Source organism: Apteryx mantelli, chromosome 8, assembly GCF_036417845.1.
Source record: "Apteryx mantelli isolate bAptMan1 chromosome 8, bAptMan1.hap1, whole genome shotgun sequence".
NCBI lineage: Eukaryota > Metazoa > Chordata > Aves > Apterygiformes > Apterygidae > Apteryx > Apteryx mantelli.
This window is the reverse complement of record NC_089985.1, coordinates 16,971,230-17,115,408: the sequence shown is the minus strand read 5'-3', so window position 1 is coordinate 17,115,408 and position 144,179 is coordinate 16,971,230. Positions and strand designations below refer to the sequence as shown.

The window sequence follows — 144,179 nt, the reverse complement described above, 5'->3', positions numbered from 1 at the left end:
CCAACAGGTCAGTGTTGGTCTAGCCTCAAAAAACACTCTGCATATTTGAAATGCTCGCCGCAATGCTGCAGCTGCGGAGGGTGACGGGCTGGGGCAGACACAGCAGTGCCTCAGTGCCACCCGCCTGCCTCCGAGACCTCATCCTGGCCGCTGCCAGCCCAGCTCTGCTCCCGTGAACCGCCACACCAGGCAGCCCCAAGGGCTGCCACAGAAAAGCAAAAATCAGGTCAGCAGTGAGGGGGAAAAACCTTCCCAGTGGCTGCCAGTTGCTTCTCCACTGCACTGTGGAGGCTCCAACCAGCGGCCTTTCAGATTTAGGGGATCACTAGTGTCATACCCTGGGGGCGGGACAACGCCCGGGCTGTCGAATTGACCCCAGACTTTCTTTTGGTGGTGGGGGGGGCACCCTACTTTGAGGTCAATTTTGTTTGCTTGCTGAACTGACAGGTGGGAGGTGGGGACAACCTTTTGTCCTGTCTCTCGGTGCCTGCTCCCCATGCACATGAAGCGTTCTAGGGATAAAGAGCCCGCAAGTGACACGAAGGCTGGATGGACGAGAGCGCAACGTGAACAGGAGAAAGGCAGCACCCCTTCACACCCAGCCTGCAAATAGGTGGAAACAGCCAGGGCTCCCGTGGCAACAGCCTGAGATGCTTCAGATAAAAAGGTACTGATATGCCATCGTATCACTCAACACCCCTGAGCACACCTTAAGATGTGCATTTTTTTCCTAACATGTTGGATAACAGGAGGCATAAGTCATATAGAAAGGAAACGTGGGTCCTTCTCCACCCAACTGGCACATGCCCCCGTCCAGAGGCTAGACAGAGAAGCCGCCTTCTGCAAAATGCTTGTGAAAACCACACACTTAAACATGGTCAATGTGCAAACATGCCTGTTTAGAAAGAATAAAGCAATGTGGGAATGTGATAGCACACAGTCCTTTAGATGTGCTTTACCATTCTTCAGATACGGTATGATCTTGTGTTAACTTTCAAATGCCATCACAATCTTTCAGGAACATGAAACAACTGATCATATTTTTCTAATAACATGGAAAATTTCTATCCACATTGTTCTTCTCAAAGTAGAGGAATAAAAAAAAGCAGGGAACATCTCAAACAGGAACAGTTTTAATTAAACAAACACTAAGATGGACTTATGTAAAGATAGCCCTTGCGTGCTACCCATCTAACACTTAGTCTTGCACACTGACATTTCTGCAGGAAATCTTAGACTCATTGAAAGTAATGGGAGTTCCCAATTGACGATCCACTGATAACAGGTGGGAACATCACACAAGGAAAAAGAGATTTTGACTTTCATTCAGCAGTCAAGGTGACAGTTGGAGTGTTTTCTGTATTACTGTATCTTAGTGTTTTAACACAAAGTCATCAGTATCCTGAAATGCTAAAGGTAACATCTCTCCTAAATATTCACAGCTTAATAAAATATAGCTGACAAATACTGCAAATACTCAGTTTAGCTAATTAAATGATCAATCCATGATCTTTCTGATACTAAAATGTGTACACATTAATAAACAGAGAAATTCACGTTTAATCTATTAGCTGATCAATATATTTTAAAAACAGTATTCATTATTCTTACAGCAATTAAATGTGCAACTCCAGTCCACATCACAATCTCAGGACTGAGGTAACTGTGGTCAGCTTCAAACCTGTGAAAGTGAAAGAGATAATACATATGTGTTAAGTTAACAATGCAATTTTTTGAAGGCACAGAGAATAATCTGAGACATGATACTGCACAATGGGAAAAGAATCGCACAAACAATTAAACCAATGACAAAGACTTATTAGATCAGCATGACATGGATATCTCACTTCTAGGGTGCCCTGCTTGTGGCACTTTTCTCAAAAGGTACTAGATCTTCAGGAGGTGCTGAGTATCTACCTCCAGAGGAAAAAAAGGAGGGGAAAGAAAAAAAAAAGAAAAGAAAAAGAAAAGAAAAAAAAAGCAAGCCCTTCTGAAACTCCAGACCAGAAGGATGGCCCAAGGGTCGGGCTGTCTGCCCTCGCTATAGGCCTGGGTTTAATTTCTGCTCTGCCTGGAGACGTTCTGTCTCACCGTGGCAAACTGCTTTATTTTGTTTGTCCCTATTTCCCACCTGTAAAATAATATGATGGAAAATGCCTTAAAGATTCCAAGGCACTTCCATATTACAGCACTAGGAGTCAGATAAATATCTGGAAAAGCATCATTATCTGAAGTGAGAACACGGGGTGGGGGGTTGGATTTGTCCCCAACTGGTTTGAAATTTGGTGCTTTCTTATTTTTTAGTCTCTTGCTCAGAATTTCAGAATTCCAGCAGTGAAGGGGGACTAGTGGGGGGCACACAGGGCTACATTTTAAGCTCCATTGCTACAAGTGGCTGTTCCAGGCAACAAGAAAAGCAAGAAATGAAGGGCGTTGTGCACTTTTTAGGTTTAGGTTGTCAGTGAAGTTGCTACGCATGACACTTTTTTGGTCAGGCACTCGTTTCCAGGATACACTTTGGTAAACAACTCTGAAGTCAAAATGAAAAATTACAGCCCGAGTGCTTTCTTCTCTTTTATGCAACGTACCTTCATGACCGTACTAGTCCATTTAAATGGCAAAGCAGCGCTGAATGCAAACAGCCTCCTTCTGCAGTCTGTCTCCACAGTTCAATTACCAGTGCTTTAACAGTGCTAATTAGCATTCCTCAGAGCTAGATCTCTTTGAGTGACAGGTAACCATGGAGAGTCACAATCCTGTAGGTGATCAGCAAGAGTCTGACTTTTCTTTTTAATTAAAAATTAGAAATGCCTTAAACAAAAATAATAATTCACTGATTTATGCTATTATCCCAGGGTTGCCAAGCTGGTGAGAATAACATTAGTGTTGTAAAAATGAAACAATTTTTAAATGAATAGACTAGGGCGATAGAAAGGAGAGCAGGTTTATTATCTGTAACAAGAGAATATACTCATAATGATGGTACAAAATAGTAGACATCTCCAGAGAGTTGGCATGGAGACCAAAAATAGGACACTTTCCTGAATGTGGGATGGGATTGCCCCAATTTATTTCAGTTTTTAATAAGATAGATAGATAATTACTAAGTCTGTTGCACAAATGGAAATTTCAGAGAGAAATCATTTGGTAAAATTAACCATGAATTATACTGAGAGATAAAATTGCACCTGGTCTGAGTGAGAGTCAGGATTAGACTGAATAAGCCAGATAATCAATTAGTGAAAATTGTTTTCAGTGCAACTACACCATTTCACGCCAGCTAATGATCTAGGTCTGTTTCCAGAAATGGACTCAGGCAGCAAAAAACTCCTAGTCATATTTTTGAAAACTGCAGTGGGTCCAAATCAGCAGTATTTACCCATGTTAATCTTAGTATTATCCACCAACAGATAATGATGAAATATTTTAGGCTGAGTTTGCCAAAGAAGGGGGGGGAGGGGGAGGGAGGAAGAGAGAAGAGATACATGTATATTTGTAATTATGAAATATTTTCCAAGACCAAATCATCTCAACATTGCAACCCTGCAAACTCATTACTTAATTACTGATTCTAATGACAATGATTGCACACGAGACATTAAAAGAAAACAAATGACTGAGCAAAAATTATTCTAACAACAATGATCACAATTCAGAAATCTAATCATTGTTTGCAGGTAAAATCATAGCTGTTAATTGTGAAGCATCAAATATTCATTCCACAAGGTTATTCAAACCTTCCCTTAAAATTCGCTTTTCTATATGCAAAATAACCAGCATAGTTATATCATTATGGTTCTACTACAGATGTATTTACATTTACAGATGCATTTAATATTCATGCTATTAAAGTTAACTCTACATAGGAAGGGGAACTAAAGGTAATTGCATCCATATCAGAGGTTCTATCAGATTAACTAATGCTTTTCCTTCTAAAACCAAAAAGGTTAATTTCTACAAATGTGGGAAGGAACACTTTCCTAAAAATACAAGCAAAAAACCCCGGTTCTGGATAGCTGCCCACCTTACCAATTATAAATGTATAGCAGGCACTGGCAATGTAACTATCTAACTTTCAGTTCACTTATTAAATATTTTAAGCTTAAACATTGATAACAGAATATCTATCTATGGTTGTCAGGATGGGCAAACAGCCAGCATCCATCACATTTTTAGTAAAATTTACAAAAAAGACAAAAGAAATTTTAAGAGGAAAAGTATTGCTGTATGGATCTAATATTATGTTTGATTTTTTCTTCCATATTTATAAAAACATCGAGCACCAACAGATTTTAACCCCGCTGCATGTCCTGAACTTTTTATTTTGGAAGAAGAAATTTTACAAAGCATAAGAATTAAGCAGCTGGCGTTTTGTAGCTAAGAGACTCAGTAACTACCCATTCCTGCAAGGTCTTGCCCAAAGAAGTCGTCTCACCAGAGCCAGTAGGACCAAGCTGATGCAGGCTCAGTCTCACCAGCCTCCCACATGACTCTTGGTAAGTCGGGTTTGACTCTTTGGTAGTTACCCACACATGCAAATCTCCAGAGTTTCAGGTAAGCTCCTCCTTACCCTCATCTTCCAAGGAAATACAAAGTTAGCAGAGCCTCCCTCCCCTGCCCTGACCAGCTCTCATGCAGTTGCATGTTGTCGGGGCACAAGCTGAGCCTGCAGCCGCTCTCGACGCTCTGCAGAGGCCACATCACGGATGTGCCTCATTCAGCCACGCGCAGGGACCGCTCTCAGGGGAGAGGCGCGGCTGGGACAGGAGCGGGCAGGCAAATCCACCATCCTGCGGATTCTCAACTCGTCTCCATTCCCACTCTGATGGTGGTTTAATAGTCGCCAGAGATAACTCTGCTCTTGTCTGGAATAACTGCACTTGTTCTCGTGCTTGGAAGGATATGCTTTCTCCTATGATCTGCTAAACTATCACCTGCTTAAACAGAAAATGGATTTAAGTGACTACCAAACAAACAAACAAACAAACAAACCCACAAAGGCTCCATTAGCAACTTCCAAATTTAAAGACAAATCAAAAAGTGTGCACAGTCCTGTTCAGAAGTAGTCATCCTCTCAGAGTCAAATGAATTTTCCCCAAAATATTAAATGTTTTAATTAATAAAATGGAAATTACAGCAGCTATATTATTAATGAGCTGTTTCACAGTTTATGTCCTGCTTGCATCTCTCAAGTAAATAACTACGTTCTGGCAAGTTTTGGATTTGGACCATTAGGTATCCTACCCAAAAATCATTCACTGGAATTTCCTCAAGAACGCTCCCCCTTCATGTCTGTAAACTGCTAAAAAAAATAAATATGCTTATATCCTACTAATAGGATATAACCCCACCTCTGCAACACCAAACCCCATCTGAAAAATGAAACGAGCTTTCTGCTGATTCTTAGCTGAGGGATGAAGTTCAGCGAATGTGAAGTGGATAAGTTCCCCCCAAAATGGCCATCACAATTTCTCATTAAGGTCTCCTTATATAAGAGCCTCAGTCACTTGCCCTGTTACCGTGGAGCTGGGAGGTTTGCTAGCTGTAATCACTTGGTTTCTTTTTTAAAAAAATTTGACAATATCTTGATTGCTCTAATCCTTCCTGAAATCAATACAAGGAATCAGATTGCCTTCAGCAGAACTTGTATGACAGCTTAAATGTGCTCCTGCTACTGATTGTGATTGATTTTGGTGGATATTTCAGTATTACTAAATATTTATAAAATTCTGAAATTTTATATAAGCTATTATTTCTCCTTTTCCCTGACAGGGACCCCCAGCTATGAAAATTGAGCATGGCATTTTTCTGAAACCACACTCTACTTCCCTTCTTTCAACTTTTGCCTCAGTCAGGATAAAAACATAAATCACCTTGATGCAGTCCAGTCTTTCCATTAGTTTACTTGTAGGTAGGCATTATAAGGTAGTGTAAACACTATTTCCATTTTCTTTCTTTAAAGGGATCCATAACTCTTCCCAACCTTTGAGTGGAGAGATGGTTCCCAAACCCAGAGTCTTCACAGGTGGTGGTTTAACACACTGCCCTTGTTCCTGCTGTGCTAATCTCATTTTCCTTTCATCATTTCTTAACATTTTGAAGTGTTTACAATTTGATACAGCCTGTTTTCTGAATCACATTATTGAGAGTACTATAAATCTGATGTTTAGAAGTCCCTCTGGATGACCGAATAATTATACAGCTTCAAGATATGAAGCAAAATATTCTGAAAACAATCAATTACTAAAATGAAAAAATTGCTTTAGTGAAAAACAGTGCATGATAAGATAACTTATCTAATGGAAAGTCACACAGCAACTTTATAACTATAATTTACCACTGCATTACACAATGACTATAATTCTACCTTTCTATAAAAACCATGTTGGACCAAATTTTTCTCCATCTCTGACAGTTAAGGATTGCCCCAGGATGCGTGCAGCCAGGACCATGGGTGGAAGCAGGATGTAACTGCCGTGCGCAGGTGATCTCCACCTGGTGGGGCTGGCCTTTACGGCTTCCTACAAGGCACTAGGAGATAAAGCAGCAGAGGCTACTCTAGAACATGCTGGAGATCAGTTTGGCCCCCATAATCCAAAGTTCAAAGTACTGTAAACTGATACCTAAGTCCAGTCCCTACAGGCTCTGCACTGAGCCATATACCAGAACTGTAATATTGTTTTAATCCTAATGATACTGGCATATTTCCATCAACTCCAGAACAGTTTATCTAATGCATCCTACAATTTGAGGTCAGACTCAGGTATATTATAGAAGGTGAACAAAGAATTGGCCTTGTTCCTGACACAAACACAGCTTGGGAGGCCACAAGTGATGAAGACTATGATGGCTCACTGTTGTTCTTTTTCCTGTTACATTTGGGGGTAGGCCAATTTCTGAACAGTTGTTTTATAAAGATGAAAAACTGAGCATGGATTAATGATCCGCTCTCAGACTCGTTTGTGAATGCATGCATGGGAGTGGTGCTACGTTTACTCTGCTGAATCCCGTTTAAACATACATAGCACGAGGAAAGAGAAGGACGCAAGTTAGACATTCAGGAAAACAACATTTGCATCAGTTTTTAACATAAGATGCTGAAAAAGCTGCTGGCATTTGAAGAACCCCTACCTCATCTGGCTACTTCTTTAAGACTGAACATCATAATGGGAAATTTCAGTGCTATCCAACATAGGTGCTACTTCTTGACATTCACAGGAACAGAACAGGTATTGGTAACTACTGAAAATGTGTTATATATCTGTCTTTTCACAGCACAGAGGATGAAACACATCTGAAAGCCTAGAAAGAGAAAAATGAAGATGCATTTTTTTTATTGCAAACAAGAACTACCTGCAAACAAAGAAGAGAGTACCACATGTTCACATATTGAGTTTAAAAAGTATGCATGCATGTAGCTGTATACATACTTTAAGGATTTCAAAAGCATATGGGCTTAATCTAACTTTCAATGATATTAAAAAGCTGTTTACTACTTATTTCTATATTTACTACTTATTGGTCATAACTGATTTTATATTCAGGAGAACGGAGCAGAACATATTTCTCTTTTATAAACAGCAAACTGCTTATCTTTTAATGAAAGGATGCATTGTTTTGGTCTAATCAAAGAGAAATAGTTGATGAGTGAATAAGAGCATGATCTAAAGCCTATTGAAATCAATGGAAAGATCCTCATTGACTTCTCCAGGCTTTGGATCAAGCCTCAAAAGAGCAGCTATTTCTCTCTGATACGGCAAGGAATCAATTCCCTCTCCCAGCAGTACTCTAAATAATTCAATATTTTGTCTCAGATCATTTCCTAAGAAAAATGATGAGGATGTTGTTTAAGTGGGCGATACCCTGAAGTGACAGAGTTTACAATCCATTCAGCCATGTAAAATCTCATGTGTTGTGCGCGCTGCACAAAGACAGAGCACATTCAAAGGGCCCCTCAGAAATGGATCAGTGCCTGTCCGTTAACGATCAGCAGAACAAAACAGAATCGCATTTCTCCTCTCTTTGGCCAGAAGGAGCTGTATGAGTTCTGCTAAATCTTGAGGAATGCCTGCACCGTGACATTTCTTTAAAGAAAAATTATTTCTCTTTGCAGTAAAATTACAAGCTCTTTTTTCCCCTCTACTTGCATAATCTGTTTTTGATGCACACAGAAGGGCAAAAATTGCATTGCTGATTGTGTCATCATTTACCAGCAAAAAAAAAATACTTTCATTATTCTCCAATGTATACACTTTAAAAAAAAAAAAACACACACACACACAATAAGGAAAAGATATCTTCTTTTAGAGCTTATTTCACATTAAAAAAAATGAATCAGTAACAAGCAGACAAGCCCTACACTGAGGAACTCTGCACCCCAAACCACAGCAAAACCTTGCTAACATTTTCTCTCCTGCCATAATCAGGTGGTCTTCTGCAAACTAATCCCTTTCTCACTTAAACCAGAGAATCTGCCCTGAGCTGTTCCTGGTTGGGTGCAACGTGAGCTGCAGCGCTGTGCTGTCTCCCAGCCGCGGAGGCTGACGGGAATGCAGTCCTGCTCGCGGGCACGCGCTCTCCGGGCCTGCGGCGGACAAGCACTGGGAGGTATTCTCCCCATTTGCACAGAAGGGCAGCAATTTGTGATAAGCCCTTTTAAGGGGGGGAAAAAAAAAATCCACTTCTCCACTCCCACCAGGCAGCTACCTAGCAACAGTTGACAAATGTGCAGGATGAAATTGGTGCTGAGCTATGGCTCACGCGATTATCCCTCTTCCCTATCACTTCTGATTGAGTTACACCTGTGGGGAGCATCTCACCAGTGGCACCTCTGATGAGTGCAGATGTGGCAGTTCTGGCACACTCTCTCTCTACCATTCCCAACATAAAGCACAGCCGCAGTCCGGCCTTTCATGATTATCCTTGGAGAAATATTAATCAGCATCTGTCCCAGCACGCTCCTATTCTTCCCAAGATCCTTGTCATATGCATATATATGTACTCACACTCTCTTTCACTATGCATTTCAATTGAGTTGGATTATAGACAGTATCGCTCGCTTCCAAACCAGTCACTGTATCTCAGGTGCACTTTGATGCCAGCTCCAAAAGCTTGCCCAGACTTCTCAGGGAAGCCTTGAAATCATCACGCACACAGAAACCTGCAACAAAGTCTGGCTCCCGCTGTCAGTTCTTTCTTAAGAGCAGGAAAAGACATGGGATTTCTGCCACTCTCAGGCCTTAGCAGTGATGTTTTACTGAGATCCGCTGGGTAATTTTGCCAAAGCCCTCCTGGCTGCTCTGCTGGGGCAGCCGTGGCGCACTGGAGTCACTGCCCAAAAGCAACTTTGAAAATGTCCTCCTGAGTGGTGCAAAACACCCTGTCCTCTCAGATTTCAGGATTTGGGGAATCCTGTGGTCTTGGCAAGGTCAGAGACAGGTATCCTCAACATCCAGATCTGGACCTTACTCTGCCATTTGCGTAACCCTGATACATACAGCCTGATATTTCTGTTCATTTAAGTACTTTTGCTTTAGCATTTAGGAAGGTTATATTTGCTAAACTAAGCTGATACTCAAACAAAAAGACTATTAATACTTATGACGTTTCCTTCAATTTTACCAGGAAGTGCTCTTTTGGTTTCTTATGGTATCTGGACATTTAGGAATGAAAGAGTTCAGAGATATATGATAATAAACAGTGAAAAAAACAAGCACTGTCCAAACTTCTAATCTATGAAAAAATTAGCTCTAAAAGAATGTATTCCAGGACTTTCCATTGTTACTTTTATATTGTGGTCAACTAAGTTGCCTATTCTGGAAAAGGCTTTCAAAAATGTAAAATTACACCATTCGTTTTCTGTCTTTTCATGTAAGCATCTTTCACAAACCTTCCAACTCAGATTCCTCCTTTCAGACTAATTTTTGATTAAACAACTTGTTACTATCGAGTGGGATTTGTCAAAAACAGTATTTAACACTCCTTGGACAAAAAACACAAATCAGCTTTGATTTGGTGTGTATACCTACAAGGATGACTTAATATCAACATCATTCAGTCATTTGAATTGCCATAACAGTGCTTTGCAAGCAGATTCTAAGCCCTATGAGCAACAATTTGAATGCCTTCTTTTAATTAGCATTCTAAGTTGGGGGGGGGGGGGGAGCAAAGACTCCTTTCTGCAGCTTTTTAATAAGCAAAATAGTGAAGACTAAATATCATAATTGGAGCTTTCTTCTAGCATGAACTTTATTCTATTTTATATGCAAAGCATTTTGCCTTTTTGCATGGAAATTTAGGTATTATACACACACACAAAAAACAAGCTTCTTTTCCCCCCTACATATGTGAGCCAAATCCACTGTTCACCGCCTTTCATTCTGCATTTGCTTCCACAGCTCGACTGTCACACTGAAAAGACTACACTAAGCGTCTGCATGCGTCACAACAGCCCTGTAGATAAGATACAGATATCAGCTATATATCCCTTCACCCAGAACCTCCAGCCATTTTAATCTCTTCAAAGACTGGAATAAGACTCTGCCACTATCCTACAAGTAGAGGGGGAAGAGAGCATGAGAATTTGATAGTTACATATATTTAGCCACAAAAGAGATAAGCTGATACAACAGTGATTCCTTTTTTGACAAGCAATTTTACACAGCAATGAACAGAGTAAATTTGTGAGCTGCTACTTATTGCAAGGAAATTAAAAATGCTCAGATAACACAGAAAACTAATTTATTGGAAAAGACATCACGCTCTCAAATATATGATCTCTTGACTGAAGGGAAAAAATTATACAAAAAAAAAAAATTCACCTTTTTCATCTTTTTCTTTAACCAACCCCATATTTTTCCATGCTTGTGTTATTAAACACTTTCCCCACTGTTGGTAAAAACTGAACATGCAGGATACCCCAAGACAGCTCTGTCGCTTCTTTTCCCACTTCAAGCATCACTAGCTGCCTTTCAGAGGCTCCCGTACGGACCCCACGTTGTTGGGAGCATGTGTACACCAGTTCTGCTGTGCAATGCACAAAACCGCATTGCAGACCCTTTGATTATGTACTTTTGGTCCCTGCCTAGATAACTTTTCAGAAGCTGACAGAGCCTTTACAATTTAATTGGTGTTGACACCTTTTGAAGCAATGCCTTGAGGCACTGAGGGTCATTGTCTACTTTTTCCTGCTTTTCTGCGGCTGCCTCCATTTGGCTACCTTGCAGCCTGTGGTGCTATGGTGGCCCCTGCACTTTTCATTCATGTTTGTACTTGTACTGGGTCCCGTTACAAGGACCCTTGTTAAACGCCCAGCAGGCAGCACTGAATAGAGATTTTGACTATCTGGGATTTGAAGGCCTCTAGCAATAACAAAAAAAGCCCTATAAACACAAAAGTATCCCAGTAGCAGTGGGGCGTTAACATAATCAAGCATTTATGCCACAGAACCTTAGGACCATGCTCCTGACTGTTAATTTGCCAGCTATTAAGCCTTGGTAATTAAGCAGTTTCCCGTGACTTTTCTTTCCTGGGATTCACCAACTATCATTTTCCATATGTCCCTTTTTCCCAGAGTGGCTATACTCCCCTCACACATTCAATAAGCTAGGCAGATGGTACCGTGTACCAGGCTCTGAGCAGCCAAAGCCAATTCTAAACAAAGAAAAAGGTTCGGCACGACATTCCCAAAGCTGCCCGGGGAACCTGGATCCAAAATTCACAGGCACCCTGGAAATCCCACGGCCTCATAATGGCAATAGCATTTCTCCAAGTTGAGCTCTGCAGCATCCGTGAGCCACATCCAGAAACCACACTGGTACCTGGTCCACGAAATACCTGCTGGTGGTCACGGCCCTAAAGCAGCATTTCTGCAGGAAATGAACTGTGTTCCCACAGTACCTGGGGAGCTTGGCACTGTCTCACTCCAGCCTCAAGCAGGATAACCAGTTTTGGGCTCTGAGAACCACTTTTCACTTTAAAAACAACTTTTAATAGCCATTTCGGCTTTTTTTTTTTTTTTTTTTTTTTTTTAGGTTTAAAGAATTAAGTCCCTGAGAATTCCTATGGGAACTGTGAAGAAGGATTCACTCACTTCATTCAGTTCTGAGAGTCAAGTCAGCTTGTGGTGACGTCTTAATACAACTCAACCTGAAACACTATGTTAAGACAGTGAGTAAATAAAGGGTACACAACTAAAATACAAAACAGAATTTCAGTTAGATAAGTTAATTCCAAATATTAAAATTTGGCCAGAATGTCAACAGCAGGAATTCTCTCTCTCAAAAATTCCCTCACACCCAAAAAGTAGTATAAAACACCACTCATAGTGTCTTTTCCAGCAGAGCTAACATTATGCACTGACACCAAGATGCAGTAAAACGTACCGATGCCATTACATTCAGTGCAGCTCTTTTATTCCGATGGTTGGGCTTTGCATTTTCCTTTCTTCTCTTTGCCACATTTTAGAGTTTATTTCTTCATATTCATTCTGAATTCCCGTAACTCACCTACACAGACATCCTATAAATGAAGCTTTAACCTCAATACAGTGCTATCAAATGCTCTCACTTAAAATATCACCTAGTCTTTTCCACGTAGGGGATATTTGTCTCAATGTCCTTGATCACACAGACCGCTTCGCTTTCATTGCAGAAACGAGCAACCGAAGCCTGGCACGTGCCCGCTCCTGCGCCTCACAGAAACCGGGAGCTGACGGCAGATCTCTCCCGTCCGCGGCCTCCGTCCAGGCGAGGGGAGCGTGCCGCAGCCATTCAGGCAGACTTCTCCTTCACAGCAAGCTGTGACCATCCTCTTTCCCTCTGTCCCCAGCCTAGCCAAGACGGATGCATCTCTAATCTCTTTATCTGAACCAATGCCATAGCCTATACATTTCCATTACCTCAGATGATTATAAGATTATAAGAGCTGCCAAGACTCGGAATAAAAACAACTTTCCACACACTGATGAAGCTACATTCAACTGCTATAAAGGCTTTACCTTGCTTATGCTTTAAGAAATCCCTTTCCATTTTTCCACATACTTTTCCTCTGGCACAGCAAACAGAGCTTTCTGGAAGTACTTCAAAGTCAAACAATTAGAAAAACAGGTAGGCACAGTGGAAGAAAGAGTGGCTCTGGGAAGGCCAGGCTGGCCTCGTTATGAGCAGACATGATAGAGAGTTTCACAGAAACCGTCCCCCGCGATGACAGGCGTGCTGCTTCAGTGAGCTAAAGGTAAGCAATGCCAACGACAGCTTCCAGCCGAGACACGCTTCACGCAGCTCCTGCTGCCTTAGCCAGGAGAGGTTTCCCCACGGCCAACGCAGGGAAACCGCCACCTGCAGAGCACAAGTGTCCCACTAACAGCATCAGCCGCAGCAATTTGCTGCCCAGACACACAGAGTACAGCCGCTGGGTGAGGGCTGATTACACCTGGCTAGGTGTCCACTCCCTTGAAGACTACAGTCAATCTAAAGGTCACTGCAGCTGAGTGAGAAGCACATTTTGGAGCAGAACATTGCTTTGCTTCTATTTTCATCATCTCATTTTGCACAGTCTGCAAGAGGGGATGAGAGTTAGTAAATAAGAAGACAGGATGTTCCTCTAGACTGGCTACTCTCTATCTTGCAATTCAGTTCAAATTGTTCTTTTCAATGACTCAGTTATAATTTTAACTCTTTCCTCATGAAGGCCTTTGCAAAGTACATAAAGAACATATGTACATAAAGAACAACCATATCTGGTCAGATAAGAGGCTGACCTTTCTTTTTCAGTAAGTGACCTTTGTGCTCTTTTGTTTAATAGCCTCCAGTGAAGTTTTCTTCCATCATTGCACCCGGTCACTTCCTGAACCCATGCTAACTCTTAGTATCCACCACTAGAAAAAGCCTCATTCCATAATCATGATGCTTATTTAGAACAACCGCTGTTTTGCTAATGAATCAGACAAAATAGCACAAAATTCAGGAACTGTTCCCACAACCAGAATGGTTTTCTCACCTTATTTGCTTGTCTCATTATAAAGGGCTATGAAAAAAGTTAGTTCCATTTATGAAATGCACAACATCCTCCTTTTGTAATTTTTTTCCCCCTCAATTGCATTATATTCTTTCTTAGATGGGAGGAGCATATCATATTCAAGACCTTCTACACCCCAAACCTGCTAAGCAGTAAGAAGCTCCATGTCTCCGCTCTTCCCAGCAGCATGCATTAGGCAGGACTTCTAGGGTGCTGGAGTAGGAAGCTGCCTCTCATGACCCGAACACAGGCAGGCAAGGAAGGATATTCCTATTCTGTTTAACAGTTTTCAAGGACATATTAAATCTAGGCACAGTCTAGATCCAACAGGACACACAGGCTTCCCCAACATCTGCTACTCAGGCTTGTATCCGAGGGGGCCAAATAGTCATGCTGGTTACCATGCACTCAGAAATCTGCTCATTTCAGGGAGACTGGGACTAAAAAAAGCTGAACCAAATATTTCTCTAAATTTACAAAGGGACTTGACTCTTCTCTGGGTTGTACTTTAAATCTGTTTTAGCTGTCTTCCAAGAATTTATTTCTGATTTACAGCACACTTAAGATGAAACTGTCCATCTGACTCTAGTTATCAAGAGAATAATATTGATCCTGTGGGGAGTCAGAAGGGGAATTAAAAATGAGTAAAAGGAGCCACCCCAGCTGACTGGACACACTTCAAAATTTTCCTCTCTGTATCCTATATTTGCTCTGTATTAAAACAAAAAATAATAATGCAGTGTTTACTTAGTGCACAGGGTAGCTGTAAAATTTAATTAATCACTGTAGCTTTGCTTGCTGAGATTTTTAAATGAAAGGCCCTATAAAAATGCAAAGTTTCCTATAAAGAAAACCCCCTCAAAATTGCCTAACTTCCTGCTGTTGTAGTGTACCTTATGGGACCATTGGCTGGGCACTGATAACAGTCCTGATTCAGCAGATTACTTGGAAGCAAGCACATGCTTAAGCCAATGATACTAAAGCATGCACTGATATGGTTGACTTGGGATGGACTTAAATAGCTGCCCTAAAGGCTGTCTACTTCCTTGTTCCCTCGCCCACAAGGGAGTCCAAATTACTAAAGAATCCTTCCTTCTTACTCTGATTTCCAAACGCAGCTCTAGTCAGTCAGACAGATTTTGAGCCCTTATTTAATAATACCTTACTTCATGAATATCCTTATGGATCCGAATAGGTTGGCTTACTGCATAGTACATTATTGATTACGAATAATAATTACATCCAGGATTACTGATCTAGAAAAAGACGACTCCCACACACAAAACAGCACTTGCCAGGGATTTGCCCCAAGGTGTGACGCATGAAGGTACACAGTGGTGCAAAACATGAATGCTCTATTTCAATTAAGTGTTCCTTTTGTCTCCTGGGTCATTCGGTTTCATCATATGAATATATACTGTTACAAGCTGATATTCCCCACAGATCTCCTTATTTCTAACTCAGATATGCTGGAAAAGAGCAAATACTCTTTTTGCCCTAACTTACAGCCTTAAATGAACATTAGGACATAGGGATGGGATGAGTACAGATTTCCCCACCACCACACACATGCTCTTAACTCTTCCAATCTCAACCAAAAAGAAAAAAAAAAAAGATGGGTTAATTTTTCAGTTTTTCATGAGGAAAAGAGGAAAGGGGAGAGGGCCCTTAGTGATGTGCAATAACATGTGCAGGTTTTCTTGGATCAATTGCCAGCATTGACACTGTATTCATCAACTAGCACTTTTGATGAATGGCCCCGAAGAGAGCAATAGTAACCAGGCAGCATGGGTGACTGCAAGCCCTCCTAACTGGCTGATCAATCAGGAGACTCGAGAGAGACACAGAGTGTGGGACTTGGAGGGGTAAATGTTTTCATCTTTCTCTTTTATGATCACCCTTTCTCCATTTATACAGGACATTTTAGAGATTGAGCTTTGTTACAAACTATTAGCCCAAGGCAGTGGGATGGGGAAGTGAGATTTCATGGAAAGACAGAGCACACAAAAGCATGAACAACTCGAACTACAAGTGATATTAGTGGTTTGTTGTTGAAGGAATTTCTCTTTGGACTGTAGTTCAGACAGTTGCCTTGATGCAGTGGAATGAAAATCAGCACCCAGTGTGCCTAGAGACAAACCACAGAACTGTCAAAAAACACTTTTCTTTTTATGTCCCAGAATCTTGAATTTGAAAAGTCCCCATTCACCCACTACACAAAAAAATACAACCTTGCAATCACAATACCGTGCTGTACTGCAGTACTGTACTACATAAAATAAGACACCTGCCCCAAAAAAGCACAAAAGCTGGACATTTCTGTAACAATCCAAATTGCTTGGGTATATGCAGTCACACAGCATGATACTGTAGAGCCTAACTTAAGCAATTCCATCTTTGATAGTGACCAAGAGCCACAAAAGTATCCATTCAGATTGACTAGGTGTAAATCTAGTGGAATTCTACTGAAATGAATTTTTATTCCACATTTTCTTCTATACAACAGAGAAGGTTACAGTATTTAATGAGTATATTGTGATCCATATGTGAGCTATGCTTTAATTTATGAGTGATCAGTTTGTTTACCTGTGTTACAGCTTCAGCTCAAGTCTGGCATAAACTTACTATCCATTGGTTTCAATGAACATGTGCAACTACAGTCACTGAGGATACAGCCTAGTGCTTGCAAACTACACTTGAGCTATGGAAGTAACATGATGTTTATCATATGCTTAAAATGTTCATCTGCAGTGGAGCTTGTGCACGAAGGCTGTGCAACAGCTTCCCACCAAGCAACTCCCACAGCAAACACCCAAGCATTCCTTTAGACGACAACAGGTGATTTACCAGAGCCAAATTTCTCTGGTCTCTTAACTAGTTACAACTCTTAACTGCCAAAGTGAGCAAAAGAGCACTGAAACAAACGTCTTTCCCAGTATGTGCTTGGGATGGAAACATGAGAGATGCCCTAAAAACACACAGAGAGAAAATCCACTCAGAGAGCCCGTACATATTGCTACGCCTTAGCAAAATCAGGGCCTGCATTCAGTCAATTTGATTTCTTTGAGGGTACAATGATCTCACTCAAATGCTTTGATTTAAGTGAAGTCTGAGTAGTGACGCAATGCTACAAAGTGCTGCACGGTCTTTGCTCGGTATTACTGCCAACAGGTCAAGCAAGGGAACATTGAGCAACTGAATTAATTCTGTAGACACATTGTGGAACTACATTAGATGACTGGGCAGTCTTGCAGGAGCTCTGCGACTGACCAGAATTACAAGTATTATCCAAAACTAAAAGCTCTTTTTGTATCGCTTTTTGTCCTTTTAATTGTGAGAGGACCACTTGTGAGACATGCTTTCTGTCAAGTAAATTGTTTGTTTTCCAAGCAGAGGCAAACGAAACTGCCTACCAGGAGAGCCCTGGAATCGAAACGGCTGAAGAAAAGAATTCCCAACTGTAAGGAATTGAGGACTTTAACCAAAGGGAAACATTTTCCTTATTAAATAAATAAGTTTACAGAATATGAGATCATAGAGGAAAGGGGAATTCCCTTGTTAAATATTTACCATTAAATCCCTGCAGGGACTCCCACCATAAGTAATATCCTGGATGGAATTAAAGAACAAGAGAGTTACAAAAGCAATTGCTTCCGGCACCAGGGTGCCCAGAACGCCTGCAGTACATGACAAAATCCTTGCCCTGCAGAGAGGCCGTTAAAGATGGAAGTATTCTCTCTCTGAACACACCTTTTGTGTGTAAGTTCCTCTCTTCTTTTTCTCTCCTTCATTAATATTTATTAAGTGACTTCCTTACATATGAAAACTTAAGATCTTAGGACAAGTTTTTAAAGACAGGAAACTAAACGTTGACATTTAAATACACAGCTTGATTTTCAAAAGTATAGGTTACTATTAACGGACTTAAAAACAGAGCATTAGCCTCCATTAAAAAAAAAAAATTTGCAAAGCTTTAGTTCCTTTCTAGAGTATTTTATAGAACAACTCCATATTCTGGTGCTTTTTCTTTTTCTGCCTTTGTTTTCATGGGAGAGGGAAGTTTTGTGTGAACCAGATCAGAAAGACATCCAGGTCTTTCAAGCAGATGGAAGGGAACCTAGATATTCTATCAAAAAAGGAAGAAAAAAAAAAAAACCCACCACACCAAAACAAAAAAACACCAAGAATAAACAAGCCAAAAAAAATCCAAAAAAACCAAATCCATTTTCACACTTAGGTAGGAAAGCATTTGAAAAACTATAATTGTAAATCCACAACAAAAAGGGGGTGAGGTAAAGTAAGGGGCCTCTTACTAAATGACGGATGTCCGAGTAAGGGTTTGCTAAACCAGAGGCCATCTGACCTGCATAGTCAACAAGAGCTAGACAGGGGATTCAGCATGTTCACGAGTATCAAAGGCATACCTTTCTGTGCTACCTCAACAAGAATAATAATAAAAATAATAATAAAAAATTATAATAATAAAAATCTTTCCTGGTTTACCACACCCACTAGACTGTTTTCCCATCACCTTTCCTAATGTTCAAACAAATAACTCATTGGCCTCCTCTGTGTTCATCCAGAGGAGGAGCAATGAGAAGAAGAAACCAAGAAAAGATACTGGTGAAGATAACAGCAGAGGACCACTAAATTCAACAGCTTGGCCTGACAAATTGCATGCCAGGCCATGAGCAACAGGACGATATTCCAACTGTTATGGGTCACCCAAAGTGAATGTTTTGTTTATTTCTACAGAAAAATAACAGAAAGGAAGAAGTGTCTGATGAAGCTGACAGAAGAACCCAGCAAGAATGACTAATGTTTTAGTTATAGTCACAGGTCGCTCTGGCAACCATGGGAGATTCCAGGAATACTTTCACCCACAGCTCTTGCAAATAACAAAGCCTAAACTTGTCTGGAATATGTTTAGGTTTCATATAGTTCAGGCACACCTCATTTGTAAATAGTCTGTGTCACTTTTAATAGAAATACTTGTTCTTAAAACAAGTCCGAATAAGGCTGTTAGAAAGGAGTCGAGAAAATAAAGTCTTTGCCTAATTCTAGTGGATTGTGAACTTCTGTGGCCTTCAGCCCCCAAAACTGGGTCACAAGCAGCAGCCTCCACAGGCCAGTGCCAGTGTTACAGCACTAGAATGACAGAAGTAGCTGGGAAAGGGGTCTAGGCCTCCATAATGTTTTACATGCTTCAAGAGCTTCTTAGCAGCCGGTTTTAGTTGGTCCTGTTTCCATTTTGTCAAGATGTCCATCCAACACATAGAATGAATTAATGCATCCTGAAATCAGGCCCCCCCCCCCAAGCAAAACAAGTATTAAACTTTATCCCTAGGGTAGAAGGACTAGCCAAAACCAGAAGTTTTTAAGAGTTAAAAAGCTAGTAGTCCCTAATTTTAGCTTTTTCCAGGGATACTTTATCCACACTACACTCCCCTTTCCTCCACAGTCAATGGGTGAGTCCTGAATTATTCTGACAGCCCAAAGTATTGTATGTAATGAGAAGGCAAGAATCAGCGTAGGACTTATCCCATCTCCATTAACCTGACTTTTTTCTGGTAGTATCTTATCTACTGAACGGTTAGTAACCATGATTCGATTGGGCAGCCAGGTATAACTTGTTTCTCCATTAACTAACTAGAAAGTACCAGTGGGAGAAAAGAGGGGGAAAGAGATTCCCATTGATCTTGTGGTTCTCTTTGTTACTGTGGCGCAGAAAGAACAGGGTCAAAACACCGTATCACAGAAATCATTTCCCACCTTCAACTTCAGTCATCCAAGGACTACCTTTTCCCCTCCAGCTCTTCACATTTTTAGGCCAGGGCAGTCTGTTGTTGCCACTTGAGTGGTGCTATGTCGAGTGGACAGAAATTCATATTGAACAGTACCCATACACAGAATCACTGTTTGGCCTCCTGGCCCAGAGACCCAACATGCTGTGGATGCGGAAAACACAATAACTGCACTCTTTAAAGTTCATTCTTCCAATCAAGGATGAAGCACGCTGAAAAATAAACACTCACTATACTTATTTTATTAGCAAAAGATACTCAGCACTGTCAGTCCTGAATCTCTTACAAGCACTCAAAGCTTCATTTTCGTGAGATATGTCGGAGTCAACTGCCAGAATTAAGCCCTAGATTTGCAAGGCAAATGAAATGCACAAAGGGACATACATTTATCAGTTTAACTCAGGAAAGATTATACAACTGACTATCAATCATTGTTGAAAGTAAAACGGAAGGGCAAAATAAAAGGACTTCACCCGCTTTTAATTTGAACTCACAGCACAAGGGAAAAGTTAAAACCCAAATAGGTATATACGTTCCTTTGAAAAGCAAGGTCCGTGCCTGAACAAAAGAAAGAGGCTTTTCACTTACCTCCTGTGGTATCAAAGAGCCCATTAAAAACCAATAAAATATTATGAAGCTTTTTCCCTTTATGAAAAAGTGCAATTAATATCCTTCAGCAGATGATTATTGATTTTTATAAAGCAATTTACAGGCTTCTAAAGTCATGATTATTCAACCCTCTGGGTGCCAGAAAGGAAGAGCTTTCAGAAGTAAGAATTGCATGCTCATTTCCACATCAGCAGGACCAGAATTTACAGACTTCTGATTCCTCCCCCCCCGATACTTTTTGCTGTTGTTGATGTTGCCAGTGCTCCAGCACAGGATTAACCCTTTTATTCCCTCCCACCTGAGACAGATTTTGTGTGACCTGCTCTTGAAGTATATCGCCTGTCAGATATTCATCCACTACTCACTGCTGGTGGGTTGGATGCTCAGCAGAGTAGACTTCATGTCAGAAAATCAGCAGCTGCTCATATATCACATTGGTCATTAGTAGAGGATCATTCTGGACCTTTGCCCACAGCACCTTGCTATGGCAAGAGAAGGGCTATAAAACCCTAGGCCCTGTCAGCTGTTGTCATTTAGGTGAGAATTTATCAGGTCTCAGAGTGCCCTCTGACTGGATTATTATGAATAATGAATGAAGCTTTATACCACACTGAGGCATTAATAAGACTGGGATGACTGGGAGAAATTCAGTACAACACCATAGCAGTAACTTTCTGTGAGCAAGTACACAGCTGGTGGGCTCACTGGATTTCACTCATGTTAGATACTGTGACTAAAATGAGGATCTCATTTAATTATTAAGCAGTAGTACAATGCTTCTGGTTTAGCCTATGGGTGGGTATTACTGACCTGCCCATGGAAAGCTCTCAGCAAAAGGCTTTTTATCCTCTAACCAAACTAATTCAGCTTTTAAGAAGCTGAAGTAGTGAAAAACACCCAAATAAAATGCCAGTAAATGTTAATCTTCGTATTTATTTTTAATAAATACCTTGGACTCTTACTGTCTTATATTACTGTATCATCAGCAAAAATAAGAACTGCATGGTCTCTTTCATATAAAGACATTCTCTCCAAACTTTTCTCTTTACTTTTTCCACTTTAATTTGGCACATAGTCTCCAGCAAATCCTTGCTAATATTAGGCCAGATCTTAGATCTTTCAAATGACCTTAAATAAGGACATAGTGAACCAGGTCCCTGCCTTCGCAGCACCAAGGCACCGAGTCTCAGAAACACAACTCCCTCTCTTAGATAGAAAGATATAATTCATGAAGAATACTTCAACTTATTACTCATGCATGAGCAGCCAGCTCGAGGACTTGGCCTAAGTCTCACACCAAATCCTCAATTAGTTGTTTTTACACCAGAGCCACTAAGGCACAGCCAAATTATGAACAGAGAGAAACTTTATCCTCTCAAAGGGAACATGACATTTTGGCAGGGGCTAGATGTAGGAAATGCTCATTTGAAAAGATTCAGTTTTCACCTTACTCATGCACACATAGAAATGGAGAAGAGCAAAGCGATATGAACCACAGCTAACAGCAGACTGAAGGCAAAACATCCATCCGATGGGCAGCCTTCTAGATCTAGCAAATGGAAACAGGAAAAATAAACTTAAGCACTTTATGGTGTGATCAGAATCTGACAAGCAACCATGTTAAAGACGTTTAAGAAGTTACTGCTATAAAATGTTAATTAATTATCATCATCTTGGATACAACATTAATGTTACAAACTTTTAAATATGGTCATAACACAGCAGCTGCAAAATAAGTATTAGGTAAATTAGAAGGCCTTGACTTGTCCCAAATTAATGCATTCAAAAATTCTGCAGTTTCTGCTTTTTGGCTCTAATTGTTTGGACCTGATCCTCGGAGAGGACTCATTCTCCAGTACAATATTGAAGCTGTTATTTTCTCTGATTAAAAAGAATGTTTAACATTACTTAACATTTTAACATTAAGTAATATTAAGATGTTAACTAACATCTGACCAGGAACAAATTGGAAGTGGGGAATGCAGGACAAATAAGTAGGTTGAACTCCCTGCTCTTCAAAAGGGCAGAAGGATTCCAAACTTTATCATCTTAAAAGTTAAAACATAAAATTAACCCCTTTCATCCCCAATCTTTCCAGGTATATATTTTCTCCCTCTTCTATTGAAATACTATCAATTTTATGTAATACTGCAAGCTCTCTCTCAAGATCTTTTGCTATGCTCAGACATCACGACTGCTATGTACAAAATATTTTAAAACTAACCTGACAGCCAAGAGGGAATTCCAGTTGCAGGAAGATCACCTCCCTCACACCTCCTGACAACTCCTTTGGCACTGGCTAGTTTGATTTGTCAATCAGATTTTCTCCCAATTCCCCCCTCCCTGAGGAAGTAAAACAGAAGCAACACCTGGGCAAAACCTGCATTTGCCTTTAAGTGTAATGATTAATTTCATATACATACCTACACATAAAATTCAGAGCCAGCCCAGACAGGCAAAACAAAGGCTGTGGCAGAATTAAAACAAGAAAGCATGGTTTCACTTCCTAACGGCTTGCTTTTGTGTTCTCTTTTATTCCATTAGTATATCAACTTATTTACAGAATTTTGTAGTTTGACCTTTACAAACATAAATGAAAGGTCACCACTTCCACAGGACTTGGGGCTTAAGGTATTAAATTAATCCATAAAAGGAATTATAAAGTATAAAGACAAATCAGATTTTGGAGAACCAATTCCTCTTACTGGAGCATCTTGAGCTCAAATAATCTGTGCCTCCAGACCCCTGTCAGTGACAATAGAAGGAGCTATATGTGACTTCTTCTGAAATCTCAGTTCTGCATTATTTTTTGGCTTTCCTTCAAAAAGGAAGTTATTGCCCAGAATTTCCTTGCTATTTTCACCAGATCTGTTGGGGACTGAACATACTCCCTGTTCCCATACTCTTCACTTTCATCATCCAGGATAATCTTGTCCTGTAAAACAAACACGAAGAAGAAATGAGGACCGGTAGCAGACATTACCATATTTCCACTCCAAATCCAATTCCTTTATTGGGCCTTTTCTAACATAAACATAGCAGTGAGTACCTAAAACAGGAGCGAAACACAACGATATTTTGTATATACATCTGTCTCCTGCTGAAGAGACTGAGAAAGGCAAACGAGCCTCACGTGAACGACATTAGCCATTTCACCTAATACATCACCTGAAGGATCTAAAATTCTCCAATAAAGAGCCAGTACAGAGATGAGTAAAGCCGTGCAGCCAGAACGAGAGTAAAGCCACTATCAGAGGTACACGTATAATACACTTCAGAACACACAGCAAAAGCAAACTCTTCCTTCCTCCTATAAGGAAAAACAAACAAACAAAAAGAAAACTATAGGTTTCAGGGATATTTTAGAAAAGGGTTACTGACAGAGAAATAAGAACAAAAAAAAGAAACTTTTTCAAAGAATACATAAACAATGTTTCTGTGGACAGCAAATTTCTCTCTAACAAAGGAAGCCAACAGAGTCTATGATTTACTGTGATTAATATAGCTCTTTTTTCCATATGTGTCTGGGTTTTTTTTATGAAATGATAAAGACAAGGATGATAATATCCCTTCTTTTTTAATATTAAATACTGTATGACATTTTATTCCCATTTCTTCAGTGTTAGAGGCCTCTAATCATAGCAACACTTAGAATAATATGAAACTCTTAAGCAACACTAAAATTCCTACTGAAATAGAAAGATTCCTATAGATTTTTCCATTCACTGGATTTAAAATATTTATCATCAATATCATTGACTGTATGTTTCTTGGATAAAAATATCTTCATATTTTTACTGCTTTGATCTAGAATGCCTCATATTTGCATCCTGCCACTTTTGTTATGTATAGAAAATTTAAATATGACAGTGCAGTCTATGTATTTTTTTTTTTTTTTAACTTGCAGATTTCTTCATACATCAGTCTTCTTCACAGTGAGTCAAGAGTGTAAATATTATGTATGCTTCACACTGGTGAAGCAAGCATTAAAAAGATATTTAGAACAGACAACCATAGCTAGGAAAAAGAAAACTGAGTTTTCTCTCTTATTTTCTATTAATTAATATTTATGATTTTAGATGTTTCCCATAATAGCAGGAAGTTTTATATGTCCAGAGCACTTCTTCTCTAAGAGCCTCTCTTTTGCTCAGAAAGGATGCAGTTCTGTTTTGGATGGACCAGCAGCAAGAACACAAGCAAAAACAGAGCTCCCAGTCCCACTCTCCATTAAAGCATGATGACTGGATTCTTTTTAAGGAGTCTGTGGGAATCTGGATTACAACAGGAACCGAGGCTTTCACCTCACTTCAATTTATTTCCTGCCTGGGTCACAACCCCGTTCAGGCAAAGCTGTGCTGCTGACACTGATGACTGGTACCATCTTGCTCCAGCAGGTGCCTGCAGAGGTTGCTCATCACCATCAGCTCCAGCAGAGCTTCCCCATGTGAAGTTTGGGGGTGGTGGGGGCTGCTCAGCCTGCTTCAGACAGGGTAACCAGGCGCATCCAGGTATCACAGAGCTGCAAAGGGTCTTAAGTGAGGTCTCTCCTGTGAGATGCTCAGTAAAGACAACCTGAGATCTGAAGTAGTACACCTCATACGCCCTTCTCCCATTATACCTTCTTCTTCCTCTTTTTGCTCACTATCCATCCTGCTTCTTTAACATCTCATTTGTACTCCATGACAAATTACACACATGTAACTGTTTCCACTAAAACAGCAGCAGAAGGACAGGCCCACAGAAGTCCTGAGCACTAGCACTACACAGTGCGACGGCTGTTTCACAGCGTGTTTGCTGAGGGGAAATGCATCGGCTGGGGCACAACAGTCATTCACTGCTTTTCTGAGCTTGCTAAAAGACCATACGCTTAAGTGGCACTTTGGATACCAGGCTTTCGCCTAGAGCTTTTTTATAAGCCAGTTTACATATTCTTTTAAAAACAAAACAAAACCAGAAAAGCCACATCCTTTTAGCTGTGGCACAGGGTTAAGACAAGTCTGCTTAGTCTGGGCAATGTGAAGCCTTGCAACATAGTAAGCAATGTACTATAAACAAACCAGCTTGTGGAACTGTAATAAAAGGTTTGTTTTGGTTTGTGTGTTTAAGTAACATTTGACATTTCAGTTGTCTTGCTGAAAAGTAAAATTATCTGTGACACTTTAAATATGAGAAATCAATGAAACAAATATTTTAAAAGATCACCATTTTTATACTGTTTAAAAATGCATCTTTCTGTTTTTCTTTAAACTTTTTTTTAAATCACTGCACTATGGTGGGTGAGTATTAACCATGTAGTTGTTACTGAGTAATCATAACATTTGAAGTTGTTCTTCTGTTTAAAAAATGATTACCATAATTTGCTGGAAAATGATATTCAGGGGCAAAATTGTTCTGGGGTGCTCAATATCCAGGACCATGCTGAGCAGAACAAGATGATTCATGAGGAAAGAAGGGAAGAAAATGAGTAATTTGTGAATAATGGCTAAAAATACAGCTCTGGAGGCACTGAAATGACCCATGACTTCAGTTGCATTTTGACTACTGTTTCAGCTGCAAACAACAAACTCTGAAGAGTTGAAGTGTTTTCTGCCAAAATTCTCCATATTCAACAATGTATTATTCTAAAATAAAGTTCTGTTAAAAATAAGATGTAATGTGTTAAAAGCAAAGATGTCATGGAAATTTTCATTTTGGGTTGAACCAAAGGTTTCCATTGATATGAAATAAGATTCTACATGCATGCTGAGAAAGGGAGATGGAAGACATACTTTTCGGGTCACTCTAAACTTATCAAAAAATAGATATACCTACACAGCTTTAGCTCAGAGAGGACCAGGATGTACCTACAGGGAGAAATTCTCTCCCAACACAGAGACATCACAAAAGATAAGGTCCAGTTAAGTCCTATTTTGAAGGAGCAGAAAGCACACAGGCATTATATATTCTTCTCAGCACAACAGTGAGTTGTTCACACAGGTACTATCTCACTTTCTCTCTGGTGTGGCATTGTAATGGAGAAATTCTTACCTTTGAAAAAAGCTCTCATAGCAGCAGAAACCCCCTAGAACAGAGTTCAAGCTCACAGTAAAGCAAGCCGCATGCACACCTCATTTATTTGAGCCACCTAAGCTTTTAGAGTGTGCCCAGGAGCACCGGTGCCAATGGATGCGGCCACACATGCACCATCCCTTTGGAAAACAGTTTCCTCTAGTGACACTGTGACAGATGCTGAAAACAAAATTTCCCCCACATCCCTCTTCACAAATCACCCAGTACCTTATGGTAGGGTTTAGCAGTTTATGGCTTACCCATGGACTAGCTTTTCCTTTCACTAGGATTCTGCAAAGTGGCATGGGTGAGCTTTCTTGATCTCTTCCCCTAATTTGGGGCAAAAGGAGTAATAGAGATCAAGTCCAGTTGAGTTTTCCACTTAATATGCCTTTCAAGTCTTTACAGAAGAAAGGACAATTAGGAACTCTTATCCTAAAAGGACAACATACAAATCCATACAGCGCCACTACTCTAGAACAGCTAAAAATCTGGATTGGTTGTATTTTTTGACCATCTGGAACTCTCTCTATTTTCTCCTAGTGCTGGAGCTATTTCCCTTTTTTAAGTACTTCAAATTTTGGTTAAGCTAAATTCCTGTGAATTCTATTGCTGGGCACACTTAAGTTTGTATTTTGTATGAAAGCCACAGGCAGCCATACTCGCACCTCTCCTTTTGAAATACGAGACTGTCCATGCAGGGAGATTTAAAAAAAAAAAAAAAAAAAAGTAGTGTTTTTTTTTATTTTTAGGCTGCATAATCAAGGAATATTGGTATAACGACCTTTTACTTGTAATTGAGCTAATGGACATATCTGAAAATACAGACATTGGCTAACTGGCTTTATTTTATTACCAGCAATAATGGGTAGCAACCCCCTCATTTTAAAAGTCAAGGTGTACCCTGTAAAGTTAGTAAGATCCTACAGTCAATCAAAATAATAACAACTGGGGAATTGTACTGATTTTTCAACTTCTTCCTTCTTCCAATTTTGCAGCACATACCACAGTGATCTTGCAGCATCCAAGAAAAGTGACTATTTCCATTTAAAAGCTGTATTTACTTTACTATCACCAAGCACAACATACTGTTTTAACAATCTCAGGCTTATTAATATATATGCCTAATCCCCTACTTAATTTATTCTATTTTCTAAAGTTTAAAATCATTTTTTTCAAGCTTAAAATTTCTTAAACTTGTGTTAGGAGAATCTGGGATAGGTAGAAGAACAGAATAGCCTTAACCAGTGAATATATTGTATGTACTAATTCAAGGTTCTGTTCTGGAGAACTTTTTTTTCTAAATTTATTTCCAACTACTTTTGTTTTCCTTGAGGGACCTTTGAAACACTATATTGCTACTTTTCATGTTTTTTATTTGCCCTCTGGAACAATAAAGGCTCAAAGGTTCATAAATATGCATTCTGTAAATGTATTATGCTGACAAAGTGTTGCTCAGATAGCTGCTCCTGCCTTTAGGGAATGAATAAGTTTACAGCATGCTTAAACAACAGTGCAAGGGGAAAGAGAGAAAGGGAGAGAGCTGTGTCAGCGTGTGGGCTGAAAATGGAACAAAAGAGTTATCTTGAATGCACAGAGAAAACAGAGAATAAAGTTAAATAAGACACCACAGCTAGAACTTCAGAATAAGGAGGAGGAGGAGGAGGAGGAGGGGATTTGAAGGTACTACTCACTAATGATGCTTTTGAGGGGGCACTGCAGATTGCTCCCCAGGAAGGCTGCAAAGTCAAGATATCATAACATAGGCTTCATTTGCTAATTTCAGCATGCGAACCAGGCAAACTTCTTTGTTCCACCCAAAACAGTAGTTTCCTGGCAGGGTCCTTGTCCCTGTTAATTCTCACCCCACCTAACAGGGATCTAGTTCTGCTTCACTCATCTCTGCCTTGCTTAGGGTTGATGCTCATCAATATGTGCACTTTTGGTAGGAAGAAAATACTCAGTGATTAAAAATACCATTTAAAGTCATACACCAACATTAGTCAATATGCCAAGTCAGAGGTGACAGTAAGTTTCAACAGACAGACAAACCCCAGGACCTGCCAAAGGAGGAGGGCTGGAGAACACATTTATATCTGAGATAAAAGCTGCTAACAACTCTTCCATTGTATGCTTAATATCAGGCACTTTTTAAAATTTTGAAAGTTCACACTCAGGGTTAGGGGCAGGGGCAGTGTGGAGACACATCACAGACAGCAGTATGTCACACTTTATATTGCACATCCAACAACAAACCAGCCTAGTGACAGGAACATTTCACAGTGATGTTTCTCCACTTCTGAGCAGCCAATACAGAAAAGATTCAGTTCAGCCTACTTTCATCTCCAACTAACTCGGTACACAAATGCAGATGAAGATATCTTATATGACTCTACCCTTCACAGGATGGTGACTTCTGTAAATAGGGATATCCTTATTCATGGCTAAACACAAACATACAAGCACTGTGAGGCTACAGGTGATCTCTCAGACCTACAAACCTTAGATCCCTGTGTTTTCGTATGAATAAAAATCAGTAAATGATGAAGTAACCAATCTGTTGCTACTTCTAATTTCTTCACAGTCATCAAGCTATTGGCTAAATGTCTCCTAAGCACATATATTTCCTTCCTTCATCATCTAGACTTGTGTCTGGTTCTTGTCTTGGTGAGTGTTTGGGGATCATCTGTCATATATGCCAATACACTACTGCTAAAATTGTTCTTTCTGGCCTGAGATTGTTCTCAAACTAATTTGGTCTTTCAAAAGCCTTGCACCTTTCCTGGATCTCCTTACTTCATTCTTACACTTTATGTTGATATCTCATAGAGCAGGAGTAATATCTAAAGCTTCTCAATATTTATTTCCTACTAATTTTTCCTTTCTTACTTTATCTCCCCTCTTTTCTTCTCAGCTGTGAACAAAAGCAATTTCCATCTGAAGATCTAAAGGATGCTCTTATTAGCCCTATAAACAATTAAGAATGCTTTCAAAACTAAAACATCAATAGATGAAGAAAGTCCCTCCAAATAATCTGTGCTTGGTACATTGTATTATACCATTGCCCTCAATGAAGAAAAACCTTAAGTGAAAGCTGAGTTAAAAATCACTTTCATTAACTAGCTACCATGAAGGAATATTATATAGTTTCTGATGTAAAACTATTCACTTCACAGAAGGCAAGTCTTTGCAAAAGTTATAACCAAGCTATGCATCATCGAAACCACCTCAAAATGTTGTAAAGGAAACTTCAAAATACTCCTCATGATAACAAAGTACATAAAGTACATGATCTCAAAGTACATAAGTCTGTTTAGCTGTTTGGTGTTCAGTGAAGCCCTAGACACTTCTTAGAACAAGTTTTAGTATTTGTGATCATAGGAGCTTCAACAGGTCCTCTGATTATCCATAACACTTAAAACTGAAATCCTGAATCAGTCTACTTCTGGAGTTCCCAAATGGGGGGGGGGGGGGAGCGGGGAATGATGCCATGCTACATCTTTCTTGTCTTTGAGATGTCAAATGAGCACACCTACCTCAAAGTCTGGGAAGGTATCTGTGCTAGATAGAAAGGACTGTGGTAAAAAGGACTAAAAAGGAGCGTTGAAGACTTGTCTGGGAGGCTTGCCCTGTGAACAAGGATAAAGAGGCAGTCAAACAATCACATCTTCTCCAATGCTTTGCATGCTTCCCAAACACTTGAACTGATGCTCTGACTTCCCCCTTACACTCAAAGCTTCCCTTGGCAAGCAGCAGGGGTCTAAGAGCCTAAGAAGCTTTGAGCACCGAATGCCTAAAACTCTCTGACAAGCGTGTAAGGTTTGAAACAGAAGTAAATACAACTATTTCACTAGCCCACTCTGTTCTTACAATGCTGCTGCAGGCTGGCACAGCTCTGACAGCACTAACTCAACCTCCAACTCCTTGTTCATATCTTAGGTCAGTATGTTGCTCCTTATCCACCAACACTTCTGCCTTTCCAATTTTCCTTTACTTAGAGAAACACTTGAGCTGCTCAAGTCTATTTTTTTTATATACTTTTTTTTTTTTAGTTAAAATGATCAAAACTGCAATCTTTAAAGTGCATTGTGTTCCTCTACCTACAATTGAAATGTTGGCCCAATATTTTTCAACCATTTTCAGGCAGTTACTCAGAATTCAATGTAAAATAAACCAATAAACAAACAAAAGCCTATTTGCAGAGCAGAGAATGAAAACAAGATTTTCCTTGCTTAGTCAGAGTGGAGCAATCTCCCTCCTTTCCCACCAAGCCAGTGCCAGTAAGTGGCTACCTTAAAACAGTTTCTCTCAAATTATGAGATTCACTTGTGAAAACAAAAGAGCAGTGGAGTAACTTGGGGGGGGGGGGAGAATTACAAAAAATCCCAGGAAATATATTAAGCATAGCAGAGCTTTAATCTATGCTTTCAGAGCAAACCTCAACATCCATTCAACTGGCATATTAATTTATTACCTCCAAACTCTCTCTTGTGTAACATAACTATGACCTGAAAGGAGCCATTCTGTTGGTAGCATCATATGGATATACCAGAGCAATGCAGAGGGCTCCTATAAGCCCTGAACTGTCGGACACTCACCCTGAGCATTGTCTGAGACATAGCCAACATCAGCTGAGCTTCTCTCCATGATTTCATCCGTTTTACTCTTCCTGAAATGGCACAGATTGTAGATGGGAGATGAAATTAAATATTTTGCCACTAATTCAGTTATACCCATTGCTAGTAAAAAACTTTCCCAGTATAGACAGGGCTAGGTTTTACATTATAACTGTATGCAATAAGTCTTTGACCATCAATCTAGGATGGGAGGGGGGGGAATATAATAATCTGACTGTGGCCAGGTTGTTCAGTCTGCAAGCATTCAATGGAAGAAGAAAGGAGGAAAGTCCTAGAATGAAGGCCAAAAAAAAAAAAAAAAAAAAAAAAGAAAGAGCCTCCTGGGCTATTCAAGGCAGAAACAGACATACTGTGAGGGTTTCCAACAGAAAGATAACAGAGCAAGACAAGAGATACAGATGCACACACATTCTGCATCTCTCCTATAGATATACTCTAATAAAGCACAATTGATGATCATTTTTTTCTTTTTTTTTTTCAATCTATTATTAGGTTTTTCAAGTGTGTAAGTATTTCTTAATCAAAAGAACAGTTCCATACAGCTCTCAACATCAAAGGAGAGCTTTTCCAAAGCTATCACATTATCAAAGTAATATTCTGTGCAGAATCTAAGGTGAACCATTGGAATAATCCTTCTGGGATAGAGATAAAAAATGCTGCATTCAATGTTGCCCAGAAGTATCCAAAGCAATTTATCAAAAAGGCCATAAAAACATTGGGCCACACTTACTTGATGCATGTACTCACCACTACTATTATTTTCCTCCATTTTCTCTTTGTCTGCTTATCTACTAATCTTGCTGTTGTCTGAAAGTTCCTGGTGTAACAAAGTAACAGAGCTGATTAACAAGTCACGGGAAGAAATGACCTCCGATGTGTTTCAAATCCATAAACCTTTTATATAGTTGAACCACGTTATGAAAGAGTGTTAAGGCAAAAATAGCAGTATTGTAATAGCACTGAGGTGAGACTGCCTGATAATAGCAATACTTTTCACGTGACCTTAACAGATTTTCAGTATGTCAAAGTCAGTTATTAGAGACTTCTCTCTTATTATGTGTGCATTTAATAGTAAACTATAGTTAACTAAACAGTTTAATTGGATTATCCATTTTAATAATGGAGTTTAGTAAACCAAACATTCACTTAATTGCATGCACTGTACAATGCATAGACTTCTCCATTCACCTATATGACAAATACTATTTGCAGAATGGATGAGCAGTTTTTAACAGTCATGGTTAACCAGGACTAAGCAAAGGGAGAGGGAGAAGGCAACGCGAGAAAAGGTAAAGAAGTTATCAAACAGCAAAAGCAGTTACATCTGACAGTAGTAGTAAAGTTGCTCCTTGAACTTCATATCTGGTAACATTTTCATCTTTTGCAAACTTGTAAAATGTTATAGTATTTTAGACAGTGGGAGTTCATTTCCAGAAGAAATTTTAACAGTACAAAGAGACCACAAAATTCATTTCTTACTGGGCCATAGGGTTTTCTAATCCTTAATGTGTAGCTTCCTTCAAGAACACCTTAGAACTTCTCCATCTACTTACAATTCTTTGAGAGTATTTTTAGCCTTATTTTTCACCAGGCTTAATATGCCTATATAGAAAGGTTGTATCTTACATATCCTCATTAAATGGATAAATCTGGCCAGCTGTTAGGCAGATACAGATGAGGGATGGTGAGAAAGAAACCTCCCCTCCATTTTCCCTTGTGTGCAAGCCTGCTCCCAAAACGCATCTAAAAGTAATATCCCCAGAAGAAGCTGCAGGATTTGCCAGAGCTCTGGTTCCCACCTTTAATTCCAAACAGGCAGCGCTGATGGGCTGTAAAGGGGCAGGAACAGCCGACTGACTGCACCCTTGAAGGGAGCACCACAGCGTGTACACTATCCTGCATGCCATAGGAGTGGCTGGTCTGGGATGCTCTGCATTGCCTTCAAAGCAGAGCCCAAGAAAGCAAAACTAGTTAGAGAATATCATGTGCTTATTCCTTCTTCGCTGTTGAAAAGAACAACAGCTAAAGCTATACTGGAAATTGAACTCAGAGTTAAATGAAACCAGCAAAGATTTATGGTTTTACATTAAACAAGCTTTAAACCAACTCCAACATTGCCAATATGCAAGCAGCTTTCTTAAAGAGTCACTCAGCCCCAAAGACCCAACACCACTAGGTGTGTTGTGGAAACTGTTTGTAATCAAGTTTCACTTAAAAAAAAAAAAAAACTTTTAAAATCATTACTCTCTCTTACACACATAAATAGTGCTGTGCATGAAGGCTGCCCCAAATACGTGGGCTTAAAACCTGCTGCTTCTGGGAAAGATTATTTTTAAAAAGTAAAGTATGTGATTAGGTGGGAATACCTTGAACAGTAAGTAATTCCAGTGGCAACGGATACTGCATTTACCAGTCTATCTCTAAGCTAGCACCATTCCGAAGCATAGAACAATCACATAAACATGAGAAAAATGTGATCCAAACCTGCTACAACCCAAAATGCAATATTCTTGTCTCAGGCTATGACTAATTAACATGTATTAAACAGCAAAACTGGAATGAATGCTAGGTTTTTGGATGTACTACTGTAATAAAAGTGGGGTGAAATACTTGCAAATACTATAGAACATTTATATAGAACTATATTAGAAACTGTCAAGACTGGAGAAAACTGGAAGGAACTACAAATTCATTTATCAAAAACAAATAGCTGGTGATTTTTCACTGTTGTCAAATACAAGATAACAGAGTATAGGAAAAATAATAGGAAGCACCAGTGCCCCTTTCTTCTTTCCAAATTAACTTATGGAATTTATTGTGGACGTTTGTGTGTCCACATTCGTGTGGACATCACTTCAGAGAGATCTTTAAAAATATTGAGCTTCTACATCAGGTAAAGTAAGTTTCAAAATAAAGGAGCCAGAATGCAATTTTAACAACACAGAGGCAATTTGGAAGATATTCATGCTGCTCAACCTCAGGCACCAAACTTAGTACGCTTTATCTAAAAGCTAGGCAGGCAGCAGAATGACAGAGATGCTATAAATTACCTTTTGGAGCAACCTTTGTCAAGCTCATTGTCAAAGTCATTCTCAGAAAGAAGTTAATCTGCTGACTACAAAAAGGAGTTTATGGAGATCCTCTCCTGGACTAGGCCCCTCCTTGTCCTCAACATCACATAGTATTTTCCATAACTTCAAGAGGTTAGCTACAACCTCCTCCGCAACTGAGGAAGATCCTCTGCTGCGGATCTTAGCCGCATTCAGAAGAGGAGCTAGTCAGTTGAGCAGCTCACAAGATGAGAAAGAGCAGCTTTGGACCTGCTGTAAGCTTTTTCAGGGAGCTAAATTAGCTATGCTTACTTTGCAGGACTTACTAAGCTTGCATGAGCCTGCTCCTCACTGATGCTTGCTGTAAATACAGGGGAAGAGCTTACTGCATATTCAGAGGTAGATAAAGACAAGCTGCTCTTCCAAATACTTCTTGTAGTCTGATCTCTTGTGATGGGTTTAATAAAGCTTCTGTAGATCTGCAAAAACTTCACGCAAAACAGATCATCTGAGGGAGTAATTTGCTAAGTGTTTGTCATCATGCTGTCCTAGAGAGACTGAAAATTGAGAAACATGTTCATAGGTGTCTCCCACTTAAATCCAGGCATGAGCATTTGCGCTTTTGAACAACTCCACAAATTATTGATTATATACGCCTGTGCTTGCAACAAAGAAGGGAATAATCCTCTATGGTCAAAAACAAGCAGTCTCTAGGAAATCATGGCAAAGACAGCAGCTATTTACGGTAAAATACATGCTTATGTACTTTGCATATAGGATAGGCCATAACACTAGAGATCATCAATTATAGCTGTACTACCTTTAATGGTTTGTTATTTGCACTACAGAGAGCAAGAAAGAATATTAAGAGACGTGAAGTTAACACTTGGAGCAATATATTGCAGGTAACGTTTCATGTACAGTAGTTGCTTATAATACCTCAACTACGGTGTACATAAAATAGCAAAAGAAACTGAACAGCTCTGGGGACAAGATGCAAGAAGGCAGTTACAGGAAAAGAGTTCTATTCCATGGAAAATGTCATTTTTTTCTGCTGCATATTTGAGAGATTCATGTATTCTCTCATTTCCTCTGCTTCACTTGTCTACAAGATGACAAGTGATGCCCAACTACTTTGGCATATCATATTGCATTGTGTCATTCCACCACCTGCCAATGCCAGTGGCCCATCAAGCCTCAGAAATCAAAAGAAGCAATTTGCTAGAAACTGAAAAAACAGGTTTTATCCAAAAATAGAAACATTCATTTTATATTAGTAAATAGACCACAAAATATTGATCCACAAAAGTAAACAGGCAAATGTATCAATCTTATAGGCAGATTCAAGGATTTAAAGGCATTTTAAATGTTCGTGTATTGGCAGAAACAACAGCTTCATAGAGGATGACATCTATTTCAAACAAATATGATTCTGCAAAACACTACTGCTCTTAATATTTTCCTTAAAGGGTCACAGATCATGTGATGAAAGAAAAGTTAAAGAGGAAACTGGAACTTTTAATACATAAAGTGTTATGGAAATGTAACCAAACATGCAGTTATCTTTGCTGGCAACAGTAAAATGTCCTGAACAAAATCACTGCCTGGTTCCTCATTTGTTCTTGAAGTTAAATGCTGAATCAAAGAAAAATATACATGTTATACAGTCACAGAACAATCCTTCATTTTTGTACAGTCCACATCTACCAACAAAATTGTCTCTCAAAATCAGCATCTGCCATGCTCTGCAGTGAATACTAATCGACAGACAAAATACAGAGAAAGGAGCAAGTTCACCAGATAGCAGCCAAATTACAGTAATAATTTCAAAAGGTGTCATCCTTTGGGTAACTGTTTTACTTGTAATGCTGTACAAGTACTCCTCATTAAGAGCGTTTGCTTAAGACATAATCTTATCCTATATCGAGCACTACTTGACATCTCCACGCAGACAAATTTTTCACTCAATCTTGCAAACTGTGGCTTCTCAACTTTCTTGGTAACCGTCACACGCAAGTGTAAGTTCTATAACACATCCTTTGTGATCCACGCAAGTAACAAAACCTGCTTGATACAGGAGGTTCCTAGTTCAGCTTAGGTGTAACTGGGACTGCAGCTAAGCAGTTCTCAGTGTTACCAGATTTTCAGAAGAGAAAGGGATTTTTAATGTCCCACTAGGAAGATGGGGAAAGAAATCACAAAAGCAGTATCAGCCTCAAATCACAGCAGAAGCACAAAAGAAAGCACATTACTAGAATAAGAGACATACAAGGCTACCAAGCCAGATGCTGTGAGAAGAATGTAATACTGAAAGATTCTCAAAGCAAGGAAAACCACAGCAGAACTGAGCAAAGGTAAGAGCTAAGCATGGTGTGAAATGTAGGATCTCACAGAAACCGAGATTACTAAAGGCCAGAAGCACTGTAGGAACTGGCTACACTCTAGAAAAAGAGCACAAACCAGAGATGGGAATAGATCACAAGAAGAGGGCAGAAGCAGGGAGTTTTGCATGCAGCTCCAAAGCTGCTGGACTCCTCTAGGACTCCTGTTTACTAACACAATTTCTAAGACGTACTGCTATGAAGCTGATACACATGAGGGTAACATGTACTATGCAAGCTACACAGAAGAATGAAACTGAGATGTAATTAGGGCCAACCTATACACTCAGGGTTGTTAAAGATGAAACGTGATCCATGTTTTTCACACCGAGCAGCAGACCAGGCTTTTCAATAACAATCGGTGATTTTTCAGATATCCAGTTCTAAAGCATCTAAAGGAGTATGTTAGGCACATAATAAATGCTCAGTACTTGTGAATAATCCAGTCCCTCTAAGGTGCATAAAGATGGGCATCCACAGGCATCATGGGCATCAACATGTTTATCTATCTGGCATAACAGATATTCCCATATCATACATCTTTAAGACTCTTAGCTAGTTTAGAAATATAAATAAGAGGTACCATCGTGATAGAAATAGCACCTGCTCCATTCTTCTTTTGTAACTAGTAGGAAAAATAAATTAGCACGAATAACTGGAGAGAGGTGTACAGGATACAAATAAGTCCAAAGTAATGATTTACTGTGTTTTTTTAATACAGTTCCGAATGCAGAAGGCTCTTGCACAAGTGGGTGCCACAGCCAAGAACTCCTATAAAAAAAGCCAACTAACTCCTATAAAAAAGACCTCCTGCTTTTGCTGTCAAAGTTTTTAACTACTGGCCAGCAGTATCACTATTTTAACTGTATGCTCTGTTATGGTTATACATCACTGCATTACAGCTATAAGAAAAGAATATTTTAATCAGTGACGGTTGATCTTATGAAAAAAAACTAAGTATAAGACATGAAAAATTATCACAGCTTTAACACTATTACCTGAGTAACAGAAAAGTGAGTATGATCTGGAATGCAGATAACAGATTGCCATGATGACACGTTTACATTGAACACGCTTCTCACCTGCTGCTTTTGGTACCAGGCAAAGATCTTCCATGGCACGTGCTCCTCAGCTAGATTTTCTCACTCTTTTCGGTAAGATTGGCAATACACAGCATACAAATGAGTTGACCACAATGAAGTAGGCCATAGGCTCAGTCATTCAGTAATAAATACTAGCACATCAGCAAGTTAACCTAAAAGCAAAAGTTACCTTGCTTTCAACACAACGTATCACCAGGTAATAGTGTGGTTATAGGCTACATGACCAGAGTAGTTGCCATAGGGTCAGTTCATGCCATAGCCTCCCTCAGAATTACCTGTTCAAACATCTGTATGCTTGTACGCAAATGACGACATCAACAGTACAGAAGGACTGACCTACAAATCCACTATACCTTAATACAGCTGAACAGACAGAGCTCAGAAATACCACTAATATTTATTTACAACTTGACAAAATATTACACAGAACAGAATAACCACAGATAAAAGGATGCAATGTTTCCTCATGCAGTCATCATATTAGTTTGATTCTTTACTCAAATTTTTTATAAATATGTATTTTAAACAAAAATACCCTCTAGACTATTATAACACTTCCGTAGTATGACAATTATTTAAAAGCATTTTCAAACGAAGCAAGTAAATGCTTCCTATTTATATCCTGTAGCAGAGCAAAAATTATTCTGATATACCTCCAGCAGAGCACAGTCATTGTAGGGTAGATGTAAATTATTTTAAGGGAATACAAGATCTCCAAGGACATTTTCATCGATTAAATGTCAGGAATGAAATATTGCATTTCAACTTTATTTTCACTTTTTAGTCCTAACTAAGACAATTATTGAGAAGTCTGAAAAATGCAATTGATTTTACTGCAATTTCAATGGGAGACACTTTAGGCAGCTGAATAAAAGGAATTTATATTTTAAATTATTATATAAGTTATGAATTTATGAAGAGTTGTAACACTGATCATACTTTAAATTTATGAAAGAACTACAGAATTTCCAGTTTAAAAGGAAATTTTGTTCTAGGACTGCATTTAAAGCACAGAACTTTACACTCAGTTATTGTGAAAGTGAACACAGTTATGATCTATGCTTTTTATTGTGGTAGCTTCATGATCCTATACAAAGGCAGAGATTAAAAATCAGGAGTGATAAAAGAGCCCAAGTTCCAACAAGAGCTCCACTGAGTTGGCAAAAGTTACACATTTGGAAGTTGCACATTTACTGCAGGTAAGTCTCTGCCAGTGCTCCAAATTAACATGCAAAGCAACATACCATGAAAGCTTATTTAATCAGATTATGGACTATACTCAGTAAACAGGATATTCACATATAGATACACCACTTAGTATGATGGGATTCTGATAATGATTACAGCACTTGGATAATACTATAGTAATAAAGTTTTAATATGTCTAATTTAAATTTCTTAGAAAAAGGAAACATAAATCATTAATCGCAAAATATATGCAATGTTCTTATAGCACACAGTATTAGAATGCTTTAAGTTGTCCTTGTAAAAGCTTGCAGAAGTTTGAGAGCTATCGATGCTGTTTAAAGAGGACATTCAAGCAAAGACTGAAGACAAGAATGTGGCCTCTGTAAAAGGCAGTATGTTCCATTTCACATGAATGTCATCTGTTTCTGTCCACAGGAGACCACTATCATCAACTTGAGCACTCAGAGAAGAAAGAGAAAGCCATTTTCAAATGAAATACAATTTTATGAACAGATTAGGTATCATAAACATGTTCTTAAGTTTTCCTGTTTTAATAATGAAAGTGTTATAGTTCACAATAATAATCACCCTTTTGTATCATAACAGTTTTAAAAGTTGATAGCTCTTCAAATACTACATTGATGCACTTCTTTTGATTTGATTCATTGATTTCACTTCTTGAAATTTTCTGAGTCCTGAAGGAAGATCAATATTATAGCAAGAGAATACTAAAGAAAGATATGGGTCAACTACATGATCTTTTGCCCTCATCAGATTGGGATTTGATTTCCAGGGCTACTAGCTGGAGCTGACAATTCAAATTGAACTGCCCACTACTTCTAAAAACTCCAGGCAAGCAGGTCATTTCTTCCAATTGGTTTCCCCAGAGAAAAGTAAGAGCTGGGGGAAGAAATACTGTGGCCCAGTACCCCGTGCTAGCTGCCGGATCAATGGCCAGGGTCAGCAGCGTTCTCTTTAATGATGTTCGAACCAGCGCCAGCCCTGCTAACGGCCACAGTTACCACCGATACCCACACACAGGAAACAGGTTACTGGAAAGACCAAGTAATTGCCTCATTTTGCAGTATGAGGAATTTTTAAAGGTATGCATAGGATCAGCCCTTAGATTTTAAACAAAGAAAACACGTTCACGTTCATAACAGTGTAACATGACAGTCAGAGACAGCTAGTAGCAAGCCCATCTGGGGGACTGCAGATCAATTTATAAGCCTTTCCTCTGCAGAAGCATGCAGTATTTTGTAAGCCTTGCTACAGTGCACATGTGTATTATATATATAAAATATACACACACACACACATGTACGGAATAATATTTTTTATATATATAATTTTAAGGCAAGAAGTGTTTGTCAAACTGAGAGAAAAATCTAACACTGAACTTCCTATTCATACACGTACCTGTGTAGAGCTAAAAGACAAAGCCATAAAAACAACCAGTTATTTCTTTACTGGGTGGGGAATCAATGGCATTTCAAATAATCTTATTTGCAAAAAAAACAATGTGCTTTTCTTTGTATTTGGGACAGCTTTTGTACTGTCTAAATGATACGATGGTATTAAGACTGGGACAAATTAGCACAGTTCTGTGAATTAGCACTGTTCCAGTAAAGCTGATAAAGTCACTGATTAACATACACAAGTGTTCTTTCTCCATCTTTTTCTTCTGTAAACAAACAAGCAAGACCTTTAAAAAATAACAACCAACAAGCAACAAAAACACAGCACAGGAAAACACAAAAACAAGACAAGAGCTCCCCTTGTCCTATTTCTATTGCACGCTGACCAAGTCGTTAAGTCATCTCCACATCCATATAAGCTCTGGAGTGAAACACAGCTAAATTAGGGAAACATGATGACTGTACACAGTTCTTTAAATTACTTTAATTATTATTTCTGAATATTCCATGCAAACTACCTAGAAAATCTCTTCTACCTGAGTCAGGATTTTTCAGGTATTTTCAGTCAATCCATGTTTAGCTCCCAAATGCATGTTACAGAATTCCCAGCTTAAGGAAAAAGGACAAGAAGCCTTTCCTTTGAACTGTGAACTGTTTTCAGCCTTGTGTAGTTGTAGAGACCCATATTTCCAAAGCCTGTCACACAGACTACAGAATTACACGGGCTTACCACACTAATACTTTGACTCCTTTCCCTCAGCAAGTCCACTAAAACTTTTAAGGTGGTCCTCAAAAAGTTGTCTTATGTCCGTCTAGCATAGTTTCTGCCCTGGAGAAATCCTCTTCCAGCTGCAGGAGGAACCATTACAGTTGTTCAGACTGTATCTGAGCAGGAAGTCCTTCTTTTGAGGGGCTGAAACAAGTGCAACTGTACTGGGCTCTTCCTACACTTCTGAAAACAAACACTGAATTCAGTTTCCTCTTTTCCAGGGAAGAAAAGTACAACAGGAAGAACTGTAGTCACTGTGTCAGGTCACAGCATGGAGAAGTTACAACTTTAAAATAATTATGTGTGTTAGAAACAAAGACAACAAAAAGCATTATTGCTAAGAACGCATAATGAATCCTTCAAAATTAAATTACCTTTAAAGGTGTTCTTCCTCGTCAGTGAAAGCTCTGAACCATCCACAACTCCTTTCTTTCCTATTTTTGAAACTTATGACTTCTATTAGGGCATCAGAAATGAACCAAATCAGAAGAAATTTCACCATGGTAAATTTGATGTACATAAGAGATTGGTATTTACGTAGCACCTGCTAATTTTCCTCTTTCCAAATTATATGCCTATTGCTCCCTAACAAAAAGCACAGAAAAGAACTTTCTGGATATCCCATCCAGCTACCTCAAAACATCTCCACCAGGGCTCCACAGAGTCCAAGGTGCTGACTTGGGGGTTGACCTGCTGGAAAGCAGCTCTGCAGAGAAGGACCTGGGAGTGCTGGTGGACACCAAGTTGAGCATGAGCCAGCAACGTGCCCTTGTGGCCAAGAAGGCCAATAGTATGCTGGGGTGCATCAGGAAGAGTGTTGCCAGCAGGTCGAGGGAGGTGATTCTCCCCCTCTACTCAGCCCTGGTGAGGCCACATCTGGAGTACTGCGTCCAGTTCTGGGCTCCCCAGTACAAGAGGGATGTGGCACTACTGGAGCAAGTCCAGCGTAGGGCTACAAAGATGATTAGGGGACTGAAGCATCTCTCTTATGAGGAAAGACTGAGAGAGCTGGGCCTGTTTAGCCTGGAGAAGAGAAGGCTGAGAGGAGATCTTATCAACATGTACAAGTATCTGAAGGGAGGGTGTCGAGAGGATGGGACCAGACTCTTTTCAGTGGTGCCGAGCGACAGGACGAGAGGCAACGGGCACAAACTGAAACACAGACAATTCCATCTGAACATGAGGAAAAACTTCTTCACTGTGAGGGTGACAGAGCACTGGAACAGGTTGCCCCGAGAGGTGGTGGAGTCTCCTTCTCTGGAGATATTCAAAACGCACCTGGATGCAATCCTGTGCAATGTGCTCTAGGTGACCCTGCTTGAGCAGGGGGGTTGGACTAGATGATCTCCAGAGGTCCCTTCCAACCTCAGCGATTCTGTGATTCTGTGAATCTTTTAGTCATATTTTTAATTTGCTTCCAAGAGGTTTATGGCCAGAAATTTTGAACTTTAGTTTCTTGTTTAACACCTGGGAAAATTTACCCAAATGAATGGTTACTCTGAAAACTCCCCCCCCCAAAAAAAAATTCATTTTTCCTTTCAAATCTCAGTTTTGATAAAACTCTCTAGTCAACTTTCCACCAGCACATGAGAGTTTAAAAATAGAGTTCCTACAATCACCAATTATTCAGACTCAGGCCGGCTTCCTCCCCTCCCTGGTGGTAAGCTGCCTCCTTTGAGGGATGCTCCAGAAGACAGAAACGCAAAGTTACATTCAGGATCTTGACTCCTCTGATTCACCAACGTGGGCAGAGCTGTACTCTGCCAGGAAATGTCTAGTAGATTAGAAGGCAACCACTGCGAACCTCCACATCATAAAAATCACAGAACTTTTAAACCAAGTTTTACTGCCAAAATTTTATTTTACACTCAAGTAGCAAATGAATATAGTGTACGTGTAGAACAGGATACAGAAGTACTACATGAACATATACATTTGTCTTTAGCAATTGTTTCAGAAAATAAAACATCTTAAGTTCTTTGTTTATTTCAATATTTGACTTACCTTTTTTGTAACAAAGAAACAATGGTCATAATTTGAAACCAAGCAGGTTCTGATGAAACACAGGAGAAAAAATTTGCTATGAGGATGGCTAAGCATCAGAACAGGTTGCCCAGAAAGGCTGCAGGATCTCCACCTTTGCAGGTTTTCAAGATCCAATTGGTAGAAGCCCTGAGCCTCCTGGTCCGAATTCAGTGTTGACGCTATCTGAGCAGGTGGTTGGACTAGAGACCTCTTCCAAGGTCCCTTCCAACCTGAATTATTCTACGACTTAAACAATCAGCAGCCAAATACAAGTAAATCAACTAGACCTTCCCTTCTGTCCCCTCTCCCAACCAAATCTTACCAGAAAATGCAATACTCTTCTTTAATGATCATCTTTAGAATGGTCCTGCATTACTGAAAGCAACTGAAGTGCACAGAAGAGTACCAATGCTATATATTTAAAGTCAAACAAAGAGCTTTTGCATAGTTCAAAATTCCATTTGTTCAGCAATCACACATTTTTAATACCAAATGTGTAATGAGTAATAAATGACTGTATAATGACACCAAAGATCTTCCTAGCCATTTTTTAAATGGGAGATTTCCTATTCACACTGAGAAAAGACACCACAGGAGCATAAAATAGTGTCAAGATATTACTTATTTTCCAAGTTTCTATTAGCCCTGGCTGTGCTGTGCCCCCAGCAGATGCCCCAAGGAAGGCACAGAATGAGCATCTAGAAGGTGGAGAGGAAGCAGGGACTCCCAGAACATCTCTACACTATTTTGGGGACCATGTCTGTCTAATCTGAGGTCTCTTTCTATTGCTAGGATTTAAACGAGAAACAAGTGAAACTATCAGGAAGAACACAACGTACCTCATTTCTTTTTATTTCCATATTAAAAGAAGATTTCTATTAGACAGAAGGTGAAAGGCCTTCATGCATCATTAAGGCAGTTGAAGAACAAACTCAATGTTGGTAGGACACTATACAAACTGACTACAAAGAATAAAAGCAAAACTTGAAAACATTTAAAAAAGATTTTGCTTTGTTCTCACAGGCAACTGATCCTCTAAAAGAAAAGAGCTATTCTGATGCAAATAAATAGTGATTAAATGTGTGTATACATACACACCCACACCCATACTGAATTTGACATTCAGGTCACTATCCTACAGACTAAAAAAACAAACTTCTTAGCTTTATGGAAAATTAATAATACATCCTGTGCTTCTCAATCTCAATACACATTTAAGTATATAAATACTACAAGTAGTCAGAGGGCAGATAATCTGATCAACAGTGAGTCTATACAAACATATAGTCTAAGTCTGAAAGCCTATTACAACTGGAAAGGCAAACAGCACATCTGCATAGAAAACAATGCAGCGCACTGCAGACATATCCAGTTTGGCTTTAAATTAGGGCTGTGTGGATGTAGCATAGCACAGAACTCAATTCTAGACCTATAGGGCAAATAAACATTTGGCTCTTCCTAAGTCAGTACTGCTGCAAGCACACAAGCTGTCTGCTTTCTAGCTGGCTTAATTGTATCTACACTACCATGAAGTGTAATATAGTATATCTTCAGTTAAACGAGACTGAGGACAGCAAATAAGAGAAACAGGTCTAATTGTGGGACAGTTACAAAGAGTAGCATTGTGCTGAGCACTCACTTTAGATCCAGCCAATGAAGCTCTTAAGTACATCCTTAACTTTAAGCAGAGGTAAACAAAAACTGAATATGGTAAATATATAAAGAAATGAAGGGCAAGAATGTTATATCTGAAGCTGTAGGAAATAGTAAATCAAGGAGCAATTGAAGGAATTTTGATTTAAAGTACTTGGTGGAATAAGAGCTACTACAGCTCTGTAGTCCTAAAATAACATCCAATTGGTAGGATTGAAGTGTCTTAAAAAAACAAAAAAATCTGTAATTTGGTGGAGCTCCTTCTTCGGAGCCTGAAACAGCTAAAGCCCCAAGACTGTACTTTAGTCCTGTCAATTTGGATACCTTGAAGGAAGGAAAGAAGTCAAAATGACATAGAGGTTAAAGTAGTCAAGATAAAAGATAAGAAAGAAGCACATGGATAGTGAAGAGGACTGGAATCTGATATTACTTAAGCAAAAAAACCCTCACACTTCATGAGACATTTGATAGGCAGGTGTGGGGAAAAAAATGTCAAAGATAGAAAGGTTGTGGCCCTGGAACATACAGAGGCAGGTAAAATTGTCAGAGATGTTAGAAAAAATTAAAGGAAGTTAGGAATAAAAATTAGATCTCTGAATCAACAGGTCTAAGATGGTGGCTGGATATCCAAGAAATCATCTGTAGATGGAACTGTGGGAGAACCAAACTGGGGAAGAAAGTACTAGATTTTTGTGGCATCCAGAATAAAGCCAAAACCTTGAAAACAAAATGGAGAGAGGAATGGGAGGGTTCAGGCACAGGAAATATATGGGGATACTAAATGAGGAATAAAGGGCAAAGTATTATCGGAGAACCAGTTAAAATAATGGATGCCACCCCCTTCAAGAAATGGGAAAAACAAAAACATGGTTGCAAGTGAAAGAAATGAAGAAAGACAGAACATGAAATTAAAAGAATTTAAAGAGGAAGAAGTCATTCAGGAAAGGAGTGACAGATGCACAAAAGATGATACAGAAATAAAAGGGGCAAACTAACAGTTAAGAGGTAGAGGGACCTACTTCAGAAGCCAACACTGAGATAGTAGAACCATTTTTTTTAAATAGAAGGAAAGATCTTGCCATGTAATATTAGGTTTGGTTTGAAGATACCTTTTGAATAAAGAATGGGTGGAGAACTAAAATGAAAGGCAAACCTGGAAGCAAGCTCAATGAGAAAAAAAAAAGTGGGATAAAAGTGGTTTAAAAATCTGTTTGGAGGGAGAATTAAAACAGGCAAGGCAGAGCTGAGCCTAAAGCTGCATTGCGCTGACATACTCTTCAGAGTTACTCAGAAAGGCAGGAATGAAAATTCCAAAATTACAAGCAAAGATGTCTGGGGAGACAACAGAGACAGGACAGTGCAAGAAGTGACCAAAGAAACCACATATAGAGAAGAGGATAGAGATGAAAATAAAGACCAGGGAGTCAGAAGAAGCGAGGCCAATGAAGGAAGCAGGCAGCTGAGAAAAGTAAAGGAGTCAGAAAGGTTAATAGACTGGAGATCCCAAAAGGAGTGAGTGACAGGGTGGAGGAGAGAGAAAGACAGATATGCTGAAAGAGAGCAGGTAGTGATCAGAGAGAGGGAATTTAGAAATGAGAGATAATAAAGAGAACAGTATTTAGTAAAGACAAGGTCATGGAAGTGATTGAGGCAGCAAGAAAGCCTGTCTAAAGCTAGAAATCAAAGAAGGTGGTTGGAAAAAGAATGAAGGACAATAGAGTAGTTATCAGAACAAAAAAATAGGGGTTACCCATGATGAAGAATAAAATTTGAGAAGGCAGGAATGTGCAAAGTTTAGCAAAGTCCCAAAGAAAGAAACAGTAGTCAGAAATGCAAACTAATGGTCACTAGGTAAAGGTCATGGGAAGGAAAACTAGACACAGAAGACTTCAAAGCAGGAGGACTGTGGAAGAGACATCAGAAAGATGAAGCACAGGCAACAGGAGACAGGAGTGGCAGGAGTGCAGTAGTGAATATGAAAGGGAAGCAATTAAACAAAAAAAAGAAGAAAGAAGGTTCAGGAAAAGGTGTAAACTTTGAAAAAGAACCTTAAGAATTCACACCTGAATGATGTTTGGAAACATAAGTAACAAATCATTGGGCATGGCTGATACCTGTATCTCCCACATTCTTGAAGTTGCTACTTTTGCTGGATGATCTTGGCAGAAAGGTTTAGTAATTCACCCAGACCAAACCACAGATCAGATATTCAAAAGATCAGCACTCGCTTACTAGATGATGTGGGGATCTGGAGGGACTGGAAAAAACTTTGGACTGTTAAAGAATAGTAACGAAAAAGCTAGTGATTTGTACTCTGCTGCCCAGCACCTTTATTTCCCAATTAAATTACCTCTCCACAAATCAAGACCTTCACTGACTCTTCCTCACATCAGTCTTTGGCTCCTAGAGCCACGAGTACCCGACACGGCACCTGCCACCAGCGTTCGAATGCAGCCCATCTCGCTGCACAACAGCTGAGACAGACTGGGTGGATGGGTTGTTAAAAGAAACATCACCGCAATTTTGGGTCCTATTCAGAGATACCCAGGAACCACTGGAGTAACAAGCCTGTCTTCTGTTTCCAAGCCTCTGTCAAGAATTTCATTCTTTATGCCTTTCTTAATCATGAGCATGAATAAAACACCAGCCTTCTCCAACACTTCTAATACTGTTCTTCATCCTTCTGTATATTGGCATGTTTTTAAAGTTTTTGCTCATTACAAAAATGACACATACTTCTATTGCTTGCTCACAGAGTTGGTAGCTGGATCATTAGAATACACAGAACAGGAAAAAAAATACATTAGCCTGTGCTACCAAAACAGTAGAATACAAAAAGTCTAAAAAGTGCGCTGAGCAGAGAAGTTCTTTATATATACACCCTACCGATTCCTATTTATTCACTGTGTGTAAAACAGGTTCACTAAGAATTACTAGAATTCCATAAAAAGCACAAGGGTCACGAGTTCACAGGACTGGGGCAATAATGGGAGGGGTTTTTTTTCCATGCTTTTCAGATTATTTTCATACTGCTTGAAAATAACTTTAGATTCTGTTTTTAAATATTAGTCATAAAAACTCTTTTGGGTTAAATGTTAATATATCTAATGTAGTCTTTTTAGATATAATTTTTGACATATAGTATGAAAAAGATTTTTTAAATGTACTTTCTTTTGTGACAGGCAATAAAACTCACCTATAATCAACTACTGGAAGCAGTAAACTGCCCACAAGATAGGTAGCATCTACTGTAACACATACATCTGCAATAAGAAAAGTTTGAGAAAATATAATAGAAGCACTATCATTTTTACATTATATTTAATATCTGTATGTTTTATTTCTAGTAGGCTACTGCACAGCAGGGGAGCCTTCAAGACTCAAGACAAAGGTTTTAAGTAATGTCATTCAAAGCACAAAGTTCATTATTTCATGAGGCAAGTTAATACTGTAGGACTACTGAAATAAAAGGAGAAGCTGGTCAGACATTCAGGATAGAAATGTAACATTCATTTTAAAGAAAATAAACATGTAATGCCATAAGCTTAAAATAAATAGTGCCAAATACCACCATCAACATATGAAAATTAGAATGGTGTTTTGTAAAAGAAAATATTTTATAGAAGTATAGCAGAAATGAAAGTATTATAACAGACATCATCATTTTCATATGTTACTAGGTAATTTACTTGAAGAATAGATTCTACAATCCCCAGTTATTTAAGTAATTCTATTAACCCTTATGGGGCACTCAATTACCAGGGTCGGTACCAGAGTCACCTGTACCACTTGTTTTAGAGTGGTTTTAAAATAGGAACAACTACCTCTTTTACTCAGCAAAAGATTAACCATCAATACTAAAAAAAACCCAACAACAACAAAAAAAACCCACAACGCTGAAGTAGGTACATTTGTTAACTCATCATGATGTCTTTACTCAAATTGTCCTTCCAAGAAGGGGAGGGGGGAGGATCTGTTCTTGGTTTCTTTGAGGAAAAATGCTAGCACTAATACATAATGCCAGATGGAAGTAATCTAGTTGTGTTTGGGTTTTTCAGTGATGTTTAAATATTCTACTTCATTTCAGAAAAGAATGGCTTGAGTACATGTGCATATTAAGAGCTAATTCTGGCAGTCAAGCAAGTACTGCACTGTTGTCTTTTCCAATAAAAACCATTTCACTTTGTTATATGAACTATTGTTACAGAACATAACTGTCATTTTTTTAAATCAGTGGTTGAAAAAAAAAAAAAAAATCAATTAAAAAAAAAAGTTGCTAGACCCAAACCAAGCCATTAATCCTTCCAGGTCTCTTAAATACTTCATTTCCATAAGTTGTCCCACTGAAGTCCTAAAAGAATAAATTCAGTATATACAGCAGCCAGAGTTTTGGAAAACTAAGGATTCATTCCACAAAATTCTGAAACAAAAATACAAAAAAAAAAAAAAAAAAAAAAAAAAAAAAAAAAGTAGGAGGATCTGGTATATTCACTATTTTAAAACTCCTGTACTTTGCCAAACAGAATTTCCTTACTACTTCTAATTAAAAAAAAAAAAAAAAAAATTAAACCCTGACCAAGCTTGAAATTTGTCTATAAAAACCACAGTTGGATTTTTTTTTTTTTGGAGCATTATGTCAAATCAAAAGAATTGGTCTAGGACACAGGTATATGGCTGTATTCTGTTCATTATACAATATTATGTTGTCTTTAAAATTAAAGTCACACAAAAAAAATTGAGTGTGCAGGACTGACTATATAGAATCCTTATGTACACATACATACTGCAGCTTTTCTTGAATCAACCTCATCTTACCTATATAAAGAAAAGATTTAACTGACCTTAAAAGCTTCTTAGCAGTTTCACTGGTAACAATTCTGTGTTCTGACAACTTTGTATATTCTCAAAAAATTTGTCTTGAAATTCAAGAAATTTCAGTCAAACTCAATTATAGCATATTGTTAAGAAAAAAAGGTGTCTTGTTCTTAACATTACTTAAACTTTAAACTTTACTTAAAATATTACTTAAACATATTCAAAAGGGTATTAGGTTTTAACCAAAATATTGTGAATTTCCTTTTCAACTAATCAAGTATTGGTAAAATATTTTGCATATAATATTTACTTCCCAAATGAAGGAGTGGCAACTTTCTTTTAAAAATAAAAGCTAAAATTTACTTGTGCTAAATATAAAACTACTTCTCAGGATACACACAGTATATAAAATCAGATATTTACGAAGAATACATTTGTATTATTGTACACAAAATTCCCCCAAAGTTTCTGAATTATAAAAGCATTTTTAAAATTTAAATATAGTACTGTAAGATTATTCAATTTTAAATACAAAAATCTACAGTGACATATACATAAATAGTTGGGAAGTTGTAACTTAAACATTGCACCTTTTAAATTGGATCTTCTCATACATGCAAGCCTCAAAGACTCCTTATTTGCTGCAAAAAGCATCTGCATGTCTTTAGCATTTAACTACGTAGACTCCTATCGCCACAGGGCAGTGTTGCACGAGTCTTGAAAACGATCCGATTGCAGAATCAACACCTTAAATTTTCCCCTCAAATCTCCAACAAACTTTTAATGTGCATTATGCCAGAATAACAAAATGAAAAGGGATGTTACAAAAATTTCAGTGTGTGACAGTTTTTCCCAGTAACTCTTTTCTCATCACACTTAGCAAGCATGGAACTACGCAGATCAGCCTCCTCTCATGTTGAGAGCTGCAACTACAATTCAGTATAAAGTACAGTAACGTTCTACAATTATGCCCCTTTTAGAACAAAGATTAAAATAATAAATTTAACTGTGCTGATTCACACTTTCCATAAATTATTAAAAATGTGAGAGATTCAGAAATTTGTTTCTGAATAATAAGCCTAATGTCCGTATCATGTGCAAAAGTGCAACTGTGTTTTAGAACTAAGGTCCAACTGAATACAATTTCGTTATTAAAGAAAAATACACTTGAACTCATTTTACATGGAAAACAATGGTTCCTGGTAAAGTTATGCTTTACATATTTCAACCTGTTTTAAAACTGCAAGTTGGTAAAAAATACAAAAAATAAACAGAAAACAAAGCTTGTATGTAAATTGGTCTACAATTCAAAGCACGACAATAAGCTTCAAATAATTACATTTCTGTAACACACAAAGAAAAAGGTGGGATGATCTATTTAAAATACTTGAATATTTCTGTTCTTTTCTTCATGATCTGATGTCCATTTAGCTGCTCGCAGTGTGTGCATGCATACGTTTCGCTACATCATAGACATAGGTTACGTCTGGTCGCTTCTCTGGATCCGGGTTGATGCACATATTAACTAATTGTCGCAGCTAGGAAAGGAAAATACGTGTAAGAAAGCCAACAATTCTGTCAAGCAGTATTTGTGCATTCTCAAATTCAAATTAGTAAGACTGGCAAAAATTAACCAAGCAGCAGTTCTGCATACACACACATACACACTCAACACCCTCTCAAAACACATCGCACCCAGAGTTTTATACAAGCATATATGCAACATACTCCTATGATTTTTGTATTTTGTGTTGTTGTCTAGAAAAGCAGAGAAAGAGATTTAGGTTCTAATCCTTTAAATATACAACTTCAGACATGCATTCATCATAAATCATTTCCATGACGATTCCTTTGTTTTATGGACAGCTATGACATCAAACCCTGGCCTAGGTCTTTTCAGCCTAGAAGGCTGAAATGAGCATGGAGAAGATAAATAGGGGCCTTTTGTTCATTCTGTGCGAACACAAGAGCTAGACAGCAACAAATGAAATTACTGTGTGACAGGGTCCAAAGAGAGACAGTGATTCCTTGTATGATGCAAAGTTAATCTGCAGAACCTCCTGCTGCTGGAAGCTAAAAAAAGTAAACGGATCCAAAAAGGAACCAGACAAGTTAAACACACTGAAGGCTATTTAATATGAAGATTCCACCTCTGACTTAGGAAATCTCTGAACTGCTGGAACTTAGGAAAGTATTTTGGGGAAATATTGCATTATGTTGGCCCTGTTCTTCCATTTGCCCACTATCAGAGACAGGATACTGGACGAAGTAGTCTTTAGTCTATGTTCCAGTATTGTTCTTAGGATTAAGGCCTTAAAATTTTTTTCTTTATAGAAAGAAACACATAATTAACAAACATGTTGAAGAACACCCCTATCTGGGAATAAACAATCACTATGACTAGAAAGTACTATATTTCCACAAACACCATATTTTACTTGGTCTTTTACAGTTCCCAAGTTCAGCAGAGGTAATCCAGAAGTAACCGTTCAGATACTTCTCATTACTTTCAGAAACTGTCAGAACAGTTACAGGTTTTGCTTCCTCCCTTGAGATGCTTCAGGTGACATTAGAGCTCAGCGTAGTCTGGATAACTTTCCGGTGGGGCAGGCTCCACATCTATTTTACACTGTGCACACTTCCTAAGCAGTTTACAATGTGCAATACACTTCCTTCTTGATGGCTTATTAAAATGTTTGCCATCTTTCTAAAGAGTAACTTACCAACTGTAAGAAGCTCTTCCTTTATGCTTTTTAATAGTTTGCTCAGACCTCCTGGATGTCTTTATAGTATTAAAAATAAACTTGCAATCTACCCTTTTCTGGCAAGGTGTCAAATTTGGTTCAGCCTCCCTCCTAATACTATTAGGTATGATTATTGAAAAAAAAGCTGTAATTACTGCAACAAACAGAGCAATCTCATCAACATGGTTATTCAAAGGCAAAATAAACTGCATATTCAAATTTGCCATCAGAGAGTTCACTTCCTGCTTTTTATTAAAAGAACAATATGCATTTTTAAGTTATAATTATACTCCTTTAGTTTTTCAGAAGATGAATTTAAATGCACTGGATTAAGAAATTCAAAAGTGAAGAAGGGAACATTATACACCACTGGTTAAAACTCTGTTCACTTACCCTTGCCCAAACATTCAAAATTGTATACAATGTGCAGGTTTTTCACATTTAACAATACAAAAATTATGTCACTACAACATTCTTCCTCTTAGCAAAGGAGTTAAGTATTATTATTTCTGAAGGTAGTGGTCAGATTGCTGGATTAGAGAGAGAAACAAATTAAATTGAAATAATCTGTAATAGACTTGCTATGTGAATCTTAATCACGGAGTTTTACAAAAATCTTATTGCTTCTGGCAGCCATAAACAAAAGACAGGAGAAACTATCAACTCTATCATTTGGAGAAAAGAATACTGGAAATCATGAACTATTGTAAAAAGTAAAAATCATTTTGCTTTGCATATTTGTATTACACATTGGTAATCTCACATAGACTAAGCAGGTGGGACACAGATTAAGCAGCAGACACAATACAGCAGCTTGCTGTGCAATAGCTCAGACTGCCTGCATGGCAAACAGGAAAGACTGAAGAAATCCAAAAACCCTAATCCTGAAATCAGACTCAACTAAGTAAACATTTTGTAAAGGGAATACAGACATAATTTATCCAGAGAACGTGACACCAAATCTTGTGAATAAGTATACTTGTATCTTCATCTATGACGAGTTCTGTCTGTTCAGCAGAACGGCATACAGTAAGTCTTAACAAAGACCGTGAAGGCCTGAAACCTCTGAATCTGTCATTGGAGGAGAGGGAAACAGAGCACTCCCCCAAACACTTTTTTATTTTTTAATTAGCTGTATGTCAATAACTTTACTATAGGTAGTACAATGAACATAGATCTTCAAAAGATTTGCCTGTGAAAAGCATAAGAAGCCTTCTTTATCTCCAATAGGCTACCTTATGGCTTTTCAATGCTGGCTTGTGGTTGACTGGTTTTGTTTTTCAAGCTGAACTTTTCCATCTAAAAATCAGTTTTAGACTCAAACTGTTTTAAGTCATTAAAACACAATGTCTTCCCTCAGAGTTACTTTTGTTATTTGTGTTACAGCATATTCAATTCAAAGCTTTAAAAATGGCAATGGAGATTCATTTCTTAGGAAGGCACTTTAGAAAAAAATGGCACCATTATTCAGAAGTGCACATAGGGCTTTAGGCTTTACTAATTTTTGCAAGTACATTTGGGGGAGGGAAAAGAAAAAAAACAGCTACATGGTGTCATGACTGGTTGCATTTGGCAACTTTTTTTTTTTTTAAACTCTAACAAAAATGCCCATGTAGCTACTATTGTTTAGATGGAAGAAAGGATTTACAAGAATATGTTAATAGTAAGGGACAATCACTGAATCAGTGTACTTCAAAATTCTCAACATAATGCAAGAGGTGAGCTCAGTTACTGATGAACCTTCACTAATACTTTAATTAAATAAGCAATACAGTCACAGACCTCTTTTGACTAACAATATTTAAATGCTGGTTGCTGCTGACACTGCTAAATCTGTCTCCCCCTCCCAATCCAGAATTTCTGCTGTAGGGCAAGAAAGCTCAGCTGATTATGCCTGAAACACTGGGCAATGGTGGGGCAGATTCTCAAATAATTTCAAAATCCTGGAGCTCTTTTGAGCCTTGTCATTGAACAGCAAACCTTTGGGATAAACTGAAGTAATTTTTCTACACAGGATGAAAACAACAGTTACACAGGAACATAGAAATCTTTTAGGACTGAGACTGGGACCATCCTGGATGCTAATACTTGATTACAGTACTTTTTTTTTTTTTTTTAACCTCCTACAGGAATATCCATTTCAATAAATCTGAAATCTCTTTGTCAACTTCTCTAATATTGATAAAATTTCAGATGACCCAGAAGAGCCTGATAGTATCATGGGAAGTGGCACTGCAAATCTGAAGTCAGACTACAGTTAGAGATACAGTAATTTTTTATTATCTGGCATAAACTGGCCAATAGGCAGAACAGACTTATAGCTGAGCAGGAGGGACCTCCTGTTGCATCCCCAAGCTGGAAACTTCTTTGGCTGCTTATTGTTCTTAACCTCCTCTGTGCACTTCGCACAATGACTGTCTTTAGCCTGGAGCTTAGCCTGATGCAGGAGCAGCGGGACACACCTCCTTTAACTTTAGCAGGTTTTTCAGCTACGAAATAAATAATTATCTCTCAAGTCAGGAGGAGGCAGGGGAGAAAGGCTAGAAACTATGACAGGCAAGTGCTCTGCATTGTTAGCCAGCTGAAAAAGAAGAAATTTTCATATAGAAAATTTTGGATGAGAAAACATGTTCTTACTCTGAGTAGGAGACTTCCTCAAAGCCCTTTCTCAGTGCTGGCAGGAACACTGGCAAGTAACACTGTAATTCTAGACCTGCTGGCTCTTTCGGCCTTCATATCGGGAGAGGAGGCTGCCTACGGACTTGGGAGGAAAAGCACCTCAATCAGGGATGAAGTTCTTCAGTCTTCCCTATCACAAAAACAACACGATACCAATATTGGCTAATAGGATTTTAAGAGGACTGACTGGGGGTAGGGATGGGGAGGGAGCTCCAACTTTAAGCTTCCTAAAGGAGAAGAGTTTTCAGTAAATGCTGAGCACTCACTCTGAATACCAGGGCTTCTTAAGGAACATTCAAAAATTAAGATACCCACGGCTGTTAAACATTTGAAAGTCTTGGCTTGTCACTGTGGTGCTGAAGCAAGTTTGTGTAATGGTCAGCACTGTAGAATATTAGGATTTCTAATCAAAGGCATGTATTAGAAAAATGTATCCATCCATCTGTCTTAAGCTGCATCTTTCTGTCACGTTGTTGTGGAACAACACAAATATGATACATTATTAAAAAGTTAGTCTTAGAGGGATTTCAAAATTTCAAAATGATATAAATGCCATTATCTTAAAACACCTTAAAAATTATTTACAGAAAGTTTCTCTAAAAAGCATGTCTTATATTTTGTAATCAAAGCATTGATCAGAAGACACAGAGATCAATGCTCAGCAAAATTATTCTTTCAGCAAATTCATTGTTACAGAATATAAAGCAGGTTTTACTGTTCAGTGATCCCTGAACTTTACTGCTCACCAAGTGTGCTTCCGTCCTGGTTAAAGGTTTGATACATAAATTTCTAGTACAGATGAAATGCTTAGGACATTATCGTAATATGACAGATAATGCTTGTCTGTTTGGTTGTTTTTTTTCCAGCAGTTTAAAGTCAGCACAGTATTTTTCGTACAAGTCAAAAAGCATGTTTCAGTGAAACAATTAATGAACATACCTGTATTTCATGTGTATTTAGCAGATACAAATCTTCATGTCAGAACAAAAAAATTTTACTATTACATGTCTATTAATCCCATATATAGTCCAGTTGATTACTCCTGTTAAGTAACTACATCCACAGTTGTAAGTCACATCACCAGCTCTCATTAAGTTGCAAAATAGACACAAGACAAGTTGTTTTAGAAACAACTGATTCATCCAAATTACAGGAGTACCTGTCCGCTTCGAAGAGAAGGAAATGTAATATGTTGTGCTATGCATCTGTTTTTGAAACTAGAAACTATATAGAGGTAAGTAGAAGGTGGCATCTCTCTTCCTACCCGAACTCTAAGACCTTCTGTCTGGGCCAGACTTTGATATTTGCCCCTTGGCTGAGAAGCCGCATATCCAACTTCACACTTAACTGCAGCGAAGTAGCCCTGCAGGCAGGCCAACTTCAACGAACCACTAGTGGTATCATCATTAAAATCCTGCTGAAGGTCACCATGGTAACCGCCTGCTGAGGCTTCACTGCTGCACTCAGCATCTCCTAATCAGCTACCATGTGAAATGCAAATTCAGACAGTCTGAAAATTAGTCAAGAAGAATAGAGGATGAGGATGCAGATATGTGAAATATTCATGCGCTTCATGGAAAAAGGAAGACAGCATGAATGACACAACAAAGAACGGCCCCTGACACCCCTGCTATCATTTTGCATTATTGTTCACACCCTACTGTATTTCTAGGCCCCCAGTTCTGAAGTTGGTTATATGAACTGCCATATTTATCGTCTACAATAAATAATAATTAAAATAGCTGAGGTAAAATGACTAATTGGAAAACTCAAAGAGATATATTGCACAAATTACACAATAGATCATCATTTCATCCTTTGTAAATCATTGAATTATCTAAGTCCAGTTTTTGTTTCATAAAAGGGGAAAAACTGGCACTGTAAATACAACAAAACAAAACACTGGGCAGTAATCTTTTATTAATAGTCCTATCACTGTCTTTGAATGCAAAAAGAGTCAAGGTTCAGAATTACAACCCCTATCCTAGAAGCAAAATTGCACAACACCTGGTGTTTATTAAAAGTATTTCAGTGATCATGTTTATTATCATGTTTTCAAAGTAATCTTTAATTCATGTAGACTGAATTCAATTAGAATTGGTTACTAGCGTCTGTTCTTTGGTTTACAGCTTCTATCAGTTTGCCCTGTTCTTTTCTAAGCGGGAAAGTATTTCAAAACTGGCATTCTGGAACATGAAGAAGCAAGCATTTATATTTTTTCACCCCATTACACTGGTTAAGAAAAATATTTAGTTTCTTTTATTTTATTTAGTTTCCTTTCACTTTACAGTTTTAAAAAAAGCAAGTAACCCCTTCCCCCCCCCTCCCGCTTTTGACAGTAAAGAGCTATTAATAGCACCAGCTTAAAACAAACACTGTCGGGATACACATACTGAGTATACTGCTCAAATTCATCTGTATTATGTTTTTCTATATTTCTCTGAAATTTCTTATTAGAGTGGGCATGAACCACTCTTTTTTGCAAAACTACAGCTACTGTTCAATTGTATTGAACAGTACATCGTAGTTTTATAATGCAGACAAATGGGAATTAACAATTCATTTTTACTATTAAGTTACATTAGATCTATTTTAATGCTAGTCTCTAGAGAAGAGAGGCTAGTGTACTAATTTATGGTGCAACATAAATTTGTATAGTTGTGCTTTTAGAAAACCATAATATAGATGTAAGACTCAATCCCATAATGACATGCAGTACATATCATTGTGCATTCTGGGAAAGCCACTGCATTTTGTCATACTTGCAAGGAAGATCAATGAAATTAAGAAGCTAACGGCATGAGGTTACCAGCATTATTTCAAAAAAATCTTACATCATGCGAGAGAGCTGTTTTGAGACAAACATTTGAGCAAGTTCAAGCAAACACTTATGGGGATAATCTTCAAATCACATAAAATCACACAAGTTCGTTCACTTCATTGGAAGTGTACCAGCTTAAATAAAACAAGGACCTGGCCTACGAAAAGGAATATTACTTACTTCCTCTGAATAGTGATCTGAAGGGAGAGGTGGATAGTCGCACTGCTCTATCTTCTTGCACAGGGAGTACAAGTTCATTTTATCACCATAAAAGGGACTCTGCAGTGCAGCCATCTGTTAAAGAAAATATACATTTTTCTTTTGTGCTTTTAAATAGACCTGTTTTGCCATAAAATCTGCTATACTAGCAAGTCAAAAGTGATTTTTAATGACTTTTGTTCACTGCTCAGTTTGATCGAAGTGCTAAAACAACAGTTCTGAAACTATTAATATAACCAGTTTGTGAACTTATTCTGTGTGACACAGTAGTACCTGTGAGAATCCTCATATCACATTTGAATTGTACACCAGAACACTACTTTACTTGATTTTTCTTCATACTCATTAATAGTTTCAGCTGTTGCTGTGAGTGTGGGGGGTCCTTGTAGCACTGAGGAAGATGAAAAGAAAGAAAAAACAAAAAAAACAAAACACACACACAAGGTTTTTCTCTAAAGACCTTTCGGAAAAAAGTGTATCATTTACCCGAAAACATTAGTTGATCTAAAGCAATAGCCTATGGTGAAAATGCTGGATAACATAGATTTTGTAACCTTCTTCTGCTATTACACTAAACTTTGACACAGTTGGGTTTTTTTTGTTTTTTTTTAATAAGGAAAGCTGCAAGGAACATAAGTTCATCAATACTTCCAAAAAACAAAAACAAACAACCCCCACTCATGATTCAGTATGTTATTCCAAAACACTTCAAAAAAATTAATATTATATCCTGAAACTTCATTAGCAGTGCAAAACTCAGCTGGCATTTGTAACTATAATTCCCAACTGTAATAAAAATTATCTGGTGGAAAACACTTAAATAAATGATCAACTTAAAAATGGTATTAGTAAACCTATGCTTTATTTCCAGACAATGTTACAATTTGACATTTCAGGTGGAAACAAGTGCTATGGTTAGCAGGATTACAAATTTAAAAATTCATTTTAAAATCGCTCCATTCTGTTCAAAGGCTTTCCAAGTCTTTGAACCGCAGCAGCACGAAGGCTGCCTTGAGTGCAATGCTGCCCCAAAGTCAGTCACCCTTTTCTACATGTGCTAATAAGTTTGATTTTGGAAGGACAATGTGTACATTCCCCAGACAGGCAGAGTGTGTGTGAAACACGCTAGTCCATGCTGTGCTACTCAGTGAGCTTCAACAGGGACAGGACAAGCTGAAAATGGCTCTCATCTGTCTTGTGGTCCTCCACATATCACTTTAACTCTTTCATGCCCAAGCACTGACATTATAGGGAAAGATATAGGAAAAAAATTACCAACATTCTAAAATACATTTACTTTATACCCGATAAAATGCTCTCAAATAGTTCAGTACTATTTTTTTATATTAACTTCAAATAAGAATTATTTTAAAGATCCCAAATTAATACTACAGTTCTGTCCACAAATTCTAGAACTGTACCACCAAAATAATGTTAGGGTTTTGGGGTTTTTTTGTTTTGTTTTTTTTCTTTTAAATGTACATGACATTGTCTCTTACCTTAAAAAGAATGTTAAAAATGCAGGCTAAAGACCAAAAAAAGAAGAAAAAAAATCAACTGCAGAGTCTGTATGCATGCAAAAATTCAAAATAAATGCACAGATACTGATTTCGTACTCTAGGTGTTCATTAAAAAGTACTTTTGTTTGAATGCTGCAGAGTGTTAAAAAAAATTCTGAATGTCCCCTAAGGAGTTAAAACAGGAATACTATATTTTCATGCATCTCCTGCTTTGACAGATGAAAAATGTCAACTGTCCTGTTTTTATTTTCAAGCTTTTGCACTATTCATCTGGTTCATTAGTGCATCTCGCTGCTGCCCCTGACAGCTGCTCGCCCTCTCCTCCCAGCAGCTGAATTTTTCAGGCTAATTTGATCCTCCACACTGAGACGATCGCTAGAATGATTGACTTGCTCCCTGACCTCCAGGGTCTGACTTTCCTGATTAGTATTCTGGGGGTGTCTGCGGGACGAAAGCCCACTGTCTGTCTTCAGGGCTGGTGGCAGCTCGCACTCTCGCTCTCTTTTTATTTTTTTTTCTTTTCTTTTTTTTTTTTTGAACTGTAAGCCACCAACCTACAACCCTGTAAGGATGCAATTGCTACGCTGAACAATAAAAGGAAATGTGTAAAACCTACTTTTCCATGTAAAGGTCCATGTAGCAAAAGCACAGCATCTTGATTTTAATTAGTAAAGTCTACTTTGTTGCATATCAATTAAAACTCCAGTAGTAGTGTTTTTGAGGTTTCAGAAATATCTGAGGCTCTGAAAAGCAGACTTCAAAATACACTTTTAAAAATCTTAGTGACCATGTCACTAAGCATTGAATAAACTGTAGAATAGATAAGCAATAATAATTAAAAAAAAACCCCATAAATTATAGCAAATTAGTTTAAACTTTAATTAAAACATAACTGAGAAGAGCTTAATGGCAATTAGGCATGCATTGAAAAGTGATAAACATGCCACAGCTTTTCCCCAATTAAGTTGGAGAGAATACAGAGCACATATTAACATGAAATCGATACAATAAAACATGTTAAAATGCAGGTAATGCACATAACATGTATAACAAAAAGACACCCAGCACAAAACAGCACTGATAATAAACACACCAATGTCATAGTCCAAGCATGGCTTGAAGAACCTTAAGCAACCTCTTTAATTTTTTTTTTTTTTTAAATGAGAAAAACGCTAAGCATATATTTTGAGTTTACTATACCTAAAATTTCAAAATTATGCCTCAGTGATCAAAAAAGGGCTGGTAAATTAGCAAGTTAGCAAAACAGAATAAATGCACCCCCAAAAAGTTAAAATCTGTAGTTGAAGACATTGCAGTATATGAAAATTAAAGACGACATTTCAACAATAAGAATCCTAATAATTGTTCTGTTCTTACAATAAGAAAAAAAAAAAAAACACACAGTAAGAGTATTTAAAAGTGCTGTGATAATCACTGGAATGAAGATATTCAGCCACTTAAAATTTTCCACACTGTTAAAGAAAAATTCAAAATTCAGATACAATTTTTAATATCATATATGCAGCATTAAAGTAGCAAGCTCAAAATAATTTTTTTTTTTTAGAAGAAAAATAACTATTATTGAGATCCATCTGGCAATCTTAATTCATAACATGGAAGAAAAGTTAATCTTAAAATATAGTGTTTATTTTATATATTAATTACTTATTTAAGGTTTTTGTTTGTTTTGAGATAAAAACAATACTCAAGAAAACCAGCAAGGGGAGGAAAAAAAGGCAGTAATATTGAAATACCCTCATCCACTGGTGATATTTGCTATCTTTAGGTTTCTACTTGCGCAAGCATGTAAAGTAGAACATTGAAATTGAGGGTCATTGCCATGGTTGGTATTAAGGAATCCCAATACAGGATTAAGTTTCACTTCAGGATTTAAACTTGTAAATACTTGCTATCAGGTATCACACTTAATTCCTATGAACTGTCCTAAAGATTTAGAAGCAACAGCTATACGTAGATCAGTAAACTCTTCAGAACTGGAATACAGCTATTTGCCCTTTTCATATTTAGAGTAACATGTCTGATATAAAATATATTAAATATTACTGAAGACAATTCACCTACTAGCAGCATACAACCTGCATAGGAGGCCAAAGTTTCCTACAAAATCCTAGTGTAACAGGAGGCGCAGGTGCTGCCGAACAGTGCCAGGCGAGCTTTGCCGACTCACCAAGGCAGGAGGCTTGCTTCTTCACCCAGGTAGGTGGAAGAGCGAGTTGGGTATATTAGTTTTTATCTGGAAGACGGCCAGGAAGATTTCACTGCCAGGACTACGATGCAAAGAAATTTCTTACCAGCATCCTTCAGCACAACCGTTTAGCCTTTTGATCAACAAGTGATGCGCAAAGAAGTTAGAAGACACAGTGGCCTCAGAAGCCTCCTATCCTGCACACCTTCGTTATTTGCTTCCATTTGAATTCGCCCTGTGTCTTTTTTCCCCTTCAGAATATAACATTGTTTACGCTTGCATAAGTGCTCCCTAACAATTCCTATTGTATTAGCACAGGAATTAACAAATAATTTTAGTTTAACTAGTTGGGGGAGAGGAAGAAGGAGAAAAAAAAATACTTATGTCTCTGCAGTAAAAGCTATTATCTTGAAAGTTAATCCAAGCAGGTAGTAATAAGTACACAGCAGCCCAATTTCTTTATTGTTTTACTTCAGTTCTAGATAACTTTAAAGAAACTAAGCTTGTATCAAAATAATTATATCACAGTTTTAGTGAGTGTTAGTTACATGCCCAAATCAGTCCTACCACTTCTCAACTCACTTATTACCAAAATCATGTAAACCGCATAGGCCCTTTAAAACACCTAGAAAAATTTTTGCACGTGCCCGTCATTATTCATTTATTAATCCTTCAGTTATGCCCGATCTTCAGTAAATTCCTGTAAAATTTTTTGTAGGAAGCCCAGTAAAAGGCAAGCCTCTAATAATTCACAAATAAAGCATTTCATATGCTGAAATTCCTTAAGACCTCTCATTGCTAAATATATTTTTTAAAAGACATAATAGCTGAAAAGTATCTTTTCCACAAAGCTGCATGCTTTTCTAAACAGCAAAAATAAATAAATAGATCCTAAAACAGTACTTGATGTAATCTGGAGGGGCTGGGGGGGTTAAACAATGTTCCCGGGTTGTTCAGTGCAGTTATCAGGATTACCTCATACAGCAGGCAGCCCAGGGACCAGATGTCAGATTTGAAGTTGTAACCATTTTCGTGTATTCTCTCTGGAGACATATAATAAGGGGTACCAACTGCAATAAACACAGAAGAATTTTTGAATGAAAAATCCTGTTACGAAGTAGTAAAACTGCAGCATTCCTGGCCAAAAAACAATTTTTTTTTTTAATCTTTTGTATTGTTCATTTTACTATGCATAATTTCAACTCATACTTAGGACTCTTCAGTTTGATAAAAATACACGTGAATTAGATATACATTTCATCCAACGCAGCTTTATTCTCACTACTGATATCCAGTTATCAAAATCAGTTATAAAATATTTTCAGTTTTGGCTTTTAGAGCAGCTCAAAAAGGTCTCCAAAGTAGTAGTTTTTTTCCTAGAAAGACACCAGAAAACACACCACACTGTCCCCCACACCCCCACCAGTCCAAACCCTCACTCACCACCATAGCCAGAAGTAGCAACAGTCAGAATTGCTATTGGGTTGGGGGGGGGGGGGGGTTGGAAATGAGTTGTCAATTCCTCCTTTTGAGGACGTGCACACCTGAACGAGCTCCTTTGCAAGAAGCACGCCGAGTCCAGCGTGAGGACCGGCACCCCCAGCCCCGCGCGGGCAGGCTGGCCAAGTGCAGCGCGCAGCCGAAGCCGAGCCCCGCGCAGGGGTGCCACAGGGCTCATGGGCGCCCGCCGCCACCGCAGCCCGGCCGCATCCCACCTCTCTGGGGACAGCACGTCTTCAAAAGCAGCACTGGCACGGCTGTCCCAGAGCACGGTTACACCGGATACTCCAGGATCCCTCTCCCCTCCATTTTAAATCGGCCCTACCCATCTGTGTGCCACAAGTTACTCAGAAGAGATGCGTTCAGAGAAACGTCCCAACTCCACTCAAAGACAAGACAGAGAGCAAGACAGAGACAGACAGACATTCACATGAATGAACTCATGAGAAATAATGCTAATGGAAATTTTGATGCATTGTCTTTAAGCTTTACCCCTATATCCCCCCCCAAATGTGACTGCCTAACAGCGGGGGGGGGAGGAATCACAGACCAATGAAAGTTTTTACTTTAATTTTGTTTCGAATATCTTCTTGAGCATTTATTCCTGATGATGAAACCCAACTGAATTAAAGTAATTTCAGAACAATTGACCTTATTTCCAAACCAAACCAAACATCTTGTAACACTGCTAGAGATTAAAATCAACACTCTCACAAAAATCAGAGTATAAACCTCACACGATTTTATTTAACACAAATTATGAGGCTAACAGGCACTTCTGCATTTCTGATTTAGTTTCAGCTATTCAGAATGCATCTTCATATGGATTCTGGAAATGGAGATACAATGAATATGTAAATTATTCCAAGTCTTAATAATCAGATTAATAATTTTAATCTAATTATCTCCAGAAGTTAAGCGTTTTGTTTTGACAATGTGTCCTTCCCACGCTTTATGAAGGCTGACATCTCAAAGCACATCACACGTTTGGGGGGGGGGGGGGGGGGCAGTTCCCTACTTGAGTGTTCTGGTTCAAACTGGGCAACACAGCTCTCCCTTAGCAAAAAAACAAAACCATAATTCTCTAACAGATACGCAAAGGCAGAGGTCATACATTTTATCTTCCTAAATATTTACAGGGCCAAGTCTTTTGGAAGGAAGCCCTCCAGTCCCAGGAAAGGAGAGGGTGTCGCAGCTCTCTCCCCGCACAGGGTCTTCTCAGTGCTGGCCTGCGAGGGGAAGCACCCCGCTGGGAAGGAGCACGACGGAGAAAGGCATCTCAAAATGATGGAAGGCTCTGAAAACCATTTACTCTCATGAGACCTTGCATTCACCCACAACAGAGGACGGCCAAGAAGGATGGTCTTTTTGGAAAGAAATGAAAGAACAGGCATACAGATGGGTGGATTGCAACACCACAACAGCTAGTAGTGTATCTAGAAGCAAACAGAGTATTACTCTGTTTTTCCAACATATCAATGGCAGTATTTTAATGTACATTTAATAACAGTTATCTTAGAACTGGAAGCTGTAATTAAACAACATTTGCCTTGATACAACTTTAATATTTTTATTATCCTTGTAGTACTTCCCTGCCGAAGTCTTTGTTTTTTCTTGGACTTATAAATTTGGATACTTTTTGAAACTTTTAGTTGTATTTTGCATCTATGAATTAGTGTACTGATTTAGTATATTCAGATGCTCTACTGGCAGAATTCATTTAACAACAAAAAAATAAATCTAATAGTAATCTGGTTCTTAACTGGTTACAGAATCACTGCCTTTCTTGTTCAAAGACATAAAGCAAGTAGCTGGCAGTGAGTAATGTTCCAGAAAGAGGCTTCACAGAATTCACAGGGGGCAGCTGAAAACACAGAGGTTTGAAGGTTCATAGTTTACCAAAAGCAAAGGTAATTTTAACCAGTAGCTCTGGGAAACCTGCTGATACATTAGGGGTCTGATATAACTGTGAAAGATTGATGATAGTGAAAAAGAAGAACAAATGCTATCATTTTACAGAGTTTAGCCTAGTGTAACACCTTACCTGCAATACAGCCTGAAGCCCCCAATGACCAACAAGTGAAGAAGAACAGAAATTACAGTAGGCAGTCACTGAAATCACAGAAACAACCTAAAGATCTAGACCTCATTATTACTCAAACTGTTTTTAAACAGGACACGACACAAAGGATTCATTATTCTGACATTCAGAAACTACTGAAGGCATTGCAACGGTTCTTTAAAACCTGCGAGCAACCTCAGTACGTAGAAGTATATTGCTGGCAAGCAATTATTAGATTCAATTATATGCATGCTTTCTTCCTGGATCATTATTTTTTCTGTTAAGTGAGATATGCATCACAATATTATAAAGACGTTACTTTCTTTAAGGATCTGAAAAAATTGAAGAAGTGGAATAGTACAAGACAAAGATGTAACACATTAAGGTAGCTACATTTTAAAGAACAAAATTTGCAACTTCAACACTATTTACTGCATTTCCACATCTCAGATAATCTGCAAGTTTTAATGGTGATAATCTTGAAAATGACCAGGGGTCAAATAAACCGCTTCCTCAGACCCTGATGCTGCTCTGGAGCTCCCTTCCTTTTAGATACTGCAGATCTGGAAAATGCTGTTTCTTTACGAAAGCTTTCTATTTTTGCAAGGAGGGGACAGAAGTAATGGAAATGGCAGAGGCAAAGAAACTATTACAAAAAAGGGTGTTAGGATGTGAACATTCCCTTTTATTACCTGCATACGTGCATAACTCACATTGCTGCTGAGAAAAAGTTTGTTGGAAAACTGATAATGAATGGAGGAGTTTCATGAAACACAGTAGCTAACTAAGTACTCTCAAACATTTTTTAAACTGGGAGAAAAGTCCGCCTGGTAAACATTAATACTACTTATACAAAATAAACATCAGATGAGTCAGCCATTATATTTATAGACTAGTTTAAAAAAAATTGTGATTTAGCAAAATAGATCTCAGTTTCTTTTCTGAAGAAGCTTTAAGTACACTTCAAAAACTTTGATAAAGTGTTCCACTGTTATATAAATGTTACGTTATCAAATAGAAATGGACTGATTCTATTCATTGTGTAAGAAAACAGGATAAGTGATACTGAAATTCCATGCATTGCAATACAATAGCTATCAGAGTTCAGGGAAGGTGTTGAAAATCAGAAAAGTAACTTGAAGTGAATTTAAAGAACTACAAAAAAAAAAAAACCTTAAGCGCCCAACTTTAAGAAATCAAAACGTAAGTTTTAAGAGTGACTTAATATCCATGAGATCATAGGAATCTTATAATATAGAGTTTGATACAACATGCAAGTGCTTAACGGGATGAATGGTCAGAGCTAGACAACCTAGGCTACAAGTAAGCCGTAGTTATGGAACACTGAAACAACTTCAATAGCATGACAAATTCTCCATAATTGTAATTTTTTCTAATGTAAATGTAGTAGATTTCTAAGTCACAGGCTCTTCTTCAACCACAGGTACTGGACCTAAAATAAAGAACTAATCCAAAGCAGTTCTACAGCCTAGCCTACATTATGCAAATGGTCTCACTGCAGCAATCAATCTGCAAATTTCTTGGGTTATTCTATTTCGTAGCATTGTAACAGCATAATAATTTACCTTCAGCTTTCAGATTACAGTAAGAAATCTCAGATTTTTGTATGTGAAATAAAACTGTTTTAATACTGCTGCTTTGATCAATGTGATGAATCAGCTGCAGATTTCCTCTGCCAGCCTTCCTACAAACAGAGCGCAGAAAAAAAAAAAATTGCACCATGTTCTCCTCACAGCAAAAAGGAGCTGCCTACCACCACCTCAACACTGGCTTTGAAATGCTCTGCAGGGTTTGAGATCCATATGTAAAGGGAAAAGTAGAGTCAAAGAGTATTTGGGTGTATTTTTTGTGATGCATTTTTATTCTCCACAACTTGCACGAGTTTTACAGTTGAACATAGCTCTATGCTGTGAACAGGGGTACAGTGGAAAACAACAGAAGTTGTCAAGCCACAGCAGAATCACCAGGATTCAGTACAGACAATCCTTTGCTTTCGAGCATTTTAAGACAATTGCAGATCTGCTGCTTTGCCCAGCAAGAAGGTATTCACATCATGGCAACAGCATCTCTCTCCTGGACAGCATGCAGTGCAGCCATCTAACACAACTTTACTGGAGTAGTGGGTTTTTTGGTTTTTAGTGGATTACTACAATATGAACAATACTTGAATTCACGAAATGACTAATAAAGATGGAAAAAAAAATGTACAGGTCTAAACCAAAGAGGAAAATGAGCTTCCTTTACCTTAAGGAGACACTTAAATATGAACTGTAGCTACGTGTTTTAATAACAGTACCATAAACTGGCTTCAGCATTGCCATTCCATTAAAGAGCATAAGGCCTGGCATTCAGTTATTAAAATAATAATAATAATGGACAGAGGAATAAGAAGCCTTTCTTGGATACTCTTCTTGACACATCTTTCTAATAATGTCTTCTGAAGCTAAGAAATTTGCCCAGTCTGTCTCAGATCAGCAATACGAAATGCCTCCATTTCATTTGGATTTTTGTAAGAAATACTTTCTATCTTTAAAACAGTGTATGCATGCTGTGTACAAAATTCTACTGTTTTGATAAGGCTGTATGGAAAGCATTAAGAACATTTAACTGTCCAGCAAAGTATTTCCGTTTGTTTTAAATGGACCATCATCAAGTATTTTAATCAGTATTATTCATAATTAGCAGTTACAAGCAGTGGCTAATGAAAATTTTAGTACATTTCTTTATCTCTGAAAGCCTTAATCTAGTTTGCTACTGAAATTTTTATAAAGCCTGTAAACAAGTGTAAGTTGCTGCACAGAAAATGTTTGTAATTAACTATTTTTTGTGCACCAAAAGTTTATGGAATCATAAAAAGATGCAATTTGAAAGAAATTTCAGGAAAACCAACATCAGAAACTACATAGGAAATTAATATTAAGAATGGTCTCTGCTAGCAACATAAGTCAGTGTCCCTGTCTCTACTGTAGCCTAAATTAATAACAAAACCTTCTCTTTCCTAGATTCCATCCTGACCGTAGGTCATAATTAGGAAGGACACAGGAGAGGAGGACAGCAAGGAGAAAAAAGTAACCACCTCTCTACCAAAACACAGCACCCAACATTAGAAACCAAGCCTCTCCCCCACCCCCAATGACTCCTGCATTTGTACAAGATGAGCTGTAAGGGGCTTAGGTTGTCTATTTTTAACTCTAGGTCAGTCTTCAGTCCCCTTGCAACCATTCCCTTGCCACAAGCCAAGATAACCCAACGCTGAAACAGCTTTTTTTCCATCTTAACATTCTGATTTATACCTCAGAAAATAAGTCTAGCTCTCCTTCCCTCAGCACTGACTTTTGCTTTCTCTGTGGGCTCTTACCCCATTGAAAGCAGAGAGGAGGATTTACAGGCTCCTGCAAATGCAGTGCAGGAGCAGTCCCCTCTCACCAGCCCCTCTTCGTGCTGCTGATTTATGTCCTTGTTTCATTAACAGGCATTAGCAGGACCCAAGCTACAACAAATAAGAATTCTGCAGTGTTGCCAGAGGCGGCCACCAGCCTATCATGGCAGCACAAAACACAGTACTTTCTCAGTTATACACTGTGCCACAAACTGGTGTAACATACTTGGGGTTATAGTTGACTTCTATGTCGAATCCAAGCATGTGTTTCGCCCGATCCGTTCCCTCTTCTGCCTGCCTTTGTCTCTTAACTCAAGATAGCCCGTCTGTGTTTGAGCTTCACCTGAGTCCTTCCATTAAGAACTCAGCAGTTCTTCTTGGTCTTGTCATATACCAGTATCAGTACACACCAAAGATAAAGATATAGAGAAAAACTGGAAGGCATAGAAGTGCCCCCAAAGGCTTTCTGGGAGACAGGGAAGTAGAGATTGTAAGGTGAGCAAAATTACCTTTCTAAAAATTGTTACTTTGGCTGTTAATGCAAGTATCACCCACATCTCAGATACATTATAACCATGGTGAACGTCAATACTCTCTCTTTTTCAATAGTGTACTGATAACTGGAACAATATGAATAAATTTAATTAAGATGTGAGAATAAATATGGCACATTTTTATCCAGGAAGTCTAACATTTCACTGCCTAATTAGAACCATCAGCGTCTGAACAAACATGTTTCTCTGTGTGCCCTCCTATAGCCCTGAGATAGGAATTGTAAATACTATTTAATATCTTATAAATAAGTCATAAGAATGGTTATTTTTTATTACACACTTTCGTCAAGCATATAAGAACACCTAAGAGTCAGAGACTCAAATGCCTGCTCACAGTATGGTCACTGTCATTTCTTAAAAACTGCCTCTGAGCAGTATGTGAGTCAATTTTAATCTATCAGCTAGGGTCCTCTGTCAATTCTAGATGTTACCATGAATAGCCCTGGTCTTGAGGGGTCTCAACGCTAAATTCACACCCTTTGCATTCAGTGACCAAGTCTGAATTGAGCAACCATTAAAAACAGCCACTTCAGGGGAGGAAAAAAAACAAAAACCAACAACAACCCCCCCACACACACAATGGGTTGTTTTCCTAATTAAAAAACTACACCACCCTACTATAAACACTAAACCTTATATTTCTCTTTAAAGCAGATATTACTCTAGTTACAAGGATTTTCTCTTTTACTTCCACTTACATTCTACAGTTTGTCATTTCCCTGCATTTAAACTTAAAATATCTGACAGATATCTTCTTTCTTTTCTTTGAAGGCTTCTTAATCATTATAGATTCCACAAGTCCTCAGATGATACTCAAAAGCTATGAGTTATGTGAAAGTGTTTTTGGAAAAGACTTTATGTGGCAGCAAAAAATAAATAGGGCATTTCGGAACATGTGTGTGTTTGTGTGCATGCACACACACACACACACACAAATACATACACACATAAATGCCTTTACAGCCCATAAAGCCTAAGTCTGATCTCTCCTCCATCTATTTATCTTATAGAGAGAAACTTCACCTTAACATATTTGTAGAGAATGACTGCAATGATACTATGTAATTGCTGTAAAAGAATTCTGTGATTCTTTTCCACTTTCTAATCTTGGGTTTATGACCGGTGGGGGGGGGGGGGGGGGGGGAAGGTCACTAAGGCATAGACAAAGTTTTTTCAAGCTAATTAATACCTATTCAATCAAATCTGTCCTGTCATTTTGAGGTTAATCTGAGATGCCTTTTTTTTTTTTTTTTTTTAAAGTAGGAAAGCTTTTCCTTTAGCCCTTTCAAACCACATCACCAACAATACAAAGGCACGTGAAATTACCATATTCTTTCCAACACTGATTAAAAGGCAAATGCTAAAAAAAGGTCAGTATTATTGACATTACTTTTTCCTAGTATTTCTATAAAATGCTACTGCATTAAAGACTTGTTCTGAGCAGACACTGTACATTAAATGATTCAAACAAAGAAAAAAGGAGCTCTACTCATGAAACCACTGCAGCTTTACACCTTTTTGTATTTGTCCATGGTGCTGACCATTCTATTTTAAAAACAGCTTTAGCTGGGCAGAATTTTTTTTTTTTTTTTTTTTTTTTTTTTGGAAGTGAGTGGGCATAATATTACCACCATATAAAATCTGCATCCCTCCCACTCACAACACACACTCACCTAAAGAATGTGCAGCTGTGGTTTTGGAGCTGAAAAATCGTCCCAGTCCAAGGTCTCCAAGCTTTACAACCCCTGTAGCTGTAATGAACACATTAGCTGGTTTTATATCTGGGGAAAAAAGAAAAAAAAAGTCACAGTGAGATTGCAAGAAAAGTCACCATTTTATCAGTAATATACAGAAAGAGGTTTTTAATTATGGATAATACTAGCAAAATTTGACAGTGCTGTTCAGAAAGAGTGAAACTGGGGTTCAAAATTTCAAACTATTTTAATAGTATGAACATCACTCAAACAACCTGAATAGCAAAAATAAAAGGCCATGAAAAGTCATTAAAAAGAGAGAGAGAGAGAGAGGGAGAGAGAGAGAGAGAGAAATACATACACAGGGAGTTCATTTACTTTATAAAATACACTTAAGTGCTCACAGTATAACTAGAAAACCTCTCATTATTTTAAGTAACAGACCAAAAAAATATTTTTATGTACACTAAATCCTATTTTTCATCACTTCCAGTGGTATGATGTTATTTGAAATAGGTAACTGATTCTCTTCACTATCCGGCATTAAAAAAAAGGGGGGGGGAAGAGGTTTTACTCAGGAGAATGGCTATTTGAACTCATCAGTGGAATGGGGCTAATCAAGCAGAAACAAAGAAAAATAATGATGTATACCCCAGACAGTTATTTTTCACAAGTAATATTCAGTTTAAGTTTTAATTCAATCCTTTAGAGACAAAAGCAAAGATTTTTATTTTATGATTTTTAACAAGGTACCTGTTAGTCTTCAAAATAAACTGCCCTGATATTTATGAGGCAAGTGTCCTTAGCTCTTACTGAGCTCAAGAGCAACACACTGTGGCTCAGAACTTAAAAGAAGAGTCACATAAGTTTGAGGAGAGGAGATTACAGTTTGCATAAGACGTGGGTATGCTAAAAGGAATGGTTAAAAATCCTTTGAATGCCAGCATTTTCAGGTTACCAAAATAACACTTAAACGAAAAAAAAAAACTTACAAGCTCTAGGGAGGAAGACAGAAGCAATTTTTTTATCCTGCTATCTAACCTAGTTTTCAAGAGTTTGGATCACCCTTTGCCTAACTATCCAACACAGTTATCAGCGCAACTTAAAAAAAATAGCTTTAATTGTCATTGTTTTTGGTGTGTAACTGTACAATTGTTAGATTTGCCAGAAATTTTGAGAATAATATTTCAGTTTAATGAATTTATTTCAGTTTATTTTGGTTCAATTTAAACTAGTTTAAATGAAAACTAAGAAGATATTCGTATCTTATGGAAAGAATTCGTAATTTTATGTCTTTCTCTGTGTGATTTGCACTCACAGACATCTGTACAAATGTGTAAGCGAAAAAGGAGACTCACAAGGGGAAGACATCTGCAGGGGCAGGTGCATCTAAGTTTATCTGCTGAAGGGTGCAACACCTCTCGCTGTCAATGCCAGGGCTCAGCAGAGGAGGAGGGACTTTTGCTTTTAAGCAGCTATTTGCATCCCAGCAGAAGGAAGCTATAAACTTAAGACATGCAGTTTCACATGAACCCAGAGAGACAAGACAGTCCACATACAACTTGTAGCCAGGGGGATTTCCAAGGAAGGAAAAACACACACATACATAGGGGAAGCAGCTATATTACCATCTATTCTTTGACTCAGAGTTACAAGGTAAAATGAAGACAATGTATGGAGGAGACAGCAGTAAGAGCAGTAAGAAGGGTTAAAATGGGTAAGAGAGGTTTTTAGTACATGACAGGGACAGCTAGCAACTACACGGGTTGTTGGGACACAATATATGACACAGAGATGGGAAACAGCGTAGAGGAGCAGAGGAGAGGAAAGAATGCTCACGCCTGCACGTACTCCAGTAGCGAAGGGAGAAAGGTCCATACATCACTGGAAGGATGCATGGCAGGAGGGAAACACTTTTGTAAGGAAAAAAGGTTCAAAAGGTGAGGAGAATGGATAAAAAGCAGTGAAAGAATGCAGTAACAGTACACTGGGGGAGACACGGGGTAAAGATAGGAGAATAAAAACAAAGATGAAAAATAAGAGCCAGCAAAATGAATTTAATAAGTAAAGAGGCAGCAGCAGAGTTTCCATCACTTGTAAAACTATCACTTATTTTGAAAACTAGGTATCACAAGGCATTACAGCAAACCAATGCCTACCACAGCAAAGTAAATCTACAAGCACAAACTTCTGTCACACTTCCACATTACTTATAAGATGCTACAGAAACATACACTATGTTACCTATCTGTCAAAACTGGTTCCATTACGATTATTTGACACCATTTGCAATGAACCAGCTTAATTCTCATAGTAAAAGGTTTATCAAAGATGAACAATCTCTGACCCATGTATTACCTCTATGCATGACCCGACGAGAATGCATATGTTCCAACGCACTGCAAAGTTGAACAAAGTACTTCCAAACTGTTCTTTCAGGTATCAGCCTCTTCTGTTTCTTAAAATGCTTAAAGAAAAAAGGATGGGTGCTAAGTATTAAAATTTAAAACTTGCATAAGATGACTGGAAAAAAGAAACAGAAAACCCTTTAATTAAAAACTTAATACAAGAACCTCACAACCTAAGGAGAAAGGTGTAAGGAAAATTTCCTAACACAGAAAGCTTTTCCCTTAAGTATTAAAACATATATCATTAGCATATTTAAAATCAGTCAATACATATAGCCAAAACTGACATTAATGAAATAAAACTGCTATCCTAGAAAGGTTTTACACAGTATTTAACAGTCCTCAGAGCAGGATTAACATGGCCAGAACAGCCCAGCAGAGAATCAGTAGGCCACCGAACAAATGAAGGCCAGATAGAAAAGGCAGCTGCCACAGAGCGTCCTGAATGAAAAATTTCTATACACCAATATTAATTTCCATATCCTCATCTTCAAAACAGAACACAAATAGTAGTGGCACACATTCACATACAAAGATCATACAAGAAAAGTAGATTGGATTGGTCGTAAACTTCTTCAAATACATGAAACCAGAATAAAAGAATTGGCTATTTCTGAAAATTTCATACTGATCTATCTCCTACTATTCAAATATTTTCCATCCTGTTTAAACAATATAAACAGCTATTACTCATCACTGGCAACAGTTTGATGGCATGTTAAAGCTTATGTGAAACATAATTATGCTCTGCTACACATATTTCCTTCAAACACTATATTCAGGCATTTGAATAATACAGTTCTCCAAAAAAATACGTACTGAAAACCTGGAATTCAGCCAATTCTAAAATGTGCAAGTTTAATCATGACAGATTTTGCAGCTAAAGATAAGACGACTGAAAAATTGTTGCTCAAAAGTCTGTTGCTCTTCTTGAAAGGATTCTTATTTTAACAGATTTTAAAGTTAAACAGACAAAGAAAATGAACAACACTAATACTAGCAAAATGATTAGATGTAAAGCAATTTACTTAGAACTATTTTAATGGTGTATATATATGCACCCTAAGTTCATAAAACAAACATTTATCACTCTGGAAAACAAAAATATAGTTTCATATACTATCTTAAAATGTGCCACTGTGAAGTTGACAGAGACATGCAGAAGTATGAGAAAGATGTTTTTAAATTAGCTATAGTAAAATGCATCATTTACACAAAAGATCATAAAATTTCACCAAAATGTTTTCAGTTATAGGAATTATTTCAAAATGCATTTTTATTTTAATGAGGCAAAACATGTAAGTCACTTATTTAAATGTATTTTTTCCTCAGTCTTGGACTGAATCCAAACAAACCCCATGTATCTGCTCTCCCCATAGCTGGATTTACATATCAGAGGATTGTTTGATGTCAACAGGAAGATGGAGACCAGGTTTCTTTTCATTTTAAAACAAATACACAATACATGTAAGTATGTGTACATGAAAGTATAGTTCCTTGATTTAAAATGCATTCTGAAATTATCATAATTGTAACTACGTACTTTATTTAAACATTCAAAAGGTTTGGGGTTTTTTTTAATTCAAATTTAACTACAAGCAGTGATGAAACACTGTTCACAAAATGGCTAAAACAAAGATTTTCCATTACAAACTTTAAAAGTACAATGTGGGTTTTAAGTATAAACACTCTTTTAACATTTTATTCATTTGCCATCTATAACACCACAGCAGATCATCCACTACAAAATCTGCTTCTGTTCTTACAATGTAAGCATGCCATACAACAGTATTGAATATGTAGCCTCATTCCACTGAGGGCATTAAGAATCTTGTGTGATAGTAATAATGCTTTCAGGAAGAAAAGTTAACAATATTAATTTATTAACCCTACAGACTTGAGTATTTATCCATCTAAAGAGGAAGGTAAAGAGAGCTGTTAGATTTGCTGACAATGTTTAAACTTAACAAAGAAGCAGGCAACATTCTCACTGGTTTAAATTTAAAAATAATCCAATACTTCAAAATAAACTCAGTGAATATTGTTTTATATAGTTATTAATTTCACTGCCTCTTTTCAAGATACATATTCTCAATCTTTTCTTGGGCTGCTGTCCACCAACAAGCAAAACAGTGATGAAAGATTCATTCTGTAAAGAATTAGGTATCCAAACAAGTTGTACGTTTCTATGAAAAAGCCCAGTAAGCAGTTTGAGTTCTGGGAAAGGTCAAAAAAGAAAGGGAATCGCATTTTTGTTTAGAGTCCTACCTTCTATCTAGAAATATAAATTGAAGTAAAACATGATCAAGTTTTAACACGTTTTATGCCCAAGAGCATCTCTAAATTCATGCAGTACACTTTAACCGTACTCAAAGTAGGGATCCTTTTCTCTCTCCTTTATTTTAAAATACTCCACAATGAAAAACGCAGTTGTGAGTTTACCATTTTCTGGAGGAAATCCAAACCACAGAAGACACAGACGCCAAGAGAGTAAGCTTCAACCTCTATCGTAGCAGAGAGCAACACATCACTAAAAGTTTCGTGTTGAAACTAGTTCACTGGCTAGCAATCTACTTTAAGCAGTCTGAGATCCACGTACATGAGCTAACATCAAACAGCTTTCCTTCACTGTATCCAAGCTACCATCACCAGCCCAAGTTCAGCCTCAAAGGAATACATACTGAGATACAGCTTTCTGAAGTACTCTCATGTTCAACGTTTTACTCTTCTTCTGCTACTTCTTCCACATGTCTGAGGCTCAAAACATAGCCCTGATATCTCCAAAAACTAGCTCCTGATGTCTGCCTGTCCAGGCAGTGATGGGACACACACACACACGGACACACACACAGACACCACCACACCCATCCTACTTGAGGTAAAAGATCAGTTCCAGCAGCAGTGAAACAGCACAAAAAGGGAACTGCTTGTGTGTGTGCATTAAAACCCGCTCAGTTTATCGCATAAAGAGAGAATACCAGGCACACTCAAGCAGCCGAATGTCTCCCAGCAAGGATTATTTGTTTAAAGACCCACATCCCATGAAATTTCCATCTATATCTTTGAGAACGGAGTCATATAAAACTACTCTGAAGAGTTTTCAGAATGTCAGTACAGTTAAAACTGCAATTCATTCATTTAATATAAATCAAAATTTTTCTGGTCAGAAGTTCACCATTTGAATGCCTTAACAACCTTTAAAGGAGGCAGATTATACACCAGGCAGGACAGATTAACAGTTTGTTTTTTCCTCCCTTTTAAGAGAGTGACCGAGCGGTTTCATTATGGGAAAAGGGAACTCTTCTGGTTTTCCCTAATGAATGGCCAAAAGTATTCTGCCAATGTTTCTGTCCTAGTAAAGTTAAATCTAGCTGCCTTACACATAAACAGCATATGCCATTCAGTTTCTTGGAGATGGAAAGAATTTAAGTGAAAGACAGATGGACAAAAAAAGTTTAGTCTATACGAAAGCATGAAATTATATTATACTGAGTTTCTACAGATGATGCTTTAAAGGTCAGATTCTGAAAGCAAAAGTGACAGCAATTAGCAAATAGTCTTATCCAGGCTTAACAAGGGCAGTTTGGCGAATGATTTTAAAGGAAGTTTTCAGAGCACGTTTGGCTTTTAGAGGAAAGCTGGGGATTTCCTGCAGATGAGTGAAGAACAGTGAGCACGTGATTTCAGTACAAAGTGGAGACTTCTACTATGACTGCTTACATCTCAGTAGCTACTGCAGTTGTCTAGCCTTTTTTTGAAAAAATTTTAACATTCAATTTTGATGTTACTTTCTTGGAGAACTGTAAGGTGTGATTTAGGATGGTTCACACCTTACTACCTGAACAGGGGGGAAAAAAGAAAGAAATGAAAAACTTTGAGCAGTCAAGAAGCAGACTAGACTAACCTAGTATCTATAACTTGGATCATCAAATTAAACAATGGATTTTAATAAAGGAGAAGACATCTGGACAAGTCTACCTAGATTTCAGTAAAACATACTGTACAATGCTGTAAAGGAAATGAAATTACTGTCAAATTAATAAATAAATTGCAGTACCTCTAAGGAAAATAAGGTGCGGCACTGAAATGTGAACTGCTGGCTGAAGAAGATTATAGAGGGAGTTCCTGAAGCCTTGTGAACCTGGGATAACAGTCTTTCTCACCAGGTTAACACAGGAAGTCAATATCCTGCTTTAACCTTGCTCTTCTTTCAATAGAGTTCATCACTTTCTTCAGCAAAGAAAGTAAGAGGCTTATGTAAATATTCTGCAAAAAGATGATAAACTGATATCTGAGTCAGATATCTGAGATATCAGATATCTGAGATGATAAACTGTTTGTAGAGTCAGTGATTAAAAAAAAAAAAATTGTTCCTAAGATGACTGTCAAATGAGCCCACAAGAAGCACTTTCATCACCTGAATTTTTTTTTGCTGTGCATTTTCTAGGCTAGAGTTACCTTCTGAAAAAGACAATTCGGAAAAGTAAAATGAAGATGAGCGAGGATGATCATTCCCTCGCTTTAAAGAAATTCCACTAACATTTTTCCTTCTTACACATTTTGACGAGGATCCTGACAGCAACCGAAAGCATTGTGTCTCATGACTTCACTCTGGCCCACCAAAATATTAAGTTTTTTTGGTATTTTATTGAATAGATTTATGAGAGCACAGTGAATTAACAACCGGATGGTTGTGGCAAGAAAGCTGAACTTCAAGAGGAAAAGGATGCAGAATTATAAGGAAGCCCTGAGTAATGGGTAATGACGTTCTTAGCAACTTCTGTTTGCATCTTTTTTTTAAGGATTCTTTAATACAGACTCACAGAAAGGAACCTCGAGAGGAAGCCAAGATTGGGCAGCAGCAATAGGAAGTTATGGAAGTCTAGGCAAGAGTTTTAACTGCGTGAACACAAAGGCAGGGGAGCCCACAGGACTGGCAAGGGAGCGCAGGGTCACAAAGATAGATCAGTGGGGACTGATCCCACTATCTACACAAGATCAGACGCTCACGTACATAGAAACGGAGCTTCTGCACAAGCCTTACTTCCCGTTTTAAAAGCTTATGTAATTCTAGCAGGAAAGCAGTATCCCAGGAGTTTTGTCTGGCTCTGATCTTTCTTGAATTCAGCTGCCTACCTCTTTAGACTGCGGTAAGTTTTCTGCCCTTTTTCCTTGTTTTCTGTGTAGAACAAAACTGGAACTTTCTCCCACACCTTGACTCCTTCATCCTTGCAACAAGAGGATCACATGTCAAGAGTAGCAGCTGACTCTTAGTTGAAATAATAGAACAAATATTACAGGAAAAAAAAGATTTGGCATCTACTACCTGAACATACAGAAACTATTAAGTACTTTGCCAATAATAAACTGACTTACATATTATTATATAAATGTACAAAAATACAGGTAAATATATATTATTGTATTTACCTTCCCCCCCCATATATCCTTTACAGCCGACTGCATGTTCATTTCCTGAAGATACCATATATTTATTTTTTCCTCTCAGAATTCAGAAAAAAAAAAAATGCATTTGAAATCAATCTTCCTCTATAATGATATATAATAAGTAACTTTATCTATAGCAACAAAAGACCAAGAAGCAGTACAAAATACTAACAGGAAAAATAACTGTACTAAGAGAAGTACTTATTAGCAACTGAAAGCCAGATTAGTACAATGAAACTATGATCTTTTCTCTCAAAAGAGGAAAAAAGAAAAAGAATTAATGCAATTGAGATAGAAACTTCATCTTAAACACAATCTTCTTTCACACACAATCAAAATAAAGATAATCAACTTAAAAGAAATAGGAAACCTTGTAAGAACACTGAAGCCAAGATTTTTGTGGTATTTTCCATTTTTAGTACATATTCTTTTATATTAATAATCTGTTAATCAGACTAAGAATAAGACTCCTGATTAAACTCAGATCTCTGAAAAAGCTTTGACAAAAGGTCACTTAGAATATATATACACACACACATATATATCCAACTGCCTTTTCAAGTATTCATTTCATTTTTCTTTACTGCATAGTCCATTCATAGTAACTCAGTTCCACCCCACATTTTTTTCCCATGCAAAAGCAAGAACATACAGTATTTAGAGATAAAGATCCCCTAGTGAAATCAGATCTACTTGCAGAGCCAGTAAAAAGAAACTCCCAATACTGCATCATTTTCACTGTCTCTGCAGTTACCACTGAGCAGGGCTTCTTAAAACACACAGCCACATGTTTAAATTCAACACTACTTGTTTGCATGCATTTCTATGTAATAAATCCCCTTGGGTAAACTGCTAAACTGCTACAGCATGAAGAGATGAAATTTTTGTCTGAATCATTAGCTCTACCTCCCAATAAAAGCAACACATGACACAGTACAGAGGCCACCAACTTTTTTTTATAAACAAAAACTACAAACATTCAAACTCTCTTCATTCTCAGTGGTTTATTCACATAACACAAACAGGGAGAATCCAGCCAGCCCAGCCGACACAACAGCCGTAGGTGCCATGTCTCTGAACGGGACCGTCCGTAGGACAAAACGGCATTGAGGGTCTAATTATTCTAGCAGAAAAATCTGCTTGCCTATTCTTATTGTTAGAGCGGTAGACAAAGACAACAGCCGATCCACAGAAAAACCTGACAAGGCCGCCTGGCACTCACCCAACCCAGTTACCCACCTGGGTTTAGGGCTAAGCTGCAGGACTCGTCAGCTTTGCTCGCTCCCGCACGCACACGTAACCGGCACCCGGCACCCTGCTGCCGCTGCTCCCGTCCTGGCCGAGAGGAAGGGCGCCAGGCAGGCCCTGCCCTGCGCCCCGGCACCATACGAGTACTGGATGCAAAACCTCAACAGAACAAGCCTTCTTTTTTTTTTTTTTTTTTTTTTTTAATATTTTACAACTCCATCTGCACAGTGGCTCTGTTTCCACTGAGAATACCCCCCCCTTTTTATTTACTGCATACTTGGCATAAACATATGAAGCAGAATAAGGAGGCACTATTTTTCAATTACCAAGAAATATTTTAAGAAGGAGATTTTCACAAGTTTAAAGAAAAGGTTAATGGCAAAACTTAGCTGACTGGTTCAAAGCCCATGTTTCTCCTTTAGGAGAACACATTTAAAAAAAAAAGATAGCTTTATTCTATAATTAACACATATGTGTTACAGTCTCCTAATACATTACATCCTACTTCAAGCTATGGTCTATTGTTTTTTAAAGTATTTTCAAAAGTACAAAAAAAGCTAAAAGTAAAGGTGACATACAGTGTTAAAAAAGCATATGCTAAACAAAAACTTCACATGTCAGAAGTTTAGGCAGTAAATGCTTTTTCTATTAAATCCAGTGGTGGGGGGGGGCAGAGATAAATAGCAGGCATGCACAAGAGTGGAGCAGGAGCAAGTGAGCTGAAAACCAAAACACTCAAATCTCACTTTTTTTAATCTTTTGTTTACAGATCATGCTAAATTATTATCGTGAAAAGGAAAACACGTTAAAATACTGGCTACTAACATTTTACTATCATGGGCAAATACTTTTTCCAAAAATCACAATACCGAGCATTCAGATGTAAATGTATACATATAAATAAAATCTCAGAATTAAAGAATTAAAGCCACCTTAATTTGTCCCCCTTCAGAGTTTTTTTTTTTTAATTCCAGAAGACTCTTTCCTCATTCATTCGTGACACTCAATTAGTGAGCAATTATACCAAACCGAAAATAAAGTATTGAAAAAATCTCTATGCCTTATTTGCTGTGCACAATTCAAAACCTATTATTAGAAATATACTTCTTGGGGGGTGGGGGGTGGAGGAGGAAATCCTGGCATCCATCACTGGAATAACACATTAATAAAACAAACTTTGTGAAGTTTATCAGCACAAACAGCTTTAGAAATGAAGTGTATATAGTAATATGCCCATTTTACAGATGAGAATGGGGGGCAAAGAATTAAGATTAAAAATGTTGATTAATTTTGGCACCAATCTTAAGCATCCTCTTTTAGCATACTTAGCTTTGTGAAACAGCTCATCTTCAAAGCACAGTTTCCACTGAGATCAGATGAAGCCGTGAACATGCAATGCTTCTACAAATCAAACCCCAGAGTTTCACCTTGATTATCCAGAAACATGGAATAAGCAATTACAGTTCCCATCAGAAAAGTGGTTGAAGTGGTTTATAGAGTATCCCATAGGAACCGTACCAGAGAAGGTAACAAAGGACAGTCTTTGGAACAACATTTGAGTGCATTAACCATGAAGCCTTCTTTGCCTTCCTTAAATTCCCTGCCCTGAAAACTATACACCACCGCAGCAAAGAAGGCAGCACAGATTCAACAAATCAGTGTGTACTGCACAACCATGATTCCCACCCAGAGCTGCTGCATCCTTAACACTGAATGAAGCAAGGAAGAAATTATCCTGATCTTCAAGAAAGAAATGGTCCTGTAATTTGCTGTAGTACAAGATATTTAGTTTTGCAGCTTCTGTGTCCATTCTGTAGGTTACGGATGGATATATGCAATTCCTTACATTAAACAAAAACAAAACAAAAAAAAACACCTAACAAGAAATGTATCCTCTCTACTACACTGCTAAGCACAGCTTAGCAGAGTTGGCACTCTCACAGCCCCAGCTAGTGCTGGAGCTGACCAACTTGCACAACAGATCATCACCCTTTGGGGGCTAAAGGATGGGCGCTGCCAGTTGACAGCATGTACACTTGCTGACAGCAGAAGAGCAGCACTCCTGACCCCTGACCACCACTCCAAAGTCTGCGTGCCGCAGATAACCGGTTCCTCCGTGTGGTCCCCTTCCATTTGACTGATCCATAATGCCTACACAACTTGCCTCGTCTTTACCGCTCAGGCCTGTCGCTTGTTTCTGTCTTAGTCCTATTTTCTTCGTTTATACGATCACAGCCTATGCCCAGCCCGTCCAAGGCACCCCGTCCAAGCTTTCTCTCCGCTGGCAGAGAGTTTGTCTCCCTCTAGTGTCCTTGCCCAGCCTGCCCTATTCTCTGACAACCCACTAGCTCCTTCTCTAATCCCATTGCTCTCATCTCCAGTACTTCCATTTTCTGCTGATCCATCACTGCCAGGCTCTCATTCGCTTATGCTCCTCAGTCTCTACTGCCTTGCATAGTCACTTCACAGTCTAACTTCTTGCAAAACTGCTCATCCCTGCCAAACTAGTCTCAGTCAAGGTGGGCTTCCCCATTGCCAGTCAGATCCTCTCTCTTCCTTCAGTATTATTTGGCTGCTTGCCCCAAGCTACTCTTCTTTACCTAGTCTTTTCTTTTCTCCACATTTATCTCAGATTATTCTTTCTAACAGCACAGAGAAAGTAGTAAATACCCTTCCCCTTGTACTGAGAGACAGGAAAGCAACACTTCCTTCTCTCAGTTCCATTGCTTGGCCCATCCAAAGCATCTGGAAAAAGCAACTTCTGGTAAAACAGTTTCAGTCACCCATACTATAGGTTGAAGCATTCTTCGTCGCTCAGGTACTGCAGCGTTGTCAGCACTAAGAGATAAAAGGGGTTTATGCAGCTCTACGTGTATGGAAATTCATCACTTCGGCTGCTGTGCTCTAGCAGCTTCTGTCAAGCACACGTGAACTCTTACATCAGAAGAATTTATACATTTAGGTGAGTTTTCATGGCCATTGCTGTAACAAAAATCCTCTTTCCAAATTTTAAGTCCCTGTTTCAAGGCAAAAGGGGCTTAGAGCATTTCAGATACAATGGTTACTCAATTTAAAAAGAAAAAACACACACACACTTGGCAGAATAATGTATTTTTCCTTAGTTGTCTACTAAATCATACAATGTTTTCTGAAATATGTATCCTGAAGCAGGCAGCTGGCATTGAACATTTTAGTAAGAAATAGTTATATTTTGACAAACTGAAAACACAGCTTTTTACACAACTGAGGCTTTGGCTACCTTAACAGCAAACAGAATTACTGTCCTGCTACAGATAGGTGTGCGCAGCAGAATACAGCATTTGCAACACTGCCGTCAAACTACATTCTGGAAGCAACATTATTGTCCCATCAGTCTTCCAAATACGAATGCCATCAATAGCTTAAGTTGGAAACCAGTATTCTGTATGATAAAGAGAGCGCCAAACAATATAGTCAGTTAACAGCAGAGGAAACCTGATAGGGTTTTCCAAAACACCGGGTCATGCATCTGGGAAAGAGATGGATATCTGACCTCAGCGTTCTGACACCGCACCTCCTCCTTACACCAGCACTCCCCTAATCTGATGTTCCCCCAAATCCTCCAACTATCACAGCACAGAAAGAATTATTATAACTCTTGCAATTAACATATTTGTTGGTTCCTCCAAAAAAGTCAAACGATAGTTAGCGTGCTATCAATGTTTGTCAGATAACCCGTCTGAAAATCATCTCTATGTCTAACACACTCCCAGTGACAGCAATCCACTAGTAAACAACTTAAAAAAAAAAAAATCCACAAGCTTCCTTTCTCAGCACATACAACATACACATACAATACATAAACATACACATACAACAGCGCATACAACCAGCTTCATAGCAGTGAATACAGTTAACCATGGGCAACCACTGGCCTTTTGGCGATCCAGGACAACCAGCTTCCCAGCACAGAAAGCAATCTGCTTCTGTAGTAGTATGGGCTCCCTTGACCCTGGTGCTATGCTGCACAAACAGTGGAGAGCAAGAAGCACTGTTAAGTCTACAAAATATTGACAACTCGCAAACAAATTCCTGATCCACACCTGATCATCATACAAGTTCAAAAGGATGCACATAATCCCATTCAGTGCTACCAGTCTAGCCTCGCAAACACCACTGAACACTTGAGATAAGGGAGGCTGTAATAACTGTCCCATGCCCTGTACGTTCCTGCCCAACCCAATGCCATTACAACATCTCTGTCCATCCCAGAGGCTGTCGTCTCACTGTACAGCTGTTCCACGTGCTAAAACACTTGGATTGCAATCATGCAGATTTTACAGTGGTTTTGTAGTTGCTTCACACAGGCAGAAACAGCATTTGGGGCTGACAAAGCTGCCAACAATTGCACACTAAAATTCCTTCCACTCCTTAAGAAAGTGCAAGCTGTCCTGTAAAACAGAGCAAGCAAACCAGCCAGCCAGCTCTGCTCCAAGCAGTACGAGAAAGCCTGAGGTACACCCTGAGTACCGCAAACAGCTTCCAACACACATCACTGCTTGCTTATTTATATTGGCATGGGAAAGGAAGGGGGTCTGCACCCCAGGCCATATGGAGAGGAGAACTTACCTGACTCAGTTTCACAAGTTGATGCTCAAAATATCCATCACAGGTGAAATGTCAGAATGATGAACAACGGGATTTTGAACCAGACTAAAAAGAGTTGCTATTGCAACTAGCAATTCAGACATGCATCAGTTGTTTGGAAGGAGGTAACTGTATTTTAATTATCCAATAGATAGTTATGGTAAAGGACAAAGAATGCACTGTTCCCAACTACAGAAATCACAGGACTCAATATGAACTTCATAATGATTTGAAGTATTAAAATATTTGCCTTACTTTATCTAGTTATAGTGTAAGTAATTTTAATTTGAATTTGGAAAAAACACACATAAAAGTATTCTCTGAAGAGTGGGTAAAGTGCCTAGGTGACATTTTGTGGAATTCAAATTATTTTATATCTATCTTGAGAGAGGCACTAACATATTTTCCTACTTTGTAGATGAAAGCTTTCATGCTTGTTTCCAAAACATGATCTAACTTAAGATCTTATGTGATATATTCAGTTTAAAGTTTATATTTTTTTGGTGTGCTAAGATAATTTGCCAGAAAAACTAAAAATATCTACAGAAATGAACAGATCTAGGAGTTTATTGCATTTGTATTTTAAAAACATTTTAGTATCTTGATAAGATTCCTTCTTACAAGGTTTCCTAATAACTTTTTTAATTTAGTATCTTAACTGCTTTGCAAAATAGTTCAAATTGTATTGTTTCAACATATTCAGCACAGACTAACTTTTCTTTTTACTGAATCATCCTAATATATTTTCTTGATTAATGCAGTTAGAAAGTTTTTCATTATTTACGGCATTTTCTTTACCCAATATATCACATGTTGCTCTACAGAAAAAGAAAATCCCCAAAGTAGTTAATCCTGCTACAGAACAATTCCACCCCTCCGTCCCCTTCCCCCCCCCCCCACTGTCCACAGTGCAGGAGAACCATGACTATTAAGAAAGGGGACCTATATTCCATAATTTTGCTTTTAGAATCAAGTCTAAAACTGGCTTTACAACATATTTTTATATCGCAATAGGAGGTGGTGTTACAACATAGTACCAACAGCTCTCATGACCTACCCTTAACCTTGGTTACGTGTTATGCTAAGATGCCCACGCTCCACAGCGGAGACACCTACATACGATGGACAGCGACCGTGGGAAACGAGCACAACAGTGCGCAAGTGTGCTGCGGCTGCGGGTAGCAGTCAAAAGGGACAAACCGGGCCACAGTGACAGCCTGCAGGGAGCCCAGCAGGCTCTGGAGAAGGCCCTGCAAAATCTCTTCCTGACTGGGAACTATCTCGGGTGCCAAATCTGTGTTGCCCCCGTAACTGAACCAGGCTCAGCCCAAACCAAAGACACAGGCAGACGAATCTTCCCAACAAGTCCTACAGCGAAGACGACTCATTGCGGGCTTGCAGCCTTGCAAAGGAGGCACACTGCCATGCCTCAGCTTTGCTGCTATTTGTACGCATTACAGCACGACTGCTGCATGCCCAGTGCAGGCAGTTAGTTAATACTGCTGCATCTTGAACAATATGGGTACCCACACTAGCTAGAAAGCTTGCTGCTACCGTACCGCCCCAATGCCATCGGGAACACTCGGAGGTGAATTACTGTATAATACAAGGAAACGTTATGAAAAAAAAATATGAATTAAACCTGGACTTCCATTCAACTAAGCTGAAAGGTTTTGTTTTCTTTTAATTTTTTTTTAATTTTATGAAATCTCTGAAATATACAAAATATATTCAGTACTTAATTTGTTATAGCATGCAGAACTTTTATATGACTTTATATTCCATTTACTTCTGCAGTGGACACAATGTCTGGAAAATATTTTGTCCTACAGGAACCTTAGGTTCTCTTTCATCATGAACTGGGAAATAATTAATACTTAGTTTATGAATTACTTAGCTGTATTCATCAGGATGCTCTGAAGCAACTAATTATTTACACACAAAATCTTTGATGTAATACTATTCAGCAGCCTAAATCACAGATACAGAAAAAATAAAGAATTTTTCCTTCTTTCACCATCCCTGTATAGGGGTTACACAGTACTGAGGTATAACATTCATGACATTTTAGGTTTAGTGCAAAATCAACTGTAAAATCAAATACAAATTTCCCACAGACTGATCACATTTGCCTCTCAGTGTTACTAATAGGAAGTATTCAAAATTTCTGTCAGGCCAGTAAAAATTTTAAGGTTAAGAAAATCCTCAGATTTGGATGCTCCTACTTTTGAGAATGAAGGCTGTAAAGAAACATCTCCCTGTGATGGAGGAAGTTTAAAAAAAATGTTTAAGGTAAAGCGAGATTCTTATTCAATCAACTGAACTAAATGCATGCATATGTTATGTACATATAGCAAGACTCATGATTTCATTACGCACAGCTTTTTTTTTTTTTTTTAAACATACAGCAATTTTGATGAATGCTTATTAGTATCCACTATCAGTCTTCAATCTAAATGCAAGTGATTTTCCTCAGCTGTCCTCTCAATGGTGACAAGTAAAGTATTAATCAGAAGCTGAAAAGTCAGAACTTGGTTCATTAAGGGAAGAACTAACAAGTTCATTAAGGTATACTGTGAGGTACAGCAGCTTTGCTAGCATTCTCCAATGTGTCAATAGTGCACATCAGAAATACCACCTAATGCACATAAGAAACACCACAGTAAACTGGTTAGGTTTAGAAAAACTGTCCTACAGTAGTTTTTGTTTGACATTAACAGTGGTTTTAGTGTCATTCAATCTGTGGCCATTTAAAAATTTCAGAAACATGCTTGATCCTATAAATCACACAGCAGCCTGATACCCAAATGCTCTTCTCGGTTTGCCTCTACACTTTCCAACAAACTTACAGTAGCATTCTATCAAAAATATTGGAAACCAAAGCATGATTTTTTTCCTCCCTAGTGCAATACAGCAATTTACCCCAGTAATGTGACAGGCAGACATTTTGCCAGGAAGTTTTCATACCATTATGTATCATTTATTTTCCAGACAATTTTAAAAATATTTCTTTCAAAAGACACTCTATAACTGATGTCCCCCACACACTTGAAACTCATACCAGCCAAATAGTCTATCAAATCATTTCCTCCACAAACAGCATGAAGACTGAGTGCACTGTGACACCTCATACATATTTAATAATAGCCTGATAGGCTGTCATTAACATCAAACAGCAATCTAAGTTTGCTACATTAAACATGATCCCTGTGTTAAGAGGACAATCACAAACTGCCTCCAAGATCGAGCCTGTAAGAAATGCCCACCGACTTGGACAAGGTGTAATGAGGCCAACTGCACTGAAGGAGCCATTATTCACGCACCGGATTAAAACAAAAACAAAAAACAAAACAGAGAAAAAGCTTCAATGGGTCATAAACCCAGATATGCCATAAGGCAATCTGTCACAGAGCACTCATATTAATAACTGTTGTGTCAAAACTGAACATTCAAAAGAAAAGACAAACCTTCCTTTATGTTTTATGAAATGTAAGCCCACAGAATTAATAATTCATGAGCTGAAGAAAAATATCAAATTTGGATATAAATATTAACAGCACACTGTCAATCTGTTTAGAGGCAAATTTCGACTGTCCTACCTTACAATTATCAATTTAGAAGGGAATATTCTTCAAAAGCTAAGGAAGAAAAGAAAAACACCCACACACCACACAGTATAAAAGTCATTAATTAAGAAATTAACATGCTCTATTCACATAGGTCCTAAATGAACCAGCAAAATGCTGTTCTGCGTTTGCCGAGAGACTGTTAGCTGGCTAGCGTTCTTTCTTCCCAGAGTTACACTGCGCTGACAACAATAACACTGGTGCGTACACAAGAAAGTACACCAAAGGGACATGCTACAGCCAAGACTCAGCAGAAAAAGGGTAGGAGTACACAGTAAGTGGTTGTCAGATGAAAAAGTGAAAGGTAAAATGCCGGTTAAAAGTTAAGCAAACTCCAGAATATGAAGTTTATACAGCAGCTCTTGGACAAATTTCTCTGATTAGTTAAAGAACAAGTATTTGAAGAGTATAAAAGAAAGCACTATAATAATGCACAACCACTTATCAACAAGTTTACTAAACATGATTTCAATGAAATCACAAAATATATTTTCAGAAGATTTAATTTGATAGTCTAAAGACATAGTAGTGTTTGATTAAATCTAGAAAATGATGCAGTTATTTCCATTTTAATCATTTTGTTTGCTAAAGCAGTTAACAGTTGGAACCCAAGATTATAGAAGAAATACTTTTTCTGCCTTATGACTCCAGCCTTCTCTGCTTTCAGTGCTAATAGAGGAAACAGAATATTTTAAACACAAAACGCAGTTGTGCCAAGGTCAGGAAAGCAGTCAAAAATGAATTGTTTTAAACTGTGGTAACAGTGCTTTTCTTTACAGCTTCTTCTTCTTCTTCTCCCAACGCTAATACAATTGAAGTCTAGTTATATTTCCATCTGCACTTACACTCTGGGCAATACCATTAAAAACATATTTACATATGCATCAACATTGGGCATACAAAAAAAACTTGGGTGTAAACACTCCACTGTCCTTCAGAAGTTCTGCCCCTTTAATTTCATTCAATCTAGTTATAAGCAAGAAGACTGAAAAGCCAACCAAACAAGTTATTAAAAGCTTTTAATATTAAAAATAGTAATTCCTACCTTTATCATTCTAGAGAGATCTCCAGCATCAGCCAATTCCAACACTATGTTCAGTTCATTGTCTTCAATGAATGAGGCATAATATTTAATTACATTTGGATGATTCAGTTGCTAAGAAGGCAGAATAATAAAGCATGTTTCAGTGTAGAGCACGTCTTTATCTTTTATGACTGACAAATGAAACATCCTTGCTTAGACCAAAAAAAGAACACCCTAAAAATCTATCACAGCAGAAAAGTATGTGCTTATGAGAAGCATTTACAGATAAGCATGTCAAGACTGCAAGAACATGATGGCATTTTAGGATCAACATGACGATTGGAAGTTACAGTTTTAAAGGAATTTTGCTTCAATGAATCTGCGTGATAGCATGGTTAGCTTCTGTCATCATACAACACTATTTTTGTTACCTGAAATAGTAAAGTCAGATTTTTTTAAAAATCAGTATTTTACTTTACACAGTACGTTTAGTTAATCTACAATACTGTATTTTTAGCAAAAAAACTTCTACCTGAGAAGTTACCCATTTTCCAATACTTTCTGATGTTAATTTTTAAAGGAATTAAGAATTACAAAATACCTTAAGTGAAGTTTACAAAAACTCTACATAGACAATACTGGACACTTCTTCAAATATGTTTATGAGGGAAAAAAAATACATTTTGATGAAGGCTGCACATTTTCTGAGCAACTCTTTTTACCTTAAGAAGATCTATTTCTTTGATGCAATCAGCGCGGGCTTTGGCATCCATTAAATCAAATATCTATACACAAGAGAGAAGACAGTTTTATTAAGTGATAAAATAATAGCAAACTGAGTAATCACCATTATTATTTCATAGCATCGCACTTCCTGGCAAAGCATAATGTTGCAATAAAAAAAAATACTCCTAATGCTAAAGTATTAACTCACTGCATCAACTCTTTTAGCCCCTTCACAGGCAACAAGTACAAGCTTTCCAAGGACTTCATTGCCATCTCCGTGTATCTGTTCATATACGCAACAATACTTTAGCATCTTTCCTTCACATTAGCTCCAATCCAAATACTAGAGCTTCTTCTCCTCTTCCTGCCGTGCCATTATCACAAACTGATTAGTTTTAATACTGAGCATACCCTTCTTTCTTACTATCTTGCTGTTGTCTTCCTTTTCTATTTTAATAACTATATTTTTGCTCTCTCTCAGAATGAAAACTTCATTATCATCTCCAATTCTCTCTCTCTTTTCCATTTCTTTCTCTTTAGTAAGCTAAGAGGTAATTTAGGTTCTGCAATCTGTTTACTCAAGCCCATATTTCTAACCTGTCACCCGTCACCTTGACTCTTACAGTGTTTTATGCTTAGGCATCTCTGCTCTTTTTTTTTTCCACCTCCCATCTGCTCAAAATAACACTGCAATATATCTCATCTTTGCCTCCTCCAAAAAGTTAACCCCAGTAATCTTTTTTCCCAGTTAAGAGTCCTTATCCTCCCCTCAAAAACTTCAAGCAAATCAGGAAGTCCACATATGACCTGTCAAACCCCAGCAGAGGGGGGCACTGGACACGACGCTCTTCACAGCCCAAGTGTCACTCCTTAAGCCACCTGAAGCAGGAGGCTAGTTTTTGCTCACAGCGCAGAGCCCTCGCCGAGGGTGCGCTGCTGCCTAGCCCCTACTTCAGTTCAGAAATCCAATCTTCTGGCTTTGAGTCTGGCATAAGAGAAACCACACTGGAGAAGACAGAAGAATCACTTCATGAAAAAGACAACTGTAAGTTAAATATTGAAAAGCCAAACTTGTAGAGAGGAAGAAGACAACAAAGAAAGAGGAGGAAGTAAAGAAAGAATAAAACAGAACTACTCTGCAAGAAATAAAGGAAATCAACCATCTCACAACTACGTGTAGAGTAAAGCCAGGATGATGGGAAATAAGCAGACTAAACTAGAAGTAACTATTCAAGGTGGAGACAGGGAGACATAACAGAAACACAGCAGCTTAAGTCACAAGAAAGCAATACTAACATTGAGAAAGAAAGCAATCTCAGATGTAACAGAAGAAAAGAGTACTATACGCAAAATTTTAGGTATAAGTATAAAAAGTAAGCAATACTGATGGAAAAGACAGAAAAGAAAGTTTAGGAATTAAAGTTGGGAACACACATAGTGAAAGAGAAGAAACAGCCTGCATCTGTTACAAACCTCAAATCACAATTTAAAAAAAAAAAAAAAAAAAAAAAGCACTGTTCTTTAATCATTTTGACAACAGACTGAGGTCCTAGTACTTGGTACTGTCATGAAGGACTAACGGTTTTTGTAGGAAACTTCTAAATATTAGAGCCAGCACATAAAATGAGAAAGTACTGGAAGGCAGGAGACCATCACTGTCCCTCCTGGGAGCTAAGAGACCAGCCAGCAGAAAGTTTTGCTCCCCCTCTCCCCAAAAGAATCAGTGACAGTGTGCGGTGGGAAGCAGGGAAAAGGGACAGCTAAAGGGCCATGCCTTGAAGGAGATCTAAAGTCATGAGCATCACCAAGTTTATCACAGCCAAAGTCAGTCACAATTTCATTTAGGTTTCTGAATGTACCCTAATTAGGGGACAGGAATAATGGTAGGACAATCACTAGTCATTCCAAAAAAAATGGACAGACAGAAAACAAACCCCATAATAACACATAAAATACTGTCCTTACAATAAACTCTCACAGTAGATCTTTGAAACAACTTACTAGGGGGATCACCAGCCAGGCACGAAGTAACAGAGTCAGCCTGGCATTCACATTTCCCTCCTCCTCGCTACCTGTCTCATATTGTATGCAATGTTAACTAACTCATTCACATTTTTGCTAAGTTTCCATATAATGATTAGATGAGAACATTCCTTATAAATTATACAGAGATTCACAAGCAGACATACCAAACCCCAAACAACCGAGAACCTGAATCAAAGCTGCAAACAGATTTTTTAGACTGAAAATTGTACTTGACTGGAATTATCTGCTCATAAGATTTTGAGAAGTTATCCAAGGCACAATTTCAAGATTTAAAACAAGAGCAAGGGGTTGTGTGATAAAAACAGAGTAGTTTACACCTGTTAAGGACTGTGTAAACTCCATTTCAATTCCTAAATCTCTTACCTGGTATTTCTGCTACTTTTCCCTCACTCTCTTAAAGTACGCACAGGCAAGTTTCATAAACCCTTCTAATGACATCGCAGGACACTAAGTAACTACAACTTTGAATTCTCTGCTGAGGTTACACTGGAAATACATCCTTATCTTTTTGTTCTTGAACACAGGACAATTTGACCCAAGCCAGACCCTTGCAGTTGGTTAAGCAATTTTACATATTTAACAACATACTAAACCCTATAACCAGCCTTGGCAGATGTTTGCCTTTGCAACAGTGTGTCAGAGACACAATGAATACTCCAAAATTCTCAAAGCCAAGGCTAATCAGCATCCAAAAAGGGGAAAATACAATGCTATTATTGTGTATTTAGCCTAGTTCTCCTTTTTCTCTCAGAGATGGGTAATTTTAAAAGAATAGAGCAACACAGGCACTCAAAGTCTGTGCAGACTATCACCACATTCGTGAAATATTAAGAAGCCTGCTTTATTTGTACAATTAAGTCACATGGTTTTAAGAAGCCCCTTTAATCACAGTCACAAAAATGGATGAACCGCCTATTCTGAGCCCCAGATGGATGCGGACGGCTGGCATATAGGGCTCGCTCAAAGAAAGGGAAACTCAAACTCCATCCCAGGTGAACTATTATGCCCTACATCTGCGTGCACACTTTAGACATGAAAACAGGGACAACTATCCCTGTAATTGCCAGGAGTTACAGCCTATTATGTTTAAATTACTTTACCTTATTGGGAGGAGGGAGGGGAAGAGGCATACTAACTGCATCTGTATTAGGAGTATTTGCCAACACACCTGAACAAGGAAATTTGGTAGCAAATTTTTCATAAGCTATGCCTCTGATTAAGGACATAAATTGATACCTCTATTTTTGTTGTTTTGTTATTCCTCTGAGAAAGCCCTACATTTGGGACTGTAAAAGATCCAGGATCAAGGGACCCCAGGAAAGAAAAAGAAAAAACTTTGTTTGAGTCTGAGTACTGGTATTCTCGGTACTTCTAATTTGTTATTAAACAGTCTAAGAGTCTCCACTAGGCTAAGACTACAGCTGCTCTCAGGAAAGGTCAGACTTAAGTTTTATAAACGTGACCCTCTAGATTTTTGCTATTCTTCATACAGGAGAGTCGCAAACCTGTCACAGCTTCAGCTAAAGTGAATATTTCAAAAACTATTTGAATAAAATAATGCAACACAGAAAAACTGAGTCTTTTTTGATGCTTACAAACACTAAGCAAGATACTCTGAAGATTCAAGATATACAATTTTTCAGGTTCTCAGTTGGATTTTAACCAAAACCTGACCTGGAAAGAACGCAAATATCTCCCAGAAATCCAGAATTTCAATTTCACAGACATAAACCTCCTTCAACCACAAGATTGCAGGGGGAGTGGGGGAAACTTCAGCCTCTGAAGAATATCTAACCTCTTCACATTCAAACTGCTTGCAGGTTCTCTTTCTCAATAGATTTTCTTTCCATTGTGCAGAACTGCTCCATTTCAGATCAGAGGCACCTACTGTATATTCTGCCACATCAGCTCTCAAGGAGACTAGGATAAACAGAACAAGCAAACAAACAAATGAAAAAAATCACACTTCATCACCAGATGACTCAGCACTGAAGAACATCTTACACTGAAAAATGGAAGCCACAATAAAAGATTTTAGAAGTTTAAGAACATCCTTTCAAGTGTATATCAAAATTACATATAGCACCTGGTAACTATTAGAATGATGGTTTTACAGGAATTCCAGGAAACCAGATTATCACGCAGGAGACATTGTCCTTTGTTTGTGGTTTACTGTAGACTGGCCATTAACATAATGATATCAAGTTATGTCAGTATTTCCACTCTAACTTTAACAGCTTAGTAGCTTTGCAAAAAAGACTTATCTCATCTTCAGGTGACATTACTCAGCAAACCAACCTGAAAGGTCAGCTCATACTCCATCCCTCCCCAGCGTGCACAACACACAAGTACCTGACACGTGCACTGGGCAGCCCTGTGCGCTCAGCCAGCACGGTCACCATTGCTCTCGGTGGCCGCAGGTCTCATCCTGGCACAGCAATGCAATGCCTAAGGACTCGTCGGGTTTTGTCTCGACTTGTCCTAGCCCAAACTTATTTTTCAGCCTGGTTTAGCTGTTGCAGCACATGCCTAGCGACTGGATGACTCACCTTTACCAACACCGTTACAGTCAGGTGTCTAATGCCTCACCTGTTTTTAGCTTCAGCTCAGCTTTGTGCAATTATATGGTCTTACCTTAAGGAAACTATACCAGATATGGTAAAAGTCTAACAAAACCTAAGTGATCCACATCAGTAAACTTTTGGACCAGTAAGAAGCATTAGCAATTGACTGCTTGAAAGCCCATAGTATAATCCCAAGTAGATGCACAGCCAAGGAGGAAGCAGCTCCCACCATCAACACCTTCCTCCAGTGAAGGGCTCAGGACACTGATGATTTACATAACACCACACTGGAAGGGTGAGCATGAATGGGGTAGATAGGAGGAAATTTGTGTTTATCAGCTACTGGGAACTAGCAGTAACTGGACTACAAGCGTCAGCATCACTGTAATTGGCTAATAATAATAACTGCTGCATTTTGATTAGACTGTTAGGACATTAATTAGACTAACAATAAGTTCTAATTTTTGGCTCCACTTATAAGGTCAGGATCACAGGGTAAATCAGGCTGGGCGTGTGCTTCTCTAGCCCACACAAATTGCACAGTGTAATACTACAGCTTTTAATAAAAATTTTAATTATTTTCCCTAATTTCTATTTTTGAGGGCTATGATAAGATTAACATTTCTACAGAGTAATTACGTTTGCTGTAGAAAACCTAATAATAAGCAGAAGTGATACTAAATTTTTTTGTGCATCAGTTTTCACAGAGCATAATCAAAAATGTCATTGTAAGCACCATACCCTACTTGGCATGTACTGTGAAATTCCTAAACCAGTTATCCAAATACAGCTACAGAGACTTAAGAGGACCTTTTAAAGTCCTTCCAAAATTCTGATTTTTTTGCCAGGACTTAAAATAAACCAATAAATACATCAAACATGTTTTCTGTTTCTAGAGAGAGATGCAGAAACAGTAAACTAGGTTAAACAAAGTGTCCGTTTAGCTTAGTATTCCATCTCCCACTGTAATCAATAGCAAATATCAAAGGAAGATTAGAAGGATAAGCAAACATTGGTACTTCTTCAAAAATACTCTTACAGTGTGCTATGCAACTCAGGGATTTCTGGTAACTTTGCACTGAATCATTTCTCTAGTACCTGTATGTCAGAATGGATTACAACTGTATTCTTTCAGCATTTTAGAAATATCCATTGTAAGAACTATCAAGAAATATCAATATTTAGAATAGTTTGTAAGCTTTTGTAAGATACAGAACACAAACCGTTTCCTATGCAGATGTGTTACCCAAACAAAAAGATTGCAAAACATGAAATCAACATCCTGAATATGTTTCTTACATAGAGGCACGCTAGCAGCTAGAGTTCCTAGAGAGCCGTGCGCACACAATAGCAGAAAGTTTTAAAACCATTTGACCGCCAGATGGAATACATCGAGCCATAGCTTCCAAGCACAGAACATATTTGATCAATTACCAACTACCAATTTAACTTAACTTCTGAAGTCAAATGAATGCAGCAGTGTTAACTTCGAACGTTAACCTCAAACTACCACTTTCAGAACACGCCAAGTTGGGAGCTGACTTGGTTCCTCATGCTCTAAAGTCCAGTGCTTTTCCAAGATTTCCTCTTTGATATTAGAGGGATAAAGGACTTTTTAATCTCACCATTTAAATGGCAATTCAACCCATAAAACAAAAGTATTTGTTTAAAATTCTGTATAAAATGAAAATACCTTAACAAAACTTATTTCATCAGCAAAACATGAACATGACTGTTGCAAGATAAATCTGCATACAAATAAGCAAAATAAAGACCAATAGAACATAAATATTAAGAGTTATGATACCTTAATGCTAATTTTTGCTATTCAGTATTTTGCCACTACAGCACTGCTATATTGAGACAACGGTGTTTCATAAAGTGTGAAATTACAAGTGCTTTCCTACGATTAATTATCTCCAAATCAAGCCCCAAGCAACAATCCACTGACAATGCACAATGAATAATGAATATAAAGTGCTAGATAAAAGGATTCATTGTTTGATCCTCTAACATAGGGTCTCCACTTCTGGAATGAAAGGCAAGGAAATACAGAACAATGCAAAGCAGAATTAAAATGAATCTGGAGTTTTGTGAAAATATGCACTTCCACATAATATTGTGAGTAGCAAAGGTTTACTTAAAAAAAAAAACCACACAGCTTAAAGTGAACTCCTATACCCTTACAGTCACTGACTTTAGATATTTACAACTCCCATGTTATATTCTAAAAAATAAACCATTTTAACCCATATGCTTTTAAGTTAACACCAATCTCACAGTTCACACTGGCAGGAATTTATTTGGTGATGTGACAACTTAGGGACTTGCCTTCATTATGATGCTTCAGCTGATCATTAAATGATTAGCTGATTTGCCATAGCTGTGATCATTTAAGGACAAAGGCTTAGTCCAACAAAAGGCTTTACTGCTAATAGCCCTTACAAGGGTTTTCAGACTCGGAAGTCTTTCTTTAGGTCTGAAATAGGTGGAGCATCTCACAAAGCCAAAAAACAAGAGAACTGTTGCTCAAAATCTAACATCTTTGAAAGAAAAGGTGGGCTGTACCCACGGATGTTAAACAGGCAGTTAAAAAGTGGGGCTAAAGAAAGGTGGGGAGGTGATTAAGTGTTTCATAACCTAACTCATCGGGAATGACAAGTAGATGGTACTCTGCGGGACAAAGACTGGGGAAGGAGGTATGATCTTCCTATGTGCCATAAAACCAATCTCTGAAGCCACTGTTTTGGTTACATGCAGTTTTCTGAATTTTAATACCTAGTCTTGGTTTTGAAAGGCATTTTGTAGATCTCTGGCAAGAATCAGGACTGAGAGATCAGAGAGAGAGAGAGAGAGAGAGAGAGAGAGAGAGAGAGAGAGAGAGAAAGTAACTGTTTACCAGAGTTATTCACTCACTGATAGCTGAGTGTTTTTGTCCCTTAAAGATGGTCTGAGAAAGTTCATTTTGGTATCTAGTGGTTGCTTACATTCCCCTTCTAAGTTACCATTAGGTTTCATTGCACAGAAGGACATATGATAGTGCTCAAGGCTCTGCTGCAAGGATTATTTACAGTGGCAGCAGTAGAGATGTGCTGTTTCTTGCCTAGGTCTAGTCAGCGGAATCTGGACCACAAACTTAACACATGTTAAGAAAATTATCTAACTTCCAGTTTAGGCTTCTACATTCATAGTTTATCTGTGGCCAATTTTTCTGACATCTCTTTGACTAAGGGTAGCTTAAACATTAATGAAAGTGGTAGTTTTTGATTCTGGTTTTATTTAGGTAATATTTCAACAGCATCTCAAAAATATGTTTCCATGGGAAAGAGTATATAATATGTAGTGAGAATATAATATTAGTATTACTTCACTAGTTGCAAGAAGGCAAATCATACACAGGGGGATGAAGCACATAGGGTACAACTGGAAGAAAAGACCAAACATACTATTTTGTGTATTCTGCTGGTTACAGTTCTAGTAAGAAACTGCAAATTATAATAGTCTTCACCCTGCTACATATCTGACAGGAAACCTAATGAAGAATACTACTTCATGTCATCTGGAATCAGCAGCAACTACAAACTCAGAAAGAGCGGTTTCTGTCACCATCTGCTTGTCCTTCCTCCCACAGCATCTTATTGCCACTTGCTTCTGCTCAAGTTCCACAAATACACATTCTGTACACTTTAATATAACATTTATCAATATTGTACATACTTCAGCCAAATAAAATTTTAATAGCAAAAAAATAAACACTCTCATTGGAAAGCTTCACAAGCAATCAAAACTGGCAATCCTTGTGGAACAAAGAACGGCTTGATGTCTTGTAACTGCTTAAGAGAGCGTAACTGAAGAACGATGGCAAGTCACACCAGACCTCGAAGGCAAAAACAAACAGTGGGGTTTGGTAGGGAGCCACTGACAGAATGCACAGAAAGAGACTGGAGATAGATCCAAGCCAGCCAGAAAAACAAATCGGAGGGAAAATGAGACTTGCAAGATCAGAGAGGAAGGCAGACAGTAGTTGAGATGAAAATGGGCAGAAGATGGAAAAGCAGAGAGAAGTCCAGAACTCATTTACATTACTTAACACAAAGTACAGGATTTAGAGATGCTGGCTCAGTGTGGAGATGTGGAAAACAGACCAAAACAATGCCCAGGCACAGGCCTAAAATACAGAGAACACAGTGTCCCTCACATGACAGAAATAAGTATTCCTAGTCTGTTTTGTCAATGCTGAGCTTACATTAATGAGGATCAGGAAAAAAAAAAAAAAAACATTATTTTGATTTGAATAAAAGGAAGCATGACTGAAATTAAAAAAAAAAAAAAAGGAAAAAGAAAAAGAAAAAAAGAGCAAATCTGAAAAAGCTCCCCCAAAAGGCAGTCACTTCTCACCAGAAGAGAAATACGTATTAAAGTATATTTATAGTAAAATTAAGTACAGTCACTATATAAAAATATACTTCTAGGGAAGTACAGGGAACGTCACAGAAATACAGTAATGGTTTGGTATTCTGTCCCATTATGAAACAGCTTTAGATGTCAGCTATGCAAGCTGAAATGGCTCTGCCAAAGCACGGTCAGTGCTGCCACCATCCACTGGAACTCTAGGTGATATATCATAGTACTCTTAGTATTTTTCTTCTTTACCCCATAGGTCATCCAAATCTCACTTCCTGTTCAGATAATACTGTCTTCTACCTAGATCCAGCCTTTATATGGATTATTATTTTCACAGACCACAGCAAACAGTTCCTCCTGACATGCATTAGTCAATAACATTCAAGAGGGGAAAAAAGAAAAAAAAAAAAAACACTACAGCATATTTGAATACCTTAAGGCAATTAGAGCACTGCGTCAGGATAAAGTCATTTGGGAGATCTACAGCTCTTTACCCCATTTGCTACTAACAACCAGGTAAATCCTTAGAAGTTTATCAAATGGTTGAAAAAGAAGGCTTTGATGCAATAGAAACCATCACTTTACACTGGTATATGGACAGCGTGATGCCTTCTCCATGGGATGGAAAGACTTTCGTCAAATGAGGAAGTCTGACATGTAAGAATTCAGCTACGCATACTGACTTTCAAAGCTCTGTAAGAGTATACATTATAATGCCTCAGTATTCTTAATGAAAACACTGTTATAAAAATTTCATAGTTAGAACACTGATAGGCTGGACTTTATGATTTTCCGTCAAGTACCAAGGCATTCCACAGCCCCCTTAATTGACATGAATTTCAAGTCACATTTGACCTTTTTGGTTTCTCACGCACTGTAAATGAAGGAAGAATTAGCCTAATGTTTTAAGACCGTTGATCAAAGTTCTTAGAACGTATTTCAGCTTTTGAAGTAGTATATTTCTGGCAGTTTTCCCAGAAGGGAGAACCAAGTCTCTCTCTCTCTCTTTTTTTTTTTTTTTTTTTTTTTAAATCTTTTCCAGGTCTAGCCCTGCCTCCTGGTGCTGCAGAGCACAGGAAATCACAGAAACAGAATAGCAAGTCGGGATACGACAGAGAAACTAACACAGCATGCGTTAGTGCAGCAAAAAGAAAATGGTTAAAATTGAGAAACGCTAGCAAGAGTCTCTGAAATGTTATGTACATGGTTTTGCAATATACAAGTTAAAAAAAAAAAAAGCAGCACCCTTCAGGACTGGCAGCAATGAAACTTCAAATAGTCTGCTAAATCTCTCTCAAGAGATCAGAACTGAAACTAAAATTTTAGTTTCAATTTTGAAACTAAACAAATCAATGAATTTCCAAAGCAATTCCAGTGGAAAATTTTTTAAAGTATAATTGTCTTATAAACAAACATCTCTGAGCAGCTTCTAACAAAGCAAAAAGAAAATGGAAATACTACTGAATATAGGCTTAGATCGAGTTGTCTTTTGCCTGGGTGACCAAAAAACCAAGAGAGTTTTCCATTTAAAATGGCAGTTCTGGTGAAAATATTAAAATTTACTGCAATGACAAGGTATCTGAGCAAAGAATCAGCCATCCTCATTTCTTATGCTGAAATTTACAGGGACATCATGTTTCTTGGCTGCCTTAAACTCAAACGATTTGCCGCTCTTCTATCTTCTGCCATAAAACCGCTGTTTTTTCTCCCATTTAAGCTGTGAATCATGGAAATAATCAGGGCCCTCAAGCACACACAAATTTTGACCCATGCAATTCACTTAATTCCACAGTGTACTTGCGTTTAATTACTAACTCAGGTCCCACACACATAGATTTATTATTCATGAACTTGGTAATATGAACTCAGTTGTATCTTATAGTCTAAAGGCAACAGAGCTATAGCTCCAGGCATAGTTCTTTTCTGGCTTATACTTGTTTCAGGTAATTTTCAGTCTTTTGAAACAGTAATTCATTTCAATTATCATGACTTTGATTACATATGCACCTTCTTTGATGTATGCACTTTTAGAGTATATTCACTACCTGAAAAAGTGAGCTACAAAAAAAATCAGTTTGTGCAATATTACACAAAAGCTATGTCATGAATTTTCAAAGCTCTTAATGAATTTCTCAATGCTTAGCATCTAGGTACTAGGAAATTAAGATGAAGTCCAAATAATGTTTACCTTTTAAACTGAATTACAGCAAATCTTTTTAAATATTTATATATTACTATTAAGCTTCTACTTAGCTGGTGCTTCAAACAAAAAGACATCCTTACCTGAACCTTTTTCAGTGCTACTGGTACCCCATCCAACAGGCAGGTTGCTCTGTAAACTTCACTGAACTGCCCACGGCCAATCTTCTTCTCTATTCGGAAGTTGGCAAGCGTATTATAGCCCATGTCAGGTCGCAACGCTTTCTAAAATTAAGATGTTAGAAAGAAGTTTGTGTCACTTACAGAAGCAGATGCACTAACTACAATCAGATCCTGAACTACAGTCCCGAGCCTATAGAAACTAGCATACAACTTTAATGTTAAATTTAAGTTAATAAGACAGTCACGCGAGTGTAAAGATACACAAGTATTTGAAAGAATGTTTTAAATTATTAAACTTGTTTTATTCAAATGTATTAAAACCAAAACTGTCCCAGACTAGTCACAAGACTAAAGAAAGCATCTACTATACTCTTCTTGGAGTGAAAACTTAATCATAAAATGTTGAGATGCATTTAAAAAAAAAAAGTTTTCAACTTATCAGGAGTCTGAGATACAGCAGAAGTGAAATCCCATCAAGCCTTCCTTTGCCATTTTTCCTTTTTACGTCTTAGCTTCCTCCACTCAAAAAACAGAGATAATCAAGGATCAACTTGCATGATACAGTATTTTAAGTGGATACTACAGTAGCTATGCAATATATTTTTATATATTCTTCTGTTGTTCCAGAAACCAAATTATTAGAACGCTCTCTTATTTTGATAGAAGCAATGCTACGTTAATGCTAGAGTGCATTCTAAAATGAAGGGCCTAGCTTAATCAGGTATTTATAGGGTTTTTAGGGGAAACATCCAAAATCGCACATCACTCTTAAGATTTTAAACTCATTATGCAGAGCTGTAAGGTACAGATTCTTTAAACAGGCTATATTTAAAAAGTATTGTGTACTTCCCGTTTGAACTGGGAGTTGCTGCCTCTGTCTGCACAGTAACTTGACAAATATTAGCGTAAACTACTAAGGCAGTGTGACAACCGCATGCTGAGAGCAAAGTCTCGCTAATGTGTTTTGGCATGCAGGTTTGTAATCACACATTTACATATGCAATGACCTACATTTGCATGTCAGATCACACACTGTCTTGCTTTATTAAGACCGGGCACCTCCCTGTGCTTGGCGGCCAGAGTGGCGAGAGGGGGCCAGAGGGCGGTGTTTTTTGGCAGCTGAGGGATGAACTGCCACCAAGGATTAGGCTGATATGGCCTGAGCATTAGACACTTCATTAGAGGTAATCTGTTTAACAGTGGGCAGTGTATGTAAACTTCACAGCCCATTTGCGGCACCTTTTCCCCCCCATGGCCTTTCTTCAAAGGGCAGCGTGGCTGAGTGACAGCTTGTCTCATCTGCTCCCTTGTCCTGTCACACACTTTAGATGTGGAGAGCTGACGTGAGAAGCAGCATAGCTGCACATCTCCAGCTACCACGGGGTCTCTCCTAGCCACGGCGCAATTTGTAGAGAAATAAGCTTGCGCAGGATAAAGGTTTCCTTCGGTCTGAGACCGTAACAGAGCAGATTATATACACTTCACTAACGATCACATTACATTTTATTCACTGAGTAAATCAGTGGCCACATAGAATATTACAATTTCCATGAAAGAGCTATCTTACAACATTAAAACGATCAAAGAGTTGCTTTCTCTTTTCTGATCCATTTTTTAAACTTCCAGGCAAGCAATGCACTAAAAACTGTAACAGAATATTATTCTCTTTTTTGCTCTGAATAGACTTCTGTAAATTATATTTGTCAGCTATATATTCAAATGTAATCTTGAGCACAGAAGAAACAGGAGGGGGGTAGACAATAAAACTTCAGTTTATAATTTCTAGTAGAAAGCATTAAGACAAACAACCTAATACACTAATTAATTAATCAACACTTGAAGAGCTCATTTGTATGACATCTAAATGATTACAATCTTCAACAGAAACCATAATGCCCATTTTCAGATTGGTTTCAGTCTAAGAAAAGTGCTGGTATACGAGTTTGCAGAGAGCTGTGAGTGAAGGAAAGCACAGCTTGGTCAAAAGGCCGCAGCAGTACAGGGCAGGCACAGTTAACCTCTGATACGCAGTCAACTTGTGATAGTCTACGGCAGACAGTAGCTCTCGGATTAGCCGGATCTCTCAAGAGAGGTGCTAATTCAGTGCTTTTCCAAGAACATTCGGATTTACATGCAATTCCTACTATATTGGACATTAAAATTTTCAAAAGCATCTGATGTGCCATAAAATACCAATGCACTTCAGCACTGATCAAAGGAGGCATGCAAAAAGACAGCTGGCCTCACAAAATCTATTAGAAACCACTGAAGAAACCAATAGGCCCTTACTCGCCAAAATATCCTATCATACAGTGAGGCTAGCATGCAGCACGCATTGATTTCTCCAGTGACAACGCCTTTTCAGCAGGTCCTTGCTCCCACCACAAGCTCCTCAGCACTGCTCCCTTACCTGTGTGGCAAAGAAGTGATCTGGATTTAAAAATATATATATTTATTTTTTTTAATTATTCACAAATTCAGTTTTAAACACAGCCAAAGCTGAACTGCAGCTATTTAGAGATTCTACTAAACAGACAAGAGTAGAACGGGACAGGTATTTCCTAATTAGGCTTTTCCGCTGAAGAAATAACAACGTGCATTTTCACAGATTTTTCAACCAAGTGACTTACGTAAGGATTCTTAAGCTATCAACTAAGTTCTCACAGGTTAAAAGAGAACATTGACCAGCTGAATAACCAGCTGTAAGATGAGAAACAGCAGCAGGAATAAGTGTTTTTCCTCAGAGAAGTTACCAGTGAAATCCCAAAGAAAACTATTATTCAATATATATAACAAATCAAATCCTAAGGTTAGTAATCAGAAACACTGTGATAAATAAAACCCTGAAGACAGAGAATCATGATTTTCAAATTAGCTATTACCACATAGGAAAGGGAGCCTCAAAATACTGGCGAAATACTTCCTTGAAAAGTTAAGTTGACTGTCCAGTGACCGTCAAATAGAAAGCTAGACATTTTTAGAAAAAGAATTCAAATGAAATGGAAAACAACTATCTCACTGAAGTCTATTGTGTGCTAGATCTATTGTGTGCTCCCTGAATGGTGCACATAGTTCTGATCACTCATTTTAGAGAAATACAAGAGAACTAGAAAATGTACAGAGCAGAATAGCAAGGCTGAGAAGAGATATGCAATGGCTTCTGTATAAGAAAAAAGACTTGATAAACTATGGCTCTTCAACTTAGAAAATAAACAATAAGGGATACATAATGAAGTTCTAAGAAATTGAAAAAAAGTAAAGAGGAGAAAAAAAAATACACACACACAAACACACACACCCCACCAAATGCAGTATTAAGTTGTGGAACTTGCTGCCATCTGAAACTGCAGAAGCCAAAGTAGAGACGGGTTTAAAAACAGATTGATAAATTCATGTACTATAGAACTATTCATTGATATGAAACATGATGGTCCAGATTCAACTCCAAACTTAGGAAGGGTCTAAGCTGCCAATTACTAAAGTTAGGAGTTACATACAGTCATGCACGTATACATTTGTTTGTGTCTGTTTCTGTGAATACACAGTATTATTATGCTTCTCAAAGCACTATTAGAAAGATACTAAACTAGACGGACTTTGGATCCAGTCCTAGTATTTGGAAGCCTATGACTCTTTGACAGTCAGTAAAATTTTGGTATCCAATTCACTCCCACACCTTCGAATGTGTACCCAAAATTGCCCACCAACAAGATTGCTGCTGGATATGAAGAGCTGGTAATTTAAAGATGTTTAAAGAGTTTTCTCAGTGGAATCTTAAGGACATAATCGGATGCAACCCCCTTGCTACACAAAGATGCAGTTTAAAACCCTTAGCTGATGCAGTAGCGGAAGCCAAGACACTCAATTTTGCCAAATGAATGAAACTTGCAGGAAGTATTACATGGAGTCGTAATTTTTCTTGAGTACTTCATTTAATTAGCAGAGTACAGAAAACCTTACTGCATGCCCAGTTTTTTTCTCCGCTATTCATTACTTCTAATCAAAGCTACCAAAATGCAGTTGTTTAGCAACTGTCACACAAGTAAACAAGATTCATGGGAAACAGACTATATCCTAAACTTCACAGCAGCAGATGTCATAGAGAATATAATGAAGTAACGTAAAAACAGGAATTGTTCTTCTTTATCTCAGTGATATAGCTATGAAGCTTAGGAACAGTAAATTGTATGTCAACACTTTTTAACCATTTAGCTGAAGAATTCTACTAAAACGTTCATCAGCGAAGGCATAATCATCCATTGTATCAGACTTCTGTGTTTGATTTATCAGGGTTGGTAACAGGCCACATTTTTCTCTGCTCAGATGCTAAAAAGCTCCAGTTCTGCTCTTGAAGAGGTTCTAAAATTTGAAGTTTACCGTATCAGACACCATTCATATTGTTCCGCCTTCTTCTATAATCCTTTGTACAGCGTCTAAGAATTGCCAAACCTTCTATCTGCAAAATGTTCTTGAAGTATAGTTTCTTTTCTGCAAAGTTGGAACACTATGACATAGATGTCAGGCACTTAATTCCAAATAGAAAATGAACTTCTAAGTAACCAAGTATAAGCCTAAACTACCTACTCAAGTTTCATTTAGTTCTGCACCTTAAAATCATTATGCAAGTACTGTAGTGTCCAGCAGTACAATACAGTAATTTTTAGAAGAGTATGCCACCAAATAAATGCCTAAACACAAAGATTTTTTTGGCCAGGCTGCAAGATTCCTAAGTCTGGATGCAAAGTTTAGGTCCAACATCTCAATGGATAACAGAAATTCTTTTTTATAAAATTAACTGCTCTGTATCATATTGTACAGTTTGAATATGAAATGGTGCTTCCAAATTAATTGGGACTGAGCCACTACACTATTTGGCTAAACATTTTTGTGTTCCTCATTAACAATTTTCAGTTGTTAGGGTAATTTATTTTGCTATGGATTAGAACATAAATCTATACAATTGGAAGAGCTTCACAGGTTCAACCAACTCTCTAACACACAATTCTTCCTGAACCATTATCTCGCCTCTTGCTCATATTCTCCTGTGTTTTCTATTCCAGTTCTTGCTTCTCCTAAAACCATCAGGAATCAGGTACAGTAGCCATCATCATGATTTGAAACAGTAAGCAGTAATTAACTTGTATTTATAAGAATTTCTTTTCACTATAAAAATATTTGTCCTAATTTGTTTTCGTTATATGCTACAAAAGTAAAGGAAATCCATAAGAATTAAAGTGGCTATCTGGCTCAAAGGAAAAATAATTGGAGTTAACAAGATGAAAATGTCACTGAGAGTCATATTGCCAGAGTAATATTAAAATAATGTCTAACCGAGTATGCTTGTTCCCCTTTGCTCTTTATGCCTTGAAATGCAAAATAGTCGATATTCTGATGCAAGACCAGCTCAGAACCATAAATCCAAATCTTAAGTGTCAAGAAAAAAAAAGGGGGGGAAATAAATAAGAGAATTGTGTATAGTGTAGTTTACACAGTAATTTATTTTAAAAAAAAGAATAATAGCACAGATTTTTTTTTAAATGGTTGCTAGTTAACCAAAGCTGAGAATAAACATTAGTTTTTTTTGTAGGAGTGCCTTGTTGATTAGAGTACAATTGCTTCTGGGTCTGCTCTTATGTTACTGCAAAGAAAATGGGGTATCTGCAAGTAACATGAAGATGATCCATATTACTTGGAACATTAAAATGAGAAGCATATTTCACTAGTATTAATTCATAAACTGAATGCATAGGTTAAAGCAACGGTCCTAAATTGAAGCAGTCCTCAAAAAGTCAATTCTGTACATCAGAAACTGATATTCAAATGCTCTTCATAGAGCATTTGAGAGATGAGGAAATATGACACCTGTTTGTAGTCAGCAAACAAAAACAACAGGAAGTTTCCCCATAAATAAAAAAAGCCTTGAACAACTGTGTCCCGATTCTATTTGGTCAAAAAAGACAAATCTGTAACAGTGGTGACCCTTTAAAAAAATTCATAATATGAATTTTCAGTTCTCTTTTTGTTTTGAAATTACATATTTATTTTCTCAAAACATTTGTATGCATAGGTACATATTCATCTTAAATTTGTAGTTGTTCTGCACTGGTATAAATTGCTGTTAAATCCAGATTTTTATTATCATAATGCTCCAATACCAACACTGGAGCTAGAGAAAGCTGGTTATTGTAAACTCATTAACTATGCAAACTTTCACCTTTATTTTTGTAAAATAAAGGGCACAAATTGCCCTATCACCTATGCTGTTAACAAGAAAATTACAAAATTAGGTGCCAGCTTTGTAAAGAACTGTCCAGCTTTTAGTTTGGGATGGTCATCACAGCAAATATTGCAGGGCATTCTTCCAAAGGATCTTAAAACTTTCTTCAAAGAATCATCTTCTGAAAATGTTAAAAAGCAATATCCCAATATACTCTCTCATCAGATAATCTTCATCCTTTGTTTCACAACATCAACACATATCCAAAGATTAAATTTCTCATGCATCTTCTTTCTAACAAGACTACAGCAACCAGGAATTCCTCTTGCCCAGTTTCAACATGGAATGGCTCTAATTCACATAGTATCACCACTGGGAGTTGTAAGAAGAGAAGACTGAAAGGAATAGGCTGAAATAAACAGGGTAACTCTGATAAAATTTTGAAGCACATAGCGTCTAACAGCTTACCATCTCTCAGGAAAACTGCTTTCACTTCTGCATCTCACTCCAACCCCTCCCAGTTGGGGAAGTAGCAGGAGGCAAAAAAAAATAAATAAATATTATAATTCTTTTATATGAAATATGGGGCTGCTATTCACTGAATTTCAAGATCACAAAAATGACATTATATCTCTTTAAAGCTTCTTTTCCCACAGGAATTAATATTTTCTATCTTGTCTCTTTCTATTTAAGAAACACTAGCACCTACTCTTGAGTAACTGTTTGGAAAAAAAAAAAGGAAGTTACCTGTGGCTGAAACGGTGGAGCTGTGGGTCCCTGCATGCCTTGTGACTGTTCATCCATTCTATCACGTAAAAGCGTCCTTTGTGTCCTAAAAAAAGGAAATATAAGCAATCATTACACTGTAATTCAGTTTGTATTTATGATCAGTGTACAACAGCAAAGAAATTGAAGAGCTGCTCTTTCAAATACACCTATTAATTCTCATTTTCTGCTGAAGCTAAAACACGTTGAAGTATCTCAGCCCTGTATTGTTTCGGGAAGGAGAATTTCCAGGTTTTAGCTGTTTTATAAGACAAAATAAATCACTATATACATGTATGAACTTAGTAATACGGCCATTTGCCTGGCTCAAGTCTTACAAGTGTTTAGTATACCTCTACCTGATAAAAGCTGCATCACCCCATTATTCTTCATAAGCGCAGCCACTTGGCCAGCTACGTAAGCAGCTGCTGGCCAATACCCTTAGACCTAAGAGCAGAAAGGGATATGGCAGGTCAGCAGCAGAGTTACAACTGCTGCATGCAAGTTACTGTTAACGTTGTATTAATTTATCTGTTGATTTCTAGGGAGCAGGCAAGAGTAGTCTTGTCTAGATACTAGATACCAAAAACTACACGTATACATTCACTACATTCCAACAAGCTAGCTAAGGGGGCTTAAGGAGATCATATTAGGGACACAGGTTTCTATTCTCAACTGTAAAACCTCTCATATCCCATCAATAAAATGGAAGGAATATGCTTGCCAAGCTCCCAAGACAGCGATATAAGGATTTGATCAATAATAATGGCTGCAGAACATGCAGAATCATTGTCAGGAAGGACAGGAGAGACAAAAATGCAAATGCTCATGAGGTTGTCTTTTTTCAGAGCTAAGTGAACCCCTTCTTAGGCTAAATGATATTTTGTTGAGGAGAAGGAGGTGCGGCACTCAGTTTTCTTGGTGCTTCTCAGGAGCTCCATCACTGGTCACCAGCAGCCTCGCAACACAAAGTCAAGTTTGGTCCAAGTATGGGGAAGCCCTGGATGACTTCTTCAGTGCATGAACAAACGTGGAGCATCTCTACCCATTACTTGGTCAAAACTGGCAAGGTTTTCAGGGAAAGAAGAGATATCTCTTGTCCGGCTCCAAATCGTGACAGTTCTAGAGTTAGTCTGAAGTAAAACACTTTCCTGATAACTCTTAATTTTTAAAAGTAGGAAATTTCGTATGACAGTTTTACTCTGATAAATGGCTACACTACTTTCTCCAAGACACACATAAAAGGAAGGGGGAGAGAACATAAGCATGGAAGATTTCTGCTAAAATGTTTACAATTAAAGAACAGTACATGGAGTCTTGCAATAGAAAGAAGCAAGAAATTTTAGATCCAGGCATCAGCTCTAGTACAAAACAAATTTCTCCATGGGAGATAATAGTGTTTCAGTTTTTCATTTCTTGTTTCTGAAAAAAGTCAAGTCTATATATTTCAAATACTGAAAACGTGTCTTTCTACACACAAAGCTACTTATATGTTTCAGAAACCTTTTTTTAGAATGCATACAAAAAATTTTTTTGAACTAGGTTTTAATATAAATTGAGCATGAAAGCATACAACTTACTATATCTCTGTTAAAACACATTACAAAGTCTTCCTGACAATTCTTTTAAGCAAGACTAAAGAGGTTAGAAATAACTGCTAATAAAAAGTAATAAACCTTAGAAAAATATTTTTTAAAGCCCATTCTGAAATATTTTTAAAAATTCTAACAAATAAATGTGTGTTCACACTAATGCCATCATCCTTACAGCATCACTATGTTAACATGACTAAATGATAAAATAATCACAAAGCAGCTTTACAAAGTTCATCAATGTATTGTCCTAATATATAATCAGTGGAATGGATTCAAAAAAATAATAATAAAATTCTGATTTGTTTTCATCCCCCATTTAAAGAAGTCAGCCCATGTTATTCTAGTATCATGAAAAATCCATAACACCAAACCACAGTCATCCTCCTGGGTGACTAAGGATCTTTTTTTTTTTTTTTTCTTCCCACCCTTACTATTTCTGTATAAAGTATACAGTTTGGGACTTTCTATTGTTCTGTTTAATTATTAGTTCCAATTAATCAGAAGAGATCTGAAAAAGCAATTTCAGGCAGATCAAGAGAAGTAATAAAGTATCAAAATTAGGTGAGAGGTGCAGGGGGGAAGAGGTAGAAACCATATACTCTGTTAACACCAAAGTCCTTACCAGTCACCTACAGAATTTCACCATAGCTCTGACATCCTTCCAAGAAGGCAATAAGAAATTGTTAAGATCTCTCAGAATGCAAGAATGAATGTGGTGAGAAAGGTGAAAAACAGCTGGCAGATGTGTTTCAAAACACCTGCTAGTCAATCTCCTAACCAGCCTTAGAATGCCAATATTGACAACTTCTTGCACATTCTGCAACATCTTCCATTAAAGTCTCCTGCCAAAGGCAAGAAATCAGAACAGAACAGCATCAGCCACTGAAAACTAAACTGTTGTCACGAGAGCGCACCTAAATTCTCCAGTTAGATCCACTGAGGTTTATACAGTTGTGACTGCTTCAGACAAGTTCTGGGAAAGGAATCCATAACAAGTTTAAGAAATTTTCTTCTGTTAATTTCCTAAGATCCTTTTATCACTGTCACGAATCCAAGAATTCTTTTCTGAAGTGTTACTACTGAATAGAATATTATCATTTATAAGAAATTTAATCTTTTTGATGCTATTAATATTTCTACTGAAACTTCTGCAGTATGCTTTTCCCATGTGTTTTTCTAATATGTTTACATTTTAGAGAATACTGACCATGCGATGCACCAATAGATAGTTCTTATGGGTCACAACCACTTGATTCTAAGTCCCTGGGAAGAAGTAGTAAATGCAAAATTCCTTTATCCCCTATCACAGATTTATCCAGGACCAATGAGATCTAAGTCAAGATGTTTAGACTATGTATCTTGATTCAGCTCAGGAACTGTAACTCCCTCATCCTGTCTGGTGTCCACAGTACACCAGAGGCATTGACCAGAAGTGTTTTGGGATTTGTTGGGGGGGGGGGGGGGGGGGGAGTAATATTACTATCACGGCTAGCAGCTCCATCCTTAGTGGCTTGCTTATATAATAAAATAAATCAAATTAAAGAGATAACCATTATTTTGTACCATAGGAAGCATGGAAGATTTATTAACTTGGGGGGGGGGGTTGCTTTGCAGAGGAAAGGTAGAAATTGGTATTTTCTATCCATGTACGTAAGTTCTTTTTTTTCCTTTTTTTTTTCTCCCCCCCCCCTTTTTTTTTTTTTGTCTTTGAAGACTGTATGATAGATTTACTCTTTAGAGTAATCTGGCATTTTGATCACACAAAATGCCAAGGATGCAAAATGAATTTTTGCACTGTTTATAAACATAGCAAGAATTATATTTTGCTGCTTGAAGACTGATTTCACAGTGAGGGATACCTTTCACCCTGCTGAAAATAATAAACTCCAGAGGTCAAAATACAGTGGTACAGTATTTACCATCTTGGAAATTAAATTCAGACAATAATTACTACTCTTCCATAGAGGCCTTTACCAAAAAGGCATCACTTGTTTAAAACCGAAAAACAAATACAAAACAAACTTATAGACATGTCTATCTTCCCTCTTTTAAGAGCTAATACAATGACCTTCTTCCCCAAATTCACCACCATGATTGAGACATATATATAGATATATCAGTGTTTATGGAAAATAGACAACAGATGAAGTGAAAGCCAAGGCAACTATACCACCTGCACTCAAAATTTCCAAACGCCAAAGCTAATATTTTTAAAAGACTAATATTTTTAAAAGCCCTTACACTGATCATCTAGGAGGAAAAGGTTCTTTGCTTTCACCACAGCACTTGTAAAGACATGAACAATGAAACAGTCTCTTTTATAACCAAATCTTTTATCTCACAAATAAGATTTTTGATCATTTTGAAGATTAAAATCATTTGGATTCAGGCTCATCTGTACACAACAACGATGGCTGGTCAAAGAAGCACGAGCATATACACTAAATCTTCTACTTCAGTTACAATAACTAACACTTTGCAGGTATGAGAAGATTTTTAGTTAACTACTACTGCTTTGAATCCTTGTCTTTTTCAGTTGATAAAAACAGTCGGTGCCATGCCCAATAAAGCATACAGGATGAAGTAGCTGGGGATACAGCAATAGGGCCAGTTTCTCATTCGAAATTGTAATTGCATAGCTACTCCCTTAACTGACACTATTTACTCCATGTATTGAGTCCACAATACACCAAAGGCAGTAAAGTCCTTACCAGTACATTAGATTATCAACCAGCCACTGTCTGAACTGGGTGTAACATGTTTTTGTTTCTTCCATATAGAGGCCTTGCTGTTGTTATTCACTTCCTTAGTGACATGAGTCAAAGCTCTGATATCTACCTGAAATACATCTAAAGATCATGCAAAGATACAAACTAGACCAAAATACAATTGCTCATTTATACACCCCCACAGAAAGCTTATCTCCCATAATCAGCTTTTTTATTTTTTAATAAAAGTCTAGAAATCCAGAGATTTCCACCTGAGATGTACATAACCCCAGTGCATGGGACACAAGAGTATTGGTGCATGTCACTACATTCGGCTTAATAAAAGAGACTCATACCCATGGCAGGGAAACCTAAATAAGACTAAAAAGAACAAATTATCAGTGGAAAACAGTGTAGGTAAGGCAAAGGTGGAGACTAAGACAGAAATTCTATTTTAAAAATATCCTAAAGTTCCCAAGACATTCAACTAAAAACAGCAGAAAAATAATAGCTGCAGTAGCAAAAAGGAATAACTACGGTCTAACCTTCCTCTTCAGCAGTGAGAAACACACCAAACCGAAAGAATTTGCCCTCTATAGTAAACCAAAACTCTGCCTTTCAGCTGGCTTCCACTAGCCTGCTAAAGCAGCAGTGAGGCAGTCCATGACTCTGTTAGTGCAAAAGCATAAGACTTACTCTTGAACAGAAACCAGAAGTCAGCATTGATACTTCACTAGAACGTATTTTAAAATAAGATTTTTAAATTAAAAAATATATATATACTTGGGAACAACTGGAGTCCTTGTGATTTTCTTCCTTGCTGCAACTAAATCTTTATCAAAACATGATCAAATTATCTCAGGAGAAAAAGCTTAAACGGACCGCCTGAACACATGAAGTATGCTTTTTAAACTCCCTGTTGGCATAGCCCACAAAACCCATAAACCATACACACTGAAATACATTTCACAGAATGCAGGTAATAAAGTTATTGTTTTAAAGTAGGCAGTTCTAGAAGAACACAAAAAATGCAGTGCTCTCCTGCAGAAAGCATCACTAATAGCCTCAACAATACATGGTTTCCATTAGCTACATGCTGTATGTTATTATCTCTTAATTTTGAGCCTAGCTGAGGACATTCAATACTCAATGTCAAAGAATAAACAACAGCTGTACCAAAAGAGAATGTATTTACCTAAAAGAATATTCAGTGTTACAACTGTACTGAGAACCTGAAAGTCTTAAATAGTCCTTCTTTCTACATAATACAGATTTATGCACTCCACCTAATTGCTAACACAAAGGAGCGCGAAGTTATACTGCTCACAACGTGCTGAATCAGGCACATGGTCACTTTAGCTGCTTTTCAAAAAGGACAGAATGTACTATGTTTACTTCTGGATTATACTGTCAATTAAGGCAGGTATTTTTAGTTTTTACTATAACTATTACACTATTTCAGTTAGGTTAGGGCTGAGGCCCTCTAAAAACAATCATTCATTTAACAGCCTACATACTCCTTACTTTCTGGTGTCAACTAGTTCAGTTCTTTAATATTGAACAAGCATTTTAAATGACAGGTTTTAGATCCCTGAACTTTTCAGCTATTTTTACCAATTATGTTCAAAGATATAGAAAACCCATCTCGGCAACAACATCAGCTGAAAAAAAAAATATATATATATATATATAGACAAAAATAAATACTACTCTCCATATACACACACTAGAGGAATATTCCTATTTGCTTATATCGTAATGTTGACGCTCATCTAACTGAGAGCTCAGTTTAAACCCAGGCAGAACATTTAAATAGTCACCCTTTCTGAAATTAAAGAACTGTGCCCTGGAAACAACAGTTTAGATAACTGTATGTTAACTTTTTTGTGTTGGATATTTAATTATCTGACTCGCTACACTGGTGTTAGTCAGTGCCATTTATCTCGATGAGTCCAGCTTTGCCAGGCCAACTCCAGTTCTGCTCCCCGCTGCCTGGAGCGCCGTGCTGACCCGACAGTGCTCTCGGGTCCGAGCTCAAAACCACATACTTTCTGGGAGGAGACAGACCTCCAACCCTCTTTTCCTCTGCTAGCACAGCAATAACAGCTTGGCCTTTAAGCTTGATGTGAGTAGGATAAGAAACATATCCTACTGTTTGATAAAACCTATAGCCTTAATAGTCATTCTTGACCCAAGGAAGAGGTGGCCGTTGAGGGAACCGTCTTGCTGGTCAAACCCAGCCCATGCTCAGGTCAGCGACACCGATCAGCCTCTTCCGCACCCGCTGAGCACGGACAGCACGCAGGCAGGAGCCAGCTACGAGTTCTCCAACGCTTTTCAAAGTAGCGGCCCCCTCTCTCGGGAGATACCTGGGGAAGGTGCAGGCCGAGGCAAGAGAATGCAGGCAGCTGTAAAACGAGTATTATGGGTTTACTGTGCACGGTACGTTAAACAACAGTACGGCTACATGTTTTTCAAGGAAATGGGAAGTCAGAAGTCACATACAAAAAGCAAAGTAACCTGAGATCCAGCTTTAGTGTAATTCTTTAAAATTAAAAACTAATTTTTCCTAGTGTTTTGTATAAAATATGACATAAAACTGTATTTATTTGTCCTGTTCAATATTAGAAACATTTTACTTGCAAAGTGAAAGCCATTTCAGTTTCATAGGTAGCCAGTATTTTTAGTGCAAAGACTTGGAAAGACTTAGGAAACACTTAGGAAACAGCAGCAGCAGCCACCTACACGCAATATCTTAAAAGCAGCTCTGAACAATCCTAAGATTCTGACGTGCCCAAAATTTTTTTATATACTTTCTGGGTCAGAGTATCCCAGAAAAGCACTTTGTAAGAAGAACAATACTCCTAACCGCTTAGCTAAAAAAATCAGCTCTTACTTTCATGTTTTTGTTGCTTCCATTTGGAAAAAAAAAAAAAAAAAAATCAAAGATGAAATTCAACTAGGTTGTAATTTAAGTGCTAAAGCACATTTCAACAAATTACTCATTCACCTTTATACCACCAGGATTCAAAAACTCTTTGTACTTCATATGGACATATTTAACTTGAGTGGCAAGAGAGTCTGACTAGAAAATAAATTTCCAAATAATTGGAATGGCAGCTGAGGACAAACTCAGTATCTTTCCAGTAAATTATTACTCACTAACATAGATTATTAAAATAAAGTTTGGTTAAACACATACATTACTATGCCATCCATTCATAAAATTACATACTCAGCTTCAAGACAGCATTGGAAATGATGAAACAGGCTGAAACACTTAAAATATTTACAAGTAATAGCCAAACAATCAATGCTGTTCCACTAAACATTACAGACCATGGCTGGTCATAGTCAATGTTTACAAAAAGCCAAAAGCATCTCCTGCTTCCTGCTCTCAAACTCCTGGAGAGCAGCCCAATCTTGCAACACACCGTGTAGCACAACTGATCCTCTCATCCAGATTCACACGTAACGTAACACTCCCTTCCCGAAACAGGAGGCCCAGTGCTGCCTCCACTGGGCAAAAAGGAGTTTCAGTATTAATTTCAGTACGAGAAGGATCAACTGAAATACCATAAAATGGCAGTGCCCTGGGTTTACTTCCACAGATTGACCCAAATGCATTAGTGGATGGTAATTGAAAAAGTAACTTGTGGAGCCGCCAACTATGCGCCTCCGTCATCCCCCCCCTGTGAAGGGATTCAAACCCTGCCATCAGGCTATGCCCCACCTGTTGCGCTTTCCCTCTAGCTTTCTATCCCTCTTCATTATAACCAGTCACTTGAAATCAAAATTTTACCTTAAAGTAAGTATCATGGATTGGACTAAGACATAGAAATACAAGATTTGGTATGGACACGTGTAATCCTGCAAGAGATTTGGTAAAGTTACCTCCCAGTCCCACAAACAGATACATTAACATGTATTTGCTTCATGAATTTTATGTCTAGTATTTTAGATTTTGTTTTCAATAAATTGATTGAAAGCCAGTTGAAGATTAAACATCATCACAGAACAACCATACGAGAAGAACTCACCTACTATTGGCATAGCAGCTCTACCTATGATAAATATATTTACAAATGCTGTCCCATGTAGTTAATACATACATATTAAAATTGTTTTCCTGCTGTAAAATACTCTACCCACCTAAAAGAAATACAGTATTATGAAGTTAACAAATTCTGAAAAGCAAAGTTTACTGGGTGTGCCAAATTATCTGTATAAATGGGGCAAAGACCTACACCAATGCCCTGAACAAGGCAGGGAAAAAGGAGATGAATACAAAAACACACAGCAATTAGAAAAGAACTCCACTCTCTCCATTTTCTTTAAGATATATGAATTAAACACATCCTTGTAAGTGAACATCAAGACAGAAAACTGTTTTTGGATTCCTACTTTTCAGAAAGGCTAACAAGTACTGAAACCCAAAATACTTAAAGGGCAAGAGCCAGCACAGAAAGAAGGCAATTTATTCAGTACAAAGCTAAGAGTTTTGCCAACGACACGCTGCAGGGGAAAGTAGAAATGTGAAACAATAAGTGGAAGGAGAAGAACGGGAAAAAATTGGAAGAAAAATTAAGACATAATTTGGAAACCCTTACAATCCCCAAACCTCCCCATTCTAGTACATGGGGAGATGAGCTCTTTCCCTAATTAAGAGCTGGTTTTGAAAGCATCTGTAAAAAATAAGCTATTCACAAAGAAATGTTGAAGAGATCAACTGAATGTGTAACCAGCTCAGTTTTACTTAAGAGCTAAAAGAAGATGCAGGACAAATTAAGAGGCTGGAACCACTGTCACACAAGTTGTATTACTGCTAGGCACAGGAGGAAAAAGCATCCAGTTTTGACGGTTGTCTGCATAAGACTGTGCCACAACCATGGCTGACAAGCTACAGATGAGGAAGTGGAAGAGACCATACAGCGAAGGATAATTCCATTAAATCTTTACTGAAATACCCAAATCTCTTAGAAACCATGTGTGCGACACCTTGCAGTATCATACTCCTAATGTTAGACGCACATCTGTAACCTGAACAAATATATCTATCGTCCATAATTTTTAAAACCTGAGCTTCTCCAAAGGTGATGAGTTGAAAGTACCACCAGACAGAATCAGAAGAGAAAAATCTAGCCACACTTAACAAGCTTTCTATGAACCTCTGACCAGCACTATCCTTCAATCCCGAACCAGGCACAACAGTAGCAAGGACTCCACAGTCCTTGGGCACAGAAGCAAAACACCAGAGGATACCGCTAGCAGCAAGCGCACTCTGTCTCAGGTGCAGGGGCTCATACACAGGTTCAGTTGTTTCTGTATTTTACATTAAAGCACCGCTGGCTAAAATGTGCAAGATTCATTCCTGTTCTTGGAGTGTCCTTCATGCCTGACTGTCCGTCCAGCACATTGTTTGCAGGCTGCTCGCTGCTCTGCTTCTGAAGGCCTCATTATCTCCATGAGCTTTACAAGCTGCCCATGTACCTAACACAATTCTGAATTTCACTTAGGGCAAGTACTGAAAGTTCACTGCAGCAAAGACAACTCCTTTTTTGGATCTGCTCTCAGATGAGGAAGAAAAGGGCACAGAAGGAAAGCCTCTACAGAACAGAATGCCATGCATTTTCCCACCACTATTTTCTTCTTGTTTTAGAATGAACTTTGTGTTCACCTGTGATTTTTTGCCTTCTAGTTTTCAAGGAATCAACAGTTTTGCAAACCTTATATACTGACAGTAGAAGGTTAAAATGAGAAGAAAAGATTTATCAACACTTTGCAGCACCTACCTCAACCTTCTTCCAAAGATTTCAGCAAGTATCTAATCTACAGGCTTTACATACGATTCTTACAACATTTTAAAGTGACTAAGCAAGTCCAACACAAATCTAACTGTTAAATAAGAGAGCAACAACTTCGTTATAAGTAGTTTTCAATCATCCCAAACAGATTAAAGCAAAGAGGTTTGAATGCAAGTTCCTGAATGCCAGATGAAGCAACAGCCAAATTAAATTCTCTCCTATAAAAAAAGGGAGAAGCTGCTAATGTCATAAAATTAACTAAAAACCTGATTAAACAGGTACATAAAAATACATTTTTACTGTTTTCTTACAAATTACTGTTTTAATATCTTGTTTAAAACTTTGCAACAAAAAAATCCATTACATAAGCAATAATGCTTTGTTTACACAATGTGGGATAACGGCACTTGAAATACACTGCAATTTGTAGCTACAGAATTCACATGACTCAATCAGTTATGTTTTACATTCAAGAGACAAACACAGGACTATCTTCACCAGAGAAATAACTCATTTTAATAGCATTGTTTCTCTTCAGCTTTTGTGACTAACCTGACAGAAAGAATCCTTTTAATATTTTATTAAAAAGGAAACAGGTAAAGATGTGCTTCACTCTAGAGCTGAGTGTAAATCAGGTTACTTCCCATGTGGCCAAGGGGTTTCAAACTGCGATATAAAAAAATAAATAAATAAAAATGGACATTAGTGCTCTAAAGGCTGCCCTCATCATCACTCAGGCATTTTGATCAGTTATTTTCAGCTGGCCACATCTCTGCTGCAAAACACATGGAATGCAGCTAAACCGACCAACTTTTCTGGCAATTAATCAGCCAGATGACTCCTACGACTACCAATAGTATTTAACCTGGCTAGATAACTCTCCACTCCAAAAAATCACTCCTGAACACTCCTCCTCTGGAATCAGGAGGGATTCCTGGACAAGCCCCAAGCAATCAAGGGATTTCCTCGGAGGTACAGGATAAATTATTGCAGTTTGACTTGTCCCAGAAGACCTCTCAACTCATCCATACAGCACAGATGTTTGGAACTATGTCAAACTTCGTAAAGCAATAAGGCACTCGCTGATGCTGATACAACTGAATGTAGCACTAATGTAAATGCAGGGTATATTAAACATGCATCACTTGTATGCATGGCCAGACTGTCTCACCGAATTGTCTCACTGAACAAGTATACTGGACTGGCTGCATTGAGTTCAACTCTAGTGCATAAAAACCTACAGGTGGGCTGTATCACTATCTGACAATTCAGAAGACAACACTCATAGTAATATGAGCACCATTGTGCAATATTTTGACTGTCTTTTGGTGCATTTTTCAACTGAGTTTCTCATAGGCCCTCACACATTCAGATGAAAAACTGAAATGTTAAATTTTTTTCTTCCTTGGAAACAATTTCCATGGGCAGGATGAGATTCTATTTATTTCTTATAAACTCTGAAAGACACTAAGTCACTCTCCAAATACAATATCTTGATATTTTGAAATTAAAGAACAAATGTTCTTAATACATTCTTTCTTCAGGATCAAAAAGAAAAAAAAATGTGAGGGCTGTAAGCTCCTACTTTAAAGCTGTCTGACAGTACTTTTAAGTTTCTGTCCTTCCACAACACAAAACAGTTCTCTACCTCCACTTAAGTTTCTCATAGCCCATGAATTAATGATTGTCTTCTACTTCATTTTAACCATCTCAAGCCTGAGTCCAAGACTTCAAACATAGAGGCTTCTACCCATGCTGTACAGCACTGCAACACTGAATTGTGTCCAAGGTAGCCCTGAAAATACAGTATTTTAAAGTTTCATTTTTCCTAAGTTAGTGGAGCTACAAATAGCCACCTAACATCAAATCCTCCAAAGTTTCTATCTTATGGATTACTATGTCATTCATTGTAATTTCTGCATCTCAAGTTTGCGATATAACTTTATACAGGAAATATAGTCAACACATTTTGTAGAATTACTATGTAAGCATGATCATTTTTGAGAAGTGATTCTGCCCTTGCCATCTGAGAAAATGGTGCTATCACCTCAAACCGACAAGAAGAGTTTGCTGTGCAGTCGGTACTGAAGGGAAAAGGCTTAAGAAAGTTTTTTCAACATCCAGAATCGGATGTTGGAGTGATTTACTGCACACACATCTCTAAAGCTTTTATCAGAAGTAGGTTTACCATTTAAGAAAGCCTGTTTTTCACGCAACGCAAAACAAAACTACTCCGGGGGACGAGGCTCTTTTGACTCGGTTCCTGTGCGGACACGTGCAGTCACGGCTCCCCCTCAGGCGCCCCCAGGGAGCAGCCACCCCACGCCCGAAACCCCACGCGAGGGGGGAAGGAAACAGCGCGAAGGCAGGCAGGCAGGCAGCCGAAAGCACCTACGGGCACGAGGAGAAGAGGCTTCGCCGGCGGCCCCGCCTTGGAGAGCGCGGGCGGCGCCACGGAGCCACGCAGCGAGGGGCCGGGGGCGCCAAGCGGAGGCCGCGGCCAGGGCCGCGCCGGGCCGGAGCGGGCTCGGCGGCCGCAGCTCCGCGCCGCGGCCCGGAGGGAAGCGCTTCCCCGACGGCCGCCACGAGGCCCGGCCTCCCCGGACGCCCGCGCCGCCGCCGGGCAGCGCCGGCCCGCGGGCAGCGAGCGGGCGCCCCCTCCTCGGGGCCGGCAGCCGCGGCGGGGCCGCCCGCCCCCTCCGCGCCGCACACGAAGTTTCTCCCTCGGACCCGCACCTCTCCCTCCCCCCACCACCGGGAGGAGCGGCGGCGCCAGCACCCAATAGCAGCGCGAGCGGGAGTCCCGGCAGCCAATCGGCGACGGCGGGAGGCGGGACCGCCCGGAAGCCGCCCGGCGCCGGGGGGCGCCTGGAGGCGAGCGGGCACGGCCGGCCCCGGCCCCGCTCCCGGCCCGCGGCCCCCGCGGCCCGCCGCCCCGGCTCACCAAGCAGTCCGGCTCCTCCGGCTCCGCCTGCTCCCGGCGCCGGCGGCCCGGCGCGGCCTCTTCTCCCGCCCGCTCTCCTCGGCGGCCGGGGCCGGGCCCGGAGCCAGGCGGGACGCTCGCTGCGGGCGCCTAGCGGGGCTCCCGGCGGGCGGCTCGGGCACCGCGGCGGCCCCGACCCGCTGCCCGCCCCCTGCTGCTCCGGCCGGGGCCGTAAACATCCCGGCATCCCCGAGGAGAGGGGCGGGGCCGCCTCCGCGCCCCGCCCCGCCCCGCCCCGCGCCGCCTGCCCCGAGGTGCGGGGCCGCCGCCGCCGCCGCCGGGGCCCGAGCAACGGCGGGGCCGGCGAGCGGGCAGTGAAGGCGCCCGCCCGCAGCGGCTGTGCGGCCCCTCCGCCGAGATTTGCGCTGCGGAGCTTGCAGCCCGCTTGTGAGTGCTTTGAGGCAGGCGCCGTCCGCGCGCAGGGGCTGACGCCGCCGGGCGCGACGGGGCCCCGCTCCGCGCTGCGGTAGCCGGGCAGGGCGCGGCCGCCCCGCGGCACCGGCGGGCGCGGCCCCGACGGTCGGGAGCCGGCTGGTTCCCTAGTCACTCGGCCAGCAGGATCCGTCCAAGACTTTGGCCCCCTCTACTTTGGAAAATGCAATAAGTCAATCAAATAACATACTTTTTAAGGTATGTTCATTTTCTATACAAATACAATGTGATATTCAGACAATCTACAAGACATTGACTGAGTACGTGCACATGTATCTCAACTGTAAGTGACCCAAACTCACTGTTCTTGGAGAAATACGAGACAGGAACAACACTGAACAGACCATGTCTGTGAGTCCTGTCTCCCAAGGATCTACTTGTGGAACAATATTGGGGTTAAGTAGATAAAAATTACTGAATTCCAAAATACTACTCTTTCTTCAGGTTCCTGCAAGTTATTTAGCCTGCTTAAGAATGAGGAAAACCAATTACCTTCACAGGGATCTTAAGAACTAATGACTTGGGGAAAAAAATAAAGATGACTGCACCATTCCTGTAAAAAGGCTATGGTTAATTGTGATTAAATCGCATCTTTCTAAGGTGTATTCACCTGCTATATAAAAGACAAACCCTCTGTAAAAGATACCTATCTGGCACTCCAGTAAGAAAACAGGAATTTAAAACTATTTTGAATCAGACATACATTATTTTTCTCATTTCAGTTCTCAAAAGGGGTGTTTATTTTATCGTAACAGTTAAAGTTGTACTTGATTTAAGTGTCTTGCAGACTTGCACACCTATCTTTTCATACAAAAATATACAGTGTTCTTCTGAGGCAAACTTCAGCTTTGAGAAATCTGCAGTGTATGTAATAATACACAGTCTAGCAAAGATTGAAAGGAAATTATTTTTGCTGTAAATCTCATTTCTCTGATGTTAACAGATTTATAAATAACTCTGCACATTTTATTATACTCTTAGGTTATTTGATGTTACCAGCCAAATAAACACAGTGGCAAAGTGACCACTTTGTGGAAGCAGACATAGTTTCTGCTTAGTTAATATTTCCCTTTGAAGTGCACTTTTTTATTTCTTAAAAAAGTGCAATCCCAAAAGAATGAATTGAAATCATGACTGGGAGAGAATTTTTTTTTCATGGCTTAAATACAGAGCCAAAACAGTTTCTTGGCCAAGAATTCATTGGGCTGTTTTCCTGTAAAAAGTGCAGTACTTTGGGTTTCCCCACATATCGAAGAGTGAAAACTTTATAGACGGCTGTATAATTTAAAGAAGTTACTCAAAAGAACTACTATTAGCAATTTCCCTGAATGTTTTCCCTCTCCAAAAGTCTCTTTAATTTCAACTATAAATTTAGTTGTGTAAGACACTCATATATTTGCCAAACTTCGGATGGAAAAAGGAGGAATTGGTATTTGGTGTATAATTGACCACAAAAGATTGAGTATCATTAGGTATCATTTCTTGCAAATAAAGGTAGTAACTACTATAATTTCCAGCCACTGCTATTTTCCAGATTCTCACAGATGGAAAATGAGCAGTTCACAATCACCAAGGGAGACCTAGACAGCATTTGAAGCTCTCTCTGCATTTCCGCATTAAAAAAGAGTAACACATAGCTTACTGATCTTTCTCCTTCCAGTAGGTTTCTCACTGCCTTCCTTTGTTTATTCTAAATGTATCAGGTTTTTGTCTTTCACCCTGTTTTTACTCTTGCTGCATTTTTTGCTTACTGTTGTTCTCTTTCCTTGATTCTATCTGTGTTTTTACTTCACTGTAGCTACTGTTACTATATTTTCATAATATTTTGACTTCTCTGTTCAACTGCCTAAATCCAACTGCTACTTCAGCCTGACATTACCAATTGTTGCAGCATCTTCTCTTTCCAGTATTCCAACCTTACTCTTGTTAGAGGATGATAGCTTCCATTCTCTGTTTGGTGCTTGAAAATAAAATAAAAATAAAAATGAAGATCTGGTTACTATGTCCATCATCATGACCAGGCTAAAAATCCTTTAGTATAAATGTAACTACAATGTATCTGCTAACTTTAAATTTGCAAACAGACAAATCTTGCACTTACTATGGAAGATTGTATTGAGACCTGTGATATACAAATGTTTATTTGTAGAAGGATGGTTTTCTTTGCTTTTTAATGTCCACTTTTGCTTTAATACATTTATCCAGTACTTCCCTTTAGTGGAGCCTTTACATCAGTCAGAACCAGAAAGGCAGAAAAGGCTCCAGAAGATCCTCTAGCCTTAGGGAGTAAGGAGCAGGTTTATCTCTGGCTAATGCTTCTCTGGGAGGCTTGAGGGGACGCTAACCAGCTAGCAAAGCCTTAGGGAAAAAAGCAGAAGACAAGCTGGAAGCAGGGCTCTGGGAGGGGGAACCTGGCTTGCTCCCCACGTCTGATCAGCTCCCAAAGCCGATGGCCACAGGTGTCCTGCCCCGGGACTCAGACAGGCCGGAGGCACAAGTTAGGAGGGGAGCGGAGGATTCCCCAGATTAGAGATGGCGTACGAGTTTGATCCCTGGAGGACAGACCTTGCAAATGTCTGTGAAAGCAGATGGGCCCCATAGGGCTTTCTGACATTGCTGTTTTAGCCACTGCTCGTACCATCCTTACTTACTCCATCCTTTCTTGTAATGCCTTTCAGGTGTTTGTAGGATTTGACAAAGATACTGTGTTTGCATACAGGCAGAAGGATCATTAGTTTCAGAGAGAATATGGAGATGGTAGAAAGACCCACTTTTTCTGTAAATTACAGAATAATCCTAAATGTCAACTGTAACTCCCCTAAGTATTACATTGGCTGTTAGTTCTCCTACAGTGTATATGGGAGAGTTAGTGTTGTCTCCCACTAATTTTAATTTGGGAATTAATTTTGTTAATCCCTAACAGCCTGCAAGTAATTCTGAGTCCAACCATAATCATAATGTACCAATACACAGAGATGCATAATTTACTTCCAACTTTGGTAAACAAATACATACCAATTTTTGAACAGTCAGTAACTATTGGTACTTATTTACAGATGTTTCCTAAGCACTACTGACAGACTTACTGTGTATCAATTGATGCTGCACTTCACTAGCCTTGCTTATACAAATCTGTCTACACATCAGTATGAAATTAATTTAAGAAAGCTCCTTGAGTCCTTTTCTGATCATTGAAATCTAGGAATGTGTATGACATAAATATGGTGAGAATTCAAGGATATCTAGAAATATCAAATTAAGATAAAGGGTATTATTTGAAGTGGAGATGTTATGCATGGATTATCACTGAACTAGAAAACAGTGTTCTTTGCGGGGGCTAAGCTTCTAGAGTTAAAAACAGATAGAGACTGTTAGGCAACAAAGTAAAAATCAACCAAGTTAGGCCAAGTCCACAGCTGATTCCTAACTGGCTTCGTGCTACTCCTACTATACAGGTCCCTGCACAGCTAGATTCTTGAAATGTTCATTAACAGAATAAACCAAGACTCAATAAAAATATGTATTTCAAAACTTAAAAAATGTCAAGCAGCAGAGCTCCCTAGGATAGTGGAGCATGGGAATAGATGTCTTTGGGGTCACAGAGCTAGGAGCATAACGTAACAGCTCACTGTTTGGTTAACAATTCTTTAGAGTCTTCAAATCAATAAACTACAGGAAATTAATCAAAAGGAACAACTGCTCTGTTGTGAAACCTTGATGCCTGAAAATTCAGGCTTCGAGTCTCCCTCTATCCTGGTTCTTTATTATTAACAGTAAAAAAAATAGCATATCTGCCTGTAACATGGTATGGGAAATCAGAAAAGCTGTGAGGGCATGAGTAAAGAGAGATCAGTTATATCTAGACTAGATAAATATTATAAATATTATGATAGGGCTTTATGCAGAGATTAAGCTTTTAGACAACATAAATCATTAAATGGAGCTTTGAGGATTCTTGACTTGGTCAAAGCAGTGCACCAGACCGTGTTCAGAACTTCCATAGCAAAGAACCATTTTATAATTTTGATCATAATATATTAGAATTCACCTTCCCTGTAGAAGTGAAAAGGGAAGAAATTTATCGTAGTAACAATGAACTTTGAAAAGAGGACTACATAAAATCAAGGAAATTTGTTAAAAGCAAATTAAAAGGCAAAACCAAAGGGGAAAAAGACCTGTATTAGAATTTCAAAGTAAGTCTATATCATCTCTCAAAGTCGCCAGGAGGACCTCCTGAAAACTAGCATAGCTAGACATGAGAATAAAGGAAAATACTAAAAGCAAAGAGGCGCTCTTTGTGCACAAAGTTGTGTTCAGATGAGGAAAACAGAAAATAGCAAAACCTCTGGCAAGCTAAGTATAAAACTGTAATAAGGTAGGCCAAAAGCATTTTAAGGAAGATGTTGCTAATGGTATAAAACTTCATTGTAAAACCTCTTCCAAACACATTGGAAGCAGGAGGCCTACTGTTGGAGACTCTGCAGGGCCAATAAATGATCATGATTCAAAAAGAGAAAGATTCAGCAAAGACAAGTCTAGAACAGAAAAATTAATTATTTGCATAGGCAGACATTATGAGAGATTCCTACGGTAGAGCCCTTTATCCCATACAAAGCTATTAGAGTTTTTGGAAAGGTATGCAGATAAGAGTGAGCTTCAATAACACATAAGATTCCAGGATTTCAAAAAATCTTTTTCACAAAGTCTCCATTAAAGTCTCTTAAAGAAATTAAGCTGTCCTGCAATAAGAGGAAAGACACTTTAGTTAGCTAATAACTGATGAAAGGAAAAAAAGTAATAATAAATAATCCATTTCCACAATGGAGGGAGGTTACCACTAGACTCTCACAGAGATCTGTGCTGGGACCATTGCTGTTCTACATATTCTTAATAAATTAAAAAGAAAAGAGAATAATAAGATGACCAAGTTTGCTAGTGTTACAAAATTATGCAGGATCATCAAAACAAAAACTTTCTGTAAAGAGTTATTGAAGGATCTCACAATAATGAATGATAACACAGCAGATGAAATTCCATGCAAACAAATGTACACAGGGATAAGTAATCTCAACTACACATAAAATTATGAATTCTAAACTGTCAATGACCATTCTAGAGAAATTTTGGACTCACTGACAATTTTCTGAAAATTTCAACTCATTCTTCAGTGGCATTAAAAGGAAAACAGAATATTATGATTTAATGGGAAAGAGGCAGAAAATAAAAGATAATTGTCGCTGCATAAATTCAAGGTATATCTGTATTCTCAATTCTGCATGCTGTTCAGGGCAGCTCGTTTCAAGAAGGATGTAACTAGAACTGGAAAATATACAGGAAGGAGGAAAATGAAAATTAATGGTAAGCAAAAGCTTCTGTAATAGGAAAGATTCTTGGAAAGCTTCAGCTTAGAAATGAAATGAATATATGAGGTGACTGAAGGGAGATATAAGATGAATAAACTTTCAACCCATAAAAGGCATACAGAAGATAATCATCATTATTATCATTATACTGATTGATACTGATATAAGAATAATTATACTTCATCTCCCATAATGAAAGAATTAGGTGGCATAAAATGAAATTAGCAGGCAGAAGTTTTAAATCAAACAGATGGAAGCACTTTTTTATATAATGACTACTTAAATTGTGCAGGTCAAAAACATGAGTGGGCTAAAAAAAGAATTTCACAGAAAAGTCCATAAATAACCATTTAAACCATAAATAAAAAAATATGGATATGACTTCCAGCTCAGGAAATCCTTAAGCTACAGCTTGCCAGAAGCTACACGGGTATACCCAGACACATACCACCTTGTATGTATTCCCTTCTTACAGTCATTTGCTACGCAGCTGCTCCTGCCCAGCATCAGAGGCCAGCAGGCAGAGACCAGTACAGTCAGTCTAACTCCCTTGCAGTGCCTCGTGCATCTGAGTGGTCTGGCAGGTTTTTTAGGAAAGATGGAGAGTGGCTATGAAGGTGCTTTGTCTGCTTCATGTTCCACAGGATTACAAAATCTCTCTGCTTCTCCTTTAGTTACTCACCTAGACAGGTGATGGGTGAGCAGAGATAGCTCAAATCATTGCAGCAGCAGGTAAGAAATGCAGGTACTTGAGAAGAGTTTGGCCATGACCACTTGTTAGTTTTTGCTCCAAATCTTTTTAGTGCTCAGACAACAAATGCTGAGGAATGGGGCTGTTTTATACTTTTTTTCCAGAAGTAATTTTGCTCACCATCTTACAGAGATCAATTAAGTTCTAATGACATTGAAGACATTCTTTTTCATATATTATTAGCATTTTAACCATTATGGAGATTGAGCAATTCAGTTAAAAGGAGGGGTTCTGAATCTGAAGGCTGACAGCTCAGGTTTAACTGACACCAGAGGGCCCTGAACACTTAGCAACATTGCTACGCAGGAAGGTGTAACTGTGTAGAAAAGTGTGAGAATCACTGAGCTTAAAAAACTTAAAACAGTGGCAAAATTTCATTAAGGAATAATTAGTACAACGTTGTCTGTGAACAAATAACTAACTGCATCTATTCGTATATTTATATTTTTAAAATTATTCAAAAGGTTGATTGTTCTAAATTTTGAATCCAGCCTTTTAAAACAGGAGGATTTTAGTCCTTTCATTTACAATCCGTAAACATCGTTACTACAAGGTCCTGCTTCTGATGCCTCCATAATTTACTGTCAATGCAAAAATCCTTTGCTATTTATGGAAAACAGCATATGTACACAGAAGTGGCAGTTACTTTACAATTACAGTCTGATTTGAGATTGAAAACATGACTGCCTAAACAAAACCTAAAATACATTCATCTAGCCAAAGATCACTGTAATAACATGAAACAAAGCATAGGTATAGGAAATTCAAACAATAAAGGTTACAAGAGAGTTTTCTTGGGTTAAATTGACACTGGGGAGCGTAGCTAGGACTGGCAAGAAGCTTAAAAGGCACTGTTTGGATAGGAATTATTCTAGTTAAAAATTATTATTTAGAACTTTCGCAATTTGTACAGCTGCATTCAGGATGTGGCATAATGGGCATTGAAGTGAAACTTCAAAGTTGGTCATGGTTTCTGTGATGAATAGCCAAGCAGGAGAGTCTCCGCTAGGCAGAAAGTTGGTTTGTTTTCCCAAGCGCTGCTCTTCCTAGCAGAAGTCATTACGATATCCCCTCACAAGGCCAGTACACAACAGTTTTATTCCCCAGGAGCTGATGCCAGTTTTGCTCTATTGATTAGATGGCAGTTTTGCTGCAGGAGCAGCATGGTGAGCACAGCCTGCTTCCACAGGACTCACCGTGCAACTTCCACAACATGATTAGCAGCCTGAAACTGTGGACCTATTTCTGAACCTATTTCTAAATGTTTTATTTGATAAGGCTATGCCTGATGGTACAACTAGCCTCTGAAGATTCAATTCTGTTCTTAAAAATTCTCATTTAAAAATAGTCCTCTGTGGAATACCTTTTCTTAAAATTTTATGCTATATATTTAATCATCCTGAAACATGCTTCTCTCTTCCAAAAGGTTCCTTCATTCTATCACACTATTATGCCCAGGCGTTATCATAATACATTTATTTTTGTTTAACTGTGGGAAGAAAATATTTGTATGTTTACTATAGTTATCACAAGACACCTGACCCAGCCTGGGCACTAGTAGTAATTAAAAAAAACCACAAAGGTCAGTACAGGATAATTGACCACTGGTTTACCTCAGTACAAGACAGGCTTGAGTCCCACTCCATTACAGCTAAATAAGCAAGTCTCAGGTTTTTTAATGCCCTGTCCCATCCACACCTTGCCTCAGTATGTCCCACTCTCATTTTCTCAGATAGCAAAGGATTTATTCGGCTGGTCTCTCAGCTGGAGATTCTGGGGAAAAGGATGTGTTGGCAAGGAGTCCTGGAGAGTGGGGCAGGAGAAGGTGGCTGAGGCAAGAACAAAGCCAAAGCCAAGCGATGGAGTAGCAATGCAGAGCAGACATAAAGGGCTCCAGGAGAAAGGACAAGCAATGCAGGTAGGGAGAAATGCTAGCTGCAGTGCTATCACCCCTTACCTGTCTTTACTGGGGATGCACTTTTGGTTCCTTTTCATTCTCCAGCCAGAGGTCTTTTCCATTCAAATCCTATATTCTTGCTCCAGCCATATTTCCTGCTCCATTCCTAGCATTCCCCGTGTTCCTGGGGGGCAGGACTACTTTCCTTCCTTTATTTGAGAAATTTCTGCAATGGACTGCCCAGCTAGCAGGTTTAAATGCAGTTTGGAGATGTTTGTACCATCCTCGAGTCACACACTATAGCAATGACTCTGGTTAAGAACCTAGCAATAGACATGCATAGGATGGTCTGTATTACATCTTATCTCAGCTGTTCATATTTAACAAATATTTATCATAAACCCTGATGCATCAAGCTATTGCTCCTTTCAAGACCTTTGTTATAATTTCAAGACATTCTCTAGGTTTAATGGTCCAACCCATTTTGAATCTTACAGATTTCTTGGCCTCATTAGCTCTGTGACAGTGAGTCTCTGATTAGCGACTGGAAAGTATTCCCTTTATATATTCTTAATTTTTCACCTTGTAAATTAATTGATTACCCTGTTCTGAATGCCAGAATCTGGCTACTCGTACTTTTTTCCAAATGTAGAAATTATCTAACTTGTATCTGGCAACGACCCTTCATACATGCAGCTCTTTCCCAGAAAAACAGAGATTTATATCATTCATATTAAAAAAACGAACAAACGTGTAAGCCTTTCAGCTTTCAAATCATTGTTATGTCTGTTTGTTCAAGGCATTAGTGTTTTACAATATGACACAGGATTAGAAACTGCCTTAAACTCTATAAACAGGCACTTGCTAATAAAAACTATACACTAGATATTTGGTGTCACCAAGGTCCAGATTCTTACCTAGTTTAACGCAGCATAGCTGCTCTGACTTTAGTGGAGTCATACTCATTTACACAGCTAAATATCTGGGCCTTCGTTGTTAAATTCTGGGGGGTTATTTTAACAAAAAAAGAAAAAATTCAGTGAAGTTTGTCTTTTCCTTCAGTAAGTCATAGCTGCCAGAAACCATGTTATGCTAAGGTTATTACTATAAAAATCCATTAAATTAATAAATTAAAGAAAATCCAGAGTTACTGTAGTTTAAGACAAAATAAATATCCATGGTTATGGATTCATGTGCAGAATCAGATACAGAGTTGCATCAACTTCAGCACTGTCTAGGAAGGGGAGTAGAATTGGTGTCTAGAAAATGTACTGAAACCTCAACCATAGCTTTTGTTTTCCCCCTCTGACTAAATCCTCGGAGAGATCAGGCATTAATACTGTTTTATGCCTCAGTGTTGGAACCCTGAGGAATCCATGGAGGCAATTTATTATTTTTTACATAGCAACCCAAGTAAAATTCAGAACAAAGTTTGTAAAATGCATTGGGATTTTCTAGGGGAGCGTGATAGATAAAGTACAGTCATTTCTTGGCTATTTAACACAGAAGTAAATCATGAAGCCAAAGACCTCATGGAAGTTTTGCTAGTGTTTCCAGGGAGGCCAGAATGTCATCCCAAATGTAAAGCTTGTAAAATCAGACTGATGTTAGGGGATATCTTTGTTTTGTTTGTTTGTTTGTTTGTTTTAAGGCTATTCCTTAAAGTGGAGAATGGCTTGTTTTTTATTTCATCAAATATACTCAACATGTGAACAGGGAATTACGCCAGGTTCTCCTCCACCGCTACTATTTTTAATAAATATATATAAAATAGTAAAGATGGATTGTAAAGGTGTATACTCAAACTTACTCTTTGCATTACTCACTGCATTATACCAGATGTTACAAGTGGACAGCTCTTCAAAATGCACAATTAAGAGCTTTTTGTTAAGGAGTTCAGTAAAACGTGCATCCTTGTAGAAAGCCAGCCTTAAACACCACTTAGGATTTATTTATGAGTACCTATGCAAAACAAAAAACTTATGTTGCATGCAGACTCCTTGTCCAAAGGCTACCATAACTCTTTGCACAGGTTCTGAAATCCAGTATTAACTGATAAAACTTGTTCAGATAGTCAGTCTTTCTCTATTAGCTTGACCAAATTTCATCTCATTTCAGCCTCTCAGCTAGAAATAAAAAGAATATAAGATAGCATTCTTTCTTCTAATATCCTTTCTCTTAGCCTTTGCCACAACTAGTTAGAGTGCAACTCTTCCAAACAAGTCTTGTCTCTCACCATGTCTTTGCACTTTGCCTAGCAGAATGGAGCCTGTGCCTGCACTGCAATGTAAATGAATAATAATTTATGAAGTTGGAAAGGTGTTGACAGAAACAGAGCTAAAGGTACTAGTGGGGAATAACTGTGTTTATTGTAAAAATAACTATTGTCATTCAAAAAACAAACTAAAGTTCCAGTGTTTAATCTTTATTAGCCAGAACTCCCAGTGGAACCAGTAGAACGGACATGATTTTCAGTAGCAATTTTGCTAGAATAAGAGCTGCAGGACTTTTCTACTGACTTCAGCAGAGTTTGGAGCCAGCTTTAAAAAATATATTACAAAGAACAAAAGTGAAAAAATATTGTTGCCATTTTATAAAATACAAGTGCATTTTATAGGTGGCTAGCAGTTTGTAATTACCCTTAGTAAAACTAATCCTTTCCCTGTGCTTGTTAAAATGTTTCATGTCTCAACAAGCAATGGAAAGGACTCGCCACCAATCTCTTAACTTGCACTAAAACTGAGAAACATCCACTTGAGTCATAGTTCTTAGTGCCAGTCCTGTTTCTGTGCCTGCCATTTGAATTCAAAGCCTCTAAGGGAATTAAAATTAACACATTAGATCCTAATTAAATCCAAAAGGGATGTGAAATGTAATCAAATAACTTTATAGTATTTCTTGGGAATACGATCTCATGAGGATAAGGAAGGAAAAGAGTTTTTCAGTTAATGTTTTTCCCTATACTGATAGACAGAAAAGGTCTGCAATGCTCTTTTGACCCCTTTTAATTTCTTCAAGAGGAGCATTTGACTCTTCCAGCTTCCTGCTACAAATATAGATGCTGCTACAAAAAGATGCTGTAGGTTTGCAATAATTTAGCAAGATAAAGAAGTACAGTCATTACTATTACAGTCCTTTTTTCTTCAATTAGTATTTCTAATCACATTAGACATGTTTTCAGTATCCAGAGAGGATGCCTGATCCCTACAGCTATCGTGAACCATTAACTTTAATTAAAATGTACAAGTATAATGTTGTTAGATCTGCTAAAAGCATTAACTGCCATGTTAATTACCAAAATGTTAATGTTGCGTTAAAATATGAATGTTCCCTTTTGACAGTTCATCTGTGGTTTAATTATTTATTTTTGGTAGAATATGTCCTAAAAAAAGGAAAAAGGCAAAAAAGCATAGATGAGGACTGAAATGAGACATAATGGGAAAACTTTACCTAAATAGAAAATTCGATACTTTAGAATACCCACTGTCAGCAGAAAAACATTAGTATTCTTTGTTGAGTATCTAAAATGCAACATTTGTCACGTTTGAGATGTTATATATAATTGCAGCACATTCTTTTATTATTACTTCATAGGGATATCTAATCTATGGGACACAGCTCTTGCATCTCTGTATTCGAGCGCTGTCATTACTTTGGCCCTACAATAAAAGCTTCCCCTCAAGTAAGATTTCAGGACTTCATGTTGAAAGCTTTTATTGAATTTCTGAAGACTCCACATATAATTTGTTTAAAAATAGATTTGCAAAAGATGCCTAGAACTCAGTCCTGAAGCTTTTGCATTCCCTATCCAAAAAATACAGAATCAAAGTATAAGACTTTTTAAAATATTGTAATTCACAATAGATATAGCAAATATTTGCAGTAATTCATCTAAATACAGAAATCTCTGGTTAAAGTAAAGTTGTCACTTGCCATATTTCATGGTAAGAAACTTCTCTATCATATTATTCTTAAAGGCATTATGTCATTGAAATGAATAAATGAAAAAGTTCTGACAAACCAACATTAAATGTAATGCTTACACATTTCTCTCACATTGAATAATTATTTTAATGGCTGAAGTTAACAGTATGCCAAATAATTTCTTAATGTGACTGTAAATAGGTAGTTAGACTTCATGCCATAACCTATTTTTTTAACTGACATGAGCAAACCTTAATTTTGTCTGTAGATCTTCTATGTTACATGTCAGATGCATATTCTTCACTACATACTCTCTTGAATGTTGGAGGTAGGCAGCTGTTTAGTGGCAAGTGCATAATTTTGGGGGGAGGGTAGAGGAAAATATACTCTTATAGATCAGATGTCCAGTTCACAAAGTTAGAGGATTTATTAGCATAATAAAATTTTTAAAATGTACTAATCGATGTTCAGAATGCAACATTTCAAATTACTGTTTCAAGCTTATTTTAGCAGGTTTTTAAGAAAAGCTCCCATTAGAAAATAACTATTTCCCACAGATTTCTCATAGATTCCCAAGAAACTAGGTCTACAAATTCCTTCCTATAATCTGAAAATGACAAATCTGTATAGACCCCTGGCAATCCTCAGTGGACTGTCAGCTAAGAGGACAGCATGTATAGAGTAACACCTCTTGCTTCACCACAACCAGCCCTGTTCTGTTACCCGGATTTTCTCTCAGCTGTATGGCAGAAACAGATAGCTCTACTCACAAAATAGGAGTTTCCATACAACATATTTAAAGCTCCTTTTTTTAGATGTAGGCATTGTACCATTCTTATTGGCTTCCCCTAACATGTAAGCTAGGTTCAGCCTTCTTTCCAAGTCACCGTTATATGAAAAGGCTGCAATGACAGCATCATTTTTCTCTCATGGAGTTTGGAAGACTCATGTCCACATACCCATACAGGCTCTTTAATAAAGAACCATCAAATGAACTGGACTGCAGCAGAGAAGAGCTCTGCAGTCTCACAGATCTTGGGATCCTTTTCAGAAGTATCTTAGGAAGCAAAGTGGGGCTGAGAGTTCTTGGAATCTGTCCTCCAAAAAAGTCTTTCAAAGCCTAAAAATCATTTTAAAAAAAATTCTTTCAGGATTTTTTTTCCCCTAATGAATTCATACAGTCTGAATTCTCTGAAGTCCAAAGTGATCTTAGTGCAGTTGAATCATCACTGAAGAATTCCTTCTATGCAGAAGATAGCCTTTGCCAGCTTAAACCTGACAGCGGCCCTCCCATTGCCTTCTGTACCCATTCTGTTCCTGTTCTGGAACTCTGCTCCAAGAAGGGAAGTTCAGAGACTATTTGGAGAAAATGCTGGAGCAAATGATCTAGTGGAGTGAAGCTTCTCTATATTTCTTTCTCCAGTATCATAATGTTCCTATGAAACCTTATATAAGTACTGCCAGCTAAAGCTCTTTCCTTACAGCTTTAATTTTTCCTAAAGGAAACAGGACTGTGGCCAGGTTAATAGCGCTACTTTGAACAAAGCTCAGACACAACATAAAAACCAAGGTATGGCTGGTTAAGGACTTGTAGATTTGTGCCATAATGTATTCACTCACATTCAGTGGGACTAGTGATAAATGTTAGTCTGGTGTGTGTAATGTTCTCATCCCGAGACTTTAAAATACTAGTTCAAACACAAAATATTTCCAGTTAAAATAATAATAGTTATTATTATTTTGAAGAATGTAGCAAGTTGCTAAGGAAATCTTTTCCTGTAGTCTGCCAGAAGGCAACCTATCTCCTGGGCTTTGTTTGCTTGTGTAGATTTCGTTGCCTGCAGCAATACTTCTAAAGTCAAGTTTACTAATACTTTTGTCTCTCCTGGGGAGATAAATACCTTCAAAAGCTCATTATTTATTTGGGAATATTCAAACACTCCAGAAAACACAAGGAGCTATATCAAATAATTGATTTGCAATTCATCTAATATTAGCTTTTCTGTGTTACGGAGCTCCAGCTTACATAACTTCTTGCAACATTATGCATTATCAGCAATTTTGGAACAAAAAAACACCCTTTTTTTGGAACCTTCCATTTCTTAAAACATGTGGAAACTACTTAACTCTTTCCTGAGGAAAAATAGAAACACATTTTCTGTTTGAGTGCTTGTGGTGGCTTGCTTGACTGTCGTAAGAAGACAGAATGTGAAGGAGCACTATACAACCGCTGAGAGACAGAGGGAAAAGCAAGAAGCTTCCTTTTTTGTTTCTGTGTTGATCAGAAGCTCTGTATTTTGCAAAATGTAAATTAACACCACCGCAGCATGTCCACAGAGTAGCTCCAGCAAAAACATTGCCTTTTCTCAGGTGTTCTAATTAAAGCAGTGCAGGATCCGACTCGGGGAGGTGGTGTTAAAGAAACAATGGCACATCTGTGTTCAACAGGTTCTGCTGTGTTATGGAACGTGCACTAAAAAGAGAACAAAAATAATTTGCTTGTGTTTAACTGCAATGCCTGCCTTAAAATTTACATTACTTCCTTCTCTGCCTACTTTTTCATCTTTTTTCATAGTGCATATACTGTTAGTGAAATGGAAACTTTAAAAGATTTCTCTTGTTCCATTCACCAATCTTTTGGGTGGAGGATGCTTGTTAGAATACACTATAATAGCTGGCAATCAGCCCAGTACCTCATCCACTGAAACTACATTATTGAACTGTAAAACAGTGGAGTCCTATTATTAATAGTTAATTGAAAGGCCAATGCAAGGGCACTATTTTATGGTCTCTTTCAAGATATGTTCACAACAGTTTTATCAGACACAACATCAAAAGGCAAGCAGCACGGTTTTGCTGTGCATAACTTTTTGATAAAATTTACTAGAAAAGCAGTGACAGACCCTCAGCTTCAACAGTAAACCTTTTGTTGACCTTTCTTGTGAATATACTTACTTTCGTGAATGAATATAGTGAAAAGCACTGCACTTTTAGAGTTACAATGGAGTTCTTAGGATCCTATTTGTTCTTGTTCATGATAGATACCAAAATCACTGTTATTACAAATCTAGATTTAAAGAGAACAAAATTGATTGCACATATCTGATTCTGTCCACCAAGGAGCTCCAATTTATGGGTATGTAAGACCATACCTAACACTGAGGATCTGATTTATATGAGACTACACTATTCACATGTTTAATTTGGGCACATGATTTACATACCTTCAAGAACAGTACCTGTTCCCGGTACAGTAACTGTATGTATCTGCATATAAATATATGTACGCACACACATATATATCTGTATATAAAATATATATAATTGTAATTGTATAATTGTAATTAGTTTAACAAATAAATATAGTAAAAGGGCTGTATCAGGCCAAGCAATGTTGAAAACAAAACTTGAAATTTCAAAAGTGAAATCTTGGCTCATGAAAGCTAATAGAAATTTTCATTCATTTCTACATGATCAGGTTTTCCCTCCAAAGACTTAATTTCTACCTAATATCATGTTACTTTCTGTTCTAATTACTTATTCTTCTTCAATTACCTGAAATGATGTTCTAGTGATGGAACGTAATCACTGGGTTTACTTGACATTTAGCAGACATCTTTCAAACAGCCTTTTTTCAAATCTGAAGCTTATACAATTCCATTGCAATTCTGAACTCTTGAAAAACATAGTATCACCTACATAAGTCAGTGATTTATTGATTAGAAAACAAATCTTTTGTATTGGATCTTTGTTCTCCATTTCGTATCTAAAACATTGAAACGTTTATAAAATTTCCTCATCTGCCATGAACTTTAGAGCCTCCCAAGGCTAATATGCAAGAGTGATTTCACCTTGTGTGTAGTGTCACCGAGGAGCAGAGTATTAGTCACTCTTGTATCTTATACCCGAGGCATTCAAAAATACTCTTTATTAACTCAAGGCTTCTTATGAGCTATTTCATTCTCAGAATCTGCAATCTGATTAATGCCTTATATTCTTATAAAGTATTAGTTTTTATTAGTTTTGTTACTGAGTGTGTGGTTACATACTATGTATTTAATTTTCAGAGTGCACAGAGCAAATGCTCATACAGAGTCCTCTGTTAAGTACTGATACGTTAGAGTTACTACAAGATTTGAAACTAATCTGATGTGCTCTTAAAATAACATTGTACTATCTATATTTCAATATATCGAATGAAATAACTGCATCAAGGTGACAATACAGCTAAATGTGATATGACAAGAGTTGTCAGGTATGCATAGTTCATACACAATTTTGGTATTCTGATGTTGGGAATTTAATAACATTGAAAACAGATGCTATTTTAAATAGTCAAACATATATACTATCTGCAAGTTGAACCTGCAAGTTAAGTGGCTCCTGTCTATTTTTTGCTAATGACAGGATTAATGCAGCATAATGTTACTACTAGTGTTATAAGCCTATACATAAAAACTTACTAAAAATCAAGAACTTATTTTTAGAATATGCATGCAAAAATACAAACATATATATTGTTATTAAATATTCTAATTAAACACCTATAAATGCACCTTTTTTAATTAAACAAACTTCATCTGTATAGATGGACCCTTTCAAGACATATCACTAATGCCCTATGTTTATCTAATCAACAGTCTCCCCCATCTCTCCAATTTCTTCTTTAATCACTCTTTATCTGATGGAAAACAAGAATCTCTGCTAGATTTTCCTTTGTGAGTGAAAAATGGAATATACAGTTTTATCCCAGATGCTTCCACAAAATACCTCTTCATTTGGCTCTGCATGACACTACAATTGAGACTGTGAGTGTGAAAGCTTCCTAGACTACCCTCTTAAAAAAAGGTATGTATGGATGGATGGATGGAAGTTTTGCACCAGAATATCCAATACACATTAAATCAAAGAAAATCAACAATGGTTTTCATATTCCACTCACTTGCCTTTTCTTCCCCTGTAATAAAAGTCATTTCAATTACACATAAGCTGCAGAATGAAATATGTACAGATGTATTGACTGTCCCCTACTTTTTACTAATGACATTAATATTCACAAAGTCTGCTGCTGTTCTTTAATTCATGATTCCATCCAATTTCCTAATGGCTGACACAATTAAAAATTCTTAAAGAAAGCCAGGTCCCAGCAGATAATTATTTTAGCCTATTAAATTACTAAAATATGACTTTAATAATATATGGACTGACCCTTAGTTATACAAATATCAGAGAACAGAATTCCAAAGAAATCAAACAAGCTACATTAATTTGCCCAGAAAAGGCTTTCCTATTGTCAGTATTTCACACAACTGAGAAAAATCAACCATCAATTCAGAAAAAAAAAAGCGCTTGTTCAGGTTTTTTTCTTAGGAAAGCATGGCTTGGAATTAATGTTATTGCTGTTTTAATTTCCTCTATACCTGTTCTTTTCCATATTATTCATTTGTAACTGTGGCCAAACTGAGTTATAAAAATCGTATCTGCCTACCTCCTCATTTCTACTGAAAACAGGCAATATGTTCTTCGTAGGGAAACAGGTAGAATTTTTATTTAACAAATAAATTAAGCAGAAGGCAATGCCATTTCCCAGTACTACATTTTGCAGAATTTAAGCTAGGCAGGTAATTCAATAGAAGTGTGGAAAATCAGCCTCATTATCAGCTTGTAGGTCTTCTATGGGAGAAAAAAATATATATAATAAAGAAAGAAAGATGATTTTGCACTGAAAATCTGATACTCCTGACTAGGTCCTGATTGTCAGTGAAAACAACAGTGTAAAAAGCCTTTAAGAAAAATAACATACTTTTACAGAAGTATATAATACAGAAAATAATTTTTGTTCCCTCTAGTGCTCTTCTGCTAGTTTTCGTACTCAAACTTCAGTTTATTGCTTATTTTCTTCACAAGAATATACATAACTTTCTGTTCTGCTGCAATTTTACACGAGTAATAAAAAGGGGATAAACCTCAACAGTAGAGAATGGAAAGTGATAAACCTCAGTAATAGCAATAAAATCTTCTGTGAGCTGGAACTTCCTTGGGTGGAAAAATCTAAAGAGCAGAAGGGCATCAGTCTGCTACTTGAGTACAGAATGGCAAAGACCCAGCAAAACGTGATGCAGCACAAAAACGTTTAAGGTAGTCAGAAGACACATCAGTAGCAGTATATTCGGTCACAGATGATAACAATAACAATTTACAAAGCTAATACAATCTCAGGTAGAATATTTCAAGCAATTTCTTGTAATCCATTTAATGGAAGAATCGTTCACATTGAACCAGATGAAGAAAGAGAGGCTACTTAGCATAATCAGATGAGTAAATGCTTGGGTGAGAGGAAGGACCAAACAGCCAACATATCTAAGTAAAAGTACATGTTCTTGTTGCCACAAATTAGTCTGGAAAGCAGAACTTTGAATAGCTTTCCACTTAGAGTAACAGCAACAAAAAAACTAAACACTTAAGACAGAACTTGAGGATAAAAGTGCTATGTGATCTCATGCCATCAGATCACTGAATGCATATTCAATGTCTCTTAAAATCCGTTCTAATCGCCATGTTTAAATAAAATTAACCATCACACATTGGTGAGCAATGCCTATGTTTTTAAGGTATTATTAATATTGTCTGACAAACTCACAGTAGTTCATGAACTATGTTTGTTAGCTGCCTAGTGCCCGTTGTAGACAGAAGTAGTGCTAACTCCCATCAGAATAAAAAGATACCATCAATTAACACTCTATGGACTTTTAGAATATAGTTTGCAAAAATAAATTATTCATGAGGAGTTTTACAACTTTGCATTATTGCCTTATAAACAAAACCCTTGCACCATGACTATGTTAATTTGTATAGGTGGTTGACCAATATAATATACATAATATAGTATTATTCTTACTCCAAATAACATCTATGGGCTTTAAAATATTTTACAGAAGGTTATTATTATTTTTATCTTCACTTAAAAAACAGACAGGGAAAATGGGAAAAGACTTGCCAAGTTTAGCAAGCGAGCAAGAGAACTGGAATAAAAGTAGTCTATTTGAATCCAAAGCTAATCACTTTAAACTTAATAAAAACGGCCTGTGATAAAAGCAGGTTGTCCTTGCAACATATGGCAAACTTCACAAAAGTTCACAAAAATTCACTGAGTTGAGGATGATACTAAAAAGATTAATATTAACAGAGTCTGATCAGAAGTGATCATGAAGTCACCTAGTTTTACCTATACAACAAAGCAAAACAGAACAAGTTTCTTCCCTTTAGACTGCTGTCTCCAAACGCCCTCTCTGACCTTGCTGAACCCTTGCAACTGCCTTAATACATTCCAGAGACCACTGGGAGCAAGATTTAGAAACACTTTCTAAAAACTGAAACATTTATGCTTCAAAAACACCTTCAATACAAGTTGACTCATAGAAGGCCTGAAATTAGAGCTTCATTCTCCCTTTTCTGGACTCAGCTGAAGTAGAGAAAACTTGAGAAAAAAAGAAAGATCATTCTAGTAATCAAGATACAAATAAACAAAATGTGTATGAAACATTTGTATGCATGTGCACAGATACAAGAAAAAAATTAGCATTCATTCAAAGCTTCTTCTTTCTGACAGGTAATAATGATTGTTAATGGGACTGACATTTTCAGTGTACAATGAAAACATATTCTTCAAAACCTATTGCATAATTAACATTACTTACACACAATTCACATCAAATTAGAAAGACTTATGGGGCTGGAGAGTAGCATGGTTTGTGTCTTTCTTACCCCCCCGACTGGTGGCATGGCATTGCTTGAGTAGCCCAAGATCAGGCAAGACCTTAAAGGAGTTTAAGAACTTATTTCATTATACCCTTACTAAATGAGCTACTTGACACAATTCTGTTTGTCCACTGAATAAGCTTCTCATTTGCTGGAACAGACACTTGCCTATGCCTATGTGCCTTGTACAGCATTCAGGACAGTTTTGTGCAGGCACAGTGAAGCAGATGCTTTCCAGAAGCACTGCGCCTCCTGCATATAACCACATCAGCAGTACGCAGGACGGAGCCTATGGCAGAGGAAAGGATGAGACACAGCAGCCCTGCCTCCAGACCTAACCATGTGGCCAACATCATTGAAAAAGTTGAGCATTGATGAAATAGATAAATGAAGGTCTGCAACAGCTTTCCAATGAAGTAATAAGGAAAATAAATAAATAAATAAAAATACTTTTAATATTGAGTACAATCATTTTGTGAATGTCATTACATGGTATAGTGTCTGACTGATGACCTAGGAGGTGTCTTCCAAACCTACAGTTTGTTTGTGGAGTTGTGAGAGACTTTGGAGACAACAGCGTAATCTTCTATTGCTCTTGGCAAACTCTAAAAAGAACTTGACACAGCTATTGGGTTTGGGATGGGAGTGGGAGGGGTTGCTATCAAAAAGCTACTAGAAACATACTAAATAAAAGATCTAGATAAAAATGAACCTTCCTTTACAGACTTTGATGTTTCCAAACATTCATTGTGAATTGAACAAGAAAAGAAAAATAAAGCTGAAAAGCTGCTCTAGGACTTTTATAGCACCAAGCTTTTTTATGATTTTTTAATGTTCGGATGACAGATATATGAAAATGAGTGCAAAATGCACAGAAGGAAAAATAAAACCTCACTACAGAATTTACATAGACAAAGAAGAACGTATAATTTCATAGCACTGAAGACAGCATAAGCACAGAGTAACTTTCAGGAGAATTATTTCTGCAAAACACCAGCATGTTTCACATGCTGGAGTTTCTACTATGTCATTGTTAAATCAAATACTTTTTTTTTTTCCCCCAGGCATGCAGAAGAGTTAAGAAACATGAAACAAATTATAATGCTACCAGTAAAGCTTTTAAAAAAATACAAGGTAATTTGTTTACATTGTTTCTCCCAATCGAGCCACTAGATACAATAGCCTACAGATTTCCAGCACAGTACATGGACATACACAGAATATGGTAATTATAGGTTGAATGACATCTTGCTAGCAGTTAAATCCAACATATTGCTTCTGGCTATCATTTATCCAGGCAGTATTATAAGCACTATAATGAAAACAAAATTATAGTAGTCCAATAATTAAAAGTTAAATTGCTATGGAAACAGTTTGATTTCATTGAGTGAAATTGGGTAGTGATTTGAATTAGCAAGGTACCACATCAAAACTCCAATTCTCAAAAACAGTCAGCAGTTACTGATCATCAAGGTATTGAGGTTTCATTTGGGTAAATTAAATTTTATCTCCAAATAACATATTCTTTGTCAGAGTACTTCTCTGCCATATTCCTCAGGCTGAATGTGTGTATGGCTCCAATGACCCATTGTATTTTATTTCTTTTATAGTGTTGTATCACACTTGAGATACTTCAGGCACTTACATGAGTACAACTACAAGATTACAGTCTGTGGTCCGCAGCAATAAATTTGCAGTTCTAAGGGAGAGTAAAGATACCGTAAACAGTCAGCTGCGGTGTGTTTTTTGAAAGTAATGATTTAATAAAAAGCAATATCTATGTTAGAACAAAAGTCCTACTGAAAGCACAGAAGGATTAATGTGCTAATAGGACTAGAGCAAGAAAATGTTATTTTAAGGAGAATTAAAAAGCTCAGACACAGGATCAGCTTTCCACAGTTCAGCAGCTGTTGTTTGTCAGCTGAGCTACAATACCCGTCCACATGCATTCTCTTAGACAGCAGCACATGCAAGGCAACTGAGCTAGCATCTCTCCTGAAGAAATAAGTAAAACTGAAGTCAAACTACCTTGCTAAGAATATGCACAGATCCTTTCCAGGCCACCACATGTTTTAAGTCAGAGCAGCCTTATCAGGTGTCTGAGCATGAATCCTCCAGAAACACGCACGTTTAATGGACTACCTTGCAAGATTTCTAAGAGAGTTCAGATAAGCTCTTGTCCCAAAGAGTTACTGCTTCGAGCTACCACTAGCAGAAATCCGTGATTAGCTCCTAAGCACGCTGCTAAACACCATCTCCTGGAAGGTGGGAGGGAGAAGTAGGAATAGCCTGACTACATCATATGAGGACATTGTTCAAACTTTTCTTAAATTAGAAATAATTACAGATCTCAGTGATAGGGTAAAGTAGTAAGTAATGAGGCAGAAATTTAGGGGCATTAAGAGAAAGGAGTTCATGCTACCAAAGAGAAAAGGAGAGAAGGAAGTTTAATTAACTTTTTTTATATTGGGTCCCAAGTTTTAAACTTTTAGAGAAATAATTGATAAATTTCTCCAACTGGGGGAAAAAAAAGTCTTCTGAAATCTATGGCCCAAAGTTTACCTCCTTAAAACTCTCATTTTAGGATATTATACCTAAAACAGCTTTTAAAACTTCAAATACTTC

At 38.0% G+C, this 144,179-nt stretch overlaps 1 protein-coding gene across 2 annotated transcripts; it reads right to left on the bottom strand.

Moving 5' to 3' along the window:
- Window positions 1-48,439: 48,439 nt before the first annotated feature.
- On the bottom strand, window positions 48,440-121,565 carry NEK7 (NIMA related kinase 7). 2 transcript variants are annotated; one of them, XM_067300778.1, is made up of 10 exons: window positions 121,391-121,565; window positions 108,322-108,406; window positions 101,319-101,459; window positions 90,018-90,080; window positions 89,317-89,427; window positions 73,274-73,382; window positions 70,895-71,002; window positions 62,681-62,775; window positions 57,941-58,054; window positions 48,440-51,054 (listed from the first exon to the last, which is right to left on the bottom strand). In XM_067300778.1, the coding sequence occupies exons 2-10, from the start codon at window positions 108,376-108,378 to the stop codon at window positions 50,944-50,946; spliced, it is 909 nt and encodes a 302-aa protein (XP_067156879.1). In that variant the 5' UTR covers window positions 108,379-108,406; window positions 121,391-121,565; the 3' UTR covers window positions 48,440-50,943. The 2 variants fall into 2 exon arrangements, with proteins under 2 accessions (XP_067156879.1, XP_013816720.1); XM_013961266.2 differs by lacking the exon at window positions 121,391-121,565 and adding an exon at window positions 120,842-120,958.
- Between the last annotated feature and the right edge of the window lie 22,614 nt (window positions 121,566-144,179).

Excerpts from the sequence above, each read along its gene's own strand:
- NEK7 (XM_067300778.1), bottom strand. The coding sequence starts at position 108,378 with ATGGATGAACAGTCACAAGGCATGCAGGGACCCACAGCTCCACCGTTT. Across the intron at positions 90,081-101,318 it reads TAGCACTGAAAAAGGTTCAG|ATATTTGATTTAATGGATGC; the intron begins GTAAGGATGTCT and ends TCTTGTGTATAG. Across the intron at positions 89,428-90,017 it reads AAGAAATAGATCTTCTTAAG|CAACTGAATCATCCAAATGT; the intron begins GTAAAAAGAGTT and ends CTGCCTTCTTAG.